At 40.1% G+C, this 101,736-nt stretch overlaps 10 protein-coding genes and 1 long non-coding RNA gene across 19 annotated transcripts; 1 reads left to right on the top strand and 10 right to left on the bottom strand.

Annotated features, from left to right (window-relative positions):
* Positions 1 to 3,701: 3,701 nt before the first annotated feature.
* On the bottom strand, positions 3,702 to 41,878 carry LOC125020092. 2 transcript variants are annotated; one of them, XM_047605386.1, is made up of 16 exons: positions 39,822 to 41,878; positions 39,179 to 39,390; positions 38,792 to 38,876; positions 38,617 to 38,714; positions 38,433 to 38,520; positions 38,258 to 38,355; positions 38,073 to 38,160; positions 37,885 to 37,964; positions 37,609 to 37,725; positions 37,125 to 37,220; positions 36,938 to 37,041; positions 36,686 to 36,794; positions 36,402 to 36,546; positions 36,292 to 36,318; positions 35,029 to 35,154; positions 3,702 to 4,896 (listed from the first exon to the last, which is right to left on the bottom strand). In XM_047605386.1, the coding sequence occupies exons 1-16, from the start codon at positions 40,048 to 40,050 to the stop codon at positions 4,550 to 4,552; spliced, it is 2,049 nt and encodes a 682-aa protein (XP_047461342.1). In that variant the 5' UTR covers positions 40,051 to 41,878; the 3' UTR covers positions 3,702 to 4,549. The 2 variants fall into 2 exon arrangements, with proteins under 2 accessions (XP_047461342.1, XP_047461333.1); XM_047605377.1 differs by lacking the exon at positions 3,702 to 4,896 and having other exon boundaries at positions 33,642 to 35,154; positions 39,822 to 41,868.
* LOC125020200 lies at positions 6,956 to 8,354 on the bottom strand. Its single transcript, XR_007114178.1, has 4 exons — positions 8,279 to 8,354; positions 7,763 to 8,189; positions 7,204 to 7,291; positions 6,956 to 7,095 (listed from the first exon to the last, which is right to left on the bottom strand). It is a non-coding gene; the product is annotated as an uncharacterized LOC125020200 (long non-coding RNA).
* LOC125020175 (complement C1q tumor necrosis factor-related protein 6-like) lies at positions 15,499 to 16,613 on the top strand. Its single transcript, XM_047605474.1, has 4 exons — positions 15,499 to 15,645; positions 15,751 to 15,814; positions 15,982 to 16,113; positions 16,333 to 16,613. The coding sequence occupies exons 1-4, from the start codon at positions 15,499 to 15,501 to the stop codon at positions 16,611 to 16,613; spliced, it is 624 nt and encodes a 207-aa protein (XP_047461430.1).
* Positions 18,611 to 30,001, bottom strand: LOC125020124 (E3 ubiquitin-protein ligase TRIM35-like). The gene is made up of 16 exons (XM_047605414.1): positions 29,678 to 30,001; positions 28,208 to 28,407; positions 27,620 to 27,804; positions 27,406 to 27,481; positions 27,243 to 27,316; positions 27,043 to 27,127; positions 26,874 to 26,953; positions 26,443 to 26,530; positions 26,195 to 26,334; positions 21,755 to 21,850; positions 21,572 to 21,675; positions 21,328 to 21,436; positions 21,065 to 21,209; positions 20,957 to 20,983; positions 19,537 to 20,086; positions 18,611 to 19,492 (listed from the first exon to the last, which is right to left on the bottom strand). Exons 2-15 carry the CDS (start codon positions 28,395 to 28,397, stop codon positions 19,539 to 19,541), a joined length of 1,947 nt encoding a protein of 648 aa, XP_047461370.1. The 5' UTR covers positions 28,398 to 28,407; positions 29,678 to 30,001; the 3' UTR covers positions 18,611 to 19,492; positions 19,537 to 19,538.
* A 1,480-nt stretch (positions 41,879 to 43,358) lies between the features above and the next one.
* On the bottom strand, positions 43,359 to 56,435 carry LOC125020065 (proteoglycan 4-like). 6 transcript variants are annotated; one of them, XM_047605320.1, is made up of 39 exons: positions 56,323 to 56,435; positions 54,997 to 55,225; positions 54,641 to 54,852; positions 53,738 to 53,810; positions 53,329 to 53,396; positions 53,139 to 53,234; positions 52,984 to 53,065; positions 52,805 to 52,890; positions 52,575 to 52,674; positions 52,393 to 52,478; positions 51,608 to 51,694; positions 51,379 to 51,477; positions 50,881 to 50,944; positions 50,704 to 50,789; positions 50,406 to 50,576; positions 50,249 to 50,315; positions 50,124 to 50,164; positions 49,214 to 49,303; positions 48,829 to 48,895; positions 48,674 to 48,750; positions 48,414 to 48,557; positions 48,100 to 48,288; positions 47,756 to 47,974; positions 47,520 to 47,592; positions 47,404 to 47,435; positions 47,196 to 47,285; positions 47,020 to 47,086; positions 46,864 to 46,928; positions 46,620 to 46,793; positions 46,422 to 46,494; positions 46,297 to 46,337; positions 46,093 to 46,188; positions 45,806 to 45,901; positions 45,359 to 45,553; positions 45,103 to 45,184; positions 44,981 to 45,015; positions 44,746 to 44,841; positions 44,270 to 44,368; positions 43,359 to 43,803 (listed from the first exon to the last, which is right to left on the bottom strand). In XM_047605320.1, the coding sequence occupies exons 1-39, from the start codon at positions 56,389 to 56,391 to the stop codon at positions 43,795 to 43,797; spliced, it is 3,825 nt and encodes a 1,274-aa protein (XP_047461276.1). In that variant the 5' UTR covers positions 56,392 to 56,435; the 3' UTR covers positions 43,359 to 43,794. The 6 variants fall into 6 exon arrangements, with proteins under 6 accessions (XP_047461276.1, XP_047461294.1, XP_047461285.1 ...); XM_047605338.1 differs by having other exon boundaries at positions 45,103 to 45,181; XM_047605329.1 differs by having other exon boundaries at positions 45,359 to 45,550.
* Positions 56,436 to 56,552: 117 nt separating this feature from the next.
* LOC125020138 (E3 ubiquitin-protein ligase TRIM39-like) lies at positions 56,553 to 61,407 on the bottom strand. 2 transcript variants are annotated; one of them, XM_047605431.1, is made up of 7 exons: positions 61,107 to 61,407; positions 59,532 to 60,112; positions 59,288 to 59,383; positions 58,841 to 59,074; positions 58,555 to 58,702; positions 58,445 to 58,471; positions 56,553 to 58,360 (listed from the first exon to the last, which is right to left on the bottom strand). In XM_047605431.1, exons 2-7 carry the CDS (start codon positions 60,105 to 60,107, stop codon positions 57,795 to 57,797), a joined length of 1,647 nt encoding a protein of 548 aa, XP_047461387.1. In that variant the 5' UTR covers positions 60,108 to 60,112; positions 61,107 to 61,407; the 3' UTR covers positions 56,553 to 57,794. The 2 variants fall into 2 exon arrangements, with proteins under 2 accessions (XP_047461387.1, XP_047461379.1); XM_047605423.1 differs by having other exon boundaries at positions 59,532 to 60,109.
* A 116-nt stretch (positions 61,408 to 61,523) lies between these two features.
* Positions 61,524 to 66,346, bottom strand: LOC125020165 (E3 ubiquitin-protein ligase TRIM47-like). Its single transcript, XM_047605462.1, has 4 exons — positions 65,964 to 66,346; positions 63,225 to 63,897; positions 62,418 to 62,648; positions 61,524 to 62,307 (listed from the first exon to the last, which is right to left on the bottom strand). The coding sequence occupies exons 2-4, from the start codon at positions 63,816 to 63,818 to the stop codon at positions 62,287 to 62,289; spliced, it is 846 nt and encodes a 281-aa protein (XP_047461418.1). The 5' UTR covers positions 63,819 to 63,897; positions 65,964 to 66,346; the 3' UTR covers positions 61,524 to 62,286.
* Positions 66,347 to 66,491: 145 nt separating this feature from the next.
* Positions 66,492 to 70,322, bottom strand: LOC125020191 (E3 ubiquitin-protein ligase TRIM39-like). The gene is made up of 6 exons (XM_047605501.1): positions 69,408 to 70,322; positions 69,224 to 69,319; positions 68,914 to 69,147; positions 68,534 to 68,681; positions 68,416 to 68,442; positions 66,492 to 68,334 (listed from the first exon to the last, which is right to left on the bottom strand). The coding sequence occupies exons 1-6, from the start codon at positions 69,981 to 69,983 to the stop codon at positions 67,805 to 67,807; spliced, it is 1,611 nt and encodes a 536-aa protein (XP_047461457.1). The 5' UTR covers positions 69,984 to 70,322; the 3' UTR covers positions 66,492 to 67,804.
* A 134-nt stretch (positions 70,323 to 70,456) lies between these two features.
* Positions 70,457 to 77,249, bottom strand: si:dkey-46i9.6 (tripartite motif-containing protein 75). Of its 2 annotated transcripts, none has more exons than XM_047605397.1 (7): positions 77,154 to 77,249; positions 75,461 to 76,434; positions 73,785 to 73,880; positions 73,468 to 73,698; positions 72,850 to 72,997; positions 72,015 to 72,041; positions 70,457 to 71,927 (listed from the first exon to the last, which is right to left on the bottom strand). In XM_047605397.1, exons 2-7 carry the CDS (start codon positions 76,424 to 76,426, stop codon positions 71,374 to 71,376), a joined length of 2,022 nt encoding a protein of 673 aa, XP_047461353.1. In that variant the 5' UTR covers positions 76,427 to 76,434; positions 77,154 to 77,249; the 3' UTR covers positions 70,457 to 71,373. The 2 variants fall into 2 exon arrangements, with proteins under 2 accessions (XP_047461353.1, XP_047461361.1); XM_047605405.1 differs by having other exon boundaries at positions 75,461 to 76,374; positions 77,154 to 77,217.
* A 1,487-nt stretch (positions 77,250 to 78,736) lies between these two features.
* btr12 (bloodthirsty-related gene family, member 12) lies at positions 78,737 to 87,765 on the bottom strand. Its single transcript, XM_047572046.1, has 8 exons — positions 87,661 to 87,765; positions 85,393 to 85,859; positions 85,104 to 85,295; positions 84,876 to 84,971; positions 81,885 to 82,118; positions 80,642 to 80,789; positions 79,978 to 80,004; positions 78,737 to 79,687 (listed from the first exon to the last, which is right to left on the bottom strand). The coding sequence occupies exons 1-8, from the start codon at positions 87,662 to 87,664 to the stop codon at positions 79,149 to 79,151; spliced, it is 1,707 nt and encodes a 568-aa protein (XP_047428002.1). The 5' UTR covers positions 87,665 to 87,765; the 3' UTR covers positions 78,737 to 79,148.
* Positions 87,766 to 90,316: 2,551 nt separating this feature from the next.
* On the bottom strand, positions 90,317 to 97,906 carry LOC125004393 (E3 ubiquitin-protein ligase TRIM39-like). Its single transcript, XM_047578956.1, has 7 exons — positions 97,189 to 97,906; positions 95,756 to 96,333; positions 94,824 to 94,919; positions 93,900 to 94,133; positions 92,560 to 92,707; positions 92,174 to 92,200; positions 90,317 to 92,071 (listed from the first exon to the last, which is right to left on the bottom strand). The coding sequence occupies exons 2-7, from the start codon at positions 96,329 to 96,331 to the stop codon at positions 91,524 to 91,526; spliced, it is 1,629 nt and encodes a 542-aa protein (XP_047434912.1). The 5' UTR covers positions 96,332 to 96,333; positions 97,189 to 97,906; the 3' UTR covers positions 90,317 to 91,523.
* Positions 97,907 to 101,736: the final 3,830 nt, after the last annotated feature.

Here is a 101,736-nt window from a genome sequence, read left to right as displayed (position 1 = left end):
TCAGTTAAGAAGCCAGGTGAAGACACAGAACTGCTCCACAAAGGTGAAACCAAAACAAGTAGAGCTCCCCCTGGTGTCTAGCTGCAGTATAGCTCCACCTCCTTCCCTTAGGAACTGTTAGGGGCTGTTATTTTGTGCTTAAAATGGTGGGACATCATGATCACTACAAGTTACAATGTCAGCCGCTCTGTGAAGTGGTCCCATAGGACAGTGAGAGTTGCAAAAAATGAATAAATATGTACAGTCAGTGTATCATCCAACATTTCTTCATAACTGCTGGAAGTAGAGTGTACCTCTACCAGTGTACCGTAGTGCCTTCATTGTTTGGCCTTCAACCAATCAGAGCCAGCCAAATAACTGACAGATTACAGATAGGAGCGTAATCAGTTCCCAATGGACAGGCTTCAGAACAACTTTAAAGTATGAAAAAAGTGTGTGGTTGTTGTCCAGGTTATAAAAGATTTTGTATGGAAGTTCTTTTCTTTTTGCATCACAATAACCTGATAACCCAGATTTCTTATATACATCATGTATTACTATTTATTATCACTGAGTGGGATCTGTTCTGACTGAACAACAAACACATTTCAAAGAACGACAAATGCAAGTTTAAGGTATTTATTTGTCATCATGTGATGCAAAGCAAGTGGGGGTGCAATACACAGGAGATAAACAAGACTTGTGTCTTTACATGCCTATAAACTTGAGCTTGTTGCAAACTTTAGGAAATGATCTGCCTGCTTGCTGAACTCAAGTACAAACATATGTAATGTAGGACTACCCACTGCAGGGGACTCTGCTGGCCCATTGGTTTCTGTATCTCTCAAAATGGACAGGGCGGCAGCGATTACCAACTTTGTTGCATGCAACAATTACAGGGCTGTATCGTGGAGTGACTTGAATTTCACAGCCATTTATGAATCTGACCTCATATTGCAAAATGTAGTTCTGGCTCATACACAAGTTACCGTCCCCCTGACCCCTCGCCAGGCGTTGGCCAGCCCTGCTGCAGATCCCCTCGACACTGGCTCTGTCCTCCATGAAGGACTGCACATCGGCCCTGCACCAGAGGCCATTCTCTCTCATATATCTGTGGAATGATAGCAACATTTTACTCTGTTGTGTTACGTAGCAAGTCATACCTAGTATCTGCTCTATCTACAGGCCTTTAAAAAGCTGTTTTCATTATGGAACAAAACTTCAAAAAGTACATTTATCTGCAGCTGCTGTTTATTGACGTCATTGCTCTTTGTTGCCAAAACACCCTCCTATTAATTTAAAACAAGAAACTATACTGAGAAAGGATTGAGTAGAACCACATGGAATTACAACTAAGCAGAGTTTTTACATAGAGTTCCTGATTATTCTCACCTGCTCCAGTCATCTCTAGAATTTCTGTCAAAGATCTCACGGAGGATGTGTCGGTTGACAAAGTTATCATATTGGTAACTGCTGCTCCTCTCTGAACAGGGCACTTTGTCCCCGTGGGTGAGGGCTACAGTGAAGATGAAGGCTGTCAGGAGAATGATGTTCATTTTGTCTGCAGTGAAACAAAGATAATCAATGTAAATACAGAATATAAATCAACTGTGCTGTGAATATGAGCTCTAAAATCAGAAAAGAACCAAATAAAATGCAAAGAACACATCAAAAAACAACGTGATGTGGATTCCAGATACAAATAAAGAGAAGTGTTCTCTTACTGTTCTCTTCTGTCGCGCTGATCTTCAGAGGAAGGATACCAACTGGTGCTTAGTTTCTAGATGTCACTTTTTAAACTTTTTTAACTTCCTCATTTTGTGTTCATTTGATTGCAACCAATCGCCCTCACACATGGCCTTGAAGGTAACAGCCAATCAGATTGCTCCCAGACGTTGTTACAGTAGATACATGAGACAGGTAAAAGGTACAGGAGATATTCCTGATGTTTGCAACATAAATGTATTTTAATATATTTGTTTACCATTTCTATACAGCCCTTGAATGTATAAAGGGATTTCATCGTGTGAATTGTGTCAGTACCAGTGGTACCAATGGCAGCACCCACTCCTCAGAAACATAAACCATAGGAAGCAGATACCCACACCCGTCACCACTTGGATGTGGACATGGTTTTGTCCACATTTCTATCCATTTTCGTGCTCTGGAGCCAACAAAAAGGGTTTCCCTGTCAATTAAAGACATGCAATCGAAAAAGTGATGGTTGATACTCAGAATGCTCACCACTTTTGGATTTTGGATTTGAACATGAATTTTTCCAAGAAAGCTTCCCCATTATAAAAACAACCCATTCCCAAGCGATCAACCATGCTCACTAATCACTGCCTTCTCGTCTATAAAATGCTTTAAAATTTTAATTTAAACATTCCTTAAGGGGTTTAGGACTAATGACAGAATCTTAAAATCAACTGACTTCACAGATTGTAAATCTCGCCCCAAACTAAAATGAAAAACTGGTGCAAGAAAGAGTACTGATGGCACATGGAAAGGTGTATTTTTCTTTTCTTTTTCTTTATTTTTGGATGAACTAAGAGTTGTAGGAGCTCTATGTGGAGACATCTGGCAGACATTTATGAGAAATATCAATCTCTTTACCTCTGGAAAGGTTTTCATTCCAGCCCTTGTGAGTCATCGTTTTAAATTTCTTGTCACTCTTCTTGTCATTTTATCCTTAAAGCAGGATGTTCTCCATCTACATTGGATGCAACATATCCTCCTTCTTTGTCCCAATTTAAGAAATCATTTTCACACAAGCATTAAATGCGCCCTTACACAACCACAAAAACAAGATGTGCACTTGTGTAAGCTGTTTGTAAGATAGAAACTCTTTGTGCAAGCAAAAAAATGCAGAAGTACATTAACGAAAACTATTGTTTTGGTCCTTTCACTTTGGAGAACCGGAAGGTAGCGAGGGCAGCAAGTTGAAAACAGACTTTTTTGAGAAATGAAATCCAGCACTCCACCTAGAGCAAAAAGCACTAGGTGGTGTTTAAAAAATGCCAAGCCCATGGGTTATCTTTGAAACTTCATTTTTCTTTTTTTTTCTTTTTTAACTCAAAACAGCTTTGGCTAGTTATGATTAGATTTTTAACTTAGTTTGCCATGTAAATGTACACACACGTGTGCTGTCTGCATGTGCAGGTTGAACCCATAGAAACACATGAACACAAATCACAAAACACAGACTGATTGTGTTTCTTTTTTGCTCAGTAAATCAGTCCTGTAAGAAAAAGAGTACAGTGTATATTCCAACATTTCTTTGTCATTGATGGAGGTAGCATAGAGTGTTGTATTAATTAAAGAAAATGGAGTGAGTCTGTGGGTGAATCTGTCATCAATATCATGGCTCCACTCTCAGACCATACTGCATAGACTGTGGCTCCAAAGTCATAAGATGACACTGTCCATATCCCCTGGAAAATAGTGTCAATTTGGCCAATGCAAGGAAGTGTGAAGACGTTATATCCATATTATATACAGTCAGTGGCTGTAATCCACATGTACACTGAATTAGTATCATGAACACTTCACACTTTACACAACATTTACAAACAATGACACAAGTACACTTAAGACATTTATTTTAGTCATCTAATGCAAGTGAAGCAAGAGTACAATGTTGGAAATGGAAATTATTTTAGCATTGTCCAAGTAAAACCCACATGTGAATATAAATTTTTTTTTTTTTTTTTTTTTTGCAAATTATCCTCAACTTTTTAAAACTTGCGCAGCTGCCTTCTTGTTAGATAATCACGTTTTACACTGCATTTGTTATCGATGATAAACAACTCACCACTGCTGCTGCTGTTGTGTCTTCCTTCAATATCTGTGTGTTATTACCTTTCACCTACTTTTACCTTCACTTTTTATGCAATGGTGGCTGCTCCAAAAGTAGTGGCAAACTTCATCTTCATCAGCAAAAAATACTTAATGCAAAATACAGGAACCTTATCTTAATGAGAACTACCCCTCCCTGAGACTGTACACGTTTCATAGATTTCCAGAGAATCAAGATCGGAAACGGATCCACAATATTTATGGAAGGTACATTGTTCTGAGTAACAACAACTAAAACAACAAAAATACTGATTACGCAAGTTATCTAGTACAAATATTGTTACTAGAAGTGCAATGCTACAGAGACAAAACCAATAAAGGCTGAAGAAGTGAATTAATCCCCATAGGCCAAAATAGTAAAAAGTCCACTTTTCCTGCAGAAATAAACCGCGTGGAACAAATGTTTTAGTCTCTATAGCTAATTTCCTGAACAGGGATGAACTCCCCCGTTTAGTATTTCTATGACAAACATAAAATAAAGTCTTGTGAAAATATACATTTTGGCAAGTTCTTCTTCAGCACAATGTCATAAAATCTACATTAATCTGTAGTTTAAAAAAACAAAGTTTGTTGAAATGATCACCCACAAGATACCACAGGAAATAACCACCCAGACTTACACCAGGAACCTCAGCAACATTCACTTCTTCTTTTATATATATATAATCAGAGGGTCAGCATTTTTCTCATCTTGTTTAAGGTGAGGACTGAATTATGGGAAGATCTCACCATCAAACAAACACTCAGTAAAGGAGTAAATGTGAGACTGGGTTGTCACATTGTAGAAGGACACGAGGCCTTCCTCGTAATCTACAAACACCCCCACTTTTTGAGGTTTATCTTTCAGGGACAGTTGGACTGGTGGTGCTGTCAAGGTTGCATACTTCTTGTCTTCAAAGTGTACAGTAACCCAGTAACCATTATCTGAGTTATGTGTGAGGTTACCCTTGCGGTTTGCGTTGCCCCTTGCTACACCCAGATCCCAGCCGGTTTTGTTGCTGACTTCCACCTTCCAGTACGACTTTCCAGAAGTTAAGCTGTTGCATCCCAGGACGCTGCCTCTCCGGAGTATCAGGGACTTTGGGCTTCTTTGTGCCATCTCTTACTTTCTTCCCATCATCAGAAAGAACAAGGCTCTGATGTGCAGTAGCTGGGTCCAGCTTTACATCCACTGCAGTTACACACAGAATACAATTAGATGAAATCAATGTAATCAATTTAAATATGGAAAGAAACATCAGAACTGTCATGGACCATTGTAACTGGTTGTTTTGATAATTGGATTGTAGTGCCTCCACTACTCCCAAAAATGGGTATTTACCTCATTTACTCCAGTGGGGAAATGGTCAAAATTTTGACCTGCTCTGAATAAGTTTACACTGTTAAAAATGAACTCTTCTTTGACTGGTACCAATGTAAAAATTGATTTCCTGTAAGATAACATTAGCAAGAACAAGCATGAGTATGTTTTCCCTTGACCTATCTCTCACAGCTCTGTAACCGGTATAATTAAACTGTAGGAGATAGCAATGGAACATGCTGTCAACAAGATTTCATTTACTGGCAATTGGCTGCTTGGAAATCATATCGAAATATGTCAGATCAGTGTCAGTGTAAGTCAATATGCATTGGAATTGGAAATGAAAAGAAATTAACGGTACCTTCAAATACGCACCTTCAAATGTTGGGATACTCTTTAGTTCTGTGGAAAAAGAAATGGATGTAAGAGTCAATGAACTCAATGACGCTGACTGAATTAAATACAAACTATGGCAGATACTCACCAACAAGAGAGAGTTTTTCCAGTGTCTCTTGAATATGTTTCATCATTGTTGAAGTCGCTGTTCTCAGGGTCCCGAAGGAGGATTAGGTGTCAACCATTGCATTTTCCCAGAAAGTAAAATCATCCAGGTTTGTTAGATGAGAACCCTGTCCATGTGACAAAGTAATAGTGTGTTGGATGCAAGTCTGAGTTGAATTAAAAGCTTACTGTAATGGTGCCAGTGTGTTTTGATAAAAAGGGCAGAATTAGATCCTGTGTACTGACCTGCCAGTCTGGATTTTTGTCCAGCTCCTTGACTGTTCTTTCTAAGTGTATCAATATCTCTTTGGAGTTTCTGAAGAAGGTCTCGTTCTGCTCTTTTCACTTTCTGTCTCCTAAAATGAATGCATTAGACAGCTTGTTTTAGTACAGTCTACTATGCTGTAACTGCATCAACAATCCACAACAGTGAAGACATTAAGCTTATCATCAGATCAACGAGTGTAACTCCAGAAACTCCAAATCATCGTGCACACACCTCTCCTCTAGAGGCTGAAGAGCTTTCTGTCAAGCATCCTCCACTGCTCTCATCACCTCTGAGAAAACATTGTTAACCTCCAGCCACTCAGCATCCAAACTGCCCTGAAAAGAGTGATGAAAAGTGCTGAGATGTTACAGAAAAGTCATGGCGGAAATCAGTGGAACAGCTGCCAAGGCTTACCTTGCAGACTGTAACAGATGATCTGAATTCAGCTATCCTTTGCTCTCTCACACAAATATTCTGCTGTTAATCTGCTCTCATCCTGTAATGTCTTGCCTTGAAAGAAAGCAAAAGGTACAAGTGAAATTCCTGATGGAGTTAAACAAAACCTAAGTGTCTACAGTCAAATGAGGTGTTGTGTGAGTCCTCAGCTGAGAGCAATTACTATGATTAGAATATGCTCTTAAATCCAATAAAAATAGGCTTATTTTTCCAGTGTAGAAATAGAGTTCAGCATTGGTTTAACTTCGAGTTAAGGTTTTATATCATTTTTCAGAGATGCAGCTCTGCTTTATCACAGCAGAGTACACTACAGAATAGCAGCAGGTGGAGTGGCAGGGTGTACACTCTCTCCACTAGATTTTACAATGGTAATGGAGGTGATTATTAGGGCCCCAAATGAACTTCTCATTTCATGCTTTTTCATGTTGCAATCACAAGTTTCCCAAGTTTCATTTGAAGGTAGAAAATATTTTTACACATCAGTATGGACAAACTGGTGGATCAACCAACATAGCGATCAATGGCACTGATGTTAGCATCTTTAAGCAAGGCTACGAGCTTTAGATAAAAAGCAAACACAAAAAAATTTGTACCTTTTGCAGTTTTTGGGTCTCCCTCTTGTTATCATTTTCTTTATCATTTTCTTTCTTCAGATCAGTGGAGAAGTCAAGGGCTCTGCAAACTTTTTCTGAGGTGGTGACGGTTTGATGAGAGCGCTGCGGTGTCTCAAACACTGAAGACAAATAAGAGGATCACTGACAAATAACGCTGACTTGAGGTAATTCTATATGTTATTCTTGTTCTGTTCCAGTTATGAATTTAGCAGAACTACAATACATACATGATTTCTCTATCTCCTTGACAGTGGTATCTGCAACTGCAGGGTTGTTTTGCGTGTTGATCTCCTGGAACGCCGGCATCATGAAAGGCTGTCAAAACAAAGGGAGATTTGAAGGGTTTCACTAAATGAAGGAAAGAAAATGCAATCATCACTCCATCTATCAGCATTTTGATGATTTGGTGATAGGAACCAAAGTTGTTACTAATGTTTCCTTGCAGTAAACCTCTAGGGAACTTTGTGTTAGCATCATATGTCAATCAGTTGTTTAGATCAGTTCTACATGGTTTGACATTGGAGAGTTCACTGAATGACATTAGCAACGGCATTGCTGGTAGTCTCTTCCTTTAAGTATGCCCAGTCATGTTCAGAAGAGTTGGACGGAATTTTTCCAACTAAACCATACAACCCTACCTAATTTACTAACAGTAGATAAATTCAGCAAAAAAAAAAAAAAGGTTAAAAGAAAACAGGAAAGAAAAGAGTATAAAGGTACATCTGGGTGGATACATTTAAGAAGTGATGATTTCCTATCATTTCGAAACAAAGAAACCTGAGGTACCTGCTGCAGATCAGTGAGGATCAGTCAGGGGCTTTTTCTGAGTTGGTGACGGTTTGATGAGTGCGCTGTGGAGTCTCAAAGACAGAAATAGACTTGACTTGAGGTAATTCTGTATGTTATTCTTGTTCTGTTCCAGTTATGAATTTAACAGAACTACGATGCATACATGATGTTTCTTTTTTGACAGTGCTTTCATCAGCTCCAGGGTTGTTTTGAGGGTTGATCTCCTGCAACACTGGCATCAGAAAAGGCTGTTAAAGCAAAGGGAGAAGGAGGTTTGAAGGGTGTATATGAATAAAGTGATTTGAGCTCAAACGGGTCCTTCTCTCAAACAAGCCAGAAATCAGAGGCAACTGTGCACCAGTGGTGAAACCTTGATGGTCATTGTTCAAGTTGGCGCCCATGAAAAGCTGTTGGCGTTCAACCACTGTAAGGAAAGAGGATGGTTCACCTTTAATAAAAAGATTGTTCTTTATCTGTGTTGCTGAATGTTATGAATAAAAGGTTGATGCATACACAAGGTGAAGAGCTCCATTGAGATGTCTTGCTTGGGATCTCTTTGATACATCAGGTTTGGAGATATGAGTATATTCTGTTGGAGAGAGGTGCAAGATTATTTATTTCCATATACATGATCCTTTAACTGATGACTGTAAAGGTGAATAGAATGAGAAGCTTTGCCTATAGTTGGTTATACAGTATAAATGTTTTGACCTTATCATTTTAGGAACATACCTCCTCCTTGACTGGAGCACTGATATACAGCCTGCTGTCCTCTTGATAAGGTTCCTCCCACGTGTCTGTCCTGATGTGCTGTTCAGTCTCAGGGATCCTCATTCCCTTTGGCGTGGGTCCCATCATTCTCTGGTGAATTGTCAGGCCTTGGTAAGTTGAAGTTGGTAAGTTATATGACGAATCTTCTGTTTGAGAATTAATGTGCAGTTATTGTGCAGGAACTCATAAAAGGCTTCATGTTGTAATTTTGTGAGGTTACAATCATCTCCTATTATCGAAGGAGGTGACTTGTTTGCTGACCAATGTGCAGAAATTTGAACAACTAGGCTACGAGGCTACTACTCAGGCCAGAATTAACATTGTTTTCAAAAATTAACATGATATTCACAGTATATTTCTTTGTTTTATTTCTGTAAAAAGGAGTAAGAAGTTGTTGGTTAACCATCATATGGTTGATGATACTGTGTAAATAAGCTGAATTAGGACAGATATTGGAGTTTCTGCAGTGCAAAGGCTCCACAAGTGACACTGTACGTTACAGAATGGCCATGGACAGACACAACAGTACACAACATGGACAGCACTCACCAGTGTTGAAGAAGTCAATCCAAGGATCTTTTATTTTCAGTGGAGGAGCCAAAACAAGTTTAGGAAGTGAACCATAGTATTCACTCTGAGGGATGCTCAGCCCCTTCAGCATGCATCCCTTCTTCCCCTGGTGAATTCTCATACCCTGGTAACTTGTACCAGACCAACCGCAGTGGCAAACGAAGCTCATGTTGGACGTTTCTGTATGAGACATGCAAGAATATGTTTTGTGGTGCTGTGTAAGACATTGAGGAAAGAACTTGAAGCTTCACATTCACAGTGGTAACATGCTTCTACAGGACAGAAAGAGACATTAGTTATAGTCCCCAGAGTGGTTATAGAGGTACAAATAAATGATTTTCTATTACAGCAACAGAATTTGCCCTCACAATTATTCATATTTTTTCCCTTCATTTTGTCCCTGGCTTGCATAGTATTAAAGGAAACTCCTAACTCAAAGCTTATTATCCTTGTACAGACATTTGAACAAGTTAAATCCCAGTTTGAGTTTTTTTCTGCTCAAATCCAGACCACAAAGCTTTAAAAACCTCACATAAAACATTTTCATTCTTTAAGTCCTCTTAAATTCTTTCATGTCAGTGAGGGTTTAATTTTCACTCAATTATCTGGATGTGTAGGGTGGTGATTGGTCACCCTCTAGTGGTACTCAGTATGTTGTGCAAATCCTGCACCGGATTACACACACGGATGGTCACACATGGACACTCACACACATGTTAGTACGGTCATCTTAGTGAGGACAGCGGCACACTGCATTTCCTCGCCCTTTACCCTAACTTGAAGCATTTCAACTAATTGTCTAATCCTTACCCACAAACTCCAACTGGTCCTCAAAAGGATAGCTGTATAACTACACACACACACACACACACACACACACCAGGAAGTGATACAGGAAACATCGGGTGTGAAGTGTTGTGGTGGTATGTGTAGGTGTGGATGTAGTCAAAGAAAATAGTATCACAAATATCGTATGTTGCAGTCTGAGTCTGCATCTACTTTAATCAATGGCATCGACAAGAGAAAACCTCTAACTGTTCCAGGAGGAAAATTGAACCTTTACAGCAAAACAGAAGATTATGCAAGCATACGATATAAGTAGTTTTATCATCATTACAGCACTCTGTGTACTTCATATCACTCTGATAGATAATAAAGTGAACCTAATATAAAAATATTAAATTGTTTTAGTGTATTTCTTTTATTCATTTTAAAGAAACTCTACCTTAAGTGTTCAAAGTCTGATGATCACTGTAAGCCAATCAGAAATACTTTCTCCCTTCACTGTCTCTCATCATGAGTGGACTTTGGAATAGAAGTCAATATTAACTTTATACACACTGAGAAGTAGGAATAACGGATTGCTCTGCAAGCTTGATTAGTTTCAACTCTTAACCCCAACCCTAACCCTATTTCCAACCCTAACCCTAACAGCAGAAATAAAGGGCAGCCTAAAGATAAATGGTAATACATACACTCCTCATGGAATGTTGGCTGTATTCTTCACACACCCAGTGGTTTGCATGTACTTGTATTATTGCATTGTAGCACCAAGCTCTGGTCTGTGGTCTGTGTGGTTATGTCATACAACTTACTTATCTGTAAGCGACACCACACAAAATATCTTTTTATACATCATTTGGTTAAATAAAATTAACAAATAAAATTGACAATATGAGCCAAATTATATTATATATGAACAAGTAATAAGAAATAGCAGATATGCTCGACTGCTGAACACTTTCAGTTTCATTTCAGCCAAAACAAACCTGAGGCTGCCAACAGGCTTTTCCTTGAAGGCAGTTTCCCAACCCATATTTATTGCACGCTCTCACTACTGATCTGACGTTACTGTGTTTACATTAAGATAACAACTCTGCTGTAAGAACAACTTTTTATTTAAAACATTTATAACATAAGAACACGCAGCATGAAAACAGCACTCTCTGCTGCTCATACAAGTACTGCATCTCTGATGTGAAACATGGAACATGAAGAGATACACAATTCAGAGTGATCATGGTGATACTGCACATACAGGTCAAAGTTCACATTGAACTGCACCATTAACAAGGCACATTTTCCATGACTTACTCTGTAATCAAAAAAGAGCTAACAAGGAACTACAGGCATTCAGATACCTTAATGGAATATAGTTGAATGTCTTTCTGAAATGCATCCAAACAGCAATTTAGTATTTAAGTACATTAAGAATGAAATGAAATCCTGCTAATACAAGACCAATTAAAGCGGTAGATCAGCCAGAAGAAAGTGCACCAGCAGGTAGACAGGTCATATATTTAGTCTGCTGTAATATTGCTGCTGTTACGGCCGCCGCTGTCGGATGTTGTAGCCTTTTATGTTGTGTTTTTGTTGTTCTGCTGGCTATGCAAATCAGACTGTGGAATCCCCTGGTGAGGAAATGGACCTGCTTCCTCCATGGGTTCTGTTTCCAGCATCGGTGATTGGTGTGGTGGGATTAAACCAGACCGGCCAACCAGGAGTCAGCAATCAACACTAGCCTGCGTTGGTCTACTGTGTGTGCCCACAGTTCGCGGCGGCTGTGAAGCGTTGATCAGTCGCCTCACTGTTGGTTGCACATTTGTAGACTGTACTTAGAGTGCGTGTGTTGGTTATTGTTAGCCATGTGTGGCCTGTTTTTGTTATGATTTCATTGTGGAAGAGCACTCTCCTTATTTAATTAAACATTTTACCTTGACCTGAGCCTGACCAGTTGTCGCTCCACCTCATTACCAGTCACAATTTTGTGTTACTGCCCTCCTGCACGAGCTGGGTTGTAACACTCGGTTATAAAAGTTCTTGTATGGAAGTCCTTTTGTTTTTGCATCACAATAACCTGATAACCCAGATTTCTTATATACATTATGTATTACTATTTATTATCACTGAGTTGGATCTGTTCTGACTGAACTACACAACAAACGCATTTCAAAGGATGACAAATGCTCAGTTCAAGGTATTTATTTGTCATTATGTGATGCAAAGCAATACACAAGAGATAAACAAGACCTGCAAATCAATGATTAGTTTGACATGGTCCATGGTCTGAGTGACTCACAACAGTCTAGCTGTAGCTGTAAATAAAGCAGGTTGGTTTCAGCTTCAATGTTAATATGTCTTATTATAATAGAGTTGTCATAATCTTGAGAATGTTGAGAAAATGAATACATTTACTTCATGCATTTTACTTTTCACAACATGCTTATTTCACAAAATGTAATGGAAATACACCCAGAAATGTGACAGTGTAACTTAAGTGTCTTTACATGCCTATAAACTTGAGCTCGTTGCAAACTTTAGGAAATGATCTGCCTGCTTGCTGAACTCAAGTACAAACATATGTAATGTAGGACTACCCACTGCAGGGGACACTGCTGATCCTTTGGTTTCTGTATCTCTCAAAATGGACAGGGCGGCAGCAATTATTAACTTTGTTGCATGCAACAATTACAGGGCTGTTTCGTTGAGTGACTTGAATTTCACAGCCATTTATGAATCTGACCTCATATTGCAAAATGTGTGAGCTATAAAAAAAATATTTTCGCCTTAATTGTCATACTGCTTTGAAATAAATTAAAAAAGAAATACAAAATAAAATAAAATAGATAAATAAATAAAAAAGTTATAGCAGTGCATGGGCAATAGGATTAGACTACATCAGATCAAACTACTAGGCTGGGCCTACTGAAGTTGAGAATATACTGCACAATATTAATTGTCTTTAATATGACATACTTGTCTTTATGATGAGTGGCGCCGAGTATTAAACTCTTTGAACACTGCAACTTGCTGATTACATACCAAGCACACTGGTTTTGCATTCAGTTCTGTGAATAAATATTTCTCGGTCCATTTCTCCTGGAAAACTCTGCACTCCGTGTCCACTCTTCTTTTTTTTGACAGTACCATTTTGGGAAGGGTGTGTTGACCGATAACTTGTTTAGTAGTGGTGAATGGTGAAGCAAGATTGCCGGTTTATTTTTACTTGGACACATCACGTTGCGAATGTTTATTTCCTGTGACTAACTCGTGTCAGTGCCGCATGCTTGACGTGAGCGCTTTTACACATTTACTGCCCTCTAGCGGCCGGAGGGAGCATTTGGTTTGTATTTATTTTAAAAAATAACAACTTTTAATAGAAATTAGCTAGAGACTCGCTTCTTTTTTTGACACACTCAGAAATTTATGCCGGGCCGGATTAAATGACCCAACGGGCCGGGTCCGGCCCACGGGCCGTATGTTTGACATGCCTGACCTAGAGCAAAAAGCACTAGGTGGTGTTTAATATAGAACACATATAGCAGGTAGGGGGTCCCTTCTTAATCTCTCCATCAGTTTGGGGTCCTTGGCCTGACCCCTGATCTAGCCTGTCAGATATCCACCTGTCCCCTGTGGTCATGAACTTTGGTTAGTGACAGAAGGAATTACTGATAAAAACCCACCAAAATGACTTTCTTCCTCACCTAATCCTGGCTCAGCCTGAGAGAGGTTAGGGCTACAACTTCCCAAGGGACCTCGAACGAGCAAGTTTTCAGCTGAAGATGATTTTAAGGTTCTTTCACCAGTTTTAAGTGTCTTATCGGTCTTGGGCTTTCTTATCTGTCAGAGCAGCTTTTAACCTTTCAACCCTCGTGAACCCTGAGGTCCTTTACTACTGGCCTTTTAACTGTTCCCAAAGTTAGAACAAAAATCCATGGCGAAGCCTCATTTTATCATTACAGTCCAGGCCTGTGGAACAGCCTGCCACAGGACCTCAGGGCTGCTGAGAATGTTGTTGTTTTAAGGGCTTTTTAATTTAGCTTTTTACTGATAAAGATTGATTGATTGATGAACCCTGGGTGACTCTTTGGTGGTTGTCAGCTAGGAGGAGAGCCCTGTCTCTGGGAGAGCATCAGGACTATTCTCCAGGAACTTGAATGTGTTGCTAGGGAGAGGGACACCTGGAATACCACGTCTGCTCGATGTCACTGCGATCCAACTTTGCTTGTCTTTCGTCTTGGACTTCATGGCAGGCTGTGAGAGGTCTTGTCCATGTCTCTTCTGGGATTAACTGGGAAAGGGTCATTAGGGTTAAATGAATCCTGTCCAACTGTAACAGCCCCAGTGCAGATTAATGACAGCATGCAAAGCACTTTAAATGGTCATGTTATAGAAATCTTTTAGTCGCACACTAACAGCTGTTAAGACTGAATTATTTGCATTGTTACTATATCCTCATTGCTTTTCCACAGAGCTAGACAATAAAAACTAGTTTACAGAAGAGATATTACCGGGTGATCGGGTGTTAAAATTTAACAGATGATCATTAACCAACATGGATAACATGTGGCTGAGTTTGGCTCAGGATCAAGGTAATGCTACTGAAACATAGTCATGCCATCCTGACTTTTCCTCCACTTGCTAAGGCTTCACTGTCAGTCCATATTTATAAAATATGAATAAAATATGCCTTTATTGTCTAGTAATTGTAAAGCAATACAATGAAATTACAGGGGGGTCATCACAGTGGCATAGCAACATACATATGCGTAAAACAAATAAATAGAAACATTATTACATGTATAATTTAAACAATGGGATAAAAAAAAAAGAATAAAATCATCTGCAACTTCTTTCAGGGATGGAAGATGACAGCCCATGATCTTTTGTGCTGTCCTTACTACCCTCTGTAGAGCCTTTTTCTCTGCTGCTGCGTGAACTGCTACCAGACTGTGAGTCCGTAAGGACTATTTAAAGTGCTTATGATGACCGCGTGGTACAAGGTCACCATCTCTACTCTGTTGAGATGATTTTTCCATAGGACATGGAGCAAGTAAAGGTGCTTCAATGCCTTCTTGATGCAGCAGTTGTGTGTATTGTCCAAGAAAGTGTGTTTGTGATGTGGATGCTGAGGAACGTATGACATTCCACACAGTTGCCTTTAATGAGGAGGGGCAGATGGTCGTCCCTGGTCTTCTTCTGCAAAATTGACTATAGTGTTTGATGTAAGTAGGAGTGCAGTCAAATGTATTGACGGAGTTCAGCAGAGGACACGTAGCAAAAAAGTGTCGAACGAACTCAGAGAAAAAGTTCAAATAATTGTTCAGCTGTTATATTGACTGCTGTCATTAAAAGAACACTTTCATTTGTTCGTGTCAGTGTCCATCTGCATCATTACCTCCAAACCCCGCCCCCTCAAAGCCATAGACCTAGAAAACAAACACAGAATCCATCAACGGTATTTACTCATTGCTGTTCCACTGAATACTGAATAGTTTATAGGTATTGATATTAAAGACAATTTGGTGTTAAATTTTAACAGATGATCAATACACAACATATAATAAGAGCAGCCGCAGGGAAGCATTATTCAGTGTTCTGGAGAGTGAACTATGAAGATGAATTTTGCCATCACACTGTGTCTTATTGTGTTCTGTGGCTTGAGTTTGGCCCAGGATGAAGATGATGCTACCGAATGTTCGCCATGCGAACCTGGCCTATGTGATTTCCTTATAGGGTTTGGTGCCATGACCGAAAAAGTCAGATCTATGGAAGCCAAGCTGGCAGACAGTGAAACCAGGCTGAAGGACACTGAAGCCAAGCTGGCAGACGGTGAAACCAGGCTGAAGGACACTGAAGCCAAGCTGGCAGACAGTGAAACCAGGCTCAAGGACACTGAAAAGCAGATTGTGGAGCTGCAAAACAAAGGTAAAGATGCATTAAAGTCACCTTTTTATTGATAAAATTATTGAACTGAAACATTACAGGTCCTGCCAAAGAAGCAGCAAAGGCAAGAAGTTGCTCGGGTTTTGCGAACATGCAGACTCTGAAAATGTGTTAATACAAATTTGTGATGAGTGTTTTGTTTTTCACAGAGAGAATCAAGGTAATATTCAGTGCAGCAGTAGGAGTAGGACATAAAAACATTGGGCCGTTCAACACAGACCCAACTTTAATCTACAGAAGAGTGATTACGAACATTGGTGGTGCCTACAGTCAGTCAACAGGTAAGATTTACAATATCTATGTCTTTGTTCCTTAAATATAATAAGACACAAACAGCAATCGTGTGATTTTGCATGTATGTCAATGCAAATTGTTATGATCACAGCAAAAACTGCCATTAAAAAAGCACCATCCTGAGGTATTTTGACAGTTTAGTTTGGCCGTAAACTGTGTTTGTAGTTGTAACAACAAATGTCACCAACACCCTGTTATTTCTCCAGGTGTCTTCACAGCACCTGTTGCAGGTGTTTATTACTTCTCCTTCTTCTATCATGCTGGAGGAGAACATCCAGTAAATCTGCGGCTCTACAAGAACAATGAACTAATAGTAGACACCTCAGATCACCAGTCAAAAGAGGACGGAGCTGATAATGGAGGAAATGCAGTTTCCCTTCAGCTGACTCAAGGAGACCGTGTGTACATCCGCATGGCTGCTAATACACATGTTTGGGGAGGTGACTTACCCACAACTTTCACTGGTTATTTGGTCGCTCAAATGTGAGCATCAATAGATGAACTTAACATGCCATTTGAATTTGAAGTGTAATTACCACATTATGATGTTTTGTGATTTGAGCTTCTGCACTAATTCTCATCTTTAGTCAGATCAAGCTGAAGATCTGTCGTGTCTCTGCTTTTGTTGAACTTAGGGTGCCTTATTTTCGCAATGGAACTGCAATACTGCTTTACACTTTTTGTGTATGGTTATGATGGATTTAGTTTTGAATTTCATTTCATCATATAACCAGTCATCAACTCTTTAACTGAATTTGTTTAGCTTTGAATGCTTGTTGGTTTATCAGGTTTTTGGGATCATCTCTGTGTTTCAAATGTTTTGTGGACAATCATTCTCACAAAAGGATAAAGTCTGTATCTTTTTTATAATCATATGATCTTTCCAATAAATATTTTGTCTCTCCAATACTTAGTAAGGTGTTTTCGTATACAATAAAGCATTTTGTAAAAAGCACTTTTGGTGCCCTAGACAAACCTAAACAAAGTATGTGTAAAACAGCATATGTCAAACACACACAATAGCAATAACAAATACTCAAAGATTTTTGTCTGGACTAACTTGCGCCATCTGAGGTATCATGAAAGGACATCTGCCTAGAAACCACATGATTTTTGTTGACTAAAGCAAGTCCACTGAGACACTCTTGAGACAGTCTGGAGACATCTACTCTACAATGTAGAAAAGATTTACCTGTTACTGTACAGCACAAGCCAGACATGTAGCTGCAGCAGATAGACTGCTACTTGATCCCTCTTCTTCAAGGCTCTGGAAAAACACTGAAAAATATCATGACCAAAGGGTATGTGCCAGTGTTCCTTCAGAAATCTTGCACCTGATACATGATGGTGATGTTGTTGGATTGAACATTGACTGAACAGTCATTTATATTTGTCATTGTTCCCAAAAGCCTTCTCTCCTCATTCAACTCACTGGCCCATGCTCGTCTGTGTGCAGAAGTATCCATAGGCATGTGTTTCAACAAGGGCTGATAAAAATTTTTAAAAGAAACGACATGGCACCTCGACTAAGTGGTTCAAATTTGTTAATAACTTGAATGTATCGTGACAAGGTTTGTTTTTGAAAGTTTTTCCTGGCGACATCCCGTAATGGAATGTATCTGAACAAATCAGACACTGGGATGGCATACATACTTTGAAGTTGACTAAAAGAGGCAAATATACCATCTATATAGATCATTTAAGTCACAGATTCTTCTTTGGTGCCACATAAGAAAAACAGAATCACTCACACCAGGGGTGAATGCATGGTTGTTACATATTGGGCCGTCTAAATAGGTGACAGGCGCTCTTATGTATTTCCTACTATGATTCCATATTAGTTATGACAGTACTGCTCCATAGCTTGCCTTGTTTGGCTTAGTTGGGCTATTTAACAGAGCCAAGAGAGAGGTGCTTCTGCAAAGGGAATGCTCAAGTCTTAACCATGCTGGGCGATCATCAGGGTTACCTTTAGAGCCTTTCTTCCACCCACTTATGACAGAAAGTGTTGCAGCCCAGTGGTAATGTTTAAAAAATGGCAAGCCAATGGGCTATCTTTGAAACTTCATTTTTCTTTTTTCTTTTTTTTTTTTTAACTCAAAACAGCTTTGGCTAGTTATGATTAGATTTTTAACTTAGTTTGCCATGTAAATGTACACACACGTGTGCTGTCTGCATGTGCAGGTTAAACCCATAGAAACACATGAACACAAATCACAAAACACAGACTGATTGTGTTTCTTTTTTGCTCAGTAAATCAGTCCTGTAAGAAAAAGAGTACATACTGCATAGACTGTGACTCCAAAGTCATAAGATGGCACTGTCCATATCCCCTGGAAAATAGTGTCAATTTGGCCAATGCAAGGAAGTATGAAGACGTTATATCCATATTTTATACAGTCAGTGGCTGTAATCCACATGTACACTGAATTAGCATCATGAACACTTCACACTTTACACAACATTTACAAACAATGACACAAGTACACTCTTAAGACATTTATTTTAGTCATATAATGCAAGTGAAGCAAGAGTACAATGTTGAAGGAAATTATTTTAGCATTGTCCAAGTAATACCCATATGTGAATACAAAATGTCTTGGGTTTTAGATTAGCATAGCTTTTTTTTTTTTTTTTTTTTTTTTTTGCAAATTGTCATCAACTTTTTAAAACTTGTGCAGCTGCCTTTTACACTGCATTTGTTATCAATGATAAACAACTCACAACTGCGGCTGCTGTTGTGACTTCCTTCAATATCTGTGTGTTTTTACCTTTCACCTACTTTTACCTTCACTTTTTATGCGATGGTGGCTGTTCCAAAAGTAGTGGCAAACTTCATCTTCATCGGCAAAAAATACTTAATGCAAAACACAGGAACCTTAACTTAATGAGAACTACCCCTCCCTGAGACTGTTCACGTTTCATAGATTTCCAGAGAATCAAGATCGGAAACGGATCCAAAATATTCATGAAAGGGGCATTGTTCTGAGTAACAACAACTACAACAAAAAAAATACTGATTATGCAAGCTATCTAGTACAAATATTGTTACTAATCGTGCAATGCTACAGAGACAAAACCAATAAAGGCTGAAGAAGTGAGGTAATCCCCATAGGCCAAAATAGTAAAAAGTCCACTTTTCCTGCAGAAATAAACCGCGTGGTACAAATGTTTTAGTCTCTATAGCTAATTTCCTGAACAGGGGAAATTTAACTCCCCCATTTAACATTTCTATGACAAACATAAAATAAAGTCTTGTGAAAATATACATTTTGGCAAGTTCTTCTTCAGCACAATATCATAAAATCTGCATTAATCTGTAGTTTAAAAAAACAAAGTTTGTTGAAATGATCACCCACAAGATACCACAGGAAATAACCACCCAGACTTACACCAGGAACCTCAGCAACATTCACTTCTTCTTTTGCACACGGGATATAATCAGAGGGTCAGCATTTTTCTCATCTTGTTTAAGGTGAGGACTGAAGTATGGGAAGATCTCACCACCAAACAAACACTCAGTAAAGGAGTAAATGTGAGACTGGGTTGTCACATTGTAGAAGGACACGAGGCCTTCCTCGTAATCTACAAACACCCCCACTTTTTGAGGTTTCTCTTTCAGGGACAGTTGGACTGGTGGTGCTGTCAAGGCTGCATACTTCTTGTCTTCAAAGTGTACTGTAACCCAGTAACCATTTTCAGGGTTAAGCGTGAGTTTACCCTTGCGGTTTGTGTTGCCCCTTGCTACACCCAGATCCCAGCCGGTTTTGTTGCTGACTTCCACCTCCCAGTACGACTTTCCAGAAGTCAAGCTGTTGCATCCCAGGACGCTGCCAAACAAATCAAACCTCTCCGGAGTATCAGGAACTTTGGGCTTCTTTGTGCCATCTCTTACTTTCTTCCCATCATCAGAAAGAACAAGGCTCTGATGTGCAGTGGCTGGGTCCAGCTTTACATCCACTGCAGTTACACATAGAATACAATTAGATGCAATCAATGCAATCAATTGAAATACGGAATGAAACATCAGAACTGTCATGGACCATTGTAACTGGTTGATTTGATAATTGGATTGTAGTGCTAAAAGTAGTGTTAAAAATGAACTCTTTGTTTGACTGGTACCAATGTAAAAATTGATTTCCTGTAAGATAACATTAGCAAGAACAAGCATGAGTATGTTTTCCCTTGACCTATCTCTCATAGCTCTGTAACCGGTATAATTAAACTGCAGGAGATAGCAATGGAACATGCTGTCAACAAGATTTCATTTACTGGCAATTGGCTGCTTGAAAATCATATCGAAATATGTCAGATCAGTGTCAGTGTAAGTCAATATGCATTGGAATTGGCAATGAAAAGAACTAAATGGTACCTGTATAACTACAATAATACATATAGGCGGATGTTGACGCTAATACACATGTTACTGATGTTAATGAACCAATAACTGCTCCATCATGACAACACGCATAACACACTCATCAGCTCACATAACTCTTAACCATTTGGTGGCATTAAACAGAAACTAATAATAGGTCCAAGTTGGCGACCTATGGTTGCATTCACCAAGTTCACTGTATGCCAAAGCTGCCACAAGCTAATAGTAAGTCTGTGTTTCAAACTAAAGTTTTGTGGGAATATTGTTGATATGCGATGACTTAAATCTGGCTGCTCATCAGGGTCCATTTTAGGCAACGGCTTAAAATGTTTCTACTTGAATACCTGCTATTTACCATATTATTTTGTGTCTTCTACACAAGAGGCAATACAGTACAGTAAAGAGAGTAAAAATGTAGAACAATAAGCAATTTCCTTCATTTAAATACGCACCTTCAAATGTTGGGATCCTCTTTAGTTCTGTGGAAATAGAAATGGACGTAAGAGTCAATGAACTCAATGACGCTGACTGAATTAATACAAACTATGGCAGATACTCACCAACAGGAGAGAGTTTTTCCAGTGCCTCTTGAATATGTTTCATCATTGTTGAAGTCACTGTTCTCAGGGTCCCGAAGGAGGATGAGGTATCAACCATTGCATTTTCCCAGAAAGTAAAATCATCCAGGTTTGTTAGATGAGAACCCTGTCCATGTGACAGAGTAATAGTGTGTTGGGTGCAAGTCTGAGTTGAATTAAAAGCTTATTGTAATGGTGCCAGTGTGTTTTGATAAAAAGGCTAGAATTAGATCCAGTGGACTCACCTGCCAGTCTGGATTTTTGTCCAGCTCCTTGATGGTCTCTCTAAGTGTATCAATTTCTCTTTGGAGTTTCTGAACAAGGTCTCGTTCTGCTCTTTTCACTTTCTGTCTCCTAAAATGAATGCATTAGACAGCTTGTTTTAGTACAGTCTACTATGCTGTAACTGCATCAACAATCCACAACAGTGAAGACATTAAGCTTATTATCAGATCAACGAGTGTAACTCCAGAAACTCCAAACACACACCTCTCCTCTAGAGGCTGAAGAGCTTTCTGTCGAGCATCCTCCACTGCTCTCATCACCTCTGAGAACACAGCATTGACCTCCAGCCACTCAGCATCCAAACTGCCCTGAAAAGTGTGATGAAAAGTGCTGAGATGCTACAGAAAAGTCACGACGGAAATCAGTGGAACAGCTGTGGCGGCTTACCTTGCAGGCTGTAACAGATGATCTGAATTCAGCCATCTTTTGATCTCTCACACGAATATTCTGCTGTAAATCTGCTCTCATCCTGTCATGTCTTGCCTTAAAAGAAAGAAAAAGGTACAAGTGAAATTCCTGATGGAGTAAAACAAAACCTAAGTGTCTACAGTCAAACGAGGTGTTGTGTGAGGTCTTCACTACAATATGGCAGCAGGTGGAGGGGCAGGATGTACACTCTCTGCACTAGCTTTTACAATGGCAATGGAGGTGACTATTAGGGCCCCAAATGGGTAGTTGGTGGAGAAAACTGCAGGGAAGGCTGCAGTAGGCTAGGATGAAAGTGAAGCCGAGTAAGTCTAAGAGCATTTCATTTGTTAAAGGAAAGGTAGTCGATAAGAGATTTGTTATAAATGAGGATAGGGGCTCAGGGCTCCCAGGAAAGTTAAGGTTATGGTGTATGAAGTTTGGTTTATTGCCCAGGCTAATGTGACCACAGTTTATGAGGTTCCTCTGTCAAAAATGGAGAAGCTTGAAAGGATGATCAATTCATCTGTCAGGAGATGGCTTGGTGTCCCAAGCTGCTTAAGCTGTGCAGTCTTGTAAGGGAAAGGCATACTGGAGCTCCCAGTAACTAGTCTGACAGAGGAGTTTAAGTGCAGTAAGGATAGACTTGAGATGACACTCACACAGTTGAAAGATCCAGTAGTTAGGTATACAGCCCCCACGGTTAGTACAGGGAGGAAATGGAATTCGAAAGATGCGGTAGAGGAAGCAGGCTGCCTCAGGCATAGGGATATCATAGGTCATGTACAACACATAGGTCATGTGTGGAGGCCTGGGACTGTGTGCAGGGAAACCTCTGTGTAGCAAGGCATCAGTAGCAGAAAAGAGAAAGATGGTAGTGGGGGAAATTCATAGGAAAGAGGAAGCAGTATGACATGCTAAGGCAGTGTCACAGGCTTAGCAAGGACAGTGGGTGAACAAGGAGAGTGTAGAGAAAAGTGGAGAGAGCTGTTGAACAGGAAGGCTAGCAGGATGAGATTTATGATAGGAGCTATTTATGATGTACTGCCATCTCCCCAGAATCAAAATCAGTGGTTAGGGGAGGATGCTGCCTGCTCACTGTGTTCTTGTGTATGTGTATGCACCACATTCTGACAGTAAGGTTTCAGGGTTAGTGCAGTTGCTGAAATGCTTAGCAGCTGCAATTAAGGAAACATGGGTAGAAGTAAATTCCTTATCTGCTAGAAAGGGGAATAGGCATATTATGTTTGTATGGGAGGGAGAAAAGACCAAACCGTTGAGGATCAAGCATAGCACAGGGCAGCTATAACAGACATAAAAGAACATCCGATCGTCCCAGCTCAAATAACAAGCAGCCGCAGCAAATAGGTCCTGTTGTTGTGGTTGAAGGTAGAGAAGTTAGTGTATTTTATTGAACTTACTGTCTCATGGGAAGACAGAGTTGAGGAAGCTAATGAGCGCAAGAGAGCTAGATATGCAGAAATGGCATCAGAAGCTGAGCGGACAATCTCACTGGAGGTCGAGCACCTAATTGCTTTTAACTAAAGCTCAGTTTGAACATTTTACTGCTGTTTTTATCAACCTATACGCTCCAACAAACGGTGCAGAGAGGAAGCTGTTTTTACAAAAAGTAAATGATGTTTTAAAAAGTTGTATCTCGGAGGATTACTTATTCGTGGGTGGGGATTTTAACTGTACTGAAAATGCACTTTTAGATCGTAACTATGCAGAGCCTCATCCAGCATCCCAGTATGCTTTGAGGCAGCTGGTCCACTCTCATGGCCTGGTGGATGTGTGGAGGAGGATGCACGCAGACAGCAGACAGCAGACAGTACACATGGTCCCACCTCAGAGAGAGTAGGATCTCCTCAGCCAGACTTGACCGTATTTATTGTTTTAAACATCATTTTAATACTTTTAAGTTGTGTAGAATTTTACCCACGGGGTTTTCAGATCATTCCCCGCTCTTTTGTCATGTTTTTATTGGGAACATTTTACCGAAAATGATCTGTTTTTAACTGATTTAAAAAGTTAAGTGGGTTGCCTCCATTTTATCAGGGTGTTTTTAAATCCTGGGTCCTTTTTAATCAAAAAAGGTGCCAAAAGTCTGACTCTCTGCACTGGTTGTTGAAGGAGCCACTGATGCACGGGGTCAGGCTGGACATTAGCAGCAGCGTCACACCCGACCTGATGGTGGCGCTGTGCAAGACCAAGACCCTCTGCCTGCAGCAGCTGGTGGATGCGGTGGGGCCGGTGCTGAGCAATGCTGTGGCCCGGGGCTCTCTGCTGGGGCTGCGCTCGGTCCGGGTTGCTAAAACGTTTTTGGAGCTCTGGAGGCAAAGGCTCTCTGGAAGGGAAAGGAGCCTCCTGATGGACTATAACCAGGGGAAAGCTTTCCCAGACTCCACAGACCCCTTTCCGGAAATCTATCTGACCCCAGACTAGGAGACTTGACCGGCCCCTTGCTTACCGTCATCAACGAAAGTAAACTGACATTACACCGAGCTGACTCAAAAACTTTTTACTCTAATTGTGTCAGGGGAATCTACAGAAATTTGACTGAGCAACAGACCGACCACAGCGTGGAGTAAAAGACTAGCTGGGGAAACTAGACCCGGCCCACAGTGGAATGTTTTATACAAACCTCCCCTTAAAAAACAGACTGCCGACCTCTAGTGGAGGATTTTACATGGTGACATTGCCTCCAACGCTTTTAATTCTGTTCTTAATTCTGCTGTTAGTTACAAGTGTCCCTTTTGCCACGTACGAAAGACTATCTACCATGTTTTCATTGAGTGTAAGAGACTCACAGAGTTCTTCACTCTTTTAACATTGGTTTTTAGTCGTTTTGGTGTAGTTTTCTCCGAGAAGGTTTTTATCATGTGTGCTGGCTATAAAAAGACAAACAGAGAAAAGTGGCTGCTGCTAAACTTTCTGTCAGGAGAAGCAAAAATGGCAATTTACGTTAGCAGAAAGAAACGCATAGAGAACAGAGAGGGACAGGAAGCCAGGTCATTCTGGCTCTGCAACATCAGGGCCAAACTGTGGCTCGAATACAGATTTTATAAACACATTGGAGATTTGGATACTTTTAAGCAGCACTGGTGCTATAAAAACATAATTTGTTCAGTAAATGAAAATGAATTGAAGTTTACACAAGTTTTCACTGGATAATTTATTTTTTTAATATGCCAAAACATACAAAATAACACTTTGTAAATATCGTTTTTGTAACACCACTGTAAAGATGCTAAGAATGTAAATAAAGTGTATTTTTAAAAATCAAAAAAATCTCTCTCTCTCTCTCTCTTTCTATCTCTTTTTCTTCTTCAGTTGGATTCGGTTTCCAAATGTGTTTTGCCTTAGATCTTGGCACTAGGGATTGTAACAACTCATCCTGCGTATTAATGAATTAAATTTATTGATGCTCCTAAGGGAGATGCCACTGGGTCTGGAGTGAATTTCTGCGATAATTTCACTGTAGTGTATAACCAATGGTGTTTTGCGCAAACTGCTAACATCACAAGTCACAACCATAAGGCCAACATACTGATTTTTTGCTAGTATTAATAATAACACAGTTAGCATCTTAGTTTAGCTTGCTGACATTTTCTAATTTGCGCAAAAGCAATGGTTTTGAGAAAGTGTTGTAGCAGTTGATGTTGTTTGCTCTCACTATCAGTCCATTAGTATTGTATATGGTATATAATATATATATATATAATTTCTTGCTGTTGTTATGGATAATGCTATTTCCATCATCATTGTTATTATTATTGTCATCATTATTATTACTATAACCAACAGATATGAAAGGAGAGGGAGGAGGAATGGAATGACAGATCTAACTATGATGGTTACTATTATCATGATTATTTTTGCTATTTCCTAATATTAAGGTCTCGGGTCCCTGTGGGGATTTCTTTCCTTATTTATTATTATTATTATTTCTTTTTAAATACTTATTTTATATTTTTAATTAATTGAATCATTATTTTACTTTGTATATTCTTCATATTTTCTTACTATAATATAAATAACACACACACACAGACACACACACACAAATACACATTGTTCATATTGTCTGTACTGTATATGGTAGTTTATTGTTTAGATTTTCTTTTTATACTTTTTAAAGCTTTCGCTCGCTAAATTGTTCTTCTGTACAATGTCAGGCACCAACAGTTGGCTAGCAGCAGTGCACTCAGTGATGTCATAACATCAACGGCGAGCATTTCATGCTTTTCCACGTTGCAATCACAAGTTTCCCAAGTTTCAATTGAAGGTAGCAAATGTTTCGATACATCAGTATGGACAAACTGGTGGATCAACCAACATAGCAGTCAATGGCACTGATGTTACCATCTTTAAGCGAGGCTGTGAGCTTAGATAAAAAAACAAACACAAAAAATTTAGTACCTTTTGCGGTTTTTGGGTCTCCCTCTCCTTATCATTTTCTTTATCGTTTTCTTTCTTCAGATCAGTGGAGAAGTCAAGGGCTCTGCAAACTTTTTCTGAGGTAGTGACGGTTTGATGAGAGCGCTGCGGTGTCTCAAACACTGAAGACAAATAAGAGGATCGCTGACAAATAACGCTGACTTGAGGTATTTCTATATGTTATTCTTGTTCTGTTCCAGTCATGAATTTAACAGAACTACAATACATACATGATTTCTCTATCTCCTTGACAGTGGTTTCATCAGCTACAGGGTTGTTTTGGGTGTTGATCTCCTGCAACGCCGGCATCATGAAAGGCTGTCAAAGCAAAGGGAGATTTGAAGGGTTTCACTAAATGAAGGAAAGAAAATGCAATCATCACTCCATCTATCGGCATTTTGAATTTGGTGGTAGGAACCAAAGTTGTTACTAATGTTTCCTCGCAGTAAACATCTAGGGAACTTTATGTTAGCATCATATGTCGATCAGTTGTAACAGTGTTACAACTGATGCCTCAACGTTTAGATCAGTTCTACATGGTTTGACATTGGAGAGTTGTTATAAGAAAACAGGAAAGAAAAGAGTATAAAGGTACATATGGGTGGATACAGTTAAGAAGTGATGATTTCCTATCATTTGAAAACAAAGAAATCTGAGGTACCTGCTGCAGATCAGTGGAGATGTCAGGGGCTTTTTCTGAGGCGGTGATGGTTTGATGAGTGCGTTGTGGGGTCTCAAAGACTGAGGAGAAATAGACTTGACTTGAGGTATTTCTGTATGTTGTTCTTGTTCTGTTCCAGTTATGAATTTAACAGGACTACGATACATACATGATGTTTCTTTCTTGACAGTGCTTTCATCAGCTCCAGGGTTGTTTTGAGGGTTGATCTCCTGCAACGCTGGCATCGGAAAAGGCTGTTAAAGCAAAGGGAGAAGGAGGTTTGAATGGTGTGTATGAATAAAGTGATTTGAGCTCAAACAGGTCTTTCTCCATATCAGGACATTCAAACAAGCCAGACATCAAAGGCACCTGTGCACCAGTGGTGAAACCTTGATGGTCATTGTTCAAGTTGGCGCCCATTAGAAGCTGTTGGCGTTCAATCACTGTAAGGAAAGAGAATAGTTTACCTTTAAAAAACAAGGAAGTTCTTTAACTGTGTTATTGAATGTTATGAATAAAACGTGATGCACACATGAGTTGAAGAGCTCTATTGAGTCATCTTGCTTGGCATCTCTTTGATACATCAGGTTTGGAGATATGAGTATATTCTGTCGGAGAGAGGTGCAAGATTATTTATTTCCATATACATGATCCTTTAACTGATGACTGTAAAGGTTAATAGAATAAGAAGCTTTGCCTATAGTTGGTCATATAAATGTTTTGACCTCATCATTACAGAAACATACCTCCTCCTTAACTGGAGTACTGATAAACAGCCTGCTGTCCTCTCGATAAGGTTCCTCCCACTTATGTCTCCTGATGTACTGTTCATTCTCAGGGATCCTCATTCCCTTTGGCGCGGGTCCCATCATTCTCTGGTGAATTGTCAGGCCTTGGTAAATTGAAGTTGGTAAGTTGTATGACGAATCATCTGTTTGAGAATTAATGTGCAGTTATTGTGCAGGAACTCATAAAAGGCTTCATGTTGTAATTTTGTGAGGTTATTATCAGCTCCTATTATCATAGGAGATGACTTGTTTGTTGACCAATGTTCAGAAATATGAACAACTAGGCTACTAGGCTACTACTCAGGCCAGAATTAACATTGTTTTCAAAAATTAACACATATTCACAGTATATGTCTTTGCAATATTTCTGTAAAAAGGAGTAAGAAGTTGTTGGTTAACCATCATATGGTTGATGATGCTTGTGTAAATAAGCTGAATTAGGACAGATATTGGAGTTTCTGCAGTGCAAAGGCTCCACAAGTGACACTGTACGTTACAGAATGGCCATGGACAGATACAACAGTACACAACATGGACAGCACTCACCAGTGTTGAAGAAGTCAATCCAAGGATCTTTTATTTTCAGTGGAGGAGCCAAAACAAGTTTAGGAAGTGAACCATAGTATTCATTCTGAGGGATGCTCAGCCCCTTCAGCATGCATCCCTTCTTCCCCTGGTGAATTCTCATACCCTGGTAGGTTGTACCGGACCAACCGCAGTGGCAAACGAAGCTCATGTTGACGTTTCTGTATGAGACATGCAAGAATATGTTTTGTGGTGCTGTGTAAGACATTGAGGAAAGAACTTGAAGCTTCACATTCACAGTGGTGACATGCTTCTACAGGACAGAAAGAGACATTAGTTATAGTCCCCAGAGTGGTTATAGAGGTACAAATAAATGGTTTTCTATTACAGCAACAGGATTTGCCCTCACAATTATTCATATTTTTTCCCTTCATTTTGTCCCTGGCTTGTATAGTATTAAAGGAAACTCCTAAGCTTATTATCCTTGTACAGACATTTGAACAAGTTAAATCCCAGTTTGAGTTTTTTTCTGCTCAAATTCAGACCACAAAGCTTTAAAAACCTCACATAAAACATTTTCATTCTTTAAGTCCTCATAAATTCTTTCATGTCAGTGAGGGTTTAATTTTCAGTCAACTATCTGGATGTGCAGGATGGTGATTGGTCACCCACAAGTGGTACTCAGTATGTTGTGCAAATCCTGCACCGGATTACACACACGGATGGTCACACATGGACACTAACACACATGTTTGTACGGTCATCTTAGTGAGGACAGCGGCACACTGCATTTCCTCGCCCTTTACCCTAACTTGAAGCATCTCAACTAACTGTCTAATCCTTACCCACAAACTCCAACTGGTCCTCAGAAGGATAGCTGTACAACTACGCACACACACACTAACCCTAACCCCACAGCCAGGAAGTGATACAGGAAGCATCGGGTGTGAAGTGTTGTGGTGGCATGTGTAAGTGTGGATGTAGTCAAAGAAAATAGTATTACAAATATCATATGTTGCAATCTGAGTCTGCATCTACTTTAATCAATGGCATCGATAAGAGAAAACCTCTAACTGGAATAGGAGTCAATATTAACTTCATACACATTGAGAAGAAAGAATAACGAATTGCTCTGCAAGCTTGATTAGTTTCAACTACTAACCCTAACCCTATTTCCAACCCTAACCCTAACAGCAGAAATAAAGGGCAGCCTAAAGATAAATGGTAATACATACACTCCTCACGGTATGTTGGATGTATTCTTCACACACCCAGTGGTTTGCATGTATTTGTATTATTGCATTGTAGCACCAAGCTCTGTTCTGTGGTTATGGTGTCATACAACTTACTTATCTGTAAGCGACACCACACAAAATATCTTTTTATACATCATTTGGTTAAATAAAATTAACTAATAAAATTAACAACATGAGCCAAATTATATTATATATGACCAAGTAATAAGAAATGAGCAGATATGCAGCAGCCTACCTTATCCTCCCTTACCTCGACGCTCCTCTCTGTTATCTGTCTTTCATTTCTCGCTCCTCTCTTTGACTGCTGAACACTTTCAGTTTCATTTCAGCGAAAACAAACCTGAGGCTGCAAACAGGCTTTTCCTTGAAGGCAGTTTCCCAACCCATATTTATTGCACGTCTCACTACTGATCTGACGTTACTGTGTTTACATTAAGGTAACAACTCTGTTGTAAGGACAACTTTTTATTTAAAACATAAAGAACAAGAAGCATGAGAACAGCACTCTCTGCTGCTCATACAAGTACTGCATCTCTGATGTGGAACATGGAACAAGAAGAGATACACAATTCAGAGGAAGGAACTACAGGCATTCAGATACGTTAATGGAATATAGTTGAATGTCTTTCTGAAATGCATCCAAAAAGCAATTTAGTATTTAACTACATTAAGGATGAAATGAAATCCTGCTATTACAAGACCAATTAAAGCAGTAGATCAGCCAGAAGAAAGTGCACCAGCAGGTAGACAGGTCATATATTTAGTCTGCTGTAATATTGCTACCGAGAAAAAAACAAGTATCCCAATCAAATCATTTAGATGCGCTTTAAGTGTGGACAGACAGAAGAGTAACAGCAACATGGTTATTATGGTAACACTTTCTATGAAGGTTGTATTTATAATGCCCTATGAATGCACTCATAATATTTTATATTATGTCTATAAAGCATTATAATGGTCATTATTACCATCTATATATATTCACAAGTCGTTATAACCAACTTCATGATGCACTATGACAACTGGTTATGAATGATTATAATTTTAATCTGAATAGTGCATCATAAATATGTCAATATCTGCCTACTCACTTGTTTATTTTATAATGCATCATACCTACTTTGCTTTGCTAAATGTGTATAGTGATGCATAATGAGTTTTGACTTCGCCTATAGTGCTTTATATCTGTAGTTATACTGTAGTTACACTGTCGTAAAGCATTGACTGCGGGTTTTCCGCTCTTTCTTCGCTGAGTCCTCTCCAGGACAGGTAGGTTGTCTCTCTGTCCAGCTAGTGTTTTGTGAGCTAATGCCTTACTTTGCTTACATGAAGCACATGGTTTACGTATTAGGGGAATGATGGTTTCAATCATTAAACGCAAGAATATGAAAACGATCTAATTTGTGAATTAAAACTAGCCGTGTCTGGTAACCTTCGTGTAGCTAGCTTAAGCCACCTACGGGTAATATGCGGTGTCTGCATGATATGCGGTAATATAATGTCTCATTATGCTGCTTTAAACAAAAAACGTGATCTGCTTATGTGTTTTCAATCAAAACTTTCTGCATAAAAACAAACCCAGCTAGAGCACTAAAGATTTGCCTCTGTTCTTCTTGTAGTTGCTGTCAAACCATCTCCTGACCTCTGACCCTGAATCACCTCACCAACCCAAAGGCACTTTTAAGAGCCACATCTCTAGGACCACGCCGTGCCACTTTTGTGGCCTGTTTCATGTGTTTCATGTGTTTGTGTAATGTGCTCAGAACATTGATAATCATTCTGATTATGTGTGTTGGTTTAAATGAAAATAAAGTGAAATAAATACATTCCTTTTGTCTTTACTGTCCAGGCTCTCATGTCATTGTGCCTCATATTTGTTTATAATAATCTTATATCCACAACACCTCATTTGCACTAATTTACCTAAAGCTGACAAATAACACCTGTGATATTAACATTGTGCATATGGGGTAAAGATGCCAGACTCAGTGCTTAGTTCATTGCACCTTTTAATTACTCAATGTAACTTATATGTGTTAATAATAGTGTCATATTCTTGTCACTTAGCGCTGACAAATAGCACTTATGAAATTGCATAGCTGTTTATGACTGTGTGCTGTAGGGAGATGTATACATTATTATAACTTTATTACATATACTTATAACTACAGATATAAAGCACTATAGTAGAAGTCAAAACTCATTATGCATCACTATGCACATTTAGCAAAGCAAAGTAGTTATGATGCATCATAAAATTAACAAGTGACTAGGCAGATATTGACATATTTATAATGCACTATTCAGATTAAATTTATAATCATTCATAACCAGTTGTCATAGTGCATCATGAAGTTGGTTATAACGACTTGTGAATATGTATAGATGGTAATAATGACCATTATAATGCTTTATAGACACCTTATAAAATATTATGAGTGCATTCATAGGGCATTATAAATACAACCTTCATAGAAAGTGTTACCGTTATGATTCACCTCATCAGGGACCTAGGGTTGAATTTGTTTACAACAAAATGACTCTGATTGGTTGCAGGACCACCCAGGTTTGGAGGTTATTTTAGCTTTTGTTTTTACACATAATGAAATCCAGATAGTGTGTAATTCCCTGCTATAGTAATATTTGAATTCTACCTGAGCCTCCTCCTCTGCTCTATGATCAGCTGATCATTTCCTTGTGCATTTATAACATACAATTTTCAAACTTGTAGTCTCTCTCAGTAGTTGCCCATAAAGTAGTCTGCATCAGAGCTGTCAACACAAGTCCTGCTAATGGAAACAGAACTTTTTCTGACTGTGGCTGCTGCTTCACATTAAAAGTCTTCATCTGGTTAATCACTGCACCAGTTTTTCTTCTGCTGCATTTCTAAAAATCTTAGTTTCATTTGCCTTCGTTGAAAGTGACACAATAATTAACCCGACTGGCAAAAAAGACACAGCGTTGACTAGTGTTTGGATGGAGCTTTGACAGAGGGAGTCAGACTAACAAAGTATAAATGGCTCGTACTGTTGTAGGCTACATGCATAGGTTATGTCTATGTCCCACTGAGGTATTAAAATACACTTCAGTCTGAGTCTGCTTTGCCCAATCTATTATTTTACTACGTAAAGTCAAAAGAGTTAGTACCTTAGTACCTCTCCTCACTTTGACCTTAGGTCGCACTACTGTGAATAGAGGTGGATTAGGTGGAGGCTCCCTGACCAACCTATTCATCTGGAAGATTAAACAATGATTTAAAACCAACAATGGAGTGACTTATGTCCGCTCTGTGTACTTCCTGATATTTCAAGTTTGGCTTTAGACTCTAAAATTAAAAAATGTAATAAATAAAAGCTTGTTTCATTTTAAATTCAAAAACCAAATTCCTAATTTACCTTTAGTCTGAGGTTTTTGTAGGTTAAGAAAAAGACAGTGACGATGATGAAGAGGTTGACATGACTTTGAAACAATGACACAAGATATGTTATCTAAGTTTATCTCTGAGTGGTTTTCCTCTGAATATGGAGAGGTAGCAGGTTAATTTAGTGCTGAATTGCATGATGTCAAGGAATTTGAAACGACATTTATTTATGATGTCAACAGTGGCAATGTTGTCAGAGTGGACGAGAATGGGGTACACCTCACACAGGGCAGAGGACTGCAACATTGATGACATTTCTGTAAGCCATTGAGAAGCAAACCAAGCAAATCCGTGTGGTATCCTCTGAATCCGACAGCGGGTGCTGCATCTGAAGACGCAGTAGACGCGAAAAATTGATTAGACTGATGTTGTGAAACTCGTGAGAGTTGAGGCAAAAGTACATTGCATATTCCAACATTTCTTTGTGACTGATGGAGGTACAGGAGAACGTTTCTGTATTATTTAAAGAAAACGTGAGTGAGTCTGTAGGAAGTGCGGCCCTGTCATCAATATCATGGCTCCACTCTCAGACCGTACTGCACAGACGGTGGCCCCAAAGTCATAAGATGGCACTGTCCATATCCCCTGGAAAATAGTGTCATTTGGCCAACGCAAGGAAGTGTGAAGACAATATATCCATATTGTCAGAGATCTCAGAGAGGCATTATGGCACCCACCTCACATCTGTTGTCACTGACAGTTTTATGGTCACTTTCTCTTGTTTATCCATATAACAGTAGTATTATGTACACTTTACACAACATTAACAAACAATGACTCAAGTGCATTTAGGGCATTTATTTTAGTTATATAATGCAAGTGAAGCAAGAGAACAATGTTGAAAGAAATTATTTTAGCATCGTCCAAGTAATAGCCACATGTGAATACAAAATGTCTCGGGTTTTAGATTAGCATACATTTTTTATTGCAAATTACCTTTAGATTTAACATTTTGTGCAACTGTCTTTTTGTGACAGTATTGAAAGAAAATGTATCAATTGGCATTTTACGTTTGCATTTTGCAATTTGCATTTGTTATCAATTTGTTATCGATAGTAATCAACTGACCAACTTCAGGATCCTTCAATATCTGTGTGTTTTTAACACCTACTTTTACCTTCACATTTTATATGATGGTGAATATGACAAGGATGTCTAGGGATTCAGAAAGGTCTTGAGCGCTTCTCAGCTGCTCCAAAAGTAGTGTCAAACTTCATCTTTATTATAAAAAACACAGAAGCATTAAATTGACCCCTCTCTGGGACTGTACACATTTCATAAATACCAGAAAATCTAAATCAGAAACGGATAAAAAATATTCAGGGAAGGGTCATTGTTCCCAATACCATTATATAAAATGACAAAAACCCTTCAAAGATTATTCTAGCTAGCTAGTACAAATAACGTTACTAGCAGTGCAATGCTATCTAGGCTTGCTGCAGAGACAAAGCCTCCAGTAAAAGTGACAAGCTTGATGTCCCACATATGTCCTTCATAAAATGAGAATTTGTGAGTTACTAAGAGTAACTGGGAGAACACAGTACTGGCCACTATGGCCTGCATCGGTCATGCCATCAGTTTGCCAACACATCTGCAGCAAAGGCTAGAAAACTAAATTAACCCCCATAGACCAAAATATTAAAAAGTTCACTTTTACAGTAGAACAAAGTTTGTTGAAATGATCACCCACAAAATACCACAGGAAATATCCACCCAGACTTACACCAGGAACCTCAGCAACAATCACTTCTTCTTTTGCACAGGGGATATAATCAGAGGGTCAGCATTTTTCTCATCTTGTTTAAGGTGAGGACTGAAGTATGGGAAGATCTCACCATCAAACAAACACTCAGTAAAGGAGTAAATGTGAGACTGGGTTGTCACATTGTAGAAGGACACGAGGCCTTCCGCGTAATCTACAAACACCCCCACTTTTTGAGGTTTATCTTTCAGGGACAGTTGGACTGGTGGTGCTGTCAAGGCTGCATACTTCTTGTCTTCAAAGTGTACAGTAACCCAGTAACCATTTTCAGGGTTAAGCGTGAGGTTACCCTTGCGGTTTGCGTTGCCCCTTGCTACACCCAGATCCCAGCCGGTTTTGTTGCTGACTTCCACCTCCCAGTACGACTTTCCAGAAGTCAAGCTGTTGCATCCCAGGACGCTACCAAACAAATCAAACCTCTCCGGAGTATCAGGAACTTTGGGCTTCTTTGTGCCATCTCTTACTTTCTTCCCATTATCAGAAAGAACAAGGCTCTGATGTGCAGTGGCTGGGTCCAGCTTTACATCCACTGCAATTACACATAGAATACAATTAGATTAAGGAAACAGAATCAGGATGCAGTGCTAATGCAAACAATTTGAATACAGACAGAAACATCAGAACTGTCATGGACCATTGTAGCTGGTTGTTTTGATAACTTGATTGTAGTGCCTCCACTACTGCCAAAAACAGGTATTTATCTCCTTTACTCCAGTGTGGAAATGGTTGAAATTTTGACCTGCTCTGAATAACTTTATACTGTTAGAAATGAACTCTTCTGTGGTACCAATGTAAAGACATAATACAGCAACTTGGAAATATTTTATACTATACACCATCAGAAAACACTGATGTGTGCAGTATGCAAAGCTAGTGTTTTTGAAAAGTCCCACTACTGTTGCCAGTTTCAACACCAGTATTCAATAAGACAAATGGAAAACCTGGAGCAGCAAATATCATAGAGAACACAAAGACATTTGCTAAGCAACAAATATATCTGAGAAAGTTGTCAAATTTATCAGTCTGAATGACCAGCGCAGTTAGTCAGGGAAAACCTGGGAATTGCCAAATTACTGAATTGTTCAGATCCCCAGTACGTTTTCTTTCATTTCTCTGTAACTGGCATAATTAAGTGTTGGAGATAGCCTTGGAACATGCTGTGAACAAGAATTCATTTACTGGCAATCAGCTTAGTAATCATATCAAAGTACTTAATGTCGGATCAGTGTCTAATATTGGTCAATACAGTTCAGAATTGGCAATGAAAAGAACTAAATGGTACCTGTATAACTACAATGATACATATAGGCAGATGTTGATGCTAATACACATGTTACTGATGTTAATGAACCAATAACTGCTCCATCATGACATCACACATAACACACTCTTCAGCTCACATAACAATTAACCATTTGGTGGCATTAGCTAATAGTCTGCCTACTGTTTCAAACTATCCATTTTACGCATAATTTAGGAAAGACCACAACAGATAGCATATTCAAGTCCTTCGTCACACAAGAAAAACAATGTGAATTCTTTCTCAATCTTAACTACTTGAACATCTGTTATTTACCATATTATTTTGTGTCTTCCACACAAGAGGCGATACAATAGAGTAAACAGAGTAGGAAAAATTAGCATTTTGCTTCATTTAAGTACACACCTGCAAATATTGGGATCCTCTTCAGTTCTGTGGAAATAGAAATTGTCATAAGAATCAATTCATTAAATGACGCTATCTGAATTAAATACAGTCCAATGACAGATACTCACCAACAGGAGAGAGTTTTTCCAGTGCGTCTTGAATCTGTTTTGTCATTGTTGAAGTCGCTGTTCTCAGGGTCCCGAAGGAGGATGAGGTGTCAACCATTGCATTTTCCCAGAAAGTAAAATCATCCAGGTTTGTTAGAGGAGAACCCTGTCCATGTGACAGAGTAATAGTGTGTTGGATGAAGGTCTGAGTTGAATTAAAAGCTTACTGTAATGGTGCCAGTATGTTAACGGCCATAAAAAGGCCAGAATTCTGGCCTTTTTATGGCCGTTCACATCATACTCACCTGCCAGTCTGGATTTTTGTCCAGCTCCTTGATGGTCTTTCTAAGTGTATCAATTTCTCTTTGGAGTTTGTGAACCAGGTCTCGTTCTGCTCTTTTCACTTTCTGTCTCCTAAAATGAATGCATTAGACAGCTTGTTTTAGTACAGTCTACTGTGCTGTAACCGCCTCAACAATCCACAACTGTGAAGACATTAAGCCTTTTATCAGATCAACGATTGTAACTCCAGAAACTCCAAATCAGCATGCACACACCTCTCCTCTAGAGGCTGAAGGGCTTTCTGCCGAGCATCCTCCACTGCTCTCATCACCTCTGAGAAAACATTGTTAACCTCCAGCCACTCAGCATCCAAACTGCCCTGAAAAGAGTGATGAAAATTGCTGAGATGTTACAGAAAAATCATGACAGAAATCATAAAGTGGAACAGCTGCCGCAGCTTACCTTGCAGGCTGTAACAGATGTTCTGAATTCAGCCATCTTTTGCTCTCTCACATGAATTTTCTGCTGTAAATCTGCTCTCACCCTGTCATGTCTTGCCTTGAAAGAAAGCAAAAAAAAAACAAAAAAACGAACAGTTCAAATGAAATTCCTGATGGAGTAGATCAACACCTAAGTGTCAGTCAGACGAGGTTGTGTGAGTCTTACAGCAACACTTTCAGGTTATTGAAAAAAATCCATGAAAAATATGAAAATATAAATATTTCATGAAGATACTACTATGAATACACAATGTCTTCTAGTGTATTCTTGGCATTGGTTTTGAGTCACTTTTCATAAAACTGCAATTCTCTTCTTTTCAATCATTTTTTGTAAAAATACATCAATTGGTGTTGGTGTTGCCATCTTCATTAGCATAATGGTGTTGTGTGTTAAAAGCAAGGCTGAGAGCATTAAATAAAAAAACATAACATCTGGAATTTAGTACCTTTTGTAGTTTGAGGCTCTTCCTCTCTTTATTTTTTTCTTCATCATTTTCTTTCTTCTTTGGGCCAGTTACTGTTTCATGAGCTGTGATGGTTGGATGCTCCCAGAGTTTCTCCACCTAAACCATACAACCATACCTAATTTATTGACACTAGAACAATTCAGCAAAAATAGTTAATAGAAAACAGGCAGAGAAAAAAACTATAGATATATCTGGGTGGTTAAACTTAAGAATTGATGACTTTCTATCATTTCAAACTGAAGAAACCTGAGATACCTGCTGCAGACCAGTGGAGAAGCCAAATGCTTTTTCTGAGGTGGTGACGGTTTGATGAGAGCGCTGCGGGGTCTCAAAGACTGAGGAGAAGTAAGAGGATCACTGACAAATAACGCTGACTTGATGTATTTCTGTATGTTATTCTTGTTCTGTTCCAGTTATGAATTTAACAGAACTACAATACATACATGATTTCTCTATCTCCTTGAAAGTGGTATCTGCAGCTGCAGGGTTGTTTTGGGTGTTGATCTCCTGGAACGCCGGCATCATGAAAGGCTGTCAAAGCAAAGAGAGAAGGAGATTTGAAGGGTTTTGCTAAATGAAGCTTGACTAGATCTTCTTGATGTCACCACTCTCTATTTGAAAAAAATACCTGAGGAACCTGCTGCAGACCAGTGGAGAAGTCAAGGGCTCTGCAGACTTTTTCTGAGTTGGTGACGGTTTGATGAGAGCGCTGTGGGGTCTCAAAGACTGAAGAGAAATGAATATTTCTACATGTTATTCTTGTTCTGTTCCAGTTATGAATTTAACAGAACTACAATACATACATGATTTCTCTATCTCCTTGACAGTGGTATCTGCAGCTGCAGGGTTGTTTTGGGTGTTGATCTCCTGCAACACCGGCGTCATGAAAGGCTGTTAAAGCAAAGAGAGAAGGAGATTTGAAGGGTTCGCTAAATGAAGCTTGACTAGATCTTCTTGATGTCACCACTCTCTATTTGAAAAAAATACCTGAGGTACCTGCTGCAGACCAGTGGAGAAGTCAAGGGCTCTGCAGACTTTTTCTGAGTTGGTGACGGTTTGATGAGAGCGCTGTGGGGTCTCAAAGACTGAAGAGAAATGAATATTTCTACATGTTATTCTTGTTCTGTTGCAGTCATTAATTTAACAGAACTACTGTACATACACGATGTTTCTTTCTTGACAGTGCTTTCATCAGCTCCAGGGTTGTTTTGGGTGTTGATCTCCTGCAACACTGACATCATGGAAGGCTGTCAAAGCAAAGGGAGAAGGAGGTTTGAAGGGTTTTATTAAAATGAAACTTGGCTAACTTTGTGAAATAAGCACAGCATAAAAGTATTGCTAGTTTATGTATGGTACTAGCTCTATTTGGTGTCACCACTCTCTATTGGGAAAATGTGATCAACGTCAGCATGTTGAATTTGGTGGTAGGAACTGGAGTTGTTATACATGATCCTATAACTGTCTTTGAAGACTTTGTAAACAGAATAAGAAGCTTTGCCTTTAGAGGTGGTTATATAAATGTTTTGACCTTATCATTACAGAAACATACCTCCTCCTTAACTGGAGTACTGATAAACAGCCTGCTGTCCTCTCGATAAGGTTCCTCCCACTTATCTCTCCACATGTACTGTTCATTCTCAGGGATCCTCATTCCCTTTGGCGTGCATCCCATCATTCCCTGGTGAGTTCTCAGGCCATGGTAAGTTGTCCAACTGGACCATCCACAGTGACAAACCTGGAGGCTTGTGGATGATGAATCTTCTGTTTGAGAATTAACGTGCAATTATTGTGCAGGAACTCATAAAAGGTTTCATGTTATAATTTTGGGATGTTACTATCAGCTCCTATTATCAGAGGTGATAACTTGCTTGTTGACCAGTGTGCAGAAATGTGTCTGATGTGAACAACTAGGCTACTACTTGGATCAGAATTAACATATCAGGGCACCAAATTAAATTGTCTTACAAAAAAAAAAAAAACAGAATATATATTTGTTTGTTTTACTTCTGTGAAAAGGGGTAAAAAGATAACAGTTAACCATTATATGGGATTATGCTGTGTAAATAAGATGAATTATAACAGATATTGGAGTTTCTCCAGTGCAAAGCCTTCCCGAGTGATATTGTATCTGAACTATAATTACCGAATGGCCATGGACAGATGCAAAAGTACACAACATGAACAACACTCACCAGTCTTCACTGAAGTGTTGAAGAAGTCAACAATCCAAGGATCTTTTATTTTCAGTGGAGGAGCCAAAACAAGTTTAGGAAGTGAACCATAGTATTCACTCTGAGGGATGCTCAGCCCCTTTGGCATGCATCCCATCTTCCCCTGGTGAATTCTCATACCCCGGTAGTTTTTACCAGCAAAACCGCAGTGGCAAACGTGACTCATGTTGGACGTATCTGTATGAGACATGCAAGAATATGTTTTGTGGTGCTGTGTAGGACATTGAGGAAAGAACTTGAAGCTTCACATTCACAGTGGTAACATGCTTCTACAGGGCAGAAAGAGACATTAGTTATAGTCCCCAGAGTGGTTATAGAGGTACAAATAAATGATTTTCAATTACAGCAACAGGCTTTGGGTTAATTAGATGTATTTCCCTCATCCCTTCATTTTGTCCCTGGCTTGCATAGTATTAAAGGAAACTCCTAACTCAAAGCTTAATTTCCTTGCACAGACATCTCCCTAATCCTTACTAGGGTTGCGGGGGTTGCTGGAGCATATTCCAGCTGTTTTGCACAGACATTTTGTTGGGAAGCTGACCGGAGCGGCATAAGTAGGAGGCAGACTCAAGGCCGTTTGTTTAGAAAAAATCACCACAAGGTGTTTATTTACAGGTGCTTCCAGCTTTGTTTTGTATCAACAAAAGTATATACAACAGAAAAAAATGTAACTGAACAGTTAACTGAGTTGAACTAAATAAAACTCAACTTAAATCATGTGTAAATTGCTACACCTGATCAGCACACTGTTTCCCCCTTGACAGACAAAAGGCCTCTGCTTAAATAACCTCTCCTCCTCCTAACCCAGCCTCCCTGGCTGTACCACTATGGGAGGAGACTCCACTGGCTCCTAATAAAACCATTTACAAAACTAACCTCTGACCTGACTACAGTAAAACACCTTAACCTGCATTACTGATGATCCATATTTAATCATATCTTCATATAATAGTATAAAGTATAAAAAGCAGGAAATATCACCGCACTCCCTCCTTTGACTCTGGCCACATGGTGAGTATGGTAAGTAACACAAATGAATATCAACATAACTTATTTTAACAAGAAGTAAATCAATAAACTATAACTAAATCTAACAATATGTGTAAGTGTTTATTTTAACCAAGAAGTTGAGCTACCAAATATAACCAAACATAATACAAAACACAAACAAACCCGGGATAGTCTGTATCTGCAAAATGGTGATTACTGATGGCAACATAACTGAAACAAACAAGTATGGTTAAACTAAACTAAAGATGGTAATAATGAGACAAATGGTCTGACCCTTTGTCACACATTTCAACATGAAATTACTGTTTAGATCTTTTATGTCAGTGAGGGTTTAAATTTTCATTCAACTATCTGGATGTGTAGGATGGTGATTGGTCACCCTCTAGTGGTACTCAGTATGCTGTGCAAATCCTGCACCAGATTACACACACAGGTAGGGCACACATGGACACTCACATACTTGTTTGTACGGCTATTGTTGTATATTGATGTGCTGAAGAAAGAAGTGATCACCACTGACAAGTCTTCTCTTGCATTCAAAAAGGTTTATTACAAGAAAGAACAGTGTCAAGCTCTTGCTGAATCTGATAGAGCTTCTGGCTAATTGTCGAACCCCCTCTCTCGTTCAGCTCCTACAGACTCCTTATATATGGTTCTCAACTTGTCTCCTTACGTCTAGTAGTTTTATGAGCTGACAACTGGTAAATGACCATTCAACCTTTAAACTTTGTACACATCCCAAAAACAGAAAAGAGACGCTAAGAGTAAAACGAGAAGACCATATAATACACTATCTTAGTGAGGAGAGAGGCACAATGCATTTCCTAGCTCTCAACTAACTGTCTAATCCTTACCCACAAACCTCAACTGGTCCTCAGAAGGATAGCTGTACAACTACTCTCACACACACACACACTAACCCTAACCCCACAGCCAGGAAGTGATGCAGGAAGCATCGGGTGTGAAGTGTATTGGTGGTATGTGTCAAAGAATATCATGGTATCACAAATATCATATGTTGCAATCTGAGTCTGCATCTACTTTAACTAATGGCATCAATAAGAGAAAACCTCTAACTGGAATAGGTAATCATAACTCTCACACTGAATGAAAACGATTTGCTGATTGATTAGTTTCACCAGCACCTAATTAATCAATTAACCCTAACTAAGCAAATAAACATAAATAACTTCAAAAAATTATGAAATGTAAATGATCAATACTTGTATTTAAACACATTAAATAACTTTATATCTTATCAACTTGAATTTAATAAGTCAATAATAGAATAAGAGCAAATGAGCATATTATCTCCTTACTGATACTCCCCGTTATCATGTACTTATCATTCTGCTACTCTCTTTGACTGTTGAACACTTTAGTTTTCATTTCAGCAAAAACAAACTGAGCTCCAACCAGTTCTAACTGTTTTCCTTCATATATCAATCTATTTATTCACGACTGGCTATCACACTACTGATTCTACCTATTGTTATACGTCTTCATTACTGTCTACTTCTGCTGTAAAACACTTTATTATTTAAAACACTTTTAACATTAAGACACACGCACATGAAACAGCACTCTGCTGCCTCATCTGCAGCCATAAACAGCACTCTCTCTGCTCATACAAGTATGAACTCTGAAGTGAACAGGGAACAAATCAAGTGATCATGTGATACTGCACATACAGGTCAAAGTTCACATTGAACTGCACTTTAAACAAGGCACATTTTCCATGACTTACTCTGTAATCAAAAAAGAGCTAACAAGGAACTACAGGCATTCAGATACGTTAATGGAATATAGTTGAATGTCTTTCTGAAATGCATCCAAACAGCAATTTAGTATTTAACTACATTAAGAATGAAATGAAATCCTGCTAATACAAGACCAATTAAAGCAGTAGATCAGCCAGAAGAAAGTGCACCAGCAGGTAGACAGGTCATATATTTAGTCTGCTGTAATATTGCCACCTAGAAAAAAACAAACATGTATTTCCCCAAAGTGCCCAAAAGAGAATGATTTTAATTAGACATAAAGGAGAAGATGCAAGTGCAAGAAGCTTGTTACAATAATTAGGATTATTAAACAAAATTCTTTAAGGTCCACTACACAAAGTTGTATATGATAGGTCAGTCAGGAGTCATGAGTTGTGCACTACCAGATCTTTTGATATCATGTCAAACATACAAATGTATAAAGCACACTACTAAGTTGCATCATGGGAAATGTAGTTTGGCATATGAAACATTTTATGTTGGGTTTAGAACAGAGCAGAAGTTCTGGAGTTAACCTGGAAGCTGGTCTGACTTCCCCCACCCACAAATTAGGTTTGGAGTCTCTCCACTGGCAACTGATTATGCTCCCTCAATGATCTGTCAGGCTGATCAAATCACTTAGACGCGCTTTAAGTGTGGATGGACAGAAGAATGACAACATGGTTATTATCCACGTCATCAGGGACCTAGGGTTGAATTTGTTTTCAACAAAATGGCTCTGATTAGATGTAGGACCACCCAGTTTTGGAGGTAATTTTACCTTTTTTTTTGTTTTCACACATAATGAAATCCAGATAGTGTGTAATTCCAGGCTACAGTAATATTTTAATTCTACCTGAGCCTCCTCCTCTGCTCTATGTGCAGCTGATCATTTCCTTGTGGATTTATGACTTTTTAACTGTTCCTGGATTAACCATAAACACTTTTCTTTCAGGGAAAAGTGACGTGTAATGTTCCCTATGTGGTTTGCGTTGCGTGTTGCTGCACCCAGATCCCATTAGATTTGTTGCTAACCTCCCATTCCCAATATGACTGTTAGGGGACACTGCCAAAATGTCCCCAGAGCCTCTGGAGCCTTTCTCCTCTCGCTTTCTACCCATCAGCAGAAACAAGGCAGCTGAGCGATGGGGCTGAATTCAGCTTTACGTCCACTACAGTTGACAGGAAACAAAATCAGGCATCAGATAAGACGAGTAACACATGCCATGCACACATACTTTCATTTGGAAATATCTCACAGCATTTTCCTTTACTTACACAGTTGTTACAATAGGTTAAATATGTGTTCTTTATTGTTTTTGCTACCACTGGGCTATATTTAAAGTAAAATATGACATGTTTCCAATTAAAACTTGTAGACTCTCCGAGTAGTTGCCCATAAAGTAGTCTGCATCAAAGCTGTAAACACAATTCCTGCTAACGGAAACAGAACTTTTTCTGACTGTGGCTGCTGCTTCACATTACAAGTCTTTATCTGGTTAATCACTGAGGCTCCAGTTTGTCTTCTGCTGTATTTCTAACAATACTACATTGATGGTTAATCCACACTGTCATGCTCATCGTGGACTTCAAAAAGGGAAGGAGACTGAAAAGGCAGTAGAAGCGCTGGTGCTATACCTTGGACGGTTTTTGATTCTCCTTGTCTTTCTCTTTTGGTCTGCATGTTGCTGTTTTCTGGGCCACTGGAGCAGACTGTTTCTGGTTAAGAAACTTCCTCTGAAAGACAATAAATATTGAGTTATCCAACGAATAGTGAAATACATCCCAACACCTTAAACACCCCTGCAATCACGTCATCAAGCAAGGGATACAATGTACTTCCTTATTTGGGAATGCTTAATTCCACCTAGGAAGTAGTGGTTAGAGAAGCAGCTCTTCAGCGGCCTCACCCAGGTCACCACTCTGCTTTCTAGTTTGTAAAGCCCAGTTCAAGGCATCCATGTCTGCTTTCTGGGAGGCTAACTGTGACCTTTCTTTAACTGAAAGACCACTGAACCATGCCACAGATATTATCTCATGTAGACAAGTTTGTTGCCTCCTCATCCCAAGCACATTAGAAAGACCTGGACAATAAGATTATTTGGGTCTACCACCTGTGTAGGGTGTTGTCCCTCCCTCTGTTTGTCCATTGGTTGGACAGACTTTTCCTGTCTTGCGGCAGCTGAAAACAACCGGGCCAGATCCTTCACCTGATACGCATTGAACACATAATAGAAACAGGAACCGGGTAAGTGACCAAAAAAGTTTCATCAAACCTGAAGCGTGTGTGCAACCAAATGAAGTGTGAAGTATGAAATGTGTTTTGAGCCGCAAGAAGTGGAGTCCTACCTTCACAGATGTGGAGAAACCTGAGAGCTCGGAAGCTGCAGAAAAAGATTATAGCCACTGTCAGTCACGTTTCTGTGATATTTAGAAAATGTCCAGGGTGAATAAATCACATTATTACACACATGGTTCAGGAACGTCCTTCAGTGGTACTTCTGTAGGCTCAGAATTCCTGTTGATGGTAGCAATTTTTGAGTCTGGAAACTTCTGTCAAAAAAAAGGTGGATAATGCATTGTGAAAGTTTATAACATTAGCTAAAAAAAAGCTAAATCTTTAGCTTTAAAATGAGAAAATCAAAGAATCAAAGAATTAATTTTTATGAATGATCAAACATAGATCTTGAATAAATTTCATTGTAAATCCAAAGCATTTTTGTTCACCTCACAGGCTGCCTCTACTGCTCTGATTATACTGCTCTTTTTTTCTCGCATCTGAATGTTTTGCGGTAACTCAGACTGAATCCTCTCCCATGTCGCCTTGAATGAAGGTGAGTCCTTCTTCTTGGGCTGGACTGGAGGTGGGGTTTTTGGATTGTCCTGAACTGATCTTGCAAAAATTTTTGAGTCTGGAAACTTCTGTCAAAAAAAAGGTGGATAATGCATTGTGAAAGTTTACAACATTGGCTAAAAAAAGCTAAATCTTTAGCTTTAAAATGAGAAAATCAAAGAAACTGACAGTTGTATTTAGTTTTTGCTTGAAAACTGACTCATACAGTATGGTTCATTGTCTGTGGACCATGAATGTACATTTCAGAGTGGACCTAAGTAGAACAACAAAATGTAATTTCCAAGGATGGGTATAAAGCAATAGATGCATGTGTACTGCACCTGTGACAGCTTTGATGGCCTGGCAGCTTTCTCATTTGGTTGGGCTGATGTTTCCTGAACTGTGTTGGCTGAAAACCTTTGAGCCAGGAGCTTTACCTGAGAGGATATTCAGCATCCAGCGTAAAAACTCTCGACACAAAGTATTCTAGACATTAATTAATGCAACATGAAGCTACTTTAGGAAAGGTTTCACACTGTAATCGAGAAACCGTAAAATCCAACGTTGACTATTCGATCAAGATTCTTCAGCCTGGTTCCACAGTTTGGTGATAAGTGGGATATATTACCTGTGACAGTTTTCGTATCTCTTTGTCCTTGTCCTTTGGTTGGACTGCTGCTTCCCCGGCTGTGGGTGCTGAAAACATCTGAGCCAGTTCTTTCACCTGAGAATTTTATTATCACAGGATCACAAGGTGCACTTTCCAGAACTATCAGCAAACGAGAGCAGCACATTTGCATATTACTACGAGGTGACACACACTGAGGCGTACCTTCATGCAATTGGAGAAATCAGGCTGTGCAGCTTCATACACTGTAAAAAACAAAGACAATAATTACGTCATCTGCTTAATTATTGAACAACGTCTAGTCTTAAATAAAGCACACAGCTACGTACATGATGTCTGATCCTCCTTTTGTGAGGGAGCAGAATCTCTTTGGGTGGTCACACTTGTTGAATCTGGGACGCTCTGTCAGAAGGGAGAGGAGACTTGGTAATATTTTAGACATTAAAGTGTTTCTAATGAATTTTTTTGAATGATCAAACATTGATCTGGAATAAATTTAAGTGTAAATCCAAAGCATTTTTGTTCACCTCACAGACTGCCTCTACTGCTCTGATTATACTGCTCTTTTTTTCTTGCATCTGAATGTTTTGCGGTAACTCAGACTGAATCCTCTCCCATGTTGCCTTGAATGAAGGGGATTCCATCTTCTTGGGCTGGACTGGAGGTGGGGTTTTTGGATTGTCCCGAACTGATCTTGCAACCTGAAAGACAATACCATGAAATACCTTTCTAAGACTGAATGCATGAAAATGGCCGTGAATTCAGCTTTACCTGCAGTTGATGATCTGCATGTATGTTAGTATCTTTATGTAAACAGCGTCGTGGTGTTGTAAAAGCTGTAGAGAAAAGACGATCAGTCTCTGGTCTTGGCTTTCTCACATAGTCATTTAAATTCTTGACTTGAGTTCATTCTATTCTTTTTCGTACGTGATCTGGCCTCCTCCGTGGTTGTGGCTGTCGTTTGTGAGTCGATGACTGGTGACACTGGCACGCTCTGACACATTAAAAAGTTTGTTAAATATAAAGATTTTATCACACATTTCAGACTGAACAAAGGTGGACCATCATTTTCATTGGTAAATATAATACAGTTTGTGTTGCACCTGTGATATGTTTGCTTTCTCTCTGTCTTTCTCCTCTGGTTGGACTGCTGTTTCCTGGAGAGTTGAAAACATCTGGGCAAGTTCCTTCACCTGAAACACATTTTCAGCACTTCTAGGACTCTGCACCTTTTCCATAGAACTAAGCAGTCTGCAGTCACAAGCAGCACACTGCATGTCTGATGATGTTTCTTCCGATAGTCTACTGTACCTTCATGCCAGTGGAGAAACCAGGCTGTGCAGCTGTAGAGAACAACAACAGTAATGACTTTGTTGTCTCAATTATTGAGCAACATCCTGTGTTAAGTTAACCACGCAGGTACATACATGATGTCCGATCCTCCTTTTGTGAGGCGGCAGAATCTGTTCTTGTGTTCATAGTGGCTGAATCTGAGATGCTCTGTCACAAAGGAAAGGAGTGTTGGCCACATTTGATACATTTTAGAGCAAATTACACAGTTATCTCCAAGTCATTTGGTCTGGTTAGCAGTAACTGAATGTTACAATACTTTTCTACAGATGTTGGTTTGAATTTAAAGTAAATCCAAAGTTTTGCTCTTCACCTTACAGGCTGTCTCCACTGGTCTAGATTCACTCATCCTTTCTTCTGCCACCTGAACTTCTTGCTGTAATTTAGACTGAATTGTCTCCTGCGTTGCCTTGAATGAAGGTGACTCCTTCTTCTTGGGCTGCACTGGTGGAGGGGTTTTTGTATTCTCTCTGACTGAACTGTCCCCGTGACCTGTTGTTTGTGAGTTGAGGATTGGTGGCACCGGCATGTTCTGACGCATGAAGACGGACAGTTAAAAGGTGTGAAATACAGATTTAATATTACGTATCAGATATATTTTCAGACTGTCAGAGGTTGGTTTGAATTTAAATGTGAATCCAAAGTGTTGCTGCTCACCTCAGGGGCTGTCTCCACTGGTCTAGATTCACTCATCTTTTCTTCTGTCATCTCTCGTGTCGCCTTGAATAAAGGTGACTCTTTCTTCTTGGGCTGGACTGAAGATAGAGGAGTTTTTGGATTCTCTCTGACTGAACTGTCCCCGTGACCTGTTGTTTGTGAGTTGAGTATTGGTGGCACCGGCATGTTCTGACGCATGAAGACGGACAGTTAAAAGGTGTGAAATACAGATTTAATATTACGTATCAGATATATTTTCAGACTGTCAGAGGTTGGTTTGAATTTAAATGTGAATCCAAAGTGTTGCTGCTCACCTCAGGGGCTGTCTCCACTGGTCTAGATTCACTCATCTTTTCTTCTGTCATCTCTCGTGTCGCCTTGAATAAAGGTGACTCTTTCTTCTTGGGCTGGACTGAAGATAGAGGAGTTTTTGGATTCTCTCTGACTGAACTGTCCATCTGTAAGATGTGAATTGATTTACATAGCACAAAATGTACAGAATGACTTAGAAAAATACTACAAGTGTATGCCATGAGATGAAAGAAATGAAATTACCCTATGGCCAAAAATTTACCTGCTCAGATAAATCCTGCACTTGATGTTCTGCATGTATGTTAGTATCATTTTGGGAGCGTCGTGGTGTTGTAAAAGCTGTAGGGAAAGAAGATGATCAGTCTCTATATTGTTACATGAATTTTTGAGTGGAGTTCATTATAATCTTGTTCATACGTGATCTGGGCTCCTCCATAGTTGTGGCTGCTGTTTGTGAGTTGATGACCGGTGACACTGGCACGCTCTGACACAGTTAAAGACAATTAAAAAGGTGTCAAATACAGATTTTAAATCAGATTCTTCCATTCATTTTGATAGAAAATTCATCCGCTCATCTGGGTTATTCAGTTCATCGTGATGTGATTTAAACCATTTGGAATAATCTTAAACTTTCTTTTATTTCTATAAACAGAGTGGGGTCGTAGTTTTTGCAGAAAGTGACTCAATTGTGTCCATAGAATTAAACCCCTGAGGATCATGAATGTGTGGTGAAAACTATGTTTGATTTGACCACCTGATATCCATTGATGAATATAAGACAATAGAAACGCTTGTGCTGCACCTGTGATAGTTTTGGTTTCTCTGTGTCTGTCTCTTCAGGCTGGACTGCTGTTTCCTGTACAGCTGAATACATACGGGCCAGTTCCTTTACCTAAAAAACATTTTAACACTTCAGTTGGTTGCAGAAAAAACCCTTTGTGGTCAGGTCATTTATACTTCACGAGAAGTGCTGAATGCCGGTAAAGTTCTCATAGGGACCTCCCATCGCAACATACAACACATGTGCTAAGCATTGCGGGAGATGAACCTTGAGACCCACTTTTCTTATTATTTCCGTTTTGACGACTCGATTGGATCATGCCGTTTACTCAGTATGCTACCACACACCGTATGCTGCAAGCTGCCAAATGGGAGCAATGCAGCATGCTGCTGTGTTGTTGCTGCTAGCAACAGAGAGTAGTGCTTAAAGTGCTTTCTGAGTACTGCAAGACCTTGACGCACTAGTCCTCGCACAGTGTAATAATATTTCAGGGGAGGTGCACATCAGCTAACTTACTTACTGCATAAGTCTAAACTGCGGGTTAGCCTGGCTTGGTGGCCATAGCTAGCTGGTGGTGGTGATTTGAGTGGCTGTGTTTAACAGCCAGTTATCATTCGGCCTACCCTAGCCCCCACCAATGCTCCACAAACATGCCCATATTTGGATTATCAAAGAGAGGTAGATTCTCTCAAAACCAATATGGCAGCTGCCATGCCCAAGCTTCATTCAGAATCCAATGTTTTTTCTGCTTTAACCACACCCACTTTCAATTTCTTACCACTCACAGAAGTCGTTGGACAGCACACAAGACAAAAGTTCTGCCCAGTTGATGTAAACAAAATTATGCCATTTTGTTCATGCAATAGCTTGCGAGCTAGCACAATTTACAGTGTTACAGTGTGATCAAAGTTTTTCTAAGAGTCTGCTGTACCTTTGTGCTAGCGGAGCAATCAGGTTGTGTAGCTTCATACACTGTAAAAGACAACAACAGCAACACCTTAATTTAATTAACCATTTAGCAAGATCCTGTGTTAAATAAACCACGCAGTTACATACATGATGATGGATCCTTATTTTGTGAGGATGCGGAATCTGTGTGGGTACTTGTCGAATCTGGGACGCTCTGTCAGGATGAGAGGAGACTTGGTAACATCAGAGGTATTTCAATATACTGTATATCCATTAAAGTGTAAATCAAAGTGTTGGCATTTACCTTACAGGCTGCCTCCACTTGTCTGATTTCACTCATCTTTTCTTCTCTCATCTGAAACTTTTGCTGTAATTCAGACTTAATTCTCTCTTGTGTCGAACTGAATAAAGGTGACTCCTTCTTGGGCTGGACTGGAGAAGGAGTTTTTGGATTCTCCGTGACGGATCTGTCCACCTGTAAGAGGTCACATAATACTTTTCAAAACCAGAAAACAGAAAACCAACCAAAACCAACACATCTTCTATCAAAAGATGTTTAGAAAAGAAAGAAAAAGACAATATGCCTTCAGGTTCAGCTTTACCTGCTCGCTAGAAGACAAATCCTGCAGTTGATTTCCTGCGTCTGTGCCAGTGCCTTTTAGGAAGGAGCCCCATGATGTTTGAAAAGCTGTATACAAAGGAAAATACCAGTCTCAGCCTCAGCTTCTCTGTTTTTTAAATAAATTCTTGTGTCTAATTCATTATAATCTTGTACACACATGATCTGGGCTCCTCCATGGTTGTGGTTGTTGCTTGTAAGTTGATTGGTGGCACTTGGACATTCTGAAATATGAAGGTAGACAGTTAAAAAGGTTTTAAATACAAGGTTTTTAACATTCAGTAGAAAAAAAAAATCTAATTTCTTAATGTTATTGTGGTAATATTTTTGTAATTTTGAATTAAATTTAACTTTAACTTGGATGTTTCATTATTGGTTATATGAAAAAAAAAATCTTTGCTAAACCAGTAAACCAGTTAAAATTCATGAATCCAGTTGATGATCTGGTTATCTGCATTATATTTGTTGTGTCTTTTGTGTGCAGTATCCTACATCCTGGTTTCACTCAACCTTCTCAGTCTTTGAACCCATCTCTTGCAGCTTTGTACAAAAAACCTCCCAATTTATTAGCCTGACTTAACAGTAACTACGAGGGCTTGCAAAACTAACAGTTTGATGCTGCTGTTAATGTGCTCACTATATTAAACCAGTATAGTACCTCTGAAAGTGTCTGACTATAATCCCTTTTTTTCTCCTTTGGTTGGACAACAGGTACTGGGAATGTAGTCGGCGGAAGCTCCCTGGCCACACTCCTCATCTGAAAGAATTCAGAGGATCAAGGATCTCAATATTAAATGTAAAAGGCTATGCAAAATGTTAAAGATAAAAGTGACTAATATAACAACTGAACCGAAGAGTGTACTATGTAAAATAAAAGGAGCTAGTACCTTGGTACCTTTCCTCTCTTTCACCTTAGGTCGCACTACTTTGAATAGAGGTGGATTAGGTGGAGGCGCCCTGACCAACCTATTCACCTGGAAGAATAAACAATGATTTAAAACCAACCAGTGATTTCAAGTTTAAGTTTATTAAAGTTTGGTTTTAGATTCCAAAATAACAAATAAATAAATAAGAGCTTGTTTGATTTTCAATTCAAAAACCAAATATTTATTATACCTTTGGTCAGACATTTTTGTGGGTTAAGAAGAATAATAAGAAGTTACTGACAGCAGTCAATAAAATACCTTCCTGTTGGTCAAAACCGACCACAGACATGACTTTGGAACAATATTTAAATGTAATTTTAGACTTTATGACACAAGATATGTTATCTGAGTTTATCTCTGAGTGGTTTTCTTCTGAATATGGAGAGGTAGCAGGTTTACTTAGTGCTGTACATAATGATCCATGACTGTGAGAGGGCTGGAAGAGAGGGCAAGACATAAGAAACTACCTGTTCCATGGAAGAAAAGCACTGTTTTGTTTTGCTTTGTTTTTACTTTTAAAAAAAAATTAAGTCTAATGTTAACTCTCTCATTTTAGTCTTTTTTTTTTTTTTTCCAATTTTCGTTTCAGGTTTAGAAGTCTAACTTGAAATACCAAAAGAATGCACAGACCTTGTCCCTAGCAAGAGCTTTTATTTATTTATTTATTTGTTTTTTAGGAGTATGGAAATTGGCAAAAAAAAAATATCCACATATAGTAGGTCTATATTTCAAGAAATTTGCTTCACCTGCGCATCATTGGAGAAATCCTGCCGCTGACAGACTGACTTTGTCTTTTTGGTTCTTCGGGAAGGCGGCTCTTGAGGTGCAAATACTACAATGAAAGCAGTTTAACATAGTCAACCATGCAGCCATAAAGCCATCATATTTCAGACGAGTTTGCCAATTCAAACTAATTCTTCGTAAGTACGTGATTCAGGCTCCTCCTTGATTGTGTCTTCTTCCGCTGCATACAGTTCAGTATAGCTGTCAATGCTCCAACTTGCGTCCTCTGATCTCCGGTTGACATTCTAATAAAAACAAAAAGGACAAACAAACAATTAAGTACCTGTGATAATGTTTGACTCACACCTGTTCGACTGATCTATTAACTGAAATATCAGTTCATGTTACCCTTAATACGGTAAAGTCGTGGTTTACCTGTGGAAGGGCAGAGAACCCTTGCAGTTGATGGCCTGACTTTGACTTTGTGGCTGTTCGTGCAGATGGTTGTTGAAGTGCAAATGCTATAAGGAAATGAGAGTGACATTTTTAACCTTCACATTTGAGACCAGTTAGCCAGATCTTGTCTTGAATAAAGAGGAATTCTTTGTACGTACGTGATTCAGGCTCCTCCTTGATTGTGGCTGTTGTTGCCGCATACAGTTCGGTATACAGATCTATTGATCTCCTATCTGCATTCTGATAAAGACAAAAAGTCACCAAGTTAATTTACACCTGCAAAACAAAAGGTCTTCTGGAAGAAGTCAAATACCTGTGATAATGTTGGATTCTTTCTTTTTCTCTCCTTAGGTTTAACTACATTTCCTGGATATGCTGGCGTTGAATGGTCTCTGACTGGTCTGTTTATCTGAACGATATTAATTCATATTACCATACGTACTTCAAAGTCAGAATCTATAATCTTCATGAATCTTTTTTTTTGTTTGTTTTTTGTTTTTTACCTGTGGAAGGGTGGAGAAGTTTTGTAGCTCATGACTTGACCTTGACTTTGTGGCTCTTTGGGAAGATGCTGTAGTGAGAGACGGTTCCGTTACCTTCAGCATTTTTTTCCTCCGTATTGATATACTGACACATTGTGACATACACAGGGTTGGCTTTCCTCTGTGTTATCTTTTGTGCAGGCTATGTTCTCTTCCCTCCTTTCAGGTAGCAACCAGTTGGAGCAGACCCCTTGCTAGAGATGCACCATATCTAAGTAGACTGGTTTCAGGAAGATATAAAGGTGGCTGACTGACTGTGCTCCTATATTGAAACTTTTAAACTTTGCACCTTAAGACTATGCGTTGCCTGCTGCTATTGTCATTTCTTGAGATCCCAATTTAATTTTGAGTAAATAAGCCTCATACGTACGTGATTCGTATTCATCTTTGATTGTGGCTGTTAAGATGCCGATACTGACCGTCCTTTGTGTCTCTGCAAAATTCTGTTAGGTTGAAGTGGAAAGTTGAAGTTGAGTTCACAGTAATGATGGCATGTGTTTACTGCTGAATGAACGACAGGGATTATTCGCTAAACATATTATAGACTAGGTTTGTTACATACTCCAGGAGAGGCGAGACATTTCTTCTCGTTCCTAGGGCTTTGAGAACAAGGACAAAGTTCGCAGCGATCACACTGCAAATATTAGCATTTCGGAGCTCATGGAGTCAATACAAGCTTTCCCACTTTTCAGCATTAACCACTGCCACTTTCAGTTTCTGACCAATCACAGAATAGTTGTCGGAAACCACAAGAGAAAAAAGTTCTGCCTGGTTGATGTGTTGAGAACAAGATGCTTTGTGTGTAGTATGCAACAACCTTAATTGCTATTTAAAGCTTTCGGCTAAATGCTAATATGTTAATATCAAACAGAAAAAGAGACGCTAATTCAAAGTTGGCGCATGTTGCAGCGTGGTAGAGTATTGTCACACACAATTCTGGAAAGAGATCATCCAATGAGCATAAGAATGTACTGTAAGCATGGCATTATTTGCTACTTGAACTAAACACAATTTACAGCTCAGCTGTACAGCTGAATGTACAAAATCACAGAGCAATCTATCTCAGAGTTGTTTGGACATTTTACTGAATCTTAAAATGCTCAAAAGAAAAAGGCAGCAGACGATTGAAGTCATTCATCCACTGGAGACAAATATCGGACAAATTGTTGCTAAGATATTTTAGTTTTCACCAAAGTGGTGGGCCTGCATAACTTTACTTCTCTTCTCACTGAACTTTGACATATGCTTTAAATATCACTCTTAGAAAGCATACCTCCCTCTTGGTGGCCACCTTCTTAGCTGGCAGATGATTGTGATCCACCTGAGCTTCCCAATCTTTTTTCCAGACGTACTGCTCTTTCTTCATTCCCTTTGCCGTGCATCCCATCATCCCCTGGTGAGTCTTCAAGCCGTGATAAGTTGTCATTTTCTTCCAGCCACAATGACAAACCTGGAGACTCATCTCTGAATAATAGTCTGCCGTGTCTGTTTGAGACATAATTCACAAGTCATTTCTTCGAAGATTTCAAACATTTCCAAGACAAAATGAACTCCTCCACTAATCCAGCCGTGTTGACCTTGTTGGTCTTAAAACATTATGAATAATTTTTTCGAAAAAAAAAACCCAACCTGTCTTGATAGACGCGCTTATTTGCACTTGGAGGTCCGTTTGAATCTTCGGAAATCCCCCATAATCCCACAGACACTGCTGTGGCTGAGTCTCTGCAATCCTCACACCCTTCGGCGTGCATCCATTCTTCCCCTGGTGAATTCTCAGGCCCTGGTGAGTCGTCACTTTGGACCAGCCGCAGCAGTGGCAAACCTGTAGGCTCATTTCTGCTGGGTGTCTGTGTAAAACCTGCCACAAACAACACATGACTACTGGTACACTGGAAGCTTTGTCTTGCCTTCCTGCTCACTTCCTGTTCGAATCAGGTAGCACTTGCTCTAAAATTACTGCTGCGAGAGCATTTTAACCAACAGTACATAACAATTCTTGATCTTTGGTGACAGTTATACAAATGTGACTTAACAGTTACACCATTTAAATCCAAGTCAGTAATAATTATACAAAGTATCATTCCCATGTTTTTGGCATTGGATAAATAGATCATTAGCCTAATAGCATAATTGCCCAAGTCACTTTATGACTGATTGGTCCAATATCAACAAAAATACTAGTGCACATGCTAAAAAGTGTGATTTTTATTGTTTTCTGAAAACGTTCAAATTTGATTTTATGCTATTAGGCTCACAACATCACAACAGCTGCAATGTACCAAGCAGTGAAAGTGACAAGCTTCCCTCTGCCCTCTGATGCACATCTCATACTCAAGGCATCACTTCCCTTTTGAGAAAAAACAGCGCTAGAGCTTCTTCTCAGTTCAATTCAATTCAATTTTATTTATATAGCGCCAATAACAATACAAATTGTCTCAAGACCCTTTACAAAAATCGTCCTGAAACCTCCAGAGCAAGCCTGATCAATATATCCTGATCAGATAACTAGTAACTCCTAATACTTTTCCTTTCCTGTGTCCTCGAAGCCCTTATTCTGACTCTTATTTTGTTTTTGAGGTGACTACGACTGCCTCATTCAAGCAAGAACATTACAATAGACCAACACACCTGCCTTCATTGTATATTTTTCGATTACAACTAATATTAAATGTTATTTTCCGTAACACATGTGAAAATTGGTAGTTAACGCCGCAGAAAACAGTTTAGTAACTTGATTGAGTTGTAAAAACAGGCATACTATTGACGTCGAAAACAATGAACAATGAGTTCTCTCTATGAGCTTCTGAATCTTTTTTTAAAACAACAAAGAGCTCTTCAGCTGCAAGATACTACTAACAATTCAGCTGCTGCTTGGCAAATTAGTCTCCATCTACGGTTTTTATTTTTACTAATAAAAGGAATGCAAATAACACAATGCAGTCCCGATTTGCTTACCTTGTAGTCTTTGTCTGTGTGTTCTGTTACTGCCTCAAAGAGATACCTCCTCTGTTTTGGCGGGTACATTTGTAGTTTTGTTTTAGTTTCGTTTCCAGGAAGAGAGGGAGGGGGGACCGCCTATTTTGACTCTTATTTCTGCCACGACATGAGTCAACCACAAATTGTTATGAAACCTCATATCCGTACACAGTCACAGTGAATTAAGAGAGAAAGTCAAAGACATGTTCTGAAACCGATTTTGAGATTTTATTTGGTTTCAAGATTTAAAAAACAATATATATATATTATAACAAAATCCACAGGCACATTACATTTCATGACACAAAATATAAATGAGTGAATTTGTGAACAAGTCCATATAAATCGATTTTTTATCCATAATTTTTTGAAGTGGTGGAAAAATAATCAGATGCTTAAGTAAACACCAGCCTGCCTAACAAAAAATAATTGTTAGAACACCGAAAAATTCCCCTTTTGACTATCAATTCAATTCAATTTTATTTATATAGCGTCAGTAACAATACAAATGGTCTCAAGATAAATTCAAATTTTTTAACATTCTGTTCTTGCATTAATGTTAAATGGTGATTTTGTCACTGTATCGGTAATTTTTTCCTTGTCATTATTGAATATTCATCTGCTGGCACATGATTTGATATTTGACAATAAAAAATCCCCAGTGACACATCCAGATTGCTGTCCAGACTTTAAAATGTTCAAAATGATATGATGATTTGCTTCTACAGTGTAACTCACTAAATATAGTGCTGCAGTCAGCTTGGTTAGAAAACACTCAAATAAAATACAATAGCCTACCTCACATTTGCATTGATGTATCTGTTGAATTCACAGTGCTGTACAGTCCATTTGGTGATGCTGTATTTAATTTAAAAACGATATATAAGACAGTGAGGTACTTGCTCTAAGTGAAACATGAGAGAAGTCCAACTCCATAGAACTTCTATATGATTCTGTTTCTAAATTACTTAGAAATTAATGTTATCGGTTATTGACAATAACCTGATGACCGTATTTCCATTTATTTTTAAGTTTCTACACTGACTTCTAAATGTTCTTATCTTAATCCAGCTATCGTGCACTTGCAGCTAATTACAGATTTTGAAAAGCATTTTTTACATCAATGTGAAAGTTTTCCATCATTCACATTCCTGCACTGATGCAACCCACTTTCTCATATGTCACAGAGTGAGTGTCCCCATAAAACATTGATCCATAGCACTAGAAGTGGTCCAAACTTTTTCAAATTTGATTGCTAATCATTGCTAACCTACCAAAAACAGCTTAAAAAAAGCTTAAATTCTGCCAAAAAAAATCATTTTGTCATAAATGTCAAAGTACTAGCACATTGAATATAGCACTGATGCAATAGCCTACCCTCCTCCTGTACCAAACACAGCTTGGTTTTGGACCAAAATTCAGTACATTGTCTAGATAAACACAAACTTTCTTTATGGCTTATCAGTATTTTGATCACAGTGTTTCCCATCAGAAATAACCAAAGGTTCAGAGTTTTTCTCATCTTGTTTCATGTGTGGACTGAAATATGGGTAAAGCTCCCCTGTGAATGAGCACTGAGTGAATGAATAGATGTGAGACTGAGCTGTGACGTTGTAGAAGGAGACGAGACCTTCGTCATAGCTAACAAACACGCCAACCTTCTTAGGTTTCGCTTTCAGCTGAAGACGACGCGGTGGTGCCGTCATGGCTGCATATTCTTCATCTTGATAGTGCACGGTGACCCAGTAACCGTTACCCGGATTAAGTGTCAGCTTCCCCTTCCGCTTTGCATCGCCTCTCGCTACACCCAGATCCCACCCTGACTTGTTGCTGACCTCCACCTCCCAGTATGACTTCCCAGAGGTCAAGCTGTTGAGCCCCAGGACGCTGGCGAACAGATCAAACCTCTTGGGAGAATCATCTACTTCCTTGTCCTCTCCTCCATCTTTCACTTCCTTCCCATCGTCAGAAAGAACAAGGCGTTGGTGTGCACTGTTTGGATCCAGCTTTACATCCACTGTGAAGTACAAATAAGGAATGATTCTCTGACCTAGACATCTATTTTTTAAAGACATTGTGAGGAGAAGTTTAAATCACATACCTGTAAACTTTGGGACTCTCTTAAGTTCTGTGAAGTGAAGAAGAGTTTTAGATAAAGTCAAAAATGTAGCTTGCAGCAGGTACTTTACCTCCATTACATAATTTTTTTACCGACTGAGCTCAGCATCTCCAGTTTCAGTTGAATTTCTTCCATCATTGTTGTTATGGTTTTTCTCATGGTGCCAAAAGACAGCGACGTGTCCAGCTCCACCTCTGTCCAGTCTTTGATGCTGTCTGGGTCTTGAATAGATGGGTATTTCTGAGACACAGAAATACAACAACGTCTAACAACAGATTTCAATAGGTAATGGTCTAATGAAATGTCTATGTCATCCTGCTCTTCACATCACACATCCCACAGCTGTCAGTTCGTGATATATTGGTATTTTCCTCTGACCTGCAGGAAAAGGATGTGGTCCTCAAGAACAGCTATGTCATCCAGTTCAGAGATGGTTGCCTGGAGTTCTTTTATTTCTTTTTCCAACTCATCATTAAGATCTTTTGCTTCTTTTTCCAAGACCTGCCTCCTGTCTTTCAGTGGCTGCATCACTTGTGCCTGAGCTTGTTCAATAATTGCAACCACAGCACTAAACACAGCATCGATTTCCCACCACTCGTTTTCCAGTTCGTCCTAAAAATGGGGAAAGAAAACTTATTTCACTTCATTTTCAACATACAGAATGGAAATGAAAGACTGTAATGAGAAACATCTTCTACAAAACTACGGTGAGACAAACTTAGGGTTACGTGGGTTGGCCTAAATTTTAAGATTCTGATGCTTCACAACACATTTCATGTTATTTTCACTTTGAGATCAGTCAAGTTTGTTTGTCTTGCTTCTTACTTTGCAGCTCTTTAAAGCTGTGTTGATCTCATCCATCTTTGTTTTTCTCCTCTGAATCTTCTGTTGTAACTCTGTCTTGGTTTTCTCGAGTTTAGCCTGCAATAGACAAAAAGCGTAATTAAACCATTTGTTGCGTGACACCTAATGTGTAGACCTAGCTGCATAATTTTTTTTTTTCTCATCCAACTATGTTCAACATGCGGATTCAGACTTGAATTGAAATGCCTTTCATTTGTTGATTTACCTTCTTACTGTTCCATTCCTCTTCAGTAGAGACAACCTCCTCCTGCCCATCGTCCAAGCAACTGACACAAATGCATGTCTGCTGCCTCCTGCTGTACAGCTCCAAGGAGCGTCCATGCTTCAGACAGGCCCTATCATCTAACTTCGCCACAGGTTCCACTAGCTTATGGCCTTTCAGCCTGCCAGTTGAACAGTGATTCTCCAGGTGAGTGGAACAATAAGAGGCAAGACAGACGAGGCAGGACTTCTCAGCCTTCATCTTTGGCTCTGTGCAAACATCACAGACCACTTCACCAGGCGCCAAAATTTCCTGAACCTTGTCTTTCTGCAGTGTCTTTTTCACTTGTTGGACAATGTCTCTTAGGACGATGTTCACATCAGGGGTTTTGCTCAGATGGGTCTTGCAGAGGGGACACATGCTGTCATTGATATGAAAAGTCTTGGTCACACAGTTCTTACAGAAGGAGTGGCCACAAACTGTGGTGACAGGTTCCTCAAATAAGTCCATGCAGATGGAGCAGGTTATATGTTTCTCCAAGGAGCTGGGCTCACCGGGTGATGCTGAAGAGGAGGCCATATCTGCTAACAGGCAGCAGAACAGTGTTACTCAGGTAGGAGCATTACAGCTCATTTGTTTTTTGACATTTCAAAGAAGTTTACTGACAACATTCTGTACCGTCATGTGTCATTACCTTGCTAACTGTTAGCCTCAGTAGCTTCTAGACACCAACAGTTGCCTAGTAGTGGTTTCCCATGACTTAAAACTAACGTTACTACTTAAATGCAGAACATTTTGAGTACACGACTTGTATGCCATATCATGACACGAACTCACCAGATCCAATATTATTTAACATTGTAATGTAATTCATTTGTACCAGGAAGACTGTGATCATTTTTTAGTTTATTGTTCTTCCAAATGTTGCTAATTCAAAAATACAGTTTGAATAAATTAACTAAAGTTGTTAATTGATCACCTAATACACCAATTGGAAATAACATTATAACCAACTTCCTTGTATTGTCTAGGTCTCCCTTGTGCCTCCAAAACAGTTGTGTCTCGTCAGAGAATGGACATGAGTCTTCTGAGGGTGTCCTGTGGTGTCTGGTACCAGGATGTTGTTAGTGGGGGCCTTGTTCTTGGTTTGGAATCTAGTGAATTTTTTTTTTTTTTTTTTTTTTTTGAGTTGTTCCTAAATCGTTTTTGTGGAAATTACCATAATGACCAATTGGTATCTGCAAATGTACACTAAACTAAAATATAAAGTGTCTACAGCAGTCACTGTGCAGTTCTTTCCTGAAAATGGAAACAAGTGTTCTAGTGTTCAGTGAACACTAGAACACATATCATTCCCTGTTATTTGAAAGCTAAAGCGTGTTTGACACACCCTCTGTAGCCTTCCCAATCACAACACGACAACACTCTTTTCCTAAAAACATTATCCGAAACACAGATTACCACACATAAATATGAAACCTGTAGTTAAACATATTATGAAGTAGTATTCTGTCATTCCCTTTAAACAAAGTGCATGCAAAAGATCTGTAATATGATCAAGACTAATATGCAGTTTACCTTTCAGCAACTCAGATCATCCCTATCTCACGGCCGTCTTTCTCCTTCCCTCCCTGCTAACGCCCGGTGAGTGTGTGTCTGTTTTATGTCCTCCCTGTGACACTTCCTCACTATGGTAAGTTTCGTTTCTGTTCATTCCGACAACTTCCTTCACTTTAAAGAGGCAGGGCAGCGCGCAAGTGAACAACCAAACCATCTGTGTGTGCTGTGGGGCATGTTAGTGCAGATCAAATGTCAGACTTGGCAAGAGGTTTTGATGTAGCAGTCATTGTCGTTTTATGCGAAGCCGCCTATTGCTCAATCTTGCACAACTGGTAAACTCTGTAAGTTTCAGTTTTGTGGCGTGAACCATTGATTTATGCATCTGTTTTTTTTTTTTTAATTGTTTGCATAAAGTTGAAAGAAAAACACATGGTCTTAGCTTTGGCATTTTATTCAATTCTCCAAAAAGGAAAAAGAACTACACTGAAATAGAATACATAATTACATCATCCACTCAGGCATAACTTACATTCAAACAACGAGTCTTTTCAGTGTTTCCCCTAGGTTTATGGCCCAGTTAATGACAGCACTCAATACAACAACTGATGATTTATTTGAACTGTTGAAGGGCACATTGAACTAAACCCGGGAAAATGTCTTCTTGGTTCGCTCGATGTGTGTCTGCACATCTGGGCGGAATTCGGCTGTGCGAGGTACAAAGTGCAGAGAATTGTAAACGTGCAACCACGTAGAGACAGAAATGACACGCTGTCGTGTACATAAGATGAGACAAGACAAGGCTATTTAGTTTGTTTAATAAAAGAATAAACTTAACCCTTACCCTAGGGAAGGTAACGTTAAATGACCTCTAGAGCGCCCCCCTAATTTAGTGGTAGGGGAAATACTACTTTTTAACATATGACATATCTGTTACTCTAGAGGTTTCTTTAAATCTGTATAAAAATCATATATATATATACACACTTTACATAATTATATTACTCACATTTTTTTTTTCATACTTAATAATGTTTAGGCAACAGAGCATAAATACACTGCAACTTCTCATTCAATGAGAAGGTGTGTCCAAGCTTTTGACTGGTAGTATACATTAAATAAAACATCCAACTACTTGATGTACACCGCTGTTGGTCACTTTCCAGCTGAGCACTCCTGGAGGCAAGTCATCTTCCACTCATTAAACAACGTGCAGAAATCTCTGTAGAGACGAGAGAGTCACGTCGTTAAAGGATCACTGGCTGCTGTGGAGCATTTAAAGCTGTTCGTTCTTATTAGAGGAAAACACATACTGACTGACAAGCTGCTGACCTGTATGAAGTGGACGTTGTCTTCGGTCTGGGAGATCTGCTCTAGTTCGGCGTTTCTCCTCTGCAGCTCGCTGATTTCTTCCTCCACCTGTTGGATGGTCTCTTTATGTTGTGCCCATGCCTCGTTTGGGTATTCTCCAGGCGGGCCTGCGCAGTGCTTGATTGTCGCAACTTTGCTCAGTCTCTCTTGAATCTCTTTCTCAAGTATCGCCATTCTTTGTTTTAGTTTCACCTGCGGGAATACGTTGTGTCAGCACGGACCAGACTTACATGTGACAAACTACGAAGACGGCCGATGCAAAACAGACCTGCTTTTTCGTCTATTAGATTTTAAGACCTTTGGCACACTTGGATTTCCTTTTCAAAGACACAATGTAATTATTTTGCAATCCGGATCAAATTAACTGTGGACAAGACATTTATGTTCATGTCAATCTAATGGGCTTTCCTTGATTCTCATGATTAAGACCAGATGTTCCTCAGAAGTTGCAGCTTATTTTGATAGAAATCATATTTACATTTTCCTTTGTCCTTTTTTTTATGTCATGCGAAACTTGTTTGACCAAATAAACATGAAACCGTGAATACATATGCGAGCAGATTTCCTGCCAGCATTGGAAGGAGAGACCCTGATAAGTTCCTCATATGTGAAACAGCATCTGCTGCAAAGTCACCGACACTTTTATGAGGTTATACTGTTTTACATTTAGTTAAAACACTGAAATACTAGTTCTTAAGCTTGTGGTCAGAGCAGCCAAGTCTGTAAACCCAGTGTTTTTATATATTGCTACAAAACACATTCACTCACCTTTTTCTTTGCAGCTTCCCTGCCAATAGAAATAATGTGATGGCCCCTGTGCTCCGCGTGGGAGCAAAGGGTGCAAATGCACGTTTGGTCACTCCTGCAGAACTTGTCTAACTGCTTCCCGTGCAGTTTGCACACAGAGTCCTCTAGGTTCTTCATCACACTGATCAGTAGGTGGCGCCCAAGGTCTTCCTTCTGGTAGTGCGGCTCCAGATGTGCGGCGCAGTAGGAAGCCAAACACACCAGGCAGGACTTGACCGCCGGCCGTTTTGCCGGGCAGAAATCACAAGGAACCTCGCCAGCTTTCAGTGGCGCTGTTGCATCTTGCAGTGGCGGGTTTGTTTTGAGCCGCGGCCTGGTGGGGAAGAACGCCCTGCAGACGGGGCACTGACAGACCCTGTTGATCCTCCAGTGTTCCCCTATGCATCCCAGGCAGAAGCTGTGGCCGCAGGGGAGGGAAGCGGGCTGGGTGAACTCATCCAGACAGACGCAGCACTTAAGAGGCTCCGACATGAGGTCAAAACGGAAAGTCTTTGTGTGTGTGTGTGTGTGTGTGTGTGTGTGTGTGTGCGCGCGCGCACACGTGCATGCATGCATGCAACCTGGGGCCTGATTTGGTGTGGGATCAGCAAGCAGGTGGGACAATGTATTCCACTGACTGCCCAATAAAGTTTACCTGTAAAGAAGGCAAAGTCTTATATTAGCACACAAATAAAAGAATTCCCCAGTGATTTGGTCCAAAATAATCAGACCGCACATTCACTAATATCACGATATGGGCTGTACATGATACAATTATAATGACATGATATTATCACGATACTGTCATATAATACCGTGATACACTGCCATGATACAATATAGTAATATTACAAGACATTATCATGACACAATATTATCACCATTATCACCATACAGCATCATGACCCCCCTTCTTTAACGTCCTTATTTTGGTTTTATGAACTTACACATGCATTCCGACTGTTACCCCCACAGACCTCAACTCAAAAATACTCTACAGCCAATACCAAAAATATCAATTCATTTTTGCAATTTATAGAATAAAAATATTGGCACTTGCCCGCCACGCAGTAATACAATATTGCCATGCAAAATACTGCGATATGCGTTGTATCTTGTAATTATGAACAGGGGGTCCGTTTCACAAAGCAGGTTCAACAAACTCTAAGTCTAACCTGACTTGATCTACTCCGAGTTAGAAAACTCCGAGCGGATGAGTTGGTTTAATCAACTCGGAGTAGTTTCGCCCGGAGTTAAGCGCGTGCGCCACAATTCTAAAAAGCCAGCATCAATGGAGCCCCGATTTGACGATTTCACCATGGCAACGGGGAAGCGGAGGGCGACGAAATGCGCTGATACGGCGAGTTTCAACACGTTTTTAGAAAGAAGTGCAACACTGCGTGGGAGAACATTGCTGCTCGGGTCATTGCGTAAGTTTAAATGTAGTCCTTTGCAATCACAATAATATCACTGGGGTAACCTGATTGAATGGTAGCCTATTCATTTATTTCATAGGTGCAATCCTGTGGTGGAGAAGCGCACTTGGCAGCAGTTTAAGATGAAAGATAAAAACATTGTTCAAACGGGTAAGACCTCGGCATGGAGGGACCTCATTATGATCATGTTTTACACAGTAAAGTAGATATTAAGTGGCTATTTGACTGAGGTTGTTTTATCCCCAACATAGTCCGTTTTCACACACAAATGTCTTCTCATCTCTATCATGTTCTGTTAAATTAAGTCTGTTTAAACTAACACAGACTCAGCCAACAGAAAGGCAGGTGCCCGTAAAACGCCCCCAAGTGCCTTTATAAAATGTAATGGCCTATAGATATTTTTTTAAAGCCTATTCATACAAATATTTGTCTTTTTTTGTTTTGTCCCAACAGATTCTGATGGTACCGCTCAAAAAGATAATTGTCTGGAAATGCTAAAAAATATATGCGCGGTCTGACAACATCTCCCGACGAATATTTAATTCTCTGCGCAGTAATGCTGCACCTTCATCCACGGGGTCGTTGTCAAAAGGAAAAAAAGTCGCCTCCTACTGTGCCTAACGGACTTCCGCTATAGTAACTGACTGTATTTTATTTATTTATTTTTTTAAACAGACGGCAGAATAAGGCTACGCCGAAACTCTCCTGTGACTGAATGAATGAAAGAGGAAATCAAATGGTGTGCGGCTGAAAGAGGGCGGAGACAGAAAGAAACTCGAGATTCGAGAGATTCCTATAGCTTAAGTTACCTCCCTTTGTGAAACGGAAAACTCAGAGTTTCCCCTCAGTTTTCACTAAACCGGCTTTGTGAAACGGGCCCCTGGTCACACAGGATGGACTGACTGAACTGCTTATTTGTGAACAATAAATGAGTAAAAGTGTGCACCTCAGTTACAATGTGAATGTAGCACTAAGGTCATTTCTGTTTCTTTGCTGATTTAAGTGAGAGGTGTACATATACTCTTTATCTCCAGCTATTAATCAGTGATTAAAGGATTTCTAAATTTGTTACAATTATTAGCAGAATTTACATATAAACATACATTCTAAATGTCTAGTTATTGAAAATGAAACCAACACAACTTCAACCCACGTAAAGAACCCAAGTTCTTGTAAATGTCAACACACACTTTGGCACCTCCATTGATCGTGATAAACCAAACTTCACGTTTAAATCTCACATTTAGATTTTTTAAAAAAAATGTAAATACATAAACTCACATACCTTTTCGTTTGCAACAGCGCGCTTGAGGCTCTTACTACTACAATTATCAGTTGCTTCCTCTTTGAAGAGAAATAGACACACTGCCAGGAACCCAGCAACCCGGATGGACTATCGTTTCCTTGAGGCTTGTAAACAGTTGACATATGTACTTGAGAAAGTTTACTCACAACAGCTCTGCTCAAGCTCCATAAAAGGGCAAACGTTTACCCTGTCATCCTGTTGTTGGTGTTGTGGTGAGGACCCAAGTGCAGGACTAAACAAAAAAAATCAAACAACAAATGCATTTAATGGAAACAAAGGCGATACGAAACCAGGGAACAACATCAGAGGGTAACATAAACCTTGTGACAGGGATCAAAGACCCGCCTATATGTACACATACAGCTAAGGCCTGACAAGACACAGGTGAGACGCATGAGGATAATCAACACAGGTGAGACCAATAAGCAATCACACATGAGGAAGCACAACAAAATCAACTACTTAGCAAAATAAAACAGGAAACACAAGACAAGACACAGACAGACATCAAGGCAGAAACACGAGGCACGACAGACAGAAAGTTACGAAACTAAACAAAACAAAACAAAACAAAACAAAACAAAACAGGAAACTCAAAACCATGATCACAAAATAAATGACAGAACCATGACAGAATGTGCTAAGTGATGAAGAGTTTAGAAGGTCATGCATTTCCCCCCAAACATCAAACAGTGTAAACAATAGAATAAAATGTGTATTTTTGTTCCAGGTTAGCTAAATTAAGCTAGGCTGGCTGATAGCATGGCTGGCTAACTAGCTTTCTACTTATCACAGAGTTGTTTAGTCTGTTATTAGTATTAGTTCATAGGGTTGCAGGTTAATACACAATATACATGATGTCATGAACAGTTAGTTTAGTTACACAGATACAGCTGTTTATTTCCTTCAATTTCAAACCCAAAAATAACAAAAGCAAAAGTTATTCAGCTTCACAAATTCATTATTTTAATTCAGCAGGAAAACTGCATTTGAAAAAAGTGTAAGAAACAGATTAAAACGTGTTTTCTCTGTTCTCGTTCAGCTAACTTTAAATAAGCTGCCATCGTTAGCATGGCTGTCTAACTAGCTTATTATATGCCACAGAGTTAATCATCTTAACTAGTTTAAAAAGGATAGATATAATAGGAAGGGGAAACATAATGTCATGAACAATTTAATAGGTAAACAGATACAGCTGTCTTAACAAGCAGTGTAACATCCGTGAAGTGGTTTTTCAAGTCTATTTTCTTCCACTTTAAACACAAAAGTTGTTGCTGTGACCCAAGTTTAATATCACACTGCAGTATTTAACAATGTATTTTAGTCAGGTCATCCTGAACTAACTTGCTTTACTCTCAGTTTTACCCTGTTACCCTAAAGGTGCATATTTAATTTCTCAGACAGAAATGTCAGTCAACAAACATAAAGGTCTACCTAGAATTTGCTGATAATATCTCAACAGATGATGCGTAGGGGGAAAATAACTGTTTTGTTCCTGTCTTTATCCCAGAATTACAAAGAAAATTAATACACACTCTTATTTGCATTGAAAACTATCTATATGACATGAGAGAGAGGCAAAGTAATGCGACTACCACAGAAGGACAAATCTGAGTGAAATATCAGTTTTAGAATCGTTCATCTCTGGACTTGTTGACACAACCTGTCTAATGACGACTTTCTGTGAGTTTTGAACTGTTTTATCTGAGACCATATTGACCTGACCTTATTGAACTTGTAGCCTACGTATAGCCTTAGATATGTGCACTGTCAGGTTGCTTTTTAGTTCGTTGACCGGGGTTAATGACAGTGAGGAAAGCTTACACATCTCTGATAATTAAAGGTTCTGATTTCTTTGCTTTACTGTACAGATAAAAGTATGGGAAGAGTTTCCCGGTGAAAGACTCCCTTGTGAAGGAGTAAATGTGCACCTTTTCGTTCACATCGTAGAATGAGACTCTACCTTCCTCATAGTCCACATAAACCCCTACATTTCTTGGTCTGGGACACAGATGGAGAACTATGTAGGATGTACTTTTAACTTCATAGCCGAACCCTCTCTTTCTTATGGCAAAGAATCCATTTTCTCTTTTCAGAGCTGCTGTCCCTTTTCTGTCTACTGTCTCTTTTGCAACACCAACATCCCAGTCGTTTCTCAGGCCCACTTGGACCTCCCAGTAGTGTCGGCCAGAGGCGAAGCCCTTTGTCCCCAAAATGATGGGAAGACGGAACTTCTCTGAGTCGTCATCAGATGATGAGGTGACTGTGCTTCTGCGGTACTTCAGATGGGTCCCGAACATAGTCACAACAAGGCCGCTACCACCAATGGATGTGTTAAAGGTCACCGATTCTGAGAAAGTCCATGAAAAACTTAGGTGACAGAGTCAGCTTCGGCATTAATAAATGGAAAGTAAATTAAATATGATCTCACCTTTGTATTGTTTCATTTTTGTCAGCTCTAAAGGGGTGAAAACAACAACAAACACAGTTATGGCGAACGCACAACACAGAGATATGACCAGGTCGAATGCAGCAGATACTTGATGTACCTGTGTTTGTCAGAGTTTTCAGCTCTGCTTGAAAAGTGTGCACAAGATGAGACATGGCTCTCCTCACTGTCTGCACGCAGAGGTCTGAGTAAACCTTGATCTTGGACCAGTCCTTAGCGTCTGAGGTGGCGCTTAGAGCCTGCAAAGTCTGAAATGAATCACAGGCACGTGACAGTCAGTGGCAACTATATTTGTTTTGCTAAACCTAATCACCTGACAGATAACTTTGAACAGGATGTGGAAGTCATTGTGGAAAAAATGCCTGAGGGATGGGAGACGCATTGACTCATGACACAAAACATGGAGTTGTCTCGTCTTCCTTGGTCATCTTGCCCTTTGTGAACATGTTAGTGGCTTGTATCCTGTCAGTGTTGACTAACCTGCAGAAGCTGGAGGTGGTCTTCATGTTGCGACAGCATCTCCAGCTCCGCATGCCTTCTCTGCAGCTCTGCGATTTCGTCGCGCAGCTCTCGGATCACGGCTTCATCTTTGTTCTGGGACTTCCGGAGCTTTTCCTGGATGTTCGACTGCAGTTTAGTTTGCATCACTTGCACGTGGTTGATCAGAGTATTGAAGAAGACATTGCTGCTTTCAATCTCTATGTTTGCTTTCTCCTGTAACAAAGACAATTGTGCCATTAGCAAAGGTTTTTTTTTTTTTTGCGTGCCTACAATTCCCCCAAATACTCACTCTGTGGATTTCAGAGAAATCTGTAAATTCCTGTATCTTTTCCATTCTTTCTTCGATCATCAGTCCGATCTTTGCTTGTTTAGACTCAATAGTTTCCTAAAATGCAGCATTTTTAGATAATAAACGTGAATAGGCTTGTTGTTCCAGGGCAACAAAACTAAGCTAAAACTGAATAACGTCTTACTTTCTGCTGAGCCGCTTCTTCCTCTACAGTAACCGTCTCGTGGTCTTTGTGGTCTGCCTCGGTGCACAGCAGACAGATGCAGACCTGTTCATCCCTGCAGAAAAACTCCAGGAGCCTCTCATGCTTCTCGCAGATCCTATCGTCCAGATTGTCCACTGGCTCGACCAGCTTGTGTCTCATCAGGGAAGGAACTCTGTGGTGAGGCTCCAGGTGGGCCTCGCAGTACGATGTCAGACACACCAGGCACGACCTGGAGGCCCTGAACTTCATTTCCACACACACATCGCACTTCACTAGCCCCGGTGCATCCGTGACTTCTACGGCCTCCACTTTTCTCCTCTTTATTTGGTCTGAAATCTCCGCGATGAGCGTGTTCGTGGAGAACTCAGGCATTGCATAGAATCTTTTATTGCACTTTGGGCAGTGGCACAACTCTCCATCGCCCCAGTGCTGGCTGAGGCAGGCTTTGCAGAAGCTGTGGCCACATGGTGTGGTGACGGGATCGCTGAAGACGTTCATGCAGATCGAACACTGAAAATGGTCCTCTGGCAGCGAAGCAATGAAACTCAGTGACATTTTGAGAACTCTGCAGGAGAAAATGCAATTTATTCATTTTGCATATTTGTTTTTCCATCATATTTAAAGACAGAAAGATATTTGGAAGTCTATTTTTAGGCTGCCTACAGTGCCAATCCTGACCCGCCCAATGAGTCATTTTCACATGAATCAGCTTGCACATCATTATTCTGCGTTTTTGGTTTTTAGAGGCCTGTATTTTAAAGGAAAACTAGAAGAATTAGCCGAAATAATTCACCGACTCACCAGTCCCAGGACTTCCTCTGCCGACTCCAAAAGGCCTTAACTGTCTCTCGCGTGCAAGACCAGACTCAGTGATTAGATACTGCAGATGATTCAGCACTCATCTCTCACGAGGAAATTCATTTAAAAGAACCCTGGGCTGCTCCCATCACTACGATGGGCGTGGTCAAGTTACATCACTTTGCTGAAATGAAACTCAACTCAGGAAGCAAGAAATAGTGACATTTGGACATGTTTAAGTAAAATATTTATTGTTGTAAACACTTATAACATACAGCCTCCGTCACCTCCTTCCTTTTCAGTGGTTTTTCAGTATTCTTATGTTGTTGTTTTACTTTCCATATGCACATTATATATCTCATCTTCCTTGTTGTGGCTTTCAAGCCTCTGTGAGTCTTGTACATACAGTAGAATTGTCAATAAAGTTGACTTGATTAAACTAAACCCTAACATGCAGTGATGAAATCAGTAAAAACTTTTGAACTCATGCAATTAAAAGAATACCTCACTTATACCAATTTTTATCATTTTTGTGTCTGTGCAGTGCATATGAAGCTAACTCCACAAGCCTGTTAGCTTAGCTTAGCTTAGCTTAGCATAAGGTCTGTCTTTTTTCCCCAAATCAGACTAAGTAAGGTGTTTTATTACTTTCGTTTCGACCACTGTATTTTTTTTCAACATGCCCATGCATTATTCTTACATTTTTGTTTTAATACCAATTAAACAAACATGACATGAGATATCCATTAGCTTAAGAGCCTCTTGTACTGTAGCTTTGTACTATGTGTCACAATCTTCATGCTAATGTGTTGTTATCGTCTTCTAGCTCAAGCTTTCCATTTAACTCATTCATGAAGGCTGTAAGGCTGAAAATATATCTAGCACAATGTCAGACCCTTCTTCTAATTACTGTTCTTGTTTGACATTTGTTACCTTTGCACAGAACTAGACAGGCTGTCTAATCCGACAGTCTTTATGCTAAGCTAAATTCCTGCGACCAAAATGGCAGCTCATACAAAGACAATAAAAAAATGATTATATTACATGTGCATAGAATGTGTATGTGCATACATAGAATTACAATGAACTGGGTATGGCTACAACAAAGAACTGACTGTACATTCTAATGTGTGTTTTGTGTAATGATCTAGCTCTGTTTTATGTGGCTTTTCTCATTCACGGGACATATTGCGATGGTATCGGAGGCTTTGTCGCAGCAGTACAAGTAGAAGAAGGGCAGAATCTTCTCTGTGAAGGTATCCTCTAACGTGTAAATATGAGTCCGAGCTTTCACGTCATAGAACGACACTTGCCCCTCCTCATAGTCCACGTAAACACCCACTCTCTTGGGCTTAGGGTCGAGGGAGAGCTGTAATGGTGGGGACGTTGATATGCGATACCCATGGCCTTTCTTCATGGCCAGAGCCCAGTAACCTTGGGTGGTGCTTACAGAGATCCTGCCCTTTCTGTTTACAGAGGACTTGGCCACCCCCAAGTACCAGTCGTCCTTGTCTCCCACCTGAACCTCCCAGTAGTGTCTGCCTGAGGTGAATCCCTCACGGCCCAGCACTATGACCACGGTGTCAAAGCGGTCAGGGTGGTCTGGGAGGTCCTGCCAGGCCCCCAGGTGTCTCACCTGATGTCTGTCCTGAGACAGTTGCAACCATGGGTTTGCTGTGTCTGGGTCCAGAGTGATGTCCACTGAAGACGCATAACAAAAACGAATTAATCATAAATTTCTATGATGAAAAAAAGAAAATAAATGCAAAAAGTGAGAAACAAATTTACCTGAATACTTGAGAATCTTTTTGATCTCTGTAAAAATAAAAGGACACGGCATTCAGCATCTCACTGTTAAGACAAACCCAACTTTTAGAAAACACACTGATCAGGCATATCATTATGACCACCTTCCTAATATTGTGTAGGTCTCCCTTGTGTCTCCTAAACAGTTGTGACTCATCAGAGAATGGACATGGGTCTTCTGAGGGTGTCCTGTGGTGTCTGGGAACAGGATGTTGTTAGTGGGGGTCTTTGGATGTTATGGGTTTAGGAGAGGGGCCTCTGTGGATCATCCCACACATCAGTTTGGGATCTAGTGAATCTGGAGGCCAGGTCAACAACCTGTGCTGTTTTTCATGTTTTTTGAGTTGTTCCTAAAGTGTTTTGTGTGTGTGTGTGTGTGTGTGTGTGTGTGTGTGTGTATCAGGCTGCATCCTGCTGGGCATGGCTGCTGCCATCAAGGAGTGTCATTGCAGTCACTGTGAAAGTCACCCCCTTCATCCTATCCTGGCTAGACAGGAAAGCAGCCTCCTGTCACTGAGTTGCATTACAGAGCGCTTCAAGAGGTTATTCATCCCCACCGCCATTAGAATACATAACTCTAACTGTGGCTAACAGTCTGGCAGATTGTACTGTCGCCCATCCGCACACAAGACACTTTAGCTCAATGTTTTATTTACTGTATTTTCCATATAAACTGGGCTCTAAATTGGCTCTAAGTGGACATTTTTTTGCAAATTGTACTTGTACATCATTTGTATCCTTGTATCTCTTGACTCTTGGACAAAATAATTTCCCTGCAGGGATCAATAAAGCAATCTTGAATTAAAGGAAATCGTACCAATTTCAGACAGTTTGTCAATCATCTCATTCAGTGTTGTTTCCAGTTTGGACACGGATCGTCTGATCAAGCCTACACAGGTGTCAGTGGGAACCCTGGTCTCAGACCAGTCTTTAACTGATGGGGCCGTGTTAAGTCCTGGGAAGCTCTGCAGAAAGATACACAGCATAAGACATGACTTAATATCCATCCTTTTAATGCATGCTTTGGAAGGCAATAGTAGTGTTTGTTTGAACTTCAATAGTTACTAGGTTTTCTTTTATTTCTTTTCCTTACCGAACATACATATTAGACTGGGTGAGTCCAGTGTGTTTCAACTGCATTACAGTGCAGAACAGATAGAGGTCACTGTTATTACAGCATTATATTATTACAGCACAATGCTCTGACTTTCCCGTGTTGATTTTCCATAATTAGCCTCTTTAATATAATAATATGTGCACTTCATTAGGCAAACACTCAGAAATGTCACCAGCAGCATCAAATGTGAATGTCACTCACTACACCCATGGGTGGATTTGGACTCAAGATCAACATCAACATTAAAGCATTTCAGTGTAAAAGCTCAAATAGGAAATTTGCATTTAAAATTTGACATTTAGCCTAACTCTCTCTGACCTTTAAGAAGTTAATGTGGTCGGTCCGGGCCACGTTTTCCAAATCTGTATTCTTCCTCTTCAGCTCAGCGATTTCCCGCTCCAGTTCGGCGACGAGGCCTTCAGCCCACCTCTCCGTCTCCCTCTGCTTCTCCTCGATGATCAAAACCAGCTCGGCCTGAGTCCTCTGGATGGAGCGCACCAGCTCAGAGAAGACCTGCGTGTTCTCCTCAATCTCTCTCTGAGCACTGGCCTGAAAACACAAAACAAATCTACATTGAATGCTACTGTCTGTGAACATTATTTGTGTTGTCTACATTTGATCCCATGACGACTCACTTTGTTGAGCTCCACAGATTGTTTGATCTCCTCCACCTTCTTCACTCTGTCCTGGATCATCTGCTGGACGTCTATCTCTGTCCTTTTCAGCTGCGCCTGTTTTGAAATTTCATTTCACAGAAACGAGGCTGATGATAGACTCACACATGATGATGTCAAATAAATACACAGCAAATTGAGAAGAGTTGAATTCTTGGTGTTAAACTAGACCAGGGGTCGGCCGCATGCGGCTCTTTCGTTCCTCTATTGTGGCTCTCTTGTAACATTAAAATAAAATGTATTTAATTTTTGTCACTCAAAATATACGTCACAACTGCAGACTTTTGGCACCCACCGGCAGGTTCAGCTTGCTGTTTATTCAACTTTTGGAGGTAAGCCGACCGTGGATAAATCCTTGTTATTTATGCATAAATGCAATTTCTTTTCCTCTGTAGCAGTTCCTTCATTTCGTAAATGCAACACAGTATAGGCCTAGCAGATGAAAACGATATATGCAGTGTTATCTTCATTTTGCAGAGGTTAGCATACATGCCTGGCCTCACTGTAACATGGAAAGTGAGTAACTGCAGTAAACGGTACGTTTGGCTTGACGTTTTGTCTGAGTGAGACGAGTCATGCTCTTTGTAACCATAGATATAAAACGTGATAAGATGATGCTAATGGTTCAGAGTTGCTAGCTAGCGTGCTACAGTGGTGCTAACGCTACACTGTGCCTTACTGGCACTACCTTACCTTACTACCTTTTTTTAATAAAGTTTATTTTCCAAGTATTTTTTGTAGGATTATACAAGAATTCTATTGGCACCTTTTAAATGTTATGGGGGTAACACTTAGTTAAGAAACGGTCCTCTGAGAGAGTTAATTGCTAACACACCGGTTGGTGTTAGGCAGTGTGTTAAATTTAAGTACAAAAAGAGTCAAATTTAAACTAACTTAGTGTAAAGGTACCAACACTCGAAAAAGTGTTAAATCAACACTCTGAGATGTGGAGCCATATAAACAATTTAAAAGTGTTAAGATCAACTCTTACTGTTAGTTTTAATTTGGGTATGCTGATTTTACTGTGTACTTGTCTGGATTTTCACGTAGTTTAAGTCATTTTGGAATAATTAGGAACAGGGCAAGGGTCTGGTAAAAAATTTTCTTGCATGTGGTCAGTGTGACCCTTTCTTTTTAAGACCTCTTAATGTTTCTGAACATTTATATTTAGATTGTCTATGATTATCTTATATGTCTATGATCACATTGAAATGATAAATATGACTAAATATTGACCGCTCAGTTGTGAGCTTTCTTCAAGCTACTTCAGGCAAAGCAATCAAACCTTATGCGGTATATTCCCAGGACCAATAAACAGGAATAATAAAGGACTGTCTTATCAACCTCACCTGATATGCTGATGTCCTCCCACCATAGATTGCTACCTCATATAGTTAAGGAACTTGCTGTGCTGTTACAGCCTTATTTGGTGTGATTTGACCAGAGGGTTATATTTGATGTGTCTACTTGTGCTTGTATAAAAATCAATTTTGCAACAAAGGTTTGTGAAATGGCACTTTTCCCTCATTGTCTGTCTTATACAGTTTCTTTTCTATGCTCAATGCTGTTCTACCCCAAATAAACTTTTCACCAAAGTTTAACCGGTATATTTAGATGGAAGCCAGTGCGGGTCTCACCTTCTTCTCCATCCATTCTCTCTCAACAGGGACGGTGTAGTGTGCCCTGTGGTCCGTCTCGGTGCATAGGACGCACACACAAGTCTGGTCCTTCTTACAGAACAGCTCCAGCAGCCTCTCGTGCTTCGGGCACATCCTGTCCGCCATGTTAGCAACAGGCTCTATCAGCTTGTGCTTGGTGAACCTGGCGCAGTGAGACTTCAGATGCTCCTCGCAGTAGGAAGTCAGGCACACGAGGCAGGATTTAACTGCCTTCGGCCTGCCTTCACCCAGACAGACATCGCACAGGACCTCCTCCCAGGGAGAGGGTAAGGTTTGAGGAGGTGAAGGAGCAGGGATTTGAGGTGAGGGCGGGGGTGATGTTTGGGGCAGGGGTGGTGGTGGGGCTTGAGCTGTGGCTTGTGGCGACGGTGGAGGAGACATTTTGGGACCTGGCGGGATTAACGGTGGTAATTCCTCTTGAGGTGTCCTCTTCTCTCCTTGTTTCTCCTTCAACCCCTCCTTCTTTCTCTTCTCCTCCTCTTGCTTCATCTTCAGCTCCTCCAGAAGCTGCTGCTTCTGATCTTTCTCCAAAAGCCTCTCTTCATCCTCCTTCTTCCTTCTTTCCATCACCCACCTCTTTTCTTTGCCCCCTCCCTCTTCCCCGCTTCCCTTCCCCTCCACACCTTTAACCCTGATCTCCTTGAACTGCTCGGCAATTTCCCTCAGGACGGTGTTCACGCTAATATCAGGCCTTTTGTGGAAGGACTTCTTGCACATGGGACACTGATACAAAGGGCTGGTTTTCCAGTATCCCAGGATGCAGCTCTGGCAGAAGTTGTGTCCGCAGGGGATAGACACGGGGTTGGTGAAGACGTCCAGACAGATGGAGCAGTGCACCTGCTCTTCAGAAAGGTTCCCAGTGGTGGCCATTCCTACACGGCGGAGAGGCAGGGTCATTTTCAGCGCAACCTTTGAACGGGACATCAAACCTGCTGTGATATTGAGGTGGCTAAGATTAGATGGGTTGCTATGCTAAACACTGAAAGTTTGTCATAAGGATCCTTTGTTTTCAGATCCTTAAGTACACAATATGCACAAAGAATGACACTGTAGTGCCATCCCATGGACAAATGTTGGAATGGTGACACTAGCATACTGCAGTGTTTTGAAATCAGCCAGCAAATACCAAACATCCATGTCAAGCTAAATTCAGGAGAATTATACAGCCCCTAAAATTACCATGCAGACCTATATGTCTTTTTTCCATGCAAGGGACATTACTTGAACTTCAAGCTAAATATATCAAGCTGTAAGTGAGTTTAAATTATAACACAAGTTCCTCTCTGCTTAAGGCCTAGGTATTCATGACTAAGCTCATCAACATCTTTCCAAAAATATTCTTCTAGTCAGTCCTTTAGTGCTTACATGCTTCATCTGTCATATTCTGACATGCCTAAAAAAAATACAACCTCTTAGCTGCTGTTGAAGTCTTGAACTAAACGTCAGTCTGTTTTACACTGACTGCAAAACAAACAAACAAACAAAAAGTCCTTGGCTCAGGTCACTGCTCCAAAGCAGCCAAACACTATTTAAAACAGAATTACATCAACACTCCCTTTAGAGAGATACCTGTGCACAGAGGAGCAGATATGACGGTTGAGAAATTAAAACACAGGAGGCACAGAAAACTCAGATATACGAGGACACTCACCAGAGAGCAGCTGCCGCACACTGACACATGAGACAGGCCGTGACCACTGCCACCTTCAGCTCCCCCACCACACTAAGACACACCGCAGACCCAAAATACACTCCCCTCCCTCCACCCCCTGCTTTTACCCCAGATACAAATTTATACCCCCTGGTTATGATGGCCCTCTGGAGGAGACCGTCAGAGAATACAGCAGCGCTCCTGCTTGGGTGACACGCACTGACAACAAAACATGCAGAAGTCCTGGAACGTTACAGTCAATTCCATATTTGTGGGGCTTATACTTTTGTTAAAGTTGTTCATAATAATAACTGACTAACATGTGTGCCCATGTCGTACAAAGGTGACTGAGAAAGCATAGAGGGACTAGCTGTCCTGTCTGTGGAAGAAAAGAAACCTTTATCAGTATAGTTTTGGCATTTTCTAAATACACCTTGTTCTAAGTTTAACTCTTCATGTAATAGCCATACTCCTCTCCTTCTGGTTGGTGTTTTGTTTTACATGGTGTTGATATAATGCGATCAGTCCTGTTTCTCATCCAGTAGAGGGTTATCTTCACTACCACAAACACCTGTACGAGTGTCATTTCACAAACTTTAAAAAAACGTCCTGGGCCGAAACATCTGAAAATAAGGGAATACCGCCAATAGAGTGTGCTGAAGCATCACTCTGTCGCTCTCAAAGAAGGAAAAACTCTGTCAGGTTATCAGTGAAAAGGGCGTGTCCGGCCACAAGTCACCTGCTTGACGAGGTCCCTCCTCTAACAGGAAGTACTGTGTTCACAGGTGAAGTGACCGACTAGTTTTAAACAAAAGCTTACACGAGTAGTACAAGTAAACGTATATTTTAATGGTTCATTATAGTAATAGAGATATATGTTTTATGTTTAGCATACTTTTTTTGTGGAAAGTGTGTCACCTTGCTTCCGCTGTGACTTACAGATGCCCAGGCCTATACTTCCTGTTCCCTGTTCATTGTTCATAGTTGGACTAGGGACTTTGTCACAAGAATGGAGTTGGAATTCAAAGATGACTTCTATGACTGGGGAATTTCTGCTGAGATAACGGTTTAGAACTGCTACCACGATTCTATTTTCTTATTCACATGTGTCGCGTAGCTCGCTTGCTTCCAGAGGTTTTCAGTGTTACGGTTAGCATTTACCTGTGTGCAGTTAAACCCCTCTTAAACATGACTGGTCAATGCAATTCTACTACACACTTGACTACAAATGGAAACTACAAATCTTATACTTTTGCAAAAGATTCAGCACATTTCTATGGACTTTTATTCAGAAATTAGTTCAAATAAGTTCAAAACAACTTCTTTGGAGGAGGGAGGGGAGCTAAGGATTTGGGTAATTATTCTTAGTAGGTTAGACTCTTTTGTATCACTTGATAAACTGGTAATATAAAAATACCAGTGTCAACTTAAAGTCAGGTCAAAGACAAATAAATCCCCTCCAACTCAGTTTGCACCTCCACAGAACTTCTCTGGGGGGGAGGTCACTACATGTAACAAGCTGTGACTGATCATCTTTATTGAGATAAAAAAAATAAATAAAAAATACATAACACAGTTCCATGGCCCGTAAAACCATTTTATTTTTTTCTTCAGACACATACTGTACAAAAAATCTATACTTTCGCAAATGTGAACATTTACATCTATTAACGTCACTGCTTTAATATGGAAAGTCGAGAAAGCATTATAGCTGCAGTTAAATATAAAGCCTCAACACAGTGTGAAAGTGCAAGAAGTATAGCTTCACTTTCACTATTACTTTAACATGGACTGAAAAAGCTTTCTTGTTTGTCTAAGAAAATAATCAAAGAAAATAAGATTCCAGTGTGATTCACTTGGTTTTAATACATGAGCTCAGTCAATACAGTTTTTCCTTCGGCAAATATAATAGTATTAGTAGTATGAGAAAGTGTTGTAGAGGGTGCAAAATGGCTGGTTATTTAATGAGACAGGAGATGTGATAACCTGGCTGCCTCAGCTGTGTTTAACAGGGGATATAATGAGAGGAGAGGTGTTTTTCCCATCCTGTGTGAGACAGGGGCTGAAGATTGGATACAGACTCTCCTTGAAGCTATCTGTAAAAGTATAGAGATGCAGGCGCGCCTTCACGTCGTAGAAAGAAATCTGGCCTGCTTCGTAATCCAGGAAGATCCCCACTTTACTGGGTTGGGACGTCAGAATTAGTGGGAGGCGGGACGCTGCCAGAGCTTTGACCTCCCCGTTCTTCAGCCACAGGCACCAGTATCCTCCCTCGGGGTTTAGCTTGATCTCACCCTTGCGTCGGGCTGAAGCACGGGTAACGCCAAGCGTCCAGGCCGTCTTGCGCCCCACGTCCACCTCCCAATAGTGTCGCCCGGACCTCAGAGCCTCCCGGCCCAGGATGAAGAGGGCTGGGCTGAAGCGCTTCGGGCCCTCGTTTTGGGTGGCCTTATGCTCTTCATATCTCACCTGCCGACCGTCATCAGACACAGACAGATGTCTCTGGGCAGTGGCAGGATCCAAGATCACCTCACCTAGAAGAAAAAGGGCAGAATAAGATGATGACAGAATGAATTTCCAATGCACAATCACGTCTGCTCAATTAGCAAAAGCCGGCAATCTTGAATCTTTTCAACTGACTACAAGCCAGTGGTTTGATCCAATCTCTGCTGTGAAGAAGTAGCTCCATCTTGTGGACATTTAGGAGAACTTGACACCATGTTACATGCTCAAAGTGGTCAAAAAAACACCTGCTCACTTCAAGTCACGTATGGTCAAGAAATGTTCAACACAAACCACAGATGTCAACCAAGTTGTTACTCACTCGAGTAGTTCTGGACCTTCCGGAGCTCTGAGAGAGGAAGAGAGAAGACAAAAAGTCAACAAATCATTCAGCTAGGAAGTCAAAGCCGGAGCAGATGGCATGTGTGGGTGGTTAACACGTAGATCTAACCCAGAGCTGAACATGCTCAAGACATGTGCCGCTGCCAGTCAGCTGCCTCTGCAGTGATTCCAAGTGGATGAACTGTGGCATCACCACCATTTCCATCTGCCCAGCCATCTTGTATGCGCCAGTGTGTGAGTGCAGTGCGGTGATGAGTCACTTTTCTATTCCAAAAGTGTGTACAGTGACCTACATATGGCCGATTTGGATTTTGTGCAGGATGTTTGGTTTGTGTTAGACGTGGGAGGCTGGGTTTTTACTCTTACTATAGCTGCACAGAGAAAAAGCCTGATTTACGTGATTTTGTATTGATAGCAACAGCATAAATCACTAAAAGCTTTTGAAATATCTGACTTTTTTAAAAGTATGTCGTGTTTTGGTATTGTTGCATATCGCCCCAATACTACAAGGTTTTTATATGAATTTGTATATCCCTTCCTCTGTCGTATTCTTCACTAATATGTTATGTCGCTGCAAACTCTATATCAACCACTGTGTTCAATCATTCTTTAAGTGCATAGTAACTTTGGCCTGTCGCCCTCACCTTTCCCGTATAGTTTTTTAAGCTCCTCCTGGCACTTGTCGATGAGGTTGCTGACAGAGGAGCGGATGGTTCCCAGATAGAGGTCCGTGTTGATGCTGACCGTGGACCAGTCAGTGGGCTCGGGCGGGGGTGACAGCGTTGCCAGGCTCTACGGGAAGACAGATGTAGGAGATTGTGCAAGGTAAGATGAGATGAAAATTTAATGACGCCCCAGAGGAAACAAAGTCTGAAAAGAACACATCAAACATGATGCTGATGACTGCGCTGTCGAATTTCCATTCCTGTAATGCACAGCAGAGACGGAGCACTCTGTACATTATCAATCTGAGAGAAAACTATAATAGCATCCAGTAGAAGAGAACGTCCAGACAGGCAGTTTTACTGAAGAGACAGCGATGCAGAGTGTTATTTGTCTATACTCTCCGTCTGTGTTTGTGCACGTGAGGCATTATGCCTTCAAACTATGCAGAAAAATTCTGAACCAGCAACTTCAAAGGTGTCTTTCATGTAAGAAGGAACCCCCATTTATTCATGTAAACAGTTTGGGATATGCTCACAAGGGAGAAGCTTGCTTTTGATGTTGTGGCTCAAATCTCCCAGCAACCACAGATGGTGCAGTCATGAAAGTTCTTGGATAATTGACTTTCCTATTAGAAGTAATTTTCACAATAGTAAATAACATTACCATTACTGTAGGTTCTAGGACACAACAGCCTTGTGATTAATAATATAATTCACTGTGTCCTAAATGCATATTAATAGGTTGTGTTTTGAGCAAGTGGAAGCCTCTTAGGCTGGAAAATGACTGAAGCCTGCAATTCCGCTCTTGGCCACTTGAGGCTCCAAAAGCGATTCAATGTCTTTACAGCAGAAATAAACATGTTTTCAGTCTGGTAGAAAAAGGAAAGGAAAAATGAGGAGCAAATGGAGCAGAAGGAGGAGGAGGGGATGAGAGGGGGAGAGAGAGAAGAAGTGAAGAGGAGAAGGATGAAGACAATAGGAGGAAGTCATTTACATAATTTACCTCACAAACTTATATCAGTGCTTTCACGTATGGATAATTAAGAGCGTGGCCACACAGATGAGAGTCCTCAGGTTGTACCAGTACCAAAAATGGGTAAACTTCATTCATCATTTGACAATTGTCGGCATTCATAAATGGACAAATAGGAAGCAATGACGTGTCACCAAGAAACTTTCAACATGTCACAGACTTTGTGAAACAATTAGAAGTCTATATTACCTGAAGAAAAGCCACTTTGTCCTGAGCGTGTGCGCAGGCCTCCAGCTCGTTGCTCCTCTTCTTCAGCTGGCTCAGTTCGTTCTCCAAACCTCTGGCCAGCTCCTGTGCGTGACGCTCGGCCTCGCGCTGCCTCATGGCGATCAGCTCCACCAGCTCCGCCTGACTCTGCTCCACCAGGCGCTGCAGCTCAGCGTACACCTGCCAGCTCTCCTCCAGCTCCCTCTGAGAGCTGGTCTGCAGAGGAGGGCGCGAGAAGTGTCACAGGTACGAATTTAAGTCAACTCTGAGATACCATCACAGAGCACAAAAAAAAGAGATACCATCACATCCTACTCAAACCAAGTCCAAAATAATTAAAGAGAAATCAGCCATATTTGCTTAAGTCCTTGCACATTAAACAGTCAGCTGGTCGTTGGTTGTAGCCTGTAGTGGTGTGTTTAAGTGCAACTTTTCTGATTCAGTCTCAGGTGACGTGAGGCACTTGACATTTACTGTTTATTAACCCTTAATGAGGCAAAGAACATCTTCACATTTTAAATTGCCTTTCAGAGAAGATCAAGGAAACATTCTCAGGTCAAATCAGGGTCTAATGTGGTCTACAAGATCCACCTCTGCATGAACCCTGAGCGTAAGTGCTTTATTAGGTACCACCAATGTTGACAAGTGCCTGAATCAGCACTTATGTTCTAATGGTCTAAATACATGTTCACATTTGTTTTCCACTTAAGGGCAAGGAACCATATATGGTAAATTAATTCATCTTGATTTTCTCCATGGAAATTACAATATTTGAAAAGTTAAACAGTCTTCTGATGTCCTGTGATAACAGTTAAGGGTTAAATTTATATTTCAGTGAGTGCCCTATAAAGGGTTCATCTAGGTTTGCTGTGTCCATACTTTAAGTTATTGCTAAGTAACATAATCCTTCTGAAAGCTTGTACATAAGCGAGCTTTCTGAGAATATGATGCATGTTTGGGTCTTTCTAAACATGTCTATGTACTTGGTAGTGAGTGTCCAATGAAATTGAGAGTAAGGAGATGAAAGATCTGGGTTTATGGTGGAGCGTGTCCTACACTACACACTGATACTGTGGATCTTTCAGCTTCTTCTTCAGTTTTGACCATTCCTTTCCAAGTCTTTCTCTTGTAAGTCCGCCAATTATTTGAAAGCTAAATCAGAAACTGATAGAGTCAGCAGAGCTTTATCCCCAAGGTTTTAGACTTTAAACCCTGACAGGTAAAGAGGACAGTCAGCTATTTAGTTCCTTTCCTTTTTTTACTTTAAGATCTATACTTGTGTTCTTTTTCCGCGTACCGCTCAAGGGTAACATTCCTACAACCTGAAGTGCGTCTCAGTTTTGACATGTTGCGTAAACATCACACCAGCAGCAGTTTTTCCACATGTGTGGAACAATCTTTTGGGAACGTTTGCTCCAACTATTTGTTCTTTTAAATGTTAGATTTCTGCCACTGAAATCAAACCTTCGGTTGCCCTGCACTGTTATTTTTATTCTCTGACTTTAATGTTTTAATGTGATGTTGCTGTTTTTTTTTTCCTCTTCTGTATAATTTTGCCCTTCACAATCTTTTTATAATTGTTATTTAGAGATCCATATAGCCTTATACTGTTTTGAAGCACTTGCAACTTGTGTTGTTGAATAATTTCTTTAAAACCAGCTAGATTCTAACTATTCTGTGTAGCGCTTCAGTTTCACAAATCTCAACCCTTTTAAAATCCATTGTTTTGCGAGTGGCCCAAGAAAAGCCGGTCTGCCACTTGTAAAACTGGACTAACAAGTTCCGTCACCGCCCAGCCACGTACATACAAGAAACCACCTCCTCTTACACAACTTTTCAACTTTACACTACAATTTGGAGGCATCATTTTAACACCACAACAAAAAACATACAATAAATTAGGTGGACAAAAAGACATTAATCATTTTTCTTTCGGTATCTTTATGGCCCATGCACACGTGCAGTCATGTGTTTATACTGTAAACGCACACTGATGTAGACATCCTGATATTCAACCCCATTGTAACTGAACCCTTGTTGTATTTGTTAAATGTCACCAAACAAGAAACCAACAGTAGCAGTGAACCTGGGAAAATGTTGCTGGTCAGAAAGATATATAGCAGATGAAAAAAAAACATCATCTTGTGTGTTACAGTTGCCATTCCATTAATTTAAAATTCAATTTGTTTAATTTTAGCTTCTGAGGATAGAATTTGAAATATATTTCGCCCATAATGTTTTATTCTCACTGCTCTACTTATGAGATTGTTCAGAAAAAAAGAAAAAAATCAAGCATTCTTTCCAGTTTTTTCCTCTCCAGGTGTGTTTGACTACAGTGAGAGACTAGGTAAAAGCAGGTTGTGAGAAGCTGTAGGTAGATGTTAACACTGGCCTCACCGGTTAGTCAGCCTCAGACGTAACATGTTTACACATGAGAAAAACAAGTCACATTCACAGGCTGCCTGTTTTACTACTGTAGAGCATAAGGATGTGGGAAGGATGTGGTGAACCTCCTGCACAAATAGGTTTTATAATCAAATAAAAATAAATATACGTTATGAAGGGTGGTTCACATCTTTTTTTTCTTTCTTTTTTTTTTTTAGCTCAACTGGATCCCAGAGCCACTTCAAGTACAAATAAGGCTTCTGGGAATAAGAACGTTAGAGTGGACTTGGTAAATATTTAACAGGCAGTGTGAAACCATTTGTAACAGCAATGCACCAGACTGTCTAACAGCATGCCTAGATTTACTCTGAACTAGATGGCTGATGTGGGGATTGATCTTTCTGCAGCATCCACTTCTGATAAGATTTAAATACAGAGGACACCCCAAGTATATTTGGCCAATTCCACTCTCATGGGCATCCTTAATGCGATCAGTATTATGTTAACCCTCCTTAAAACTGACGTAAAAACTTAAAACTCACTGTCTCAATTGTCATCTGCGCTCCTTCAGGTGTTTATTGAGCTTACCTTGATGACCTTGATGGACTGTTTGATCTCCTCCAGTTTCTTGGATCTCTCTTTGATCAAATGTTTCAGCTCTGACCTCTTCTTTCCCAGACTTCCCTGTAACGTGACATACGGAAATCCACAAAGGTCTAAATCTTGACAGTTGCACGTCTGTCACAGAGGCATTCAGTTGTTTAATTCAAAGCTTGCAATCGCGACATTTTTTTTCTTATCGTCATGTCAACTCACCATCCTCTTCTTATACTCGTGGTCGATGGAGACGATGTCGTGGGACTTGTGCGTGGCCTCGGCGCAGGCGGTGCAGATGCAGGTGTGGTCGGTGCGGCAGTACGCGTCCAGGAGACGTTCGTGCTTCTTGCAGATCTTCTCCTCCAGGTTGAAAGTGGGTTCAATCAGACGATGAGACGTTAGTGACTTGACCTGGAACGGTGTGAGAAGGAAGCGAAACATATGACATCCACAGACATGATTGCCAATCTAGTTCAAATACCACAGCCCTAAAAGCAAACAAACAAACCTTTTTGTGATGCCTGAGATGGGTCTCACAGTATGACCCGGGGCAGTTCACACAGGATTTCAGTGCCTTTAACTTCCTTCCAATACAAGCATCACAGGGCACCTCCCCAGGCCGGGCGAACTCCCCAGTATCCACCCCCGAAGAGCCACTGTGGCTTGTATCTGAGGCCAGATTCAGCGTGGATCCACGCATTGTCATCCCCTCGGCTCCTCCTCCTGCCACCATCAGCCCCTGGAACTGGGAAGATATTTCAGCCAAGACCCGGTTGACGCTCATCTCGGGTTTTTTGGTGTAGTTTTTCTTGCACATGGGGCAAGAGAACTTCTTGCTGTGGTTCCAGTAGCCCTGCAGGCAGGCCTTGCAGAAGCTGTGGCCACATGGTGTAGAGACAGGCTCCACGAACACCTCCAGACAGATGGAACAGGTGAACTGTTCCTCAGAGAGGACCCGTCCTGGAGAGTTGATGCCTGAAAGACAGAGAGAAATGGAAAAAAGATACCAATTACACCAAATCATAAATTGACTTTAGATTTCTTTGACTCATCCTAGAGGCTCATTTGGGTGACTGAAGGGAGTTACTTTTCGCTTGTTTTTTCTTCAGTTCTTGTCACGCCCAGTTACATCAGCTGAGTTAATCTATAAACCAGCCAACATCCACTAAGGCACCTGTTGGCAAGTCATATTCCAGGCACCCTTAGTTTGCTTATCTTTGCTGTTTCTTGCCACATAATACTTTGAAACCCAGCTCGTCCTTATAAGCCTTCTGTCTTCATCAATGTAATTTCTGTGTCACTGATGCCTGTTCTTCTATGTATCCTAGAGGTTCGTGTCTACAGAAAGTTCCACAACCATAGCACTAAAAGTAAATTACTGCTAATGCCAATTCCTTTGACAGCTTGACTCTGGACGGTTGGTCCTTTGTGTTTCCAGGTATGAAGAAAACCAAGAGACGCAACTTTTGACGCAACATGTTTTCTTACGAAGTTAAAAAATCTTCTGAAGACGTACTTTTATCTTATCCTAATAATGTTATCTTCCCTAAAGTTAGAGTACGGACATAGTTAAAAGAATTTTCATACTTGTGGGTTGTTGTCTTTTTACTTTTAGGTAACACATGACACATGTCAGAGTTATGTCAGAGGAGTGGATGCAGAGACTGCTGTGAAAACACAGATGTAAGGTTGAATTCGTCAGTTTAAATCGTAAGAATGACTTGTTAAAGAGTAAATCCATGTTGTTGTACTGACTCATAGTCTGGTTATGCGCATTTGTTTTGTGATATAAACCAATAGAAAACTTGAATTGTGTCACGAAGAGGCACATTTTTTTTTTTTTTTTTTACAGGGCAGCTGTTCACATGATTTTGTACGCTCAATTTGTTTGAGCACAGTAAGTCTTTTTCTACATCTATAAGAAACTTTGATATGCTGCTTTACCTTTTAACTTTGAGAATCATTGAGGCTGATACTGTCAGCCTCAAATCCAAAATCTGACTTACCACAGCATCAACAATAACAAGGGTACTGTTTAAGGGGTTGCCAGGAGGGAATTTAAAGGAGATGCTGTTAAAGAATGGACGCAGTAAAGAGGGTAAATAGAAGACAAACTTAACATAAATACTGTATAGTGCTAATGGAAGGTGATGGGATCAGTATAAGTTGTTACATTCATGTTTCCACACGTGTTTCACGGGTAAATAACTTTTGAACATGTTACAGCTATCTGCCATTCATTTACATACGCAAATAAAACACACAACCTATCAGGAAGTGGCGGTAAAAGTGTCATTGTGCCCAGTGGTGGGTGGGAAACACGTGAGGAATGCAGAAACTCAGGTTCAAAAGAAAACACAACTCGAGCAGGGAATTTCTGCTGTTCCAGTTCCAGCTCTGACGCTGCTGTTTCTCACTAAATTTCAGTTGAAGCCCATATCAGATTAAAGCTATACTCAGATTAGAGGATTTAAAGTAATTTACAGATCATCAGGTTCACAACACTTAAATAAACGAGCAGCTGATGAACATTTTTTTTCAAGATATACAGATATATACTCTCAACTTTACTATTGCCTTGACACTAAAAGGTGCATTTTCTTTTAGAAAACTGTTAGTTTGTACCTCTCCTGTTCTACATACTGTACAAAAACTGGACTGAAAATAGGATTCACAAAACACAACCTGTCCTACAGCGAAAAGCAGGCTTAAGGAAAAACAACTAAGCTAAGAAGTTAAACTTAAGTAAGAAGATGTAATAAAAAGTGTAACTCACTCATGTTTGCGTCTGACGTGGAGCAGAGCAGTCCTTGGGTTTGTGCACTTTGCTATGAATCAGTCAGAGTCAGGTGCTGATCTCTTCCTGAAACCTGCTGCAGCGGCCCTCCCACTCTCACTGTGACACACCCAAACGTCCACACATGGCCTCCCATTGTAATCACTCTCTGATTTCTATGGCTGTGTAAATATGCAAAGGTCTCACACCAAAGGAGGAGGGATCTCAATAGGTCTTTTTATGAAAAGGCCAACAGCTGCGTGGCCGTTAAACAGCAAAAATAACATGGTGGAGTTAAAATAGGAGTTTCTGCCTTTCTAAAAGACAAACACAAGATTCTTAATCCTGATACTAATCATGCTGTCGGCCAGTTCTCTTCTGCTTTTGACCAGCTCTGTCTCCTCTGACTCAACACCTGTTAACAGGGGGAACTCTGTCCCTGGTTTCACTCCTCCTGCCGAACCATACTGGACTCTGGCTCCATTAAAAGCTGTGAACTCGCTTTTTTAAAAAAAAAAGTCTTTACAAGTATAGGGCAGTCAGTTCTGGCCATTATTAATAGCAGTCTGTCCTCTGGTGTTGTTCCTGTTAGTTTTAAATATGCAGTGGTGCAACCCCTGCTTAAGAAAATCGGCCTCAGTCGCAGTGTGCTGCCCAACTTCAGACATATCTGCAAACTGCCTTTTGTTTCAAAAAGTCTTGGAGAAAGTTTTGTTCCCACTCAGTTATAATCTGAGCATGATGTCCTGGAGGTCCTTCAGTCTGGTGTTAAACATAGGACAGAGTCAGCTTCATTAATTTAAGTTTTTAATGACATCCTCCTGGCATGACTGGTGATTTTGTAACAACGGCCTTTGACACTGTGGACCATCACATTTTAGTGGCCCGACTCAACACCTAGTGGCCATTTGCGATGGTCCTCTGGATTGGTTTAAGTCTTATCTGGCAGACAAGACTTGAGTCTTGCTCTGCTCCGCTGTCATATGAGGTCCCACAAGGTCCAATTTTAGGGCCCGTGCTTTTTTCATTGTATCTACTGCCTCTGGTTTCCATCTTGAGAAAGCATGGTATCTCTTTCCACTGACAACAGTCAGATATACATGAAATTAAAAAGTAGGTAATGGCGTTTGGTCCCAGTGGTGAACCTCTCCCTGTTGAAAATGCCAAGGGCCCCTTGGCATTTTATGTAAAGCCAGCAGTCTCACATTTGGGCTTTAAGATGGACAGTGATCCTATTCTTGGATCGGCAAATTGGTGCAGTGGTTAGGTTCAGCTTTTTTTTCTTTTTACCTTAGACGTCTGGCAAAGGTGAAGCAGGTGAAGCAGTGATGCTTTCCCTTGCAGGGAAAGGAAAAGGGACTATCTGCACACTGCAGATAGTCCTCCCTTGCACGTCTCCATTTGGTTCAGAATGTGGCTGCTCGTCTCTTAACTGGACTACGTAAGAGGGAGCACATATCTCCCATCCTGGCCTCCCTCCACTGTCTGTCTGTGCATTTTAGAGTCCATTTTAAGATTCTTTTATTAGCCTTTAAATCTTTAAATGGTCTCACCCCACCTTACCTCTCTGATCCTTACACTACTGCTCGGTGTCTCAGCTGATCAGCTGCTCCTGGAGGTATAGAGGTCTAAGCAGAAGCTCAGAGGGGACTGAGCTTTTTCTGTTGCTGCTCCTAAACTATGGAATGACCTATCACTGCACATCAGAAAACTGTTCACTGTTTAAAACGTGTCAACCCAGCATGTGTTTAGTGCTTTTAGTGTTATGTTTTCCTTTTATTGTTTTTAATGCTTTTATTTTTTTTTATTGCTTTTATTGTTTTATTGTTTTGAATTGCTTGTCTTATGTCATATGTTCTTATTCTACCTTTGTACAGCACTTTGTTACGGCTGTGATTGTTTTTTCAAATGCTCTATGAATAAAGTTGAAAGCTGAGTACAGTGGCGTCATTTGGGTACGGCAAGGTATGGCACTTGCCATACCTTGACTTTGGTAGAATATGTATGAACGGAGTATGCTACTAGCACTTCTAGATTTTAACCAGTGGTGTACCGAGCCTTTTTACGACGTACCGGGGCGTAATCAGTCCTGTTCTAATTCTCTCTGACCGATTCTCTCTTCCACACTGAACGCCGCTGCCTCGTCATACTGTGCTGCAGACAAGAGACATGCATTTGTAGCGACTACAACCTTTGTGAGTTATAAAGTCATACATGACTGAAACAGGCTTAATTATTAGTCATATTTCAGAAAGACGCCCATGCTTGTTTGGCTAACACTACTTGTCAGAGCACAATGAAATCAAAGACTGAGAAACACTGTGAATCTGTGGCAGTCAGTTTGCTAAGAACAAGCTGATGACAGCTGTCTGTGGATCCTGTCCATCTTGACACAAATCACAAAAACTTCTAGCTGAGTCAAACCAGCTCCAAACCCCTGTCTAACATATCACTCATTTAGCTTGATTTTAGTGAAAATTTTAATTTGTTTCCAGATCTTGACTTTATTCTGACTACAGAAACATGAACCCATGTTGGCAATAATTTGTTTAAAGAAATGGCAGTTAGGACAGGATAGAGACACCGTTTATGAAGTGGATATACTGGGGGAGTCCAAGGGGGAAAAATATCAATCAAGAAAGCCACACACTGTTGGTAAATTATACTTGTGACTTACACACCATGATTTAATGATCATAAAACAATACAAATAAAGAAAAAAAAACAGCACAGAGGATTTACAATCAATGGACGAGAAAAAAGTGCACAAAACACAACTCTAGAAGTAAAGATTTATTCATCATGGGTGATTGAAAACAATACTTATGATAAAAAAGAAGCCAGTGCTTATAAAATAAACAAAATGTACATAACAAAACAATAATTGCCCATATTACAGAAGGTTGTAGACTGACTGTGACTTCCTGCAGAATCCATCGGTAACAAAAAAGGTGGTGCTGTTATCCCCTTTTATGCTATGCCCGCTGTAGCTTCACAGACAAATAACATTTGAACTGAAATATTTTTAATTGGATATTGTGTAGTAGTGTGAATATATAAGACTGTATCATGATTACAATATTAGAGACTCATAAATAACATTGTTTTCTCTTCTCATTTACCTGAAGAGAATAAAAGCAGTTTTGCACATACAATAACCCCACCTACTTGTAAGGTAACAATAAATATGATAAAACTTTATTTTTACAGATTATGAAACAGAGATTCATATATTATTTATATATTCATATATTTATATTTTAAAAAAGCAAAATACCTGCAAATAAAAAGCAATAAAAAGATAAGAATTAGATCTTATACAAAGCTTTCCTGCAGAGCAGAAGTTTGAGGCATAATTTAAAAGACAGTTCTGAGTTTGCTGATCTAAAGTGATCCACAGCTGCAGGGCTCAAACAGAAAAAAAAAGAACTTGAAGGGTGTGAATAAATCTATACTGTAAATCTATAATGTAGGAAAGGGCAAAGCTAGCTTTAAAAAGTCAAAGTTTAAAATCAATTGTATGTCTTGCTGGTAGCCGGGGTAGGGTATGTGAGTGACAAGGTCTTATCTCTTTTGTTAAAAGTCTGGCAGCTGAGTTTTACACAAGCTGCAGACAAGAGACGTCCTCATGCTAAGGCCTCGCTATAAAGAGCTGCAATAGTCCAAGTGTGATGAAGTAAATACATGGATGACTTTTTCTTGATATGTTTTACATAAAAAATAATATGCAGAATGTTTGCTAAGACATTACTTGTACTGTGCAACAAAGTTAATGATGGATAAAGAATGTGATCCTGTGTTTTTGTACGTCTGTGTTTGATTATATAGCAGCTGTCTTGCTAACTCTGATAAATCTCACTCGGTCATTTTGTGACCTCGACGATCATAACTCTCAGAGGAGCCACCTCCTTCTTTTCCGTCGCCAAGCAAGGATCAAATATGGGGTAAACCCGGCCTGTGAAGTTGCACTCTGTGAATGTGAAGATGTGAGTCTTGGCCTCTACGTTGAAGAAAGTCACCTGCCTCTCTTCGTAATCCACAAACACGCCCACTCTCTGGACAGGTGGCGGCAGCATTAAAGGGAAAGGATTTTGCTCTAAGGCAAAATACTGCACTGTGTCCTTGTGACTAAGAGCCCACATCCCGTTTTCTGGACAGGGAGTGATGTGCTCTGTCCTCATCAAAGAGCCTGAGGAAACTCCCAGCACCCAGTTGGCTTTCTCCTTCACACCTACCTCCCAGTAGTGCCTGCCCTTGGTCAGACCCTGAGTTGCAAGAACAAAAGTGTTTTCTGTGAACCTTGCCGGGCTCACTGGAACTTTGTGCTTCTTTGGAGACTGCCGGACTTCTTTGCCGTCTTCTGAGACGATGAGCCAGGGCCCTGCAGTGTCAGGGTCAATGGTGATGTCCTCTGTTTGGACACAAACGTCATTTCTTGTAAATTAACAATCGAATCTTTATAATCATATGGAAGCAACTTTGAAGCAAAGAGCGCTCAGTGAAAATGACAAACCTGCATATTTCTGCACTTTCTTGAGCTCTGTGGGAGAGGACAGACCATAATCAGCAGGTTGATACATCATGCTCCTGACGTATTCAGTGATAAATGATGGAGTGGACAAATGAGCAAAAATAGACCTATTCATCAAACCACCTCCTGTGTTCGTATCATCCTTTAGTGACAACATACTTTATCAGTGTTGTCATGTGCATTTCCATCAGATCACCTTCACCCCAAAGACATGGAGTCAGAAACAGTGACCTGCCATTTGTCCAATATCACCGTCTGCCTTTTTAACCCACACACCAATTTCACAACTGTAGTTCCTCATGTCTTTATAGAGACATATAGAATTTGACAGTTCTGATACTGCTAAAGACATTTTGAATCAAACTTACCAGTGGCCGCCTGCTCTTTAATTTCCAGGTTTATGAACTCCTTTGCATTATTCAGAGATGTTCGTATGTAACCCAAAAAATCCACTTCATCAACAGGGATGTTTGGCCAGTCATGCATGGCTGGCAGTGTGTTTGCCTTATTGAAAGCCTGTTGAATGGGAGACAAAACACTGCTAAAGTTTTCAGTTATTGCTGATGCGATCTCAGCTCCAAAGAAGATGACATTATCATGTTTTGTGCTTAATCTTAGCTTCAAGTTTTAAAAAGGGCAGCACTACAGTAAAGGGTGTTATACAGCTTCTCTGTCATCCACTGTCTTCACTTTATTCTCTGTTCAATCTACACACTGAATGCGAGCTTCAACATCACAACAAAAATATTTTGCTCCAAAGGCAAATCAATCCACACAGACCTCCATGCTAAAATGTCCAGATTTACAGCAGCATGTTTACAACCGATTAGAAAAATGGTTTTGGTCCCTAAAGCTAATTTTATATACAGCACAGCATTATGCCGTCTGACAGGACAAGTAAATAACACTGTGACAGTTCAGTGTTCTGTTGGGAAACGTTTGGTCCTGGTATTCAGTTACTTGGACATATAGCACCCACCATCACCAGCAGGATGCAGCCTGACACAGGCACACACACAAAAGCAGGAACAACTCAAAAAACATGAAAAACAGCACAAGGTGTTGACCTGGCCTCCAAATGTACTAGATCCTAAACTGATGAAGTATCTTTGGGATGGTCCACAGAGGCCCATGTCCATTCTCTGATGAGTTACAACTGTTTTGGAGGCACATGGTAGACCTACACAATGGTAGGAAGGTGGTCATAATGTTATGCCTGGTTTGTGTACATTTTTACTTATGGAAACTTCAGTCGGCACACAGTAGCAAGATCTGAATTTACTTTAAGTCATCCATCTCCTATACATAAAAGATGGATGTAGCTATACATACGTCACTTTTTTTGACTGTCATCTTGTGGCCATCAGCAGTATTACACAAAATTTACAGATCTGCCCTCCTTTTTTATGCGGTTTATTTTCTTTAACAACACCTGAGGGAAGTACATGGCTTCACTACAATAAAAAGACATTCAATAATTAAATCTGTGTTGAATGTACTGACTGAAAGATAACTTTGAGCTTAGTGAATAAATCTGACGTGACGTTCTCTTTCTAGTGATTTTTCTCACATGGCTGCTTGCATTAAATACGTACAAAGGCGTCTCAAGACTCCTGAATACAAACTGAGCATTCACTCACATTGGAATACACCCAGATACATTCATATATTCACATGTAGGACCAGAATATATCTTTAGAGTATAAACCTGGTGGAGGGAGATGTCGTCTTCTATGAGTGAAAGTTGCTGTAGCTCAACACTTTTCTTCTCCAGTTCGCCAATCTCCTGCTTCAGAATCTTGGTGAGCTTCTCAAAGCGCTTCTGTTCAGCGTTGCACCGCGTCTCGATCTCCTTTATCAGGTTGCTGTGGGTCTTCCTGAAGGACTCCATCACAGTCATGAAGACCTTAACGCTTATCTCCATTTGTTGGTCAGCATTTTCCTGAAATCCAATCACATATAAGATTTTGTGACTAAAACCAACAACCTTGTCAATCAACTCTGATTAAGCTCCGTGATAAGCCATGCCACCTATCATTTCGAAGCGATTTGGCAGCTCCTAGAATGTAACTAAGCGGCGACTACAGAACGATGTTTCATGTTAAAGTGAGAGTACTTCATTTATGAATGTTTTCAAATCAGTTTCTTTCAGTAAATCAGTTCAAAATCTTCGAATTGCCTCCCTGTCAATAATTCCCATGATAATTTGGTGCTACATCTTTGTAGCCAACTTCTTCCCAGCTAATTATGCAGTAGATCAAATTATATGCGACAGTGACATTCAAGACGGGTCAAATTTGACCTGAAGGACATTAGGAAGGATAAATAATATTTTAAACATCAAATGTTCAAATATCTTGTTGTACATTCACAGAAAACATTCAACATTGTTTTTTGGGGCCATTTTTTAAGCTGCTGCAGGAAGGCTTGGTTATTTGTGAATGAGACTCTCAGGTTGTGAGACCGGGGGATTAATCAGTGCACACTGCTAGAAGCTGTGCTCGAGTTGAGGCAGGTGTCCACAGCTGATAAAATTCTAGCTGTTGGCTGCTGCCTGTAACACTCATGCATTTCCTTCCTCATACGTTTAAAAGCCTTGCTGTCGGTGCCAGATTTCTCCCCGTTTACCTACGTCGTTTTTTTTCCTCGAGTGGTTGATTTCCTCAATCCTCTTTTGCCGATCCTGTATCATCAGCTCCACTTCTCTCTCCTTCCTCTTAATCTGGAGCTAGACGGAGAAAGAAAGTGCTAGTTTCAGGGAAAACACGTTAGCAATCTCTAACATGCTAGTTAGTCATTGCATGCCTTTGCTGCTGCAGTTAATCACATTGATTTACATTCATTGTTTTTATACCAGTTTTTGAATGAAATTTATGTTCTTTTGCATCTGAATTATGACGTAAGCAGGAATTAACCCTAACATAAATTAATAGCACAGCAAACCCTAGTCTCTCCAATATTTTTGCACAAAATGTTTCTGTTGACAGAGAAGGATCTATCCTCAACTGAGGTTCATCTGAGGTTAACATCTGAGGTTACACCATACAGCAGCAAACTTTACGTTTTATCGAAAATGCCTCTGTTTACATGGACGGTTCTATCCCATTAATAGTCAGAATAAAACAGACTGGGCTGCTGGGAAGGATTCTTCAGAGATCTCAAGTAGTGTTGTGTCTAACTGTTCCAATAGGAAAATATTATCAAATCCTGCTTGATCTCATCGCTCCTCTCTGGTTGGAATAAATCTATTCTAACCACTTGGGGTACACATCTGGTGATGTGATGAGGGACAGAAACATGGAGGTAGCAAAACAACCAGCTGTTCAAACAACTGTTCTAAAAGATTAATGAAGCCAGAATCCATGTGGCGCCATCTCAGTCATCCTCATCTACTGAATGACTTCTGTCTTGTCAGTTGATATAAAAAAAGTAGTATTCTTCTCTTATGCGTACTCCAAAGTAGGCATTAATCCCAATCCCAATAAAAACCAGTCATTTCATTCTATAGCTCTATCTTGTGTGCATGAAAACAAACAACAACAAAAAAAGATTTTTTTTTTTTACCAATTTTTGCTGTGTAGCAACATCTGCTGTCACAACCTGGTGTCGCCTGTGGTCGGTCTCGGCACAGGTCTGACATATGAAGACCTCCTCCTTCCTGCAGAACAGCTCCAGGATCCTCTCATGCTTCTGACATATTCTGTCCTCCAAGTCTCTGCTTGGTTCAATGAGCTTGTGTTTGCTCAGGACCGCTGCTGTCTTGTGAGGCTTCAGGTGAGTCTCGCAGTACGATGCTATACACACCAGGCAGGACTTCGCGGCCTTTACTTTCACGTCTGTGCAGACGTCACAGACCACGTCATCGGCTTTGGCCACACTGGTCTCATCGCTCGTCACAGCACACAATGTTGTGTTTTTAAAGTGATTGACAATGTCTCGGAAGGAGATGTTAATTCGAAGCTCTGGTCGTGTGGAAAACACTTCCTTGCACAGGGGGCAGCTGCACACTTCTGTGGTGTCCCAGTACTTCTCAATGCAGAACTTGCAGAAGTTGTGCCCGCATGGAGTCGAGACTGGATCGGTGAAAAAATCCAGACAGATGGAACAACGGAACTGGTGCTCATATGGTATATCTGCCATGTCTGAAATCATTGGTATAGTAAGAACATATACAATCGGGTCAAAAATTAGTATTGTGATTTAGATTGTAAATTTGTATTTAAAAAAAAAAAAAAGGAAAGAAATCTGGGATCATGCTGAGCATTGCTAACAGATATTGTAACTCTTTTATTTTTTTGCATAGGTCTATCCATTTCCTCCTCCAGCAAACAGGTTTAATGGAATGTAAAAAATTAATTATTGCCGTACAGTAAAAAGAGAGCACATGAAGAAAATACATGAAGAAAAAACTTGAAAGACAGAACAGGATACAACACAGGGTCTGATCTGACCAATTATATGTAATTGCAGGTGAGTATTTGGTTGTTAACAAAAAACAAACTATTCGTGTGAGTTTTAGGTCAGCACCACTCTCAGATATTCCCAATAAAATGTCCAAACTCCCCCATCAGTCATTTAGAACTGACGAAACCACTTGGAAATTGATGGACCATCTTCAAGAAAACTGCGACGTGTCCAGTTGCCTTTATTTTAACTTTGTTTTTAAAGGTACAAAAGACAATCAGCGGAACTAACTAATAATTCTGTATTCATTTTTTGTTTCTTTTTTTTGAATGCCCATAAAGTCACACTTATCCACTTCATCAGAAACATTTTATGCACATTTTGTTTTTAAAATTACCTTTAAATTACCACAAACCACATGTTTGTCCATTTGCAGATGATGTTTTCATTTATATTAACAATCAAAAATAATGTTACCAACATAGTATCCTACATTTGTCTAGCAATTGTTCTGAATTGTGTTATACCTTTCAGCTATTTCTTTTTTGTTTCCCACACCACAACACCACAAGTAATAAGATAGCAAGACATACCTGTGAGGTCCTTGTTGTTTCTGTCTTGGTTGTTTAAGCAGGTATGAAAGGGTTCAGAATACGTGTTCCTATTTGCATGGATGGGCAGAAGTTCCCTTTCGTTGGTGATTGTTCTGATTGGTGTATTTCCTCATTCACATTTGAGCAATGATCTTATCAAACTGTACAGTGGTTAGAAGGGGATTTTGACGGAAAGTTTATAGTTCCTCCCGTTCACTATGTGAACAATCTGCATGAACTCATGTTAAATGCATTTGTTCAAAAACTATTCTTGGAAAACAGCAAGCATCTGTCTTAGTTCAGCAAGCTAAAACTGGATAAACCACAAGCTGAGGGTGATAGGAATGTCATCAGATTAATGTCTGCATGCAAACAAAAGACAGTTATCACTGTCTTCATCAAAAGTACATGATGGAACATGCACATACTTCTCTTGTATTTTTTTTTTTTTTTTTTTTTTAAATACCTTGGACATCAAGTCTCAAAGAGTAAATAAAATCTTTGCTTGTGTTCCCCTTTAAATGTTCTCCCATGTGAACTTCAATGCAGGGTAGTGTGTAAATGATTTACAAGCTGTCCTTCTTCATCTCCACCACTTGTGGGCGACCTTGGGCAGGCACAGATGGAACATCCTTCTGGCACTTTGCATTCATCATGCATTCCTACCCTATACAGTAGCTGATGCCGTCGCCCGTAGCAACGTTTGAGTATGAGAGTAGAACAGGATGAAATTGTCAGGTTATTCACATATTGTCAAATGGTTTCCAGTCAGGAGGCGTCGCCGAAGTCACAGCGCACTTTACCTCCCCGATCCTTTGAGTTATGACCCTCAAAAATATCGATTTCTGCTTTTTCGCTGCAGCTTATTGACGGCATCGATGTCAGTAATAGTTTAAAGGAGGTTTCTGTTCCAAAAAATGACCAGGTCTCTGAGATGATATTGATCCTTCTCACTTCCTGCAAATGTCACTACGTCTCTGTTACACACTATTGATCTTCTCGTATGTTGTCTTTTCCTCCTTCTCTACTGGGGAACTGCAGCAGTTCAGGTTGAAAACAGTTTGCTCAGAGCCTGGCTGCATTAATTGCTGTAGCCGCCATGTGCTTTTACAGGTGTCTGGTGTCTCACCTGGTCTAGTGGTAACTATTGTGTGTGTTTGTGCACACGCCTGTGTGTTGGAATATCCGGTGCGGCCCTACAGCAAACCCACTGCAGAGATTATGTCGCATGATGTTATGGAGCTACAATTTCTTGGAGTGGGGGATTCTGCTTTCTCTCCCTGTCGCAGTGTCAGTCAAGGTAAATGTATCCCCCCCTTCTTTCCTCCCCCCTTTCTCACCCTCTCTTCCTCCCTCTGTCTGCTGGCAGCTTTTCTTTGTATCCAGCCATCTTTTCATCTTTTACTCATCTTCCTGTCTTTTCATTTTGAGCCCCTCTCTTTGTTGTTTCCCTCTTTGTTTTATTTTCCATAACCCTATCCAAATGTTCTTTTTTCGAGTTTATAAATAGAAGCTACACCCTTTGCTGCCCCCCCTCCTTTTTTCTCCCTCTATTGCTTCCTGTCTTTTTTTCTCTCCTTCCCTGCAATCCTGCACTTAGTAGAGTCTCTGCTTGAAGCTACGCTGTGCCTGTGTTTTTCCCCGCTCTTCTCTCTCCACACCTCTCACTCTAAACTCCCCACATTGCACCTCCATCTCCCTCTTTCATGTTATAATCTGAAAAAAAAAAAAAAAAGAATTTAAAAGATCCCCGCATGCAACGCAAGCCTAAAGGAAGATTGTGCTTCAGCAAACCCACTCATCTCATTTCTTCTGCATCTTCCCTTTCCCTCTCAAACAGTTTCCCCACATCTCAGCATGTTGCTTCCTCTCCGTCCTCCGTCCTCCCTCCTCCGGCTCTATGTCGTCTTCCGCCTTCCTCCCCGGGCTCTCTGGTTTCTTAGAGAGGGTATCAGCGATCTTACCTCCTTCGGGGGATTCGGTTATTGATAGTCAGTGCGGATAGTGTCACACTCTCTATGTTACAGATAACCTCCCTGTGCCCCAGCAACCAGAGGACAAAACCCACAGCTGAAATAACGCCCACCAGACCTGATCATGTGACCTTATCTTCTCCCAGTAGAGGAAACAGCCAATTGTGTTGCATCATTAGGACCCTTAACGACACCTTGGGACTTCATTAAGATCCCAATGGACGGGTTTCTCTTTGGAAGCTTTAGAGGAAGCGAGATATTGTGTTGCTCAAGGGCTCAGTGGTTATATAACGGTATTGGAGGAGACCGATTGATCGTTCCCACTGCTGGGAAATCAATGATTTGTTAATTAGTTACATAACATGTAAATGACAATAGCGCCGATATGATTAGTAACTGAGACCAGGATGTGGATCACGTCATGCAGAGGGAAAATCTAAGTTATATTTATTCAATGCCAAGGTCTGGGTTCTGTAAAGTATCTTGAGACAAGCAATATTTTTATCCATGCTAAGAGATTGAATTAAACTGAGCTACACCGACATGAATGGATATCTTTCATTTCCAGCTGAACGAAACATTAATTTTATTAACGCAAGCTAAGAGGAATTAAGCAGCTGTGCCAGTTTCAATATAAAGTTACCCACAGCCACTAGTTCGATTAGGTTAGCGGGGAAAAAAAATGATGGTAGTTTGGTTCTGTGCTTTAGTATCAAAAGAACCAATGTAGTTTTCCAGTTTTAGTCTTTTTAAAGAAAAAATGTCATACCTTCCAATTGTCGCTTCCACTTGGGTTCACTTTATTTTCCAAAGGACAATTATCTGTGCTAAATATGACCTAGAGGGTATGCAGGTGACGTCACAGCAAGTGGAATCTCTGTGGTTACAGCCACTGAGTGGCAGAAAGTGACAATTGAACATGGAGATTAGCCAGATTAATTTGAATTATAGATCTTAATAGTGTTAAATTGTAAAATTAATTTTTTTAAAAATGGGAAGAGCTGTTGTGCGATTGACTGTATCAACAGATGGCCAAAGTAAAGAGAAGTAAATGGAAATCAGTGCATTATGAAGAAACAACTGGTGTTTCACATTTAGTGTCAGGTAGTATTAACTAATTTATGTTATATTTTTTTGATGAAGTCATACCCTAAGTTACGTTCTGGAGGGCTGTCAGGTAAGTTTGTAGATGTTGTTGTTTTAGCGTAGTTACGGCAGACAGTAACTATTTCAGTTCCAACAATCAATAACAATAAAACAATACACTGAATATTTGTGATCACTCCTCGTCATCCGTTTAATATCCAGTCGGACGCAACAGTATTTTATGGCTAACGTTACTTCTCAGTAAAGCTCTTAGCGTTAGCATCTTTTATTTAGCCACATTTATCATAAGGAAATGACCTAAAACTAACTTAAACTAACTGAAACTGAGGCTAATCCAGTTTTCCAAATCCATACTACAGTAGTTCGTATGGATCATTGTCGAGTCCAATTGTCCTTAATTTGTTGTGATGATCCACATTTTTCCTGGTCTCGCTTTATTTAGTGATACATCTCACCACGTTTTTGCCACTCAGGGGGGCGTGGCCCCGGCCGGCAGTAACATCAATGCATACCTTCTAATACTAGTACCTTTTGGCTACGATGTGTAAAGTCACACAAAATGTTTCTACTGCACTAAACACTATAGGGACAGAGGAGCAGCAGACTGATTCAGCTCCACTTCCACAATGAACGCTACAGACCGTCTTTTATACAAACTCTATTCAGCTGTATAACAGCTCGTGTTTTTGTAAAATTTAAGCTCGTATGACCAAGCCATTTCCCTTGTGGATCATTAAAGTCTGTCCAAATCTAGGTCTATCCACCCAGTAATGTCTGCAGGCAACAAGTCAAAGTTGCCTACAAGGTTGTGAATATCACAAGAATGGACCCTTCATTGGGAGGTTGAACGCAGTGAACGTCATCCCCTTTTGCACTCGTCAGTCTGGCTTGTCCTGTAAAAGCGTCACCCAAACACTAGTCGGCGCGGTGTCTTTTTCACCAGTTGGGTTCATTTTTGTTTCTACTTCCAGCTTGACTTTCAGTAATGGCGGCTGAAACTTTCTGTGAAACTGCCAAAGACAAGTCCTGCAAATGTTTGTATCTCAGAACCTCCTCAGTTAACCATTCCTTGATGTTTTACATCTTTATTGATCCAAAACAATCAATTGTGTGAAAACAGCCAGGACTACTAAAATGGAAAGATGCGTTGTGTAGTTACATTTCTGGGGAGGTGCACATCAGATATGGTACTCTGTGCAGGGGCTGTGTATGTGCTTTGCTGTTGCCATAGCTTTTGCCACAAATTGACACAGAACTCTAAACCAGCTGTAAGACCAGCCTCATAGAACTGGTAGCATACTTGCCGTCCATTATCCAAATGAGGAAACTTTAAGGCCTAAGAGAAGACATAATGACTTGAAGGTTGGGTAAGGCCAAACACAGCCAGAAATCATACATTTCCAGCTTTTAATCATCTGCAAAACTTTTGTTGACTTTGGCATCGGTCATCACTTTGATGTTTCGCACA

The sequence above is a fragment of the Mugil cephalus genome, chromosome 1 (genome assembly GCF_022458985.1).
Source record: "Mugil cephalus isolate CIBA_MC_2020 chromosome 1, CIBA_Mcephalus_1.1, whole genome shotgun sequence".
Taxonomy (NCBI): domain Eukaryota; kingdom Metazoa; phylum Chordata; class Actinopteri; order Mugiliformes; family Mugilidae; genus Mugil; species Mugil cephalus.
The sequence above is the reverse complement of the archived record's forward strand: the minus strand, read 5'-3'. Positions and strand labels throughout refer to the sequence as shown.

Bases quoted from the DNA above. Each gene is read 5' to 3' on its own strand.
- LOC125020175 (XM_047605474.1), top strand. From the start codon at position 15,499: ATGAAGATGAATTTTGCCATCACACTGTGTCTTATTGTGTTCTGTGGC. The intron at 15,815-15,981 runs GTAAAGATGCAT...TGTTTTTCACAG, and splicing joins TGTGGAGCTGCAAAACAAAG to AGAGAATCAAGGTAATATTC. The intron at 16,114-16,332 runs GTAAGATTTACA...TTATTTCTCCAG, and splicing joins TGCCTACAGTCAGTCAACAG to GTGTCTTCACAGCACCTGTT.
- LOC125020124 (XM_047605414.1), bottom strand. From the start codon at position 28,397: ATGAGCTTCGTTTGCCACTGCGGTTGGTCCGGTACAACCTACCAGGGT. The intron at 21,210-21,327 runs GTGAGTCCACTG...TCACATGGACAG, and splicing joins ACAAAAATCCAGACTGGCAG to GGTTCTCATCTAACAAACCT. The intron at 20,087-20,956 runs GTGCGTATTTAA...GTGTAACTGCAG, and splicing joins GAGGATCCCAACATTTGAAG to TGGATGTAAAGCTGGACCCA.
- LOC125020065 (XM_047605320.1), bottom strand. From the start codon at position 56,391: ATGTACCCGCCAAAACAGAGGAGGTATCTCTTTGAGGCAGTAACAGAA. The intron at 53,235-53,328 runs GTAAAAAACAAA...AATATCGTTCAG, and splicing joins ACTTCTCCACCCTTCCACAG to ATAAACAGACCAGTCAGAGA. The intron at 50,790-50,880 runs GTGTGTACAAGA...CTTTGTATACAG, and splicing joins CATGGAGGAGCCCAGATCAT to CTTTTCAAACATCATGGGGC.
- LOC125004393 (XM_047578956.1), bottom strand. From the start codon at position 96,331: ATGGCAGATATACCATATGAGCACCAGTTCCGTTGTTCCATCTGTCTG. The intron at 94,134-94,823 runs GTAGGTAAACGG...ATTGGATTTCAG, and splicing joins ACTCGAGGAAAAAAAACGAC to GAAAATGCTGACCAACAAAT. The intron at 92,201-92,559 runs GTAAGTTTGATT...CCTCTCCCACAG, and splicing joins TAAAGAGCAGGCGGCCACTG to AGCTCAAGAAAGTGCAGAAA.
- LOC125020092 (XM_047605377.1), bottom strand. From the start codon at position 40,050: ATGTCTCATACAGATACGTCCAACATGAGTCACGTTTGCCACTGCGGT. The intron at 38,877-39,178 runs GTATGTTTCTGT...TTGCTTTGACAG, and splicing joins GTACTCCAGTTAAGGAGGAG to CCTTCCATGATGTCAGTGTT. The intron at 37,965-38,072 runs GTATGTATTGTA...ACTTCTCCTCAG, and splicing joins CAAGGAGATAGAGAAATCAT to TCTTTGAGACCCCGCAGCGC.
- LOC125020191 (XM_047605501.1), bottom strand. From the start codon at position 69,983: ATGTCACTGAGTTTCATTGCTTCGCTGCCAGAGGACCATTTTCAGTGT. The intron at 69,148-69,223 runs GTGAGTATTTGG...TCTTTGTTACAG, and splicing joins ATTTCTCTGAAATCCACAGA to GAGAAAGCAAACATAGAGAT. The intron at 68,443-68,533 runs GTACATCAAGTA...TCACCCCTTTAG, and splicing joins GAAAACTCTGACAAACACAG to AGCTGACAAAAATGAAACAA.
- si:dkey-46i9.6 (XM_047605397.1), bottom strand. From the start codon at position 76,426: ATGTCCCGTTCAAAGGTTGCGCTGAAAATGACCCTGCCTCTCCGCCGT. The intron at 73,699-73,784 runs GTGAGTCGTCAT...TTGTGTTTTCAG, and splicing joins AATCTGTGGAGCTCAACAAA to GCCAGTGCTCAGAGAGAGAT. The intron at 72,042-72,849 runs GTACGATTTCCT...TTATTTTTACAG, and splicing joins TGACAAACTGTCTGAAATTG to AGATCAAAAAGATTCTCAAG.
- btr12 (XM_047572046.1), bottom strand. The intron at 85,296-85,392 runs GTTTGTTTGTTT...ACACCGTTCCAG, and splicing joins ATCTCAGGCATCACAAAAAG to GTCAAGTCACTAACGTCTCA. The intron at 80,790-81,884 runs GTAATATAGACT...GTCTTCCCGTAG, and splicing joins ACAAAGTGGCTTTTCTTCAG to AGCCTGGCAACGCTGTCACC.
- LOC125020165 (XM_047605462.1), bottom strand. From the start codon at position 63,818: ATGCATGCATGCACGTGTGCGCGCGCGCACACACACACACACACACAC. The intron at 62,649-63,224 runs GTGAGTGAATGT...GTATTCCCGCAG, and splicing joins GGGAAGCTGCAAAGAAAAAG to GTGAAACTAAAACAAAGAAT. The intron at 62,308-62,417 runs GTCAGCAGCTTG...TCGTCTCTACAG, and splicing joins ACAACGTCCACTTCATACAG to AGATTTCTGCACGTTGTTTA.
- LOC125020138 (XM_047605431.1), bottom strand. From the start codon at position 60,107: ATGGCCTCCTCTTCAGCATCACCCGGTGAGCCCAGCTCCTTGGAGAAA. The intron at 58,703-58,840 runs GTCAGAGGAAAA...TCTGTGTCTCAG, and splicing joins ACCACATCCTTTTCCTGCAG to AAATACCCATCTATTCAAGA. The intron at 58,361-58,444 runs GTATGTGATTTA...TGTACTTCACAG, and splicing joins GAGAGTCCCAAAGTTTACAG to TGGATGTAAAGCTGGATCCA.